Below are 142,449 nucleotides of genomic sequence, written 5' to 3'. Positions count from 1 at the left end.
GAGCTGACTGTTAATAGAATCCACTTTGCTGCCACTTGGCTCAAGAGCGAACTTGGGAATTTTCTGAACATTTTTGGATTCTGCTGGGATGTTTATGCAAGCATTCCATGTGCAATTTAGCCTACCCTCTTATACCTATCTAGAAATAATATATTCTACATATTAGTTTCTATGTTTGTTTTTTATGATTTGTGTATGCCACTTTGAAATTGGTAGGTGTAAAACATTCATAAATACTAATAAATAAATATTATTGTGATCGTTGTCTCTGTTGCGTCTTCTGTTCACTAGTACCCCTCACCCTGCAAGGAAAATGATACGCCCATTTGCTGCTGCAGGTGAGTGTGTTGGAAATCACCTAATATGGGGCCAAACCATTGGTCCTTCCTGCCTTTGCTAACTGGGAGCCATTCTCTAAGGTCCTCAGACACAGTCCTTTCCCAGTACTGTTCCTTGAAGAGGAGTTGCCGGAGCCAGGGCCAGCACTGCCATAGAAGCAGTCAGGCGGCCGCCTACAATGCCAAGGTAAGGAGAGCGCCAAACACCGTGCCCAGAAGTCACCCTTCCACTCTCAGAGCCGCTCTGGCCGAGTGAGGGCAGCTTCCAGGCGCACCGTTCCAAAGCCACCCTTCCACCCCACCCCACCCCAGGGTCCCGGCTTGGTTTCGGCTGGGCCCGCCCAGCCAAAACTAAGCCAGGATGCTGGGGGGGGCGAGGCGCAAACGGACAGCTCCACGTTCTGACTTCCGGCGCGCACCAGATGTCAGAATGTGGAGCCGTCTGACCAGGGCTCCCCCAGCATCCTGGCTTGGTTTCGGCTGGGCCAAAGCCATGCCGGGACGCGGGGGGGGGGGCTGAATGGACGGCTCCACATTCTGACTTCCGGCGCATACCGGACATCAGAACATGGAGCCGTCTGACCGCCCCTCTCCCAGCGTCCCGGCTTCGCTTCAGCTGGGCCCGCCCAGCCAAAGCCAAGCCAGGAAGCTGGGTGGGGGGCGAATGGACGGCTCCACGTTCTGGCGTCTGGGCACACCGGTCGTCAGAATGTGGAGCTGTCCGCCTGCCCCACCGCAGCGTCCCGCCCAGCCAAAGCCAAGCCGGGATGACTTCAGGCGAGGGAAAGGTAAGGCAGCCTCCATCCCCGCCTGTCTCCACCTACCTAGGGTGGGGTGGGGGTACAGTGAGGTGGGGTGGGTACGATGGGGAGGTGAAAGCAGCTCACCTTGCCTAGGGCGCAAAAAAGCCTGGCATCGGCCCTGGCCAGAGCATGGGTCCCACTTACAAAAGAAGGCTAAAAGAAAGGTCACTTGCCTAAATACGTAAATAGAAGGTAGAGGTGGCATCTGAGCACCGCAACATCAAATGAAGATGGTGCTGGAGAGGAGCCCTTCACTTTGCAGCAGGCCAGCGTGCCAATTTAAATGATAATATTTATTTTAGCATGAGGAAGATAGTAAAAGGTAATACTTATTATAGTATGAGATGACTCAGTGCCTGCCAGAGAACGAAGTTGGGACCTTCAGCAAGTGCTGCAGTTCTGAGGAGTTAACTCAAGTCAGATTCCAGAAAGAAGGACCCACAAAACTGCTGTCCTCACAGTAACCCCAAGGGTCTACCAGGCTAGAAAATTCACAATGCAAAAGGGAGTCTGAAGTGACAGGTAGTTGGCCTGAACAGAAAGTGCCGGGAGGGAAGGAAGGAGTCTGTTAGGGGAGTCAACAAGCTTGAGAAATAAACATTTGTTTAGCCTGAAGATTTCTCCCAAACGTGAATGGATTAATCTGACTATTTGGTGCAGTCCTGGGGTAATATGAACACTTGATGCATTCATGGGCACCAGCTAAATAACCTCCACATTTTAAAGTCGCCTATTAATATTATTAATTATTCTTGTTAAAGAGCGCTATCTGTTTAGAGATCACACTCTTCTCCCAACCTTTGTCTTTCTAGAACCTTTTGCTCTGGATTATTTATTTATTTATTACATTTCAGAACAATTAATACAGAAGAACTCCCCTCCTCCTTGGACTCTTTACTCAAAAACACCGGTGTGCTCTGTAACTGAGTCACGGGAAACCACAGCCAGAGGGTTCGTCTTTTGTAGCAGGAAAATACGTTTTTGATTCGACCACTCCGAGCTGACCCCAAAATCTCCTGCTCTTTTCATCAACCGTGGAAATGTTACATGAGCACTGCGGGAGGGAGGGGTTGTGTGTGTGTGTGGGGGGGGAATTATCCCTTAATGCTAGTTGGGAGGCCTGTAACCACACGAGGGCAGGGCAGGTTGGGTGGATCTTTTCCACGGAATTGGTGCCACTCCTGTCCGCTTGAAAGAGCACCTCTTCCTCCTCCTCCTCGCCCAAAACTTACCCTGTGTATTTCCATGAGAAACGTCGTGCAATTTCCTCCCTGTGATCCTTCCCTCACCTTCCTGTGTTGTTGCCCCCACTGGCAAAATTTACATTGTAAGCACCTTGGGGCAGGGATCTGTGTGGTTTGCTTACTCTACTCTGCACCACTCCGGAATCTATTTTAGATACGGAGCGGTATATAAATATTCTAAATAAATAAATAATAAATAAAGTGCTTTGTCCATCTATTGCAGTACAGAAATGAATAAACCAACGCTTCAGAATGGAATGAAGTCATTGTGGGCACATCTGGCAAATGTTAGTCAAACTTAATTCCCATTAGTCGAGATTAATCCGTTGTGACTGATTTTGCTGCATTGTGCCCTGGTTTGTAGCAGTGGGGTTGCTTCCTCCTTGCTCCTCCTTCTCTTACTTTATCGCAACTTCCACATCCATGTATTTTACCTTCTCTAACCTGTCCAAAGGCTTTATCCCGTCCCCAACTCTGGATCCGTAACCTCACAGCTGTTGGAAAAAGCAACCTGGAAAAAGGAAGGATCTTTCATAGGGCTGTGCACAGACCACCCTGCTCCCGATCTGCAAATTGCGGATCGGGCCCGCTCCGCCCCACCTTGATCCGCCTAGGGTCCGCTCCGCTCTGCTGCGGAGCTCCGGCTCCGAATCGGAGCTCCACAGCGGCAGGGGGCGGCGCCAGGTTAGCCCCCCTCCCTCCTCCCCCTTACCTGCTTCCATCCCAGCCCACCGCCAGCTTCACTAGAGCCCGTGGCTCAACCAGGAATTGTAGGCCCCGCTTGCGGCCTACGCTTCCGGGTTGAGCCGCGAGCTCTAGTGAAGCTGGCGACGGGCCGCAGACAGATGCAGGTAAGAGCGCCCTCCTCCTTGCCCCCTTACCTGGCTCTGCCACCGTCACCACACAGGCAGTGGCAGGGCCAGGTAACCACCCCCTCCTTCATCCCCCTTACCTGCGTCCATCCGTGGCCCCGCAGCTGCTTCAACTGAGCCTGAGTTCCTGTTTGAGTCCTCAGGCTCAGTTGAAGCAGCCGCTGGGCTGCGGACGAATGCAGGTAAGAGCCCCCTTGCCCCCTTACCTGGCTCTGCCGCCATCGCCGCACAGGCGGCAGTGGCAGCAGCAGCGGCAGGGCCAAGTAACCCCCCTTACCTTTTTTGCGGAGCTCCGAATCGAGGCGGAGGATCCGCCTTCACCTCGATCTGCTCCACGGTGCTCCGCTGCTCCCCCGATCCTCTTTGCCTCCGCCTTAAGGGGAGGCGAAGCACCCCAATCCGCTTCTGCTTCTCCAGTCCGAGAAGCGGAGCACAGCCCTACTTCTGAACGCCTAGATGGCAGAATTTCCTGCCAGCCACGATGATAGAAAATTCTCAGATATGGCTGCCATAGAAATGAATTTGCAAATCTCCGAGGAGACTTAATTGTAATGCGCCTAACTGATCGAATGTCCGGTAAGGAATAGGCAATAGGAATGTAATGATGCAAAATTGCTTATTGCTGTGGTAAGTGGCAGTTACTGCAGCTGAAACTCTCCTCATGGCCTGAGTTCGATCCCAGCAGAAGCTGGTTCTCAGCAGCTGGCTCTGGTCGACTCAGCCTTCCATCCTTCTGAGGTGGGTAAAATGAGTACCCAGCTAGCTGGGGGAAAGGTAACCGCGACTGGGGAAGGCAAAGGCAAACCACTCCACTACAAAGTCTGCCAAGAAAACATCAGCGAGTCACTCTAGGAGTCAGCAATGTCTCAAGTGCTTGCAAGAGAGGGTCCTTTCCTTTTTCCTGTCCCTACGGTAACCCTGGGGATTGTGAGGTGGGCAGAAGGAGAATATTCAAAGTGGAATATGATGATGAAAGATGATGTCATGCCAGAGGGTGGAAGAGCAGACCAAGGTGGAAGAGCTCACCAAGAGCATTTTCCAACCCCGGGGCCAGCATGAAGGGTAGCGTGATTGGGCACCTTCCCACAGCCCAGAAGGGACTGTGGGAAGCCCACCCCACAGTGGGCTTCCCACATAGGGAAGCCCAACCCTATGGCAAGCCCACCCCACCCCCAGATGCCTCCCTGAATGAACCATAGCCTTTGTAGAACCTCAGATATGAGGCAAAAATGCGCAGCCACGATTCTGCTCATTCGTTTTGTGAGAAACTAGCCTGCTCCCGCCATTCAGTGTTTTTAGCCTATGAATGAAGTCATAGCAATGGTTAACACGTCCTCAGTATGTGGATACATATGCTGGATACACAGCATGTTAACCCTTCTGCAGTGTGAACCTCAGGCTCTCCAAAGTCTATGCAACCCCGTCTGGGAAGAATTGCATCCTCAGCATACAATAGAATAGAAATACTGCTTTTTCTTAATTGGAGAGGAGAAAACTCTATACCAGAAAGAAAGGAAACTATATAATGAAATGCAAAGTAAATCAATGGGGTGCTGATAGGCACCTCTGTCACGCTTCCTCATTCACAGTAAGGGCTTCTGATTGCTCCCTAACATCACTCTAACAAGTATGCAAGACTTATCATAGACTCCCTGAATTCTTCTTAGCAGTGTACAACCCGTATTGAAAGGAGCCTAGTGCTGTTTCAACAGCTGTATAAATATTTTATAGCCTTTCCCAGCAAATCTGTCCTTTATTTGCCCTGATGGTTTTTTGATGGCTCTTAACCAAATGCAGATTAAATATCCTGCAGTTAATGAAGGGTAAGGGACACTACAGTGGCCAGTTTACGGCGAGTAGACCTTGGATGTTACAAGGTCGAGGATTTGGTTCACTCTGGTTTGGCGTATCCATGTTTTCTAGATCTGAGGACTCAATGCCTTTATTCCCTTGAGGCACAATTGTATGCATGTTTAGGCAGAAAAAGACCCTCCAGCTCCCAGCGTTCCCCAGCCATCATGGCTGACTGGGTAACGCTGTAAGTTGCAGGACTTTACAGCACAGGTGTGTTGTAACGGCACATGCTATGCATGCGAATAATAGGGCTGTGCTCCGCTTCGCTTCGGATCGGAAAAGCAGAAGTGGATCGGGGTGCTTCGCCTCCCCTTAAGGCGGAGGCGAAGAGGATCGGGGGCAGTGGAGCGTCACGGAGCGGATTGAGATGAAGGCGGATCCTTCGCCTCGATCCGGAGCTCTGAAAAAAAGGTAAGGGGGCCTTACCTGGCTCTGCTGCCACCCGTGCGGCGATGGCAGCAGAGCCAGGTAAGGGGGCAGGGGGGAGTGGGGTCTTACCTGGTCCGTCATGGCCTGTCGCCGGCTTCACTAGAGCCCGCGGCTCAACACGGAAGTGTAGGCCCCGGAAGTGTAGGCCACAGCTGGTCTTCCTGTTTGAGTCCTCGGGCTCAGTTGAAGCAGCCGCCAGACTGTGGACGGACGCAGGTAAGAGGGGAGGAGGGAGGGGGCCTTACCTGGTGCCGCTGCTGCCGCCACCACTGCGGTGCTCCGATTCGGATCTGGAGCTCCGCAGCAGACCATTGGTGGATCGGTGTGGAGCAGACCCGATCCGGAAGTTGCAGATCGGGATCTGAAGTGGATCGGGGGGTCTGTGCACTGCAGCTTTGCCACATGACCCAAACGTTGCTTGTTTTCCTTGGGGAGGAAACCTCAGTTGACATAATCCAAGACAGAAAATGTAGAATCTTCCAGGCAGTTAATTCAGACAACACAAAGACTTAAGTAGCGAATATCATTTTATTACAATGTTAGATTTTCTGTGTCAAATTAAAAGGTGTGGGAATGGGAGCTATGTTCCACAATATACGTCCCCGCACATTTCGTACATGTTTACGCAGGTAGCTCAATGGTGAGGGGATCTTCTGGCTCTTGCTCCTCCATTTTCTAAACGTCTTCATGAAAATGCGGAGCGGAAGGGACGGGACTTTGTTCTTTCTTCATTTCCTCTGGATTTCATGCCAGCTCCTCACATCTCCACGTCATGGGGAATGAAGGGGGAAAATACCACTTTCCCCTGCAAATTCTTTTCCCACGATATTTCCAACGGAGATGCTAAAAACCACCTTGAATCTTCAAAATAAAGTTAGTGGTGTTTTCGACACCCACCTATACACCCACTCACCATTCCACTGCCCCAAAAAGCTATTCTGGCTCAAGATTAGAGAGCCTCCATCTTGTCTGAATGTGACACTGTTTGACCAGAAAGCTTCACCCCCATCCCCAAGAAGAAATGCCTGACAGCTAAGTGGCTTAGTGGTGAGAGCTCTTCTCTCTGCATATGCCCAGAGGCACCCTCCCCTCCAGCCACAAGGAGGAACACTTGCTGCTAATACACTATATGGAAGGCGCCGGGCCAAGTAGATTTAACAAAGTGGCCATATTTGTTCTCTTTATGTATCTTCTCCTTTCACATCTAAAGCAAGGGAGAGGTGGTTTTTACACCCATCGGTGATATCAAAAGGGAGCTGAAGGGAGTTAAACTGGCTCCTTCCTCGTGCTTATCTTGCCATGCTTCATTGCTGGAGACACTTTTCTCCGCTGCCTGGCTCACCTCTAGCACTGGGTTAGGCCAGGGTGGGGTGGGGGAAAGTGCCTGGGGCAACGGAGGTTGAAGCCCAGCGAGGTAAGGCGGGAGAGGAGCAGCGTCCCTGTCTCTGCGCTCTCACCTGCCTCTTGGTGCCAAAACCAACTTCTTCGCCCCCTGCTTTAGATGTGAATGCAGTAGAAGCATTGCTGCTCCCTTCACATCTAGTTTGGCTCCGTGTTTCTTTCTCTATCCAGGTAGCTGCTTCACAAAGATCCCGAAGCCTGACATTTGTGAGCCCTGACTGAAATTAAGTGCCAGGGTGGGTTTTTATTTTTGGTGTATGCGTGACACTCAGCATGGGTGTGTGTGTGTGTGTGGAGGTGTCATGCCCTCTCCTATAGGCAACAACCTGTAGAATAAAGAGGTGCTGTTCTATATTTTTGGGAAACAGATGCAGCAGCAGCAATCAAAGGCTGGATCCTCACATTATGTTATGTTATGTTATGTTATGACATAATAAAATTGCCCGGAGGTGACTGGACCAAGGTTCTTTCTTTCACATGACAGCAAGGCAGTTGAATCAGAGATTTCCCACAGGGATTTCCCTCCTATAGTCATGCTGCACCTCATAAGCTGAGGGCACATGCAAAAGAAATCTACCTATGCAAAGCTAGCGAGGAAGATAGGAGCTTTACGCGCCAAAATTTCAGAGAGGAGGCTTCGCTCTTTCCCAGCCTGAACTAGAAACACCAGGGCTGAAACCAAGGACCTTCCACATAGAGAATATATGCTCCACCCCTCCCTGAAAGCAGTAAAAGCCAAAGGCCTCAAGAGCACCGAGCAGTTTTAGGTGGAATAATAATCGTACTAATAAGAAGTGAAAGCAAGAACTCTGGAGACCACGTATCTGTGCCCTGCGCATTCTCAGGGCAGTTGAGTGCAGGAGGGAACTGCAGGCTCTTGAAGCAATGTAATACGTCGTCATCTTGAAGACAGTTATTTCCAGTGGACCTGTGATGTCCTGCATCCTGCCAGATAACCCCCCAGTCACTACATGCGCCTGTTCTTCAGTGTGAGCATCATATCACTAGCGCCATCCCTTTCCTACTCCCTGGGCTGCCTCCTCATCTTGTCCCACCCTTAGCCTGCCTTTGGCCTTGCACACTCCAACTTAGCAGTTCCACTGGCCCTATGGATTTCACCCCACCCACCCCCTGCCCTCCTATGCCTCTCTCTCTCTCTCTCTCTCTCTCTCTCTCACCGTAGATTTGGAAGGAACCTCAAAGGTCTTCTAGCCAAACTCCCTGTCTATAGAGGAAATCCACGGTTATTTTTATTTATTTATTGCATTTGTATACTGCCCCATAGCCGAAGCTCTCTGGGTGGTTCGCATAAGGTCAGGTTAGTGCCTGATCCTGCAAACGCCGAGGCACCAAGAGCCTAACAAAGATTGTATAGGGCCCAAAGTGGCTGTGAGAATCAGGGGCAATGAATAATGCGGGCAGGAGATGCTGGCGCCTATATGTCCATATTATAGTTAATGTACCCCAAGACTGAGTCCCAAGCCAGTTCTAGTTTCTGCTTGTCTTCCATCTGTTAAGTTCTGACTGGTTTAAAGCTAGGGCTGCTTGCCTGCTTTGATTAGTTAAAAGGAAGCCAAGGCGAGGCAAGCACAGCCAGACATCACTCCCTCTGGCAAAATGAGCTGAACCCAAACAGAATTTCAATGCTGACCTACGCAGTTGGGAGACAGTTTGCCCTCATTAATGAAGCTGAGCATTAAAGGCTGCACCAGAAAACATTTTTCTCTAGCCCTTAGATACCCATTTACAAAGTCCTATGAGGAGAGACTGAAAGAACCGGGCAAGTTGAAGACTGAAGGGACACATGATAGCACTCTTCAAGGACTTGAAAGGTTGTCACACAGAGGAGGGCCAGGATCTTTTCTCGATCCTCCCAGAGTGCAGGACACGGAATAACGGGCTCAAGTTAAAGGAAGCCAGATTCCGGCTGGACATCAGGAAAAACTTCCTGACTGTTAGAGCAGCATGACAATGGAAGCAATTCTCTAGGGAAGTTGTAGGCTCTCCCGCTCTAGAGGCATTCAAGATGTAGCTGGACAGCCATCTGCCAGGGTGGAGTCTTGCATTGAACAGGGGGTTGGACTAGATGGCCTTATAGGCCCCTTCCAACTCAACTATTCTATGATTCTATGATTTAAACACACACACACACACACACACACACACACTTCTAGTAGTAGTATGAATTTTGCCCAGCTAGAAGCAATGAGCAGGACTGATGTGGGAACTGAGCAATGTTTTGGAAATCTGGAAAGAATATATAGAGGTGGCTGCTAAAGTCATACATTTTAGTTGCATAATAAATTAGCTGCATATAATCACAATAATCATATCACTGCGGAACGCCTGTTGCACTTACCCTGTGACAGATTCCTTCTGGTCTGGAATGCTCTTCCAGAACATTTGAGCTCTACAAGCTCAATCGCAGCTTTTAAAGCTCAGCTAAAAACTTTTCTTTTTCCTAAAGCTTTCAAAACTTGATGCTGTTTGGACTCTATACTGTTAGTTTTACCCTACCCTGTGCCTGTTTACCCTACCCAGTTCCTGTTTGCATTCTCTCCCCCTCCTTATTGCTTTACTATGGTTTTTATTAGATTGTAAGCCTATGCGGCAGGGTCTCGCTATTTACTGTTTTACTCTGTACAGCACCATGTACATTGATGGTGCTATATAAATAAATAAATAAATAAATAAATAAATAATAATAATAATAATAATAATAATAATAATAATGGTCTGTGGAGGCCTTTTGCTCGGGTCCTGAAAGGGGGAAACATTATGCACCTTTCCGCCGTTCTATCTGGTTCCCAGTCCTTTGCTTTCATCACCAACCAATCAACCTGTTTTCAACCATCTCTGTGACCAAAAGAGCTAGAAACTGCATTCCTTAAAATGAAAGCGGCTGCAGATTTAAGGATTAAGAAGAGCCAACAGGCCCCTTAGAGGTAACCTGTGACCCATACAATAGTCAGCCCTAATTCCCAGTGACTTGCAGACAAAGCTGTGATATTCAGGACACAGCTGAACATCAGCTTCTCATGCTGCCGGCCAAGTGCTGGGAGGGCAGAACCAGAGGAGCAGTTCTGGGGGGATATCAGGTGCCCTTTTCCTACACAAAAAGTGTCAAGAGAACCATGCAGATGGATAGCTCGTGTGGGGCCCTGTTAACTGTGGTAGGGCTGGCAGGGGCCCAGCGTCAACAGACTCAATGAAACACCCTTTTCAAAGGTAATGTGGGAATGGGAGCTAAACTACACATGACACAAAAATCCGAACCCTACAGGAGGGTAAAGCCACTGGGCTGTGCGTGATTTAGAGTAGAGAAATGGTGATCAAGGACAGCACACCGTCTCCTCCTCCTCATTTTGTCTCTGCTGTCAATTATCCCCTTCCTGGGGAAAGGTGGGAGCTGTCCAGATACTACCCTATTTCTTCGATTCTAAGATGCACTTCCCCCCCCCCCATATAAATATCTCTAAAAATGGGGTGCATCTTAGAATCGTGGGCATGTCTTAGGGTTTTTTTTATGTTGGTGGTACTGAAATTAGTATGCGTCTTACAATCGATGGCGTCTTACAATTGAAGAAATATGGTATTACACACACATGCATGTTATGCTTATGGCTGTCAGGCATGCTGAAAGCAAACACCATGATCACCTAAATCCGGGCCATGTGGATGTTCCATAATAGCCTAGGGTGACCATATGGAAAGGAGGACTGGGCTCCTGTATCTTTAACAGTTGTATAGAAAAGGGGATTTCAGCAGGTGTCATTTGTATATATGAAGAACCTGGTGAAATTTCCTCTTCATGCCAACAGTTAAAGCTGCAGGAGCATGGCCCTCTTTTGTATCTGGTCACTCTAGTGTAGCTCCTGCAACTTTAACTGTTGTAATGAAGAGGGAATTTCACCTGGTGCTGCATGCATACAAATGACACCAGCTGCAATTCCCTTTTCTACACAACTGTTAAAGTTACAGGAGCCCTGTCCTCCTTTTCATATGGTCACCGTATAATAGCCTGTTCATACAAACAGCAGCTCATGTGGTAAAATTGGTCCAGGGCTGTACCACTTCAAGCTGCAGGTGGGAAGAATCAAGACTGAAATGTCTCCAAATTAAAAAAATCAAAAAGCGAAAACCTGCCTGTCCATAGAAAACCAGCTGTCAGAGAGATGGCTTCTAGTTTAGACTTTCCCCTGACGCAGTCATTTTCCAGGTGTGTGGCCTTTTTGTGGTTGTTGGGAGAGCACTCATACCTGAGAACCCCTCCTCTCCCCCACATGCAGCCTAAAGTGGTAGAGTCCTGGAGAGCATATAGCGCTTGTGTGCAGAGTGTATCAGATGCACAGCCTGCATCTGATACATTTCCCCATGTGAAGCAAAAAAGCGCATTGCAGCATTTTTCATGCCACTTAAGCCACATACCAACTTTGTTCAGCAGAAGGGAAATTGGGTGCACATTCTAGCCAGTGTAGATTTTACATCACAAATTAATTTAGGCACAACTCATTTTAAATCTGCCAAGAAAGGGTTTCACTGAAAAGGGCGCTAGAGAGGCATCTAATGTAAAGGTTTGAATTCATAGGATGATGCTTCAAGCTGTCCTGTGGCCATAGGGACATGGTGGAGGACTGACGCTTGACTTGGCTGTGCCCCCAGACACTTGAACGGGCAAAATCCAATTGAAACGTTAGATCCTAGTCATGGCATACAATCTAAGTTTCAGCATTACCTAGTCATTTCTCTTCCGTTGCAAGATACATGAGAAATTGCAAATGACTTTCCATTAGTTAGCAAGTAAAACTTGTGTGTCTGTATGCATTGAATGGTCTATGTTCCGTCCATACACTAGAAGGCATAACATATCCATGTGGGTGTGGGAGGGAGAAGACACCTAAGCACATTAATTGTGCAGTGTCCTGTGGGTTTTTTTACAATCCATTGGTATACATAAGGGGTCCCCAACCCCTGGGCCATGGACCGGGACCGGTCTGTGGCCATGTAGGTGAGCTGCTTTCACACACCCCACCCCCACCCCAGTGTACATGGGCATGGGGTACCATCTCGCCTGCCCAGCCGAAGCGAAGCCAGAATGCTGGAGTGAGGGTGGGGGGTGGGGTGGGCTTCCCAAACCATCCCCTAAAGGCCCCTCGGTCCGTGGAAAAAATTGTCTTCCACGAAACCGGTCCCTGGTGCCAAAAAGGTTGGGGACGCTGCTAAACCACCCAGAGAGCTTCGGCTGTGGGGCGGTATATAAATGTAATTAATTAAATAAATAAATAAATAAATAAATAAATAAATATGTGTACTCTGAAGTAAGGTCCACTGAGTTAAATGAGATTTACTCCCAGATAAATGTGGGTAGGATTACAGCATTGACTACCATCCCATATACACTTACCTGGGAGTAAGTCTCATTGAACCCAGTAGGGCTTACTTCTGAGTAGACATGTGCAGGATTGTACTGTTAATAGTTTCATTGGTGCTGGAACCCTTTTTTGTTTAAGTGCCATTGGGTAAATATTTTAATGTAGGCGAAAAATATTTTTTTTAAATGTTAAAACAAGTTAAAAAGTGATTTTTCAAAACCACACAGACAGAAGCATCGCACATGGGCATTCCACACACGCCATTCCTCCCCACAAAGTCAGATTTTATGAGGTCTCCTAAGAAACAGGAAGCACAACTGCAGGGGAGACAAGAGAATGATGATTCGATGACAGTGTTGTGTTGATGATGCCTTGTAAAAGTGAGTGAAAAACAAGGGGCAATTCTAGAGTAAACATCAATTGTGGAAGTACCCTGGAAACATTATGTGGCTAAAAGAAATTGTCCCGTGGGGTGTCGACACATGCACTCTCAAGGGGGCATCTCAGAAAGGCATTTGCACGAGTGCCAAGTTGTCGAATGAGTTGTTAGTGGGTGTGCATGTGGGTGCATGCAGTTGTTCCAGTGCTCAAAATTTGGCAGCAAGATTTTAGTTTCAACCAAGAAACTAGTCTATATTGTATGGACATAGAGGCGAGATCTAGGAGTGTCCAAGTCAATAGAGGAGGGTGAGTATATGTATATATATTAGGTCCCTTTCTTACTCTGTAGAAAGCCTGCGCATCGCACATCATAAAGGGCCTGGGTCTACCTTTAGCGTGGAGGGAAGAATGCACAAGTGAAGGGAGTTCAGGGGTCAGAGAGTAAAGCAGCCTTGCTCCAAGTGATTACAGTGCTCAGGTGCCGTTTACGCAGGAGGCACCTCCAGTGGAAGAATGGGTGGGGTGTGGCAGGGTGGGGTGTGTAGAGGGGGGCAATTACCCAGCCACCCTACAAGCTGAGGTCTACCACAATATGCTTGTAAACCAGTGTGTTTCCCTTGAAGCTAGGTGCCAGCAGGATGCTCATGTCCTCTAACGGGATGGGGCGAAAAGCTCTTGGGGCTTGGACAGAGAGTTCCTGGAACTTCACGAACTTCTGCTTCTGTTCATCCCAGAGATAGATGTGGGTAAAGGAGAAGTCACTGCCCAGGGCCATGTACTGATGCTGAGATACTTGGAAAGGCTCCATCACCATGGACCCACGGGAGGGCAAGGTCTGCACCTCCGTGAAACGCAGCCCCTCCCACTTGACCACCTTGGAGTCGCCAATGTAGCGGCTCAGGCACAAGTAGTTGTCCCGCTTTATCCGGAAATGCTTGACCATCTGCACGTCCATCACTTCTGCCACGTCGCCCAGGTGGACAAACTGCTTCTGCGAGCGATTCCACTGGTAGATGATGGGCGCCTGGGAGCTGCTGGAGATGATAAGCCGGGGCTTGCCGTCAATCTCCACGTACTCCACGTCAGTATCTCGATGCCACGAGTGCAGGTCCTGGTGGGAGTAGAAGCCGTTCTGGTTCCAGCGGTAGAGGCTGGTGGAGCCGGCTTTGGAGCTGTCTGCAATGACGAAGAACCAGTCGCCTTCAATCTGGAAGGCCTCGATGTCGTTGGGTTTGCGGATCTTCTGGCTGTCAATGTCTTGGATCTTGATGAACTTGTCAATGTTGGTGTCCCAGCGGTAGATATAGGAGCCGCCAAAGAGCTGGGCCACCACGACGTACAGCTGGGACTCGGCCACAATCGGCTTACAGTACACAGCCGAGTGAGCTGGAATAGAGCAAAGCGAAGTGTCAGCACAGAAAAAGCAAACTCCCTGCAGCTCCTGTGCAAACACACGCTCTCCCCCAATCTGAATGGATGCTGACATCCATTCTGGTCTTCTCCTCCTATAAAACACACTGGCAACTTTTGCTTAAATAATATGCAAACACTGAGCCCCGGCACCTTTGAAGCCATCATCAAGAAGAGACGCAGCATCTATCTGGGTATGACTCTTGGGTGGGGGGCAGGGGATGCCCTAAGCACCGCCCCATAGTGGTGCCCCCTCGGCCCTTCCACAGCCTAGCTAGCAAGTCATTAAGACTCAATAAGTGCTGAAGGTGAAATAAGACATTAAAAACTCGGGTTTTCTTCAAGGCCGTCCCCCACACCAGAACACACAACTATATTAAATATAAACTGTTTTTTATTATATTTATTTAACGCTAAATAGCAGCAGGCAATATAAGCCAATTACTTACTTATAACTAGGGCAACAGGAAAAAAATACAAATTTTCATCACTGTTTTATGCATTTTTTAATAAAACTGTTATAAGGGGGGAAATGCAAATGCAAAAATTTATTGAAAACGGTTTTTATCTGGAATTCCTTAAAATTAGATGGCTACAGCTACGGTGCTCTGTGGTGCCCCCCCCCCTTGCTCTGTGGGCCCTGAGCACATGCTGATATTGCTTAAAGGTGAATCCAGGGCTGGTGGGAGGGAAGGGTCAGGTTCCACTGTGGAGCCATCAGAAATCTGTGCAAAATATTGAACAACTAATGCAAATAATTGTAAGAAAACAAGAAGGTAACGTTAACAACATTAAAGAAATGCATTCACTGTGTGTGTGAATCATCCCTTTGGCTTCACATGCATTGAACACTGTTAATTCAAGAGCAGGTTTGCCACTTGCTGAATAACTGAGTTGCGGCCACCAATTTTCTTCTATACTTCAAAGGGCTAAAGAGTGGCCAGAGCAGAGTGCCAAGAGACTTGGCTATGAATCAGGAGGGCCCTGGCCCATATCTCATCTCTGCCATGAACTCTCTAAGTAGCCTTAGGCAAGGAACCCTCTCTCAGCCTCAGTCCTTCCATCTGCCAAATGGGAAAAATAGTCCTGATCTACCTTAAAAGGCTATTGCAGGTGGGAGCACTTTGAACACTCAAAATCTATCTCTAAGTGCTTAAATATGATTAAAGATTTGCTTTGAGACAGAGACAGAGACAGAGCCTCCCACACTAGAGGCCTTCAAGAGGCAGCTGGACAACCATCTGTCAAGTATGCTTTAGGGTAGATCCCTGCATTGAGCGGGGGGTTGGACTCGATGGCCTTGTAGGCCCCTTCCAACTTTGCTATTCTATGATGAGAGAGAGAGAGAGAGAGAGGGAGAGAGAGAGAGAGAGAGAGAGAGAGAGAGAAATAAAAATTCAGGGCAGAAGTCTGAAATATCCAGGATGGGCAGAGCCTACATGTGGCTATAGCTCTGAGTAGAACAAGGAGAGTGTTTGAGCATAGGCAGAGTGCTTCCTCCTTATTACAGAATTGCCGCAGCTGTTCTCATCCTTGGGCTTCCCAGGTCAGAAAGTGAGAGCTGTGTTTCCAACAAGGTAGAATCCACCCCCAGCGTCTCTCTCTCCGAAAACACCAGCCACTGCGGAGGTATACTCAATGTACGCATGCAACAAGAGCACATTTGTTTGCTTATTGTAGATATAAACACACCCGGGAGCAGGGTGAATCATGGCTACCTGCACATTCTATGGCGAACGTTGCCTGTCTCATCACAGGCTGTGCGAATTGGCCCTTATATGTACTGCATTTCTCGTACCTTTCTCCTCATGCTGAGGATTGGCTGCATGACCCTATTGGCTGCCCCATTGTATAAGACTGAACATCGGTTGCTCCTTACCAGGGATGCGGTCAAAGTCCCTCAGCTTGCGCTCGACATAGTCCCACTTGAGGATGGCACAGCTGCTGGAGCTTGGCTGGGCCAAAGCCACGTAGAGGTCACTGGAATACATGAAGGGCTCCGCAGACACAGACTGGAAAGGCAGGACTTGATGCACCACAAAATCTGATACGAGGAAGAACCAGAGAGACATTGTGCATCCCAACGGGATTCTGATGGTCACTCATAAAGCCTTAACCGGCTTGAGACCTGAAGGACCACCTCACATCATATGAGACTGCCCAAACGCTATGGTCATCCTTGAACCAGCCTCTAGGTCCCCTCACCATCTGAAGTTAGATGAGTGGTCACCAGGTGTTAATCCAGCACTGAAAGGGTTATTGCCAACAGAAGATTGACAGGGCTACTTCAAGCTGCTTCAAGCTACCACAAACTGCCTCAAATGACAAATCATGGGTTTGGTCTTGAGATGTCTGCATAGTCTAATAGAGAGTTGTGGGGAAAACCTGCAAGAAGCTCCCCTAAAAGACTCCATATATGTCTATCTGAGAGGCCCCCTGGCCCATGTGCAAGAAGATCCCAAACTTGTATTCTTATAACAACGAATGTGATGGCATTTAATACCCCTGAATTGAAGACTGTGACATTTAATTAAAAGTTGGCCCTGAAAAAATAGCTTCCAAGGTCACAGCGAGTGGTTTAATACTTGGCAGCTACTGATAAGGAGATAAGATAAGAAGACTAGAAGCTCCATCACATCTACTTTTTTTCCTGGTATGCATTCGCAATTTCCACCTCCGTTTCATTGGCAGGTCAAGCGCTGGTCATTTTCATGCGCCTGCGTTCTTGCGCTATTTCGCCTTGTTTACCTTTTCACCTGCACCTGCTCCCACTTCCTGGTAACGCCACTGCACTCGCCCTCCCCCGCCCCTTTTCCTCCCCCCTCCAGTTCTTTGGTTCTTGTAGTTGATGGACATTGTGATGGACGTGGGCACCTCCCCTCCCCCTGCTCTGGTTTTCTAATCTAGTGTTTTAACGATTTAGTGTTTGATCGCTGAAAAGCCATTTCTGCCTTTCGAGGGGGAGAAAGAGCAATCAGAGAGCAACGAGGGGAGGGTTGGAGCAGCGGAAGTACGTACGAATGACTCAGCACAAGCCTGGTCATTCAAGCAACTCAGCATGCCCTCCTCTTCCATCAGCAAGACCGCCTTTCAACACAGACACCCCCAAGAAGGGAGGGTCTGTGACATAGTGCGAGGCCAGCAATACACGGGGACAGTAGGGCGGTTTTATCCCACCTGGAGAAAAAATGCTGCACTTTCCCCACCCTAGGAAAACATGGGAAATGGAGGGGAAGGGGCGAGAAGACTGCAGGACAGTGACAACGTCATATGAGTGTCGCAGGGCAAAATGGTAAGCAAGGCAGATGAAAGTACGATAAAACGCGGGTGTGATCGAGCCCTAGGTTTGACGCATGCTCAGATGCTGAGTCTGAGCAAAGACTGTGTGATCGAGCTCATGCTGCCCACAAGCTACGATAAGGGGTCCTGGCAACCTCCTTCCTCAATGCCTATTATTTTGGAAGATCAACAATGGCTGGGAGGAGGTGTAGATGACTGTGAGATGACCAAAGATGACCATGAGTTCAAAGAAGATGCATCGAGATGTATCCTATGTGAACCGCTCAGAGAGCTTCGGCTATAGGGCGGTATACAGATGATGATGATGATGATGATGATGATGATGATGATGATGATGATGAACATGTCAATCAAGATAACACAACCAGATGGAAGAATTTCAAGGAATTTTCAAATAAGTTAAAATTAACCCCTTAATACTTTGAGGAGTATGCCAGAATTGTGTGGATATAAAACATGAGATAGTTGGGGGATAAGTAGACACCTCACTTCTGATTGGTGGATGGGTAGTCTCATCACCTATGCACCTCATTTTTAATTGGAAGATGGCAGTCTCACCACTCACTGAGGACCCCATCTATGCCAAGTGATGGTGGTGAGAGCTTTCTTCACTTTGCTTTATTTCACTTAGATAACTATGGCTCTCTTCAACACTCAGGGCACAATCCTATATATGTTTAGACAAAAAAACCCAAAAAACTCTTATAACTCAATCCTCAGGCAACCATGTGGGAGTTGTAGGACTTCTTTCTGTCTAAATGTGCATAGAATTGCACTGCTAGGCCCTCAGATAACTTTAACCCCTTGTTTTCTAGTGTTAGGCCTTAAAATAATTTCTGAAGAGAGGATTTAGCCTCCTTTCTGAAGACGGGACTTGGAATTATTTCTAAACTTAAAACCAAACTTGGTTGACCCTTTTAACCCCAAATTTAATTAGCCTTGTAAGTGCTATTAACCTTCACATGTGCAAAAGAATTTAGCAATGTTTTAGCTTACATTGATGTGGTGTTCAGTAGGAACCCAAGGAGAAGTTAGAAAAGCTAACATGTTTTAGTTTAGCTTTAAAATGCAAGAAGCAAGCAGGAGGAGGATGCAGAGGGCCAGGAGTCAAACAGCAATGCCAGTTTTGTAATCCTGCAAACCCTTTAGTTAATCTGGAGTTTATGTATCACATTCCTGTCCCCTGCTGATAATGAAATCTCAAAGAAGCTTCCAAATTATGCTCATGTAACCACCAAGCTAGTTTTATTTTATAATTTGATGTTGTGCGGACTTTATACTGTTAGTTTTACCCTACCCTGTGCCTGCTTACCCTACCCTGTGCCTGTTGGCATTCTCTTCCCCTCCTTATTGTTTTACTATGATTTTATTAGATTGTAAGCCTATGCGGCAGGGCTTTGCTATTTACTGTTTTACTGTGTACAGCACCATGTACATTGATGGTGCTATATAAATAAATAATAATAATAATAACAATAACAATAACAATAACAATAACAATAACAATAACAATAACAATAACAATAACAATAATAATAATAATAATAATAATAATAATAAATGATGCATTTAATGTATTTCAGTTTACTTCTGAGTCTGTGATGAGGTTTGTCTGTTTGAACCTGACCTTGTTACCCACTGGGGTGTCTTGAACCCAATTGGTATCAGTCCTGAACCTAAACAGAACTTACTTAACACCAGGGGGACAGGGACTTGTTGGTCATGGCATCCTGTTTACAGAATGCCCACTCCAAGGAAGCTCACCTTACACCAGGCACAGACATTGTTCAAACTTCTTTCTTTCTTTCTAGTTTCCCCAGGCTTTGCAGCATGTAGTATAAGCTGCTTTAATAGTTGAGTTTATCTGCTCTGCTGAATTTTATTTTCTGCTCTGCTAATTTTATGTTTGTAGTGATTTTACATATTTATTGTTTTTAGCTTTTTATTTATCTGTTTAAAGCATTCATACATTGTCTACCCTACTGAGATTTCATGGGAGTATACAATTTCACAGTAAGTCAGTTATAACCAATTAAATATAAAAATCCTGTAAGCAAAACTGAAAGCATCACATAATTTCATTCTGAATGGCAGCAGAGAAACTTTCCAATCCAAATACTTGAACCAGCTGACAGTTTCCTTGCCATATCTGAAGCACCAAGGCTTTCACACTAAAGGCAAGCTCTGCCATTTGGGATTCATTTTCAAACATTTCAAAAAAGACTATCACATTTTTATAAACTTCAGTGGCACAAGCTGCTAAAATCATGCAATTTAACACTATCCACACAGCTAGTGTTTTTTCCCTGCTGACAGTTTTGGTAAAAGAAAAAAGTTGCCTGCAAAATTTCTTTCTGCCATGCAGATTTTAAAGCACAACTGGGGCTCGTCTATAGAGCTTGTTTACCCCAACTTAAATGTGCATATTCATGTTTTAGGACACATGACGCAGCCGTCCATTCACCATAGAGCCAGGTTTTTAATGCGATAATGCGCATCTTTGCATTTGCGATTTACTGCAACTTTTAGACCACGTCCGCGTTTGCACTGCATTATGGTTATGTGTGTTTGGGGGAATGAAACTGCATTTTGACATGTGGGTGGAGCTTTGAGGGTAGGAAAATGTGATCAGCTGATTTCCCAGTTTCCCACCAATCGGCTGCCTTGTTCCTTCGCACCAGTTTTAGTTTGAATTCTCTTATTCTGCAGAGCTCCGCAGAGAAATCTACTTAAAACTTTTTATTTATTTATTGCATTTCTATACCACCCAATAGCAGAAGCTCTCTGGGCGGTTCACAAAAACAAAGAGGGGGAAACAGGCAGCCAGAGTAAGGAGACATATTCTGCTGCCTAGTTCCTTTCCCTCTGCTGCCTTGTTCCTTTCCCTCTGCTGCCTTGTTCCTTTCCTTCTGCTGCCTCGTTCCTTTCCCCCCTCTCAGTTTGTCTGTTAAATGAATCTGTGGAGCGCCACATATAAAATTTATAGCTTCGCTCCTCTCTCCCCCATAGCTTCGTATATGTGATAATGCACATGTGCACATAACTCACTATAAAAAAATAAATTCAGGAAATAAATCGCTGTTGCTGCTGCAGTGTGACGCTCTTTACCTACATTCGAATCAACGAAAATTCAGGTTTATATTTAATGAGGAGCAATCTCGTCATCATATAGACGGGGGCCAGGCATGCCAGGAAATAAAACTGGCAACTGTAACCCTGAGCACCAGAGGGTGGTGTGTTTTTTTTGGTAGAATATGTTTCCAAATTAGAAATTTGCTTTTCCCATGAAAAAGAGAAAGGAAAGACAAGAAGAGACTCTGAAATCCAAATTAATGCCAGCTATCAGGTTGTTGTCCTAATCCCAGAGCTCTGATCCTTATATGCCCTGTCAAATTTACAAATTTTTATTCATGGCTACCCTGAATGGGTTTTAGCCGAACACATATTATCACACATTATTACATAAAAATTAAAATGAGCCGAACTCTGTACAGCAATTACTCCCATCAGCACACATCTTCTACACTAAACACATCCTAATTTCTCATTGTACTCTGTATATCTATGGTATATCTATTATTTACAATCATCCACCTGTACGTGTTCCTTCCTAATTTTTGCAGCTCTTACTGCAAAATAGGCCAAATTCAGTAGGGTCGATTTCTCTGCCGTTAGTAGGTAGCCTAATTTCGCTTGGTCTGTTAAATGCACCATAAGGGCCAAATACCTAGCAAAATATTTATTCCTAGGGCTATTGTATAATCTGCAGTATAATATATAGTAGGGGTGTGCACAGACCCCCCGCTCCGCTTCACTTGCAGATCCGCCATTTTCCGGATCGGGCCGCTCCGCCCCGCCCCCGCTCCGCCCACTTCCGCTCCGCTCCGCCCGGAGCTCCGGATCCGGATCCGGAGCTCCGTTTCCCCCCCCCATAGGCTTGCATTGAAAGCTAAAAAATTATACAACTTTTTTTCTGTTCAAGTTAGAAACCTCATGTTTGGCACCATGACACCTCATGGGGATATACACACGCATGCCAAGTTTCAAAGCAATCCCATCATCCCCTGATTTTTGGCGAATTTTTGAAAATCGGGCACCCCACACACAACATCCCTGCAAGGTGGGCAGGGGAGGAGGGAGGGAAGGCAGGCAGGCATGCAGCTGGCATTTCTGGGGGCATAAGGAAGTGAGCCAAGGATAAGCCAGTAATGCATATAAAATGGAATAAATCAATCAATAAACAAAGGAGGGGTGGAATTAAAAGCAGCAGTGTTGCTCAATAAACAACAAGAAGAACTTTTTTTTAAAGGCTATATCTGTCTTTTACCAGCAATAGGGGGACGTGCCCGGGGGAGGGGGAAGTAGCTGCCAGTTCAAGACACTGACAGCCACAGCTCTGAGAAGAAGTAAAACGCTCACTTCGACTCAGAACAGGCATTGCTCCACCACTGAAAAGTGACCATTCACTTCAACTCATGATAGGCATTGCTCCACCGTTTTACTCTCTTTGGAAGGCTCTAATGGCCTTCCAGTGCAGGAGAGAGTGGGGGCACGTCCATGATGAGATGCCCTAGGGGAGCTCATCCCCTTGCACCACATCGATTCAGTTGTTCCCCAAGGTTAGGGTGGGGAGCAGTGCTGTGTTTCTATCTCTTATTCTTGGCTTAGTATATGATTTCAGGTTGTGTTTGTGCATTTGGTGGGGCTACTGTGTTAAAAAACACGGGGAAAAGCCCGTTCAGATGAAGAAAGAGAAGTTTCCCAGAATCCCAAGTTACCTGTTTTGCCTATGCCCTCCTCCAACTTTGGGATCATCATGACCGGGAGCTGACTCTGCCCCTCAGCCCTTTGAAAAAGGTATTTTTCCCGCCGATTTTTTAAAAACGTCTAGCCCGCGACCCGTACGATGCAGAAAGTTGAGAGTGGTCTCAAAATGACCCCCATCCACGACTCTCTGTGCACAAGAATTTTCAGAACGATAGCTTAAACCCCCCCCAGTTATCCCCGATTCTTTCCCTCAATGCAATCCTATGGGCGAAAAGCCGAAAACGCAGTTTGAGCCGCGCGGTTGACCCGATTTTCACAAAAATATAGCCCGCGACCCAGACAACGCAGAAAGTTGAGAGTGGTCTCAAAATGACCCCCATCCATGACTCTCTGTGCACAAGAATTTCCAGAATGATAGCTTCAAAAACAACGTAGTTATGCGCGATTATTTGCCGCAATGCAATCCTATGGCGAAATGTTTTCAAGATGGCGACCGGAGCGCTCCGCCTGAACTCGGAGCTCCGAAAAATGGGCGCTTCTCTTTGCCTTGCTTCTAGGGGGTCCGCGATCCACTCCTACTCCGCCTCTGGGTAAGGCGGAGCAGGCCAATCCGCTACTGCTTCTACGCTCCTAATCGGAGCGGAGCACATCCCTAATATATAGTGAACGGAGTCCTCCACCTATTGTTCTCCACAACAGCAAATTCTTTGATCTCTGCATATATTATTAAATCTTCCTTCTCTAAAATTTGTCTGCATGGTCTGCATTCTCAGGCTTGTAAGAGCTTTACGCAAGACTGGATTCGTAATTTCAGTTAGGTATTTTTCTTCTCTATGCTTTAATTTTATGAAAGGATAAATATTGGAGAATTTGGAAGCTTTAATTGCATTTAATATCAAGTTTACCAAAGTAATTCCTCAATGTTTGTCTAATCGCCATGCGTTGTTGGTCTATATTTCCTTCTAATATCGTTTTAGGATCTATTCCAAATTGTCTTAGCTTGGCTTCACACCTTTCTATCCAGTTGCCACGTGAGGGGTATTTTCTCTGATCTTTCACCACCAGCTTAACTAGGTTATTTATTGATGTTTTCATTTTGAGGTAATAAAAAAACATGTTCCTCCAGATGGCGTACTCTATTGGGAGCATCCCAACTTCCGCCCTCATATAACAAATGGGTGTGTCAGGGGGAAGACCCAACAATAGCTGTAGGAATTTATTTTGGACCACCTCAAGTTGCTTCAGATTATCGTTGGCCCAAATTTCTGCCCCGTAGAATAACTGCGGCAAAACCTTTGCCGCAAACACTTTACATGCTGGGGCTGTCATTTGTCCTCCTCTTATTCTGGTGAATTTTAACACTGTCTGCATTGATCTATTTGCTTTCAATTTTATTGCCTCCATATGATTCGTCCATGCACCATTTTGTTTAAAAAATATACCTAAGTAGTTAAATTGATTTGTTTGTTCCAGACGGTGTCCATTTAATGTCCATTTATGTATTTGTGGGCTTCTCCCAAAAACCATTACTTTTGTCTTCTGATAGTTAATGGTTAGTAATTCCTTCCTACAAATCTCACCAAATGCTTTGAGTGATCTTCGCATACCCACTAGGTTTTCTGATAATAATACCATATCGTCTGCGTATAATAAAATGTTCAGTTTTCTTGAACCTACTGCCACAGGGAAATGCTGTTTATTTACTAATTCGCCAATGATATTATTTACATATATATTAAATAGACTTGGAGCTAGCAAGCAACCTTGTCTAACCCCTAAAGATGTTTCTATTTCATTGGATAATTGTCCACCTCTACCTACTCTTACCCGCATGGAGGTATTTGAGTAGAGATTTTTTATCAGCCATAAAAGGCGCCTGACCATTCCGAGTTGCCAAAGCTTATACCATAAACAATCCCTGTCAATACTATCAAAAGCTGATGTTAAATCTATAAATGCCCTGTCTTCCTCGTGCCATCCCTTTCCCCAGAAGGGCCTGCAAATACCAGCCATTCCTACCTGTGGTGACACAGTCAAAATCCTTGAGTGGAAGTTCCCGGATCTTTTGGCCTTGGTACTGAGGGGGTGCGCCACAGAAAACGGCCGGTACACTTGTGTTGGTGCTCTCCATCCATTCTACCAACCACTTGATATTGCAGTCGCAGGTCAAAGAATTGCCCCGGAGGTCTCTGTTTGGGGGAGAGAATTCAGGAACGATCACCCAAGCAGTGGAATCCTTCCCCTCGATGCTAAAGGCAAAGTGATGCCATCCCCAAGCAAGTCCTGAAAGTCTGGATTGTATCTGGTCAAGAGGGCAGGGCTCCTGCAGCTTTAACTGTCGGGATGAAGAGGGAATTTCTCCAGGTGCTGCATGCATACAAGTGACACCTGCTGAAGTTCCCCTTTCTATACGTTAAAGATACAAGAGCCCTGCCCTCCTTTCCATAGGGTCACCCCTCCTGAACCGGCCCTCGCTAGTTTAACCAGCAAACAGAGGGAGTTTTTTGTTTTGCATGAACTTAGACTTTGGATTACCCTGGTAGGTAGTTGGAAAGGCTCTATTTACCATAATTCAGTCTTTTAATGTCAATGCAATTTGTTTAGCAAATATTTAAATGATAAAATAACCCACTTGGAGCACAATCCAGTCAAACTTTGAACTTGTACTACATTTTTAAAGCCTAGGCATTATATGCCCCCAAAGGGTACATGAATGTGTATCAGGGCCATGGGGCTGTGCACGCATGCTGTCCCCATCCCCATTTCCACTTTCTCATTTAGCAGAGAAGTCTGAAAGGGGCTTCTACTCATGAGAAGACACCTCTGGGCGATTGGGAGCAGAGCGATGGTGATAGTGTGCAGAGGGGGGGTCTACTTGTGTTCAAGTGAACATGAGCAGAAGGCCCCGTCACTCCTTCCATTCAACAGAGGGAGGTCAGAGAGTGAAGGGGTGCAGCACAGAGGGCTGGGGTTTGGAGCCCACACTTACACCCCCAATGTCTTTCCATGCATTGATGCCAGAACAGGATAGTCACTGATTTCAGTAGGACTGTGCTTAAATCTCTCCTGTTGCCTCAGATGAAATTCATTTACATTTATCATAGAATCATAGAATAGTAGAGTTGGAAGGGGCCTATAAGGCCATCAAGTCCAACTCCCTGCTCAATGCAGGAATCTTGGTGATTTTATTTAAGTGGCTCCATTCTGCTTGGTTCACCCATCTAAGTTTTCGAGTGTCATCAGACAAGCGTTTTATCGCACACTCGTTACTGTCCACCCACGGTTTTTTGTGGGTCCTTTAGACAATGCAGTGCATCTCCCGCTCCTTCTGGCCTTTGTTCCATGAGTAAATCCAATTCTTTATTTGTTTGTTTGTTTGAAACAAAATGTGCCGTCATTTCCTGCTGTATACAGGGAAAGCCGCGCAATAAAAACGCCCACTGAATGGGCCACGTGGTCGTTGTTTACTTCCTCTTTCTTCCCCTGTGTGAAGAAAGAGGAAGCATCATGGGACAGAAGCAGGGAGAAAAGCGACGGTAAGGAAACGTGATTTTCCCCATCTGGTGACGCTGCTCCCCAAGCCCTTCACATTCATTGCTTAGAGTGCAATGAATCGCTGAATACAACCTACATAGAGTCGGTCTGTTTTAGCAAAATTTGTTGTAAATTCCCATGACCCTGCAGAACGCCGTGGGCTAATATGGATAGATGGATCTCAGTCACAGTTCGAATTCCAACAGAAAAAAGGAAAAGAAGAGTGAGATGAATTACTAGCACCCAAATAAGATGAAGCCTTACAGGTCACTCAGGATTTCCAAGGGCTTCAGGAGGTCTCTGGGCAGCGTCTGCAGGTTGTTGTTGGCCAAAGAGCTGAAACAAAAAAAGAAAAGAAAAGGGAAGTTGGGTTGTGCCAGACGTTCCGCTGTTTTTACGTTTGGGTCGAAATCAGTGATTGCAGGGAGATGACAGCAGTATGTCCCAGTGGAGGCGGTGAATCTGGTCCGGGTTTCAGTCAGAACCAGCCAGAACACTAAAGGAGCTCTCCAAGGTGGAAAGTGCGCAGAAAATGACCACTAAAGTGATATCTCCCCTATGAGGGGAGGTTACAACAGCTCGGATGATTTAGCTTGGGGGAAAAGAAGCTGCGGGGAGACGTGATGGAGGTGTACTAAATTATGCTCAGTGTGGAGAATGTGGACAGGGAGACGTTTTTACTCCCTTTCTCATAATACTAGAACCCAATGGGGTCATCTCATGATTGGTGGGAGATTCAGGACAGATAAAAGGAACGACTTCCTCACACAGCGCAGAGTCAAATTATGTTATTCACTATCTCAAGATGTGGTGATGGCCACCCATTCGGATGGCTTTAAAAGGGGGTTGGATAAAGTCCTGAAGGAAAAAGCTAGCAATGGCTACTAGCCTTGATGGCTATGTGCTACCTCCAATATCAAAGGCAGTACACCTATATACACCAGTAGCTGGGGAACATGGGTGAGAGAGTGCTGTTACACCATGTCCTTCTTGTGGGTCCCTGGTCAACAGCTGGTTGACACAATGTGAACGGAGTGCTGATTGGACCCTTGGTCAGATCCAGCAGGGCTCTTCTTATGTTCATAAGGTGCTTGGGTAGGTCTTTTAGAATTCTGACTGGTTCTGACTGAAAGCAGGAACAGATTCACTGTCCCCACTGACCTCAAAGCCACCAGCCTCCACTGGTATATCCTGAAAAACCCATAGATGTATAAATGTGCATCCCCACCCCCACCCCCGGGCAAAGATGTTTACTGCCATTGTCCCCCTAACTGAGGAGTGGGCCACCTGGAGCCCAAGGAAGTAGCCCTCAGCCTGATATGCAGGTGGCAAGGGAGGGAAACATGAGGGGAAAGGGTGTGACAGAGAGGGAGGGAAGGAGACAGAGAAAGGGGGTGCATAAGAGAGAAAGGGGTGCCCTGCTCACTTTTGCCTTCATCTCCACCCAGTGCCAACAGATGAACCCTGAGGCAACGAGACCCTTAATTGACCAAAGTCCTCCCTGCCCTAATCTTTTGCTCTTTTTCTTCTGAGTTAAGGCTTCAGGGGTCATGCAGTAAACACAATGACATCATGGCTGTGTGCCATCATAGCCAATCCAACTTGGCTACATGTTGATGTCATATGGTGTAAACGCAAACAATTGAGTGTGAATGTTTCCCCTTCTGCAACAGCTCCTGAAAAATGGCCCACAAGGGAGCAGCTTCTGCTGCTGAGCCCCCAGCCCTTCTTCTGAAGGAGAGATTGCCCTTCCCAAATGACTGGCAGGCAGGACGGTCTCCACGTCTAGACTAAATGAAGCTCCCAGGCAGAGAGGCTGATGCCCACTGGGACAGATACACACGTTCGTTGCTGCAAACCTTAAGACCAAAGACTACCAAGCGATATTCAATTCAATATCTGGATTCTTCAACATGTGGGCACCAGGTCTCTCCACGGACATTTCTTGCTCTACTGATGCCACTTTGATTGGTTAAATATGGGCCTTTTCTCCCCTGCCCCGCCCGGCCCACCAAATTCTGCACCTTGGTAGCCAGAATTCCACACCAAGTAAAGCTGGATTCTGCAAACTGCAACAAATGCTATGCAAATTAAGGAAATAAAAGGAAATGGGCATAATATTCTTACAGTGAATAGTCAAAGGAGGGCACTGCTGTGTGGGTGGACTGTGCCATCCATGCAGGCACTGCATGACCCAGCTCTCACTGGGCAGGGCTCTGCGGGCAGAGGGGGTGCATTGTCTCTGTGCTCATGGGGAAGAAATACACAACTCCTCCAGAGCTTTTTGCAATACTCACGTCTTGCCTCGAGATACCCCCTCTTCTGCCATGAGGACACTTACAGGTAGGCAAGCACAGATTTTGCAAAAATTCATTCTGTCTGCATTTCATGGGTTGTCAGGTGCCTTTTTCATTCCATCATCCGTTCATTAATGGGACTGGGGTTTTCCCCCCAATTTCCCAAATTGTGCAAATTCGCACTTGCAAATATACTCTACATCTCCCCCCACCCCACCCCCAATGTGCATTTTCATGCTTTAGCCTAGGGGGGGATTGCAATTTTTGGTTGGTGTTTTCTTTTTGTTTTTTAAATTTTACATATTTTTCTATGACTAAATTCCAGAAAGTAAAAAAACAACAACTGATAGCCACTTTGGTGCAGAATCCGTGGGTCGGATTCACAGAAATCCAATCTATCATTTGTTTCTGTTGGGGATTTCTCCAACATCCCAGCTTGCAGGTCTGTTGCCAGCTCCCAGAGGTGCGCCAGCTATCTTAGGGTCTAAGGAGCTCACAAGGCACCACTTTCTCCCGTCCTGCATGAGATGCGCAGTGCGCTTAGGTGCACATGAGAACTCACAGGTGCGTCAGGGACTTGAGCCCGCGGAAGGTGTTTTTCGACAGAGACTGGATGTCGTTGTTCTCTATGAACCTGAGGGCAAAGAACAAGACACGCTCTCTGATGTTGTTTGAGGAATCTCTGTTGTGTGGGAGTCAAGAAATCTCTTAGCCACCACCCCACACCTCTGCCCCATGGACATATGTGCTTTGCCCATATTCCAAGACTTCCAGACAGGGCCCTGGCTCTATTTCTCCCACCCTGCAATTTCCCTCTAAGGCCCACCCTGCTTCTCTTCTGCACCACCTTTTTCCTAGCGTGACTGACCGGCTTTACGGCTTCTCCTTGGCTTACGGCCCTCCCTCTCCACTTGGCAATGGCAGTATTTCACACAGACACTCGTTTTGGGCATGATGAAGCAGAGAGGCAGTGGATACCTAGGGTAAAAGCCGGGGTGCCCAGGACTGCGCTCACACAGACCTAACGTACTTAAGACAATGTCGCAACCATCTACTAGGGTGGCCATGTGTCCTTCTTTACAGAAGACTGTCCTCTATTTGAAAGCATCCTCTGTTTGAAGGGCTGCCATGTCCAATTCCAATTTAAAGATACAGAACCATAAGAACTCGTCCACAGTCTTCACCTGGGCAGCAGACTGATCAGGCAGTCCCACAGCTCACCTGGCCACCGTCTTCCCCACTAGGGTGAAATGGGCTGTATTTCTAATTAAATTATAGTAATAATTTCTAAATTTCCATCTATACAAATACATGAGCATGTGCATCTTTTTGGACGACCTATAGCTGGCTGCTTTACATACTCAGTACAAATGTCCCACCCAACTGACAGCTGGGCTGGCCTTGCTTTAACACAAAAGCAGCAGCACATCTGGCCTGCCTGTCCCCATTCTCTCTTTCCGCAAGCTTTGTCCCCACAATCCCTCTGTACTCTGTCTCTGACTGGGGGCAGGAGAAAGGTTTCCAGTGGTCCATCCGTCAGGGATGCTTTAAGGTGGATCCCTGTGAGCAGGGGGTTGGACTCGATGGCCTTCTAGGCCCCTTCCCACTCTACGGTTCTATGACCCGTACAGGTACTGCAGGTGTGAGAGTCCCATGAAGGCATTGTCCCCGATCAAGGAGAACTTGTTGGAGTTCAACAAACTGAAAAGAAAAAAAAAGACAAAGATGTTAAGGCTGGCAAGACGGGCTTCCTAACAGGCACTGTAAATTCTAGAAGTACTTTGTTTAATATTTCCTGGGTAGTTCTGGGAGATTGCTTTTGCTTTACCCTCAAGGTCTGACTGACTGACAGGCCTAAAAGTAAGGATTTAAAATATTTATGATCTAACACTGAAAAACAAAGGAGCAAAAAGCAGCAAGAATTAACAGAAAACATCAGCAATAAAACTACAAAGGCAGCCGTGTGTAACGCACATTGCAATAATCCAGACGCATTGTAACTAAGGCATGTGTCACCATGGCTAGGTTTGCATTCTCCAGGAAGAGGCGTAGTTGGCACATCAGTCTCAACTGAGCAAAGGCACTCCTGGCGACAGATGAGTCCTGGGCATCAAGGCCAAAGCCAGGTCCAGAAGACACCGCCCCCCAAACTATGAACCTGCATTTCAAAGGGGAGTGCTGCTCTATTTAATGCCATTTGAACCCCAATCCCTGGGCCAACTCTACTGACTTGACTGGATTAAGTTCCGATTGCTTAGCCCACATCCAGTTCATTGCCACCTCCACATCCTCACTGGAATGGGATGGAAAGGAGATGTAGTGTCATCGACATATTGGTGGCATGGAACCCCAAACCCTAAATGACCTCCCCCCAGTGGTTTCAATTGAATAGCATCTTAAATAGCATGGGGGATGAGATGAAGTCCTGAAGCACACTATAGGCCCATGGCCAAGGCATCAAAGAGGCATCCTCCAGCACCACCTGTTGAAAGTGGCCTCCCAGATAGGACGGGAGCCATCATAACATCATGCCCCCAGGTCCCATCACAGTGAGCTGTCCCAAAGGGATAACCTGGTCAATGGCACCAAAAAGATCAGAGGTCCAGTGGAGTCAACATGGGCTCATTCACCCTATCCAGTTTCTAGTGTAGCTCATTCCCCAGTGTGACCATTTTTGTGAACCCCCAGAGAGCTTTGGCTATTGGGCAGTATAAAAATGTAATAAATAAAATAAAAATAAATAATTTTTGTCCCAAAACCAGGATTAAGGACAATAGAAATGGATCTATCTTAGCCTCTTCCAATCTGGTGTCTTCCAGATGTGTTGGACTGCAGCTCCCATCATTCCCAGATAGCGGGCCAACACATCTGGAAAGCACTAGGTTGGGGGAGGCTGTCCTATATAACGTGTCTCATCCATGTAACCCTGGAGCACATGCCCAAAAATGGGACACTTGAGACTAGTCAAAAATTCGCCAATACTGTGGATTAAAGGAGGGGGTTTCCAAAGCAGAGCTCCCATGTAGATGGCATCACCCTGTGATGTTTCACTGTTTTATGCCATTTATCTGTTATGTAAATGCTGTTTGGACTTCATATGATAAGGCTGGTAAGTAGTTAATTCTGTTGGGAGGGGGAGTGAGCGGATGGAATGTTGGAGTGAATGCTGATTGGCTATTGGATTTGAGTGTGTGAGGGTGAATGACAATTGAAGTCAGTTGGTAGTTAGTAGTTGAGGAGAGAGTCGGGGTTAGTCTGCTGTAGAGGATAGAACAGTGTAGGGTCTGCATTTTATTGTTTTGGGAATAAGAAGGAGCAGGAGGTGTAAGATTAAAACTTCAGAGGGTAGAGTAGGCAAAGAATACAAGACATCTTTATTGTAACAACTAAATACTGAAACAAATGAAACCATAAGCTTGATAAAATGTGTGACCTTACTTCTTGAGGGAATCTACACGTCGTTGTGAGGGCGCTTGCGTGCGCCCCCAGTGCACCCCCACAACGACTGTGGAGACGGAGAAAGAAGAGACGGAGGAAGAGGCGGAGGAGGAGGAGGCTGGGAACCGGCTGCCTCCTTCCCACCGCTGCCGCCGCCAGCCTCCTGCTGCCGGGCTAAGAGCCACCTGGGTGGCTCTTAGCCCGGCAGCAGGAGGCCGGCGGGGGGGGGGGGGGCGGCGGTGGCGAGGACGCGGTCGGTTCCCCAGCCGCCGCCTCCTCCGCCTCTTCCTCCGTCTCTTCTTTCTCTGTCTACACAGTCGTTGTGGTGGCGCACTGGGGGCGCACGCAAGCGCCCTCACAACGACGCGTAGATTCCCTCCTTGTTAAATAAAAGTTATTTTGTTTCACCCTGGATTGGATTCTTTAAGTACCTGAGGTAAGTTACTGATTTATATGGTGGCAGAGGCAAAGTAGAAGGTGAATAAAAGGTGCACAAAGTGCCAGGCTGATTGCTGTGATTGCTCCGACAAGGGGGTCGGAGAATCACAGACCCAGTGCAAGAGTAAAAGGTGGTGCCCAGAGGGGGCCACAAAACGGAAAAACAATCCTCAGAGTGGGCAGCCGCATACCGGTTGGAATCCTTTAAAGAGAAAGGTAAAAAGGAGTCTCAAGGTGAGCGGGTCGTGACACGGACCTCCAAGAGTCCAATCCACATCCTCCGGCTCTGCAAATTGAAACCCATCCAATTTAAGTGGAGCAGCACCCACCAGTGGTGGATCGGCCGGTACTGCTCTAACTGCAGCTTCTCAGTTGGAATTGAGATGAGCAACTTTATCTACAAAGAGCCTAGCAAAGTGGCCCCCATGGGCTACCCAACAACCCTTCCCTCCAGCTTGTGGCCTGAGGTGTAAAAAGCCCTCTGGCTACCTGGAACAGCTCTGTTGAGGACTCTGAGAGGATGAACAAGCAAGATGTCTTTGTCACCATCATGGCCACAGAATAGGGTCTAATATGAGCTTTAGCTCATGCTCAATCGGATTAGTACCAAATCTTCAACACTCTTTCATGGCCACTGGCCTCTCTGTTTTCTTTGTCCTGCCCTGCGCCCGGTCGAGGCTGGTGGCTCCGATGTCAGTGGGGTGCTGAATTCGCTCCAGGTTTCAGCCAGAACCAGTCAGAACTCTAAAGGTGCTCTCCAAGTTACAAGAGTTCTGACTGGTTCTGGCTGAAACCCAGAGCAGCTTCACTGCCCCACTGACATTACTGCCACCCCCTGCTATTGCCTGTGCCAATGGGATTTTCCCCAAAGCACGGACTTTCTGCCTTTCCTCCACCCCCTGCTTTTTCGGGGCTGCAAAAGCCAATGTGCCGTGGCTGTAGTGTCCAAGGCAGCCACTCCGTCGTTAAAGGCCTTGAGCAAAGTACTACTGACAACTTGGCAATCCGCTCTCCTCCCCGAGACAACAGTACAGCTAGACAGACGGCTAGATGAACGTACAGGAACTGCAGGAACGGGAGGTGAGCGAAGGCGGCTTCTTTGATTTCGCTGAAGGCTGCATTTATCAGGGTCCTGCAGGAGAGGAGATGTAAAGAGAGACGCTCAGAGATATTCTGGCAGAAGGAGGTGTTTGAGCTGGCTGAAAAGTCCTTAGCTCTGAAGCCCACAGAAGTTCAAGGCTAGCATGTAACAACCTGGCCTATGCAAGAACATGGATACCTAGAGAGTTGCTGTAGCATAGCATGAAGTGCTGGGGTTGTGTAGGGCAGGGACGGCAAGAAGATAAACCTTCCGCTATTGTGGACATCAACTCCCAGAAGCCTCTGGCCAATATGGCCAATGGTCAGGAAGGCTGGGAGATGAAGTCCAAAACATCTGGAGAGCTACCTTCTGCCCACCTCTAGAGTAGGATGTATTGGCATTAGAAACATATTGTTACAAGCTAACACCCCAAAATCTCTAAGTGTTCAGAACCACACAACTGTGTGAATGAGGTAACTGGAGACTTGCTGGCATTTTGTAATATTTGTATTAATTTACAAATACATAGATTGAGCATAAAGGCTCACAGCTTAAACCCACTCACACATTCCTCCCCCACCAGCATCGTGGGATGCTTGCAGAGAGCAAGAGGGGATCTACACGTCGTTGTGAGGGCGCTTGCATGCGCCCCCAGTGCGCCCCCAAAGCAACTGTGTAGATCCTACCCTAAGAGGTGGAGGAGGAGGCGGCTGGGGAATCCGGCCGCGTCCTTGCAGCCGCCGCCCACCTCCCCGCTGGCCTCCTGCTGCCGGCGAAAGAGCCACCTGGGTCAGAGAGCTTCTTCCGCTCTCCGCCCCGCCTTCTTCCGTCGAGTGACTCTTTCGCCGGCAGCAGGAGGCCGGTGGGGAGGTGGGCGGCGGTGGCGGCAGCAGCGGCAGCAAGGACGCGGCCGGATTCCCCATCCGCCTCCTCCTCCGCCTCTTCCTCTGCCTCTTAGGGCAGGATCTACACAGTCGCTTTGGGGGCGCACTGCAGGCGCACGCAAGCGCCTTCAGTACGCAGTGTAGATCCCCTCCAAGTCTCAGTGTGCCTTTTTCAATCCTACACCAACTGCAGGCTTATCCTTTTAGTTCCTACTTACAAACTGACCAGGTTTGCACAATCCCCAAGAGTCAAACAAGCCACCCTGGCTTGTTTAAGCCTCAGCACATGCCGGCGTATGCAGGACACGATCCCCGTAATTACCCACCCAGGAGTGGCTTCTTGTGTCATCTCAACCTGGGCAGCCTGGCTTGCTGGAGGGGGAAACAACCCTCAAACAACCCAGGGGCTGTTGTTGACTGGCAAACGCTGAGAACTGCAGGAGCTGCTTCTGTCTAAACATGCAGAGGGTGGCACCCTAAGTGTCTTATCTACACCAGCCTTCTTCTCAGTTTCGAGGGCAACAGTTTGGGACGACTGCTCTATGCTCTAGACTTCAACTGACCTCACTGTGTCACTCCCTTGTTCCAGGGATCCTTCAGAATTAATTATACGTAGGTAAAGCGTTATTGTTTCAACCAGTGGTTACAACCAGCATAGTAAAAGCAATGCTAAAACAAATCATGCATTCTGCAAGGTCAGAAATTTTCAGAATGGGGATTACTAACAGAGTAAGTGGTTGTTCTTTAGGGGAAGGAAGCTATGGCCCTCGAAGAGGTATAATAAAACTGATGTGCCTGTTATATTTGAGGGCATCAGATTTCGGTCTCCTTCACTGGCTACGTGAGAACTGCCAAACTGTGCAATTTTGCTAGCTAATAGCCACCAGCCCTCAAAAGCCACGAACGTTTACATAAACAGCCATCTTTAAACTATCAATGGCTATTAAAGAAATATCTATAGCTATTTGCAATCCAGAATACTAGAGAAAAGTCATTGCCTTGCTTTATGTAAGTGTTCTCTCTCGGTCCAGTCCCGCCTCATTCTACCACCCTGAGATCTCTCTCTCTCTTTTGAACTGAGCACTGCTGAAGAATTACAACTTCCACGCAGTCCCTTGGAAGAGAGGATGTATTTAAAGATCTCTCCATTTGCTGTGATTAATGAAGGCTGGTTGGAAAAGGGCTCAGAAAGCACTTAAACAAATCAATGCGGGCTTCAGCATTGGCCCGCAGACAAAGCAGCCCAGGAGAAATCGTTGGGAAACAGCAGCGTGTGCCCCAGAAAGTCCCAGTGGGATTAAGCTTGGGGGAAGGGGTGAGTGAGGGGTTGCCACAATTCACAGCTTAAACAAGGGGGAAATCCACAAAGGGCTTTTCTGAATGTGGTGGCTCAGAGACTTTGCAAGTTGTGTGGTTCCCCCCTGCTTCTGTGCCGTTGTGTGTGGTTGAGAAGTCATCATGCTGTTGTGAAAATAGGGTGACCATATGGAAAGGAGGACCAGGCTCCTGTATCTTTAACACTTGCATAGAAAAGGGGATTTCAGCAGGTGTCATTGGTATATAGGGAGAACCTGGTGAAATTCCCTCTTCATCACAACAGCTAAAGGTGCTGGAGCTATACTAGAGTGACCAGATTTAAAAGAGGGCAGGGCTACTGCAGCTTTAACTGTTGTGATGGAGAGGAAATTTCACCAGGTTCTTCATATATACAAATGACACCTGCTGAAATTTCCTTTTCAATACAACTGTTAAAGATACAGGAGCCCTGTCCTCCTTTTCATACGGTCACCCTATGCGAAAGAGCACACCTGCACAACAGATGCATTTTGGCCATGTATTGCTGCCAAGCCAGGTGTTTGCCTCACACATAAACTGCCCTCAGCAATTCCTGAGCTTTTTGCATTCCTGCAGGGGGGGGGGGCATCCAGCGCCATGAGTAAGCTGTGTGGCCCTTATCCCAAGAGATCTGTGGGTGTTTTGTGCAAAAGGAGCACATTTTGATTGTGCAAAAATCTAGAGACGGTATTCCTCTTGACTTAAGGATGCTTAGAGTCCAATTTAAACAATACTTATTGATTTGATTTGTACCCTACCCTTTCTACCAAGTAAAATGGCACTCAAGGCAGCTTACAATCAGAAATAAAACTGGATTAAAACAATACTAAAACGCATGCACTAACATAAAAACACAACAGTAACAGAATAACAACAGCACCCAACCAACCATCCCACTTACACACCAAAGCCCTGCGTGAATAAAAAAACCTTTGCCTTTGCTGATCCCTCGGCAGCAGCAGAGGCTGGTGGCTCTGCGATTAGTGTGGCAATGAATCTGCTCCAGGTTTCAGTCAGAACTCTAAAAGAGTTAGAGCTTGGGTAGCTCCTTTCGAGTTCTGACCGGTTCTGACTGATATCTGGAGCGGATTCCCTTCCCAACTGACAGCGGAGCCACCAGCTTTCACTGGCCTACCCTCCAGCAAAGAAGAGCCCACCACCTACTGAGGAAATCAGTTCCTAATGTTCAGCCAAAGTCTGCCTCCTCATAATTCCCACCGTTGGCTCCGGTCCTGCCCTTGGGGGCAACGGAGAACAGTCTTCTGTTCTTCCACCTGACAGCCCCTCAGATACATTGGAAAATGCTACAGCGTCCCTCCTTCATCTTCTGTTTTCCTGATTGAACATACCCAGCTCTTTCACCTGCTCTGGTGTAGGCCTTGGTTTCTAGACCTCTCACCGTCATTGTGTACCTCCGCACACCTGAGCCAGGCAACGTACGTGGCCCCGAATCATATCCACATTCAGTGATCATCGCAAGCGTCGTTCAGAAGCATACAAGCTGCCCAAGGATATGCTTGAAGGTTTGCTGTGCTATCTTAGCTCCCCGACTTTGCTTTCATTTTCTTGGTATTCCTTACAACAGCCCTCAAAGGTAGGCTAATTAGGGTGACCATATAGAAAGGAGGACAGGGCTTGTGTATCTTTAACAGTTGTGTAGAAAAGGGAATTTCATCAGGTGTCATTTGCCTGCATGCAGCACTTGGTGAAATTGCCTCTTCATCACAACAGTTAAAGCGGCAGGAGCCCTGCCCTCTTTTGTATCTGGACACTGCTTCAGCTTTAACTGTTGTGATGAAGCAGGATTTTCACCAGGTGCTGCATGCAGGCAAATGACACCTGCTGAAATTCCCTTTTCTACACAACTTTTTCTGCACAACTGTTAAGGATACACAAGCCTTGTCCTCCTTTCCCTAGCTAAAATTCTTTTCCCCATCTTGCAAAGTGGGGAGGAGACAATTAGGGCTGAGAGAGAACTATGTGGCTGAAAGCCACAAAAAACTGCTGAATACAGTTTGAATACAGGACTTCCCAGCTTGCATGCTCACACTGGAGAAAGAAATAATTTTCAGGAGAGTCAGCGGTGGTGTCGCAGAGCCACTGTTGCCCTGTAGCACGAATGCTGTCTTTTCCCCTGTGCCTCTATTGCCTCTAATCAACCAGGTCTTGCAGATTTCTGTAGTGCTTGAAGTGTAGAGTAATCAAGCAATGTACATGCATGTGTGAACCAGCCCTATGCAACAGAACACCTACATAAGCACAGGTTTCACCAATGCCACCCAAGTACACTTTGGCATTTGACATATCCGGCATATGCAAGTTATATTCATGACAAACTCCCCCCCCCTCCCAATCATAATGTCTAGAAACGTTTTTATTTAAAAATAAATAAAGGAAAGGAAAATTGAAATTTTGGGGATGCTGAATTTGTTGCCATGTACCAGATTCGGTATTTACGTGGGCAATACCACACTGCTCCAATGTTTCACTGCCACACGTGTTATGCTTGGTTCTTGCACCCTGGCAAGAAGTTGCAATATATAAAGCTCAAGACTTTCCATCTATCTAAAAACATGGTGATAAAGTATGCACAGGGTCCGGATCTACACTACTGCTTTAAAGTGCTATAAAACTGTTATAAAGCGCTTTGAAGCAGTAGTGTAGATCCGGCAGGGGTTTATCAGCTGGAGGTTTCAGGTCCAAAGCTGCTCTCTCAAGGATCTTTCTTTCTTTCTTTCTTTCTTTCTTTCTTTCTTTCTTTCTTATACTGCCCGATAGCTGAGGCTTTCTGAGCAGTTCACCATTAAAACCATAAAATGCAACAGACTGAAACAGAGAGAGCTTTAAAAATTTAAAAATACCATGTAAATCCAAAATAAACCCATCAGCAGTTACAGAGAAAACGTGTGTAAAAAGGTGTCTTTTCAGGAGGCGTTTAAAGGAAGTTACATGAGCTACACACACACACACACACACACACACACACATATCGCACGGTTGTCAACCAAGTTGCAAGAGAGGTATCAGAGAGTGTGCAATGAAGTTTACAAACAGTGCACTTTTGGGGGGGCTGGGGGGGCGGGGTCTGACTCACCAATCACCTTCTTTGAAGTAGGGCCCCCATAAACCTAACTGCTCTCATGCATTGGGGAGAAAAGGTAGGGTGCTCATAACAGGGGGACAGGGCTCCTGTATCTTTAACAGTTGTGATGAAGAGGGAATTTCAGCAGGTGTCATTGGTATGCATGCAGCACCTGGTGTAATGCCCTCTTCATCACAACAGGAGCCCTGCCCTCTTTTGTATCTGGTCACTCTAGCTAAAGAGAGCAGGGCTCCTGCAGTTTTATCTGTTGTGATGAAGAGGGAATTTCACCAGGTGTTGCTGAAATCCCCTTTTCTATTCGACTGCTGAAGATACAGGAGCCCTGGCCTTTTTTCCATATGGTCACCCTAAGAACAGGTAGGTTCAGACATGCACGTTCAGCACCTGATCAGTGGGACTTCCAGCTTGCACTGAGCTATCACCTCCGATGCAGCTGAGCTTTTCAGAGGAGTCAGTAAACCTTCGCAGCATCGAAGGCAGAGAAGCCAAGAGACAGGAAGAAACGGCGCGCTTTGGCTGTAACTGCCTGTTCGGACCAAGCCAACCAACGGCTCGCATGTGGACACAGAGTTGTGCTGGAACATCATGTGCTGTCCAGCTGCTCTTTTCACTCAAGATGCTCTATGTAACCTGGACGCAAACTCCCCATTACCCAGCTGGGATGTCACACCCGAAAAAGGGCTTCCTCCCGGCCACATGAGGACCTGTGCTGTGTGGCTCTGATTCTCGGGCGAAGGGTTTCATCCCGTTTTGCAGACCTTTGATGCTCTCAATGCTGGACTGCCCCCCCCCCCCCCCGGCCTCTCGGTCTAACCCCATTTCTCCAGCTGCAAACTCCAGAGACTGACTTCTCAGCTTAGTTCACCAGTTTTGCTCCTTAAAGGCTACAGTCACATCCCTTCTCACATCACACGCACACCAGGACACACTCAGACCGCCTTAAGCCTTCGGGGGAGCCCAAATTTGACACTTACAGTGAAATGACATCGCGGGGCAGGTTCTTGGGGATCACCTTGGAGTCCACACAGAAGGCCGTGTCTCTGGTGCAGGAGCAGCTGGGCGGGCAGGGCGGAGGCCTGGGGGCTCTCCGGCAGGCGGTGGGCAACCACAGGCAGGCCAGGCCCAGCAGGCAGAGGAGGAGAAGCCGGTCCCTGGACAAAGCTTTCCCTTGCTGCTGCGACTCAGCCATGGCCCTTCCCTGGCCTCGCTCCTTTCCCGGGGAAGAACCGGCCCTCCAAGTGCTGGCGGAATTCCCCCAGAGAGGGCCTGCAGCTGTAGCTGTCGCAGAGGCGACACCTGTGCCCTGCACCTCCCTAGAAGGTGCCCTCTCCTCCTGCCTCCTCCTGTGCCTCCGGCCTCCTTGCCAGCTGCTTCCGCGGTGTGTTTTCAAGCGGCTGCCGAAGCCAGACTGGCAGGCAGGTTGATGGAGATGTCAGCTCTGCAGAAAGCTTCCCTCCTCCGCCTGACGTGCGGGTGGGGGAGCGAGAGAGCACAAGCACCAAGTGATGCGCGGGGATGGAGGGAGGAGGAGGAGGAGGAGGAGGAGGAGGAGGAGGAGAGCATTGCTAGGGATGCAGCCATGGGGACTGTCACAAGGGCGGGGACGAAACAAAAGGCAGGCTGCACATGGAATGGAGCACACCGGCTAGAGCAGCTGGCTGCCAGCTGGGCTTCCAGCTCCTTCGCTCAGAGTGGGGCTATCCGTGTGGCGAGCGCAACACGGTCACGCCGGCAGGGCGAGCCTTCGCAGCTGTGACTTGGGGTGCCGGCACTTTTGGGGGTGCCAGTAAACCACAGCCTGATTGGAGTTGCATCCCTCAGGACCCCTCACAATAGCTGGGGGTGCAAAGGGTGCAAAGCAAAGGTTGCATGCAAGTGCGCATAGGCAGTGGAGGCTGGTGGCTCCGATGCCGGTGGGGCAGTGCATCCACTCTGGGTTTCAGTCAGAACCAGTCAGAATGTTAAAGGAGCAATAGCCTCTCTTTGAATTGTGTGACAATTCAATTGAATTGTGTGGCTGCTTAGGCTGACAATCTTTGATGATGATTTTGAAAAAGAAAAAAGAAAAAAAGTCACAATATAGATGTGTCCAGAAAGGTGTTTCCTGCTCTGACCCAATTTCTAAGAAATGTATTATTTTGACATTTGGAGGAGCGGGTAGCTTGGATGTAGTGCATTAATTTAGCAGGAACCACATATTCATGTAACTTGATTTCTCATTCTTCATACCAGGGGACCTGGGCTCTCCACCAATACTTCGCTTACAAAATCCCAGCTACAGAAATGATCATAAATGCAAGTCTTCATGATGGGTCATTGGCAGGTTTTTTGTTTAATTTAGTAAGCTCTATATTGGATCGAATATACAATAAAACTACTTATTCTAGTTATTGGTTACATTTCCAGCCATTTGGGTAGCAGATACCTATTATCTGAAAAAGTCTACATAATGTAATATGCCACTTTCACATAATCTTAATAGAGCTTTCTCTTATTTTTGCTGGGTGAAAATTATCTCCAAGCTTAGTTAGTTAGTTAGTTAGTTGAGTATTTTTAAAATTGATCTTTTTTCTTTTCTTTTTTTAAAGGCTCCCAGAATGGCTTTCATATCATCAGTAAAACAAGCATGAGCCCTGCCCACAGACTTATAATCTAAGAAGTCAGGACACACAAGGAAAAGAGAAAGGGGAGGGAAGAGGAGAAACTTTCAGCAGGTGAGTGGAATGGCCCAACTTCCCTGTTTCATCGCTCTCAGTACAGCTGGAATGGCTGTAGTGGAGAAAACACATATATCCTTTTCGGAGGTGGCCCCCAGACTATGGAACGATCTCCCTGACGAGGCTCGCCTGGCACCAACGCTGCTATCTTTCCGGTGCCAGGTTAAGACTTTCCTCTTTGCCCAGGCATATGGCGGCACATCTTAATCACCCACATGTTTAGTTTTTAATGGCTTTGAATGCTTTATGTGTGTATGTTCTGTGTTTTAGAATTTTAAATTTTGTATACTCATTTTTATCTTAAATTTTTTAGAAATTCTGTAAACCGCCCAGAGAGCGCTGGCTATGGGGGCGGTATATAAGTGTAATAAATAAATAAATAAATAAATAAATAAAATAATATCCCAAGTTTCAAAGTTAATGTTTCTGACCAAAATATTAAGACTTTATTCCATGTACTTTTAAATTATTTCCGTCTCAAACAAAAAATCTTAGGGGGGTGGAATTAGATGTTGGGTACAGAGTGTTTAGCATTTTTAATTATCAACAAACTTTGTTAGTACTCTCAATTGATATAATTTATCTTAGGCCTTCTTAATAATATTTTTAGTAGTAAATATTCAGGCCATTAAGATATTTTTTTTAAAAAAAAAACTCCAATCGCTATACTTATTTTTCCATAACATGATTGCTTTGACTATAGGAGCTTTTCTGCACAGGGCATTTATTGTGTGCTTGTCATTACCTACTCATGGTAATTTACAGATTCTTTAGTAAGTGTTGTGACTCTCCAGTTTTGCTTCCATTTATAAACAACTCTTTCTGAAAGTTTTTTAGAACAAGGAAAATGGGGTGCTTTTTGTGAAAGCGAAAGAAAGCACAATTCTCTCTTGTGTAATTGTGGCATTCCACTCTAACACAATGCCATCTAGAGGTCATGTAGCAGAAAAGCAGGAAAAGAAACACTCTTCGTGTAGTGCTGTGACGATCTGATCTCGATTTTGCGACAAAGCCGAAAGTAGAAACAGCAGATTAACAGTCTCTGTAGAAAAGCTCTAGATTTCTTTAAGCAAGGCTGTTGGTGTGGCAACACCCTGAAGCAATATATGGCCTGACAGGTTTTAGACTTGACCATAGGCGTACGCAGTACATTTCATTAGGTGGTTCGGCCAGGGATTATTTTTTTTAAGGTAAACTTTGATTGAATATACAATAATAACACTTTTTTTCATTCATCAAACAAACGAAATAAACAAAAACTGAAGTAGACTGTATTTTTTTAATTAACAAATAATCTGTACTGCACTGTTGTAATTATTTGATTGGGACTGAAGTAGAGGAGCACTAATTTTACTGTACTTATTGTCTTTAAATATGGTTAAATATCCCACAGTTACCTTGCTATTCTTTTTCTACAATTCTTTTTCTCCTGTCTTTTTTTCATCCTCTCTTCATTTTCAGGCTGCATCCAATGCACATTTACCTCAGAGTAAGTTTGATTGATCTCAGTGGGGCTTAATTCTGAGTAGACGTACATAGGATTGTACTGCAGCTCTGTTTTAAAGTGACACAAGATACACACATAATATGTTTACCAAAAGAACGGATTGAAAAAAGGGGGTTGGACACCCTAAAATAATAGAAATTGTTTTAGCAAGCATTCTGTAAAATGTGCTGCTGAATGAACCCTCCTTAGCCAGGAGGTCTTGGGGGGGGCATTGCAGTTCTCCCCCCTTACCCCTTTCTTTTCTCTTGCTGGAGTCCAGACTGGGGTGGGCGGTGGGGCAGCGATGAGGAGAGGAGGCATGTAAACATACAGCTTCTCTCTCTCTCGCTCTCTCTCCCAAACATTACAGTACCTGCAGGGCTGATGATGAGAGGAGGGCAGCAGCTCCGAAGGGGGGGAGGGCCCCAATCTGCAGCTCTGGGCAATCTTACTACTTACAGAAACAGTCCCCTCCTGGGCTCCTCCACGTGCTGCTTCCTGGAAGGGATCTACACAGCGTCGTGAAGGCGCCGAGCCCAGAAACTTTTCGCCCCATCCCCGCGAGGGGCGATACGGGGCCGCCGCCGCTGCCTCCTCCTCCATCTCTTCTGGGCAGGATCTACACAAGGAGTTTCGGGGCGCCCTGCAGGCGCACGCAAGCGCCTTCATGACGCCTTCACGATGCTGTGTAGATCCGCCCCTGGCCCCAGCATGGCTGCCGCTCCCACCTTGTTCAGCAACTGTTGCGAGAGGTCAGGCAGAGCAGCTGGGAGCAGGGAACGACTGAGTGAGTGAGTGAGTGAGTGAGTGAGTGAGTGAGTGAAAGAGAGAGAGAGCAAGCTGGGGGTGGGGCAGCGGCTGCACCGGTGAAAAAAGCCTTCTGGAGGAGTGGGGTGGGGAGCAGCTGAATTTGTCGCTCTTTCCTACAGCTAGCACCAGCCCTGCTACTACAACATGGCGGTGGCGGTGGATTAGGGTGTTCAACTGAACCCTTTGAACCTGTTGTCCACACGCCAATGGACTTGACAAAAGATGGTTGATGCCACTGATGGTCTGGTGATGGTCCTGTATGGGACTTAAGGGCTAGGCATAGAAGAGAAGACTCAATTAGATTCTCTTCCCACCCACCCCAACACACACACACACACACATGCACTAGCCAGTGGGAGGGGCCAAGGTTTCCGTGTGCAAAGCACAAGATGTAGTTTGAGGCAGGCTGATATAGAAATGTGTTTTTGGTTTTGGAGCTGTAGGCATCTCAAGGTGCTGGCTGATTCTCAAGAGGTCCAGAGTGGGAGCCCTGGACTTTGGTGGGCGCCTGCTGGAGTGTTTAAGATGCCTGCCTCCGCCTATGCTCAGCCTGCAAATTTGGAAATAAAAACAACATTAAGCCTCCAGTGACCTCCTTCCAAAGGAAACTAAAGCCAGGTAAACCTTGCTTAGAGGATTGTGGTGGTGCATGTAATAATATTCTAACTGTAATTTGAATCCCAGAGGTCTGCGTATTTGTATAAATCATTACCTTTCCATGCTTGAAAATAACCTACGCATCGATTTGGATTAAAGTCAGAGTCATAAATCACTGGTGCCGAGGGCGATGCCACCAGACTTGGTCTATTCATATATTTCTCTCATATCTGAATAGTTATTTTGATTTCCATGAGAGGGCAGGGGCTCACATGTCTCTGGTGCACACGCAGAAAGTGCTCCAACATAATCTGCATCCTGGAGACCTGGAGTGGCTGTAGGGAGGCGGAGAAGAGTAAGTCCTGTGCTTTGGGGGAACTTGCTGTGAGGGCACAGCCTGCCCTCCGCCCTCAGCACTGAGTGGCCGGGCGCCCATGGACCAGGATCCTGGAGCTGGGGTGGGGGAGACATGTTGCACTGCTTGCAATAGCTCCCCTACATACATAGCCAAGGACAAAAAGCCCACAGCAGATGTCAGAGTAACCCCAAGAGAGATCAGTTCACCCTGCCCCACACCTTCCCGCCATCACTTCTGCCTCCCCCTGCTGCAGCCCGGACTCCCACCTTCCGGCCCACCCGGCTTTGTGCCACCTCCTCTCTTCAATGCCCTCCACCCTCCTGCCCCGGTGATCCTGGTGGGACTCTGGTTGCCATCAGATCATCATTCATGGCACATGAGCTGCCCGCAAGAGCTGCCCGTGGCAGGGCCACAGACCTCCCTTGTTCTAGGCACAGCTGCATCCCAGACAACAAAGGAGAACGTGTGCGAAGAAGATGGCCTGATGTTTGTGAGCCATTCTTAGCAGCTCGGAGCAGGGCCGAGACGTACACAAGGAAAACCAGCCATGGCATCCTCTTCGGCCGAGAGACACAGTGCAGCCCCGCTCTCAGGATGGACGGGGCAGGGAGACAATCGGTCAGTTCATCCAGACAGGCGGCCATTTCACAGATGTCTCCACAGCTTGTAAGCCTTTGCCAGATACTCACAGTAGTGGAGGCTTTGCGGTGTGGGGAGAGAGGGGCAGCCATGCTGTTGTCTTTCTCCCCGGCACGCAAGAGGAGGGGCGCTCATCCAGCAAAGAGAGGGTGCAAAGGCGCCTTGCCCCATTTTGCCCCAGGATTGGTCAGGTGCATGTGAATCCCTTTGCCTACAGATCTCTGCGGCCCACAACATGCTTTTGCAACTGCTGTTCATGATCTCAATAAGACTTGCACAGAACTGCCCTCCCTGGCGGATTGTGGCCCAACTAAATGACTTTCCACCTGAGGAACTATACTGGGACTGTTCAGACGACACTTCAGACTCTGTGGTTAGTGAAACTGTGGTTCTCTGGGGTAAGCACTAACCCCAAGCCGTGCTGTCACACGCAACACTTTGAGCCATGGTTAGAGCCGCTAACCCTGCTGCAGACGGTCTGACTCTGGTTAGTGAGTGAGCAGGGTTTAGTGAAACGGATTGCACAAGACACCTTAAATCCCGCTGCTTAACCAAAAACCTTAAGGTGTCTTCTGAACAGGCCCTATATCTTATACAAGCAACTGATGAAGAAAATGGCCGCCAAACCACCCTCCAGTCCCAACTGAACGGCACCGTCCTCGAGCGGCTCCAGGCCTCCTCCTGGCAACGCGGCCCTCCTTCTGCCCATGCGCTTGTTGTTCTCTGAGGGCTTCTCCTTTCCCGTGACCAACGGTTTCCTCATTCTTGCTTTGAGCACCTCACCAAAGTCCCGACACAAGTGATGACAGGCGTCCCAACCGCGCTGCCGGCCCTTTGAGCCTCCTGGGCCCAGAACAAGTGGGCTGGGGCTTCCAGAAGAATGAGAGGCTGTTTGCTCCCAAGAGGCCCTTCTGCGCCCTCAGAGGCTCTTGACGGACATGAGCCCAAAGAGCACTTCACAGAAACTTAGCACTGAAAGGTTCCCGAATGCACCTGGCTGCCAGCCAGCAGGAGGCACAGAGAGGCTGCAAAGGAAGCAACCGGCACGTCACCTGCAGGGCTTGAGTTCCCGGCCCCCTTGTATAAGTAGGGGCTCGCTCCTGGCAGAAGGCAGCCAGGGAGCAGTGAAGCTCACAGCAGAGACAGCGGAGAGCTGGGAAGGAGACCCGTCGCAGGATGGAGAGTAGGAGCAGCAAAGACGTTCTGATGCTGGAGGCGCCACCGGTGAGTCTCACACCTTCTGGGACAGACTTTTTGCTCCTGAAGGTATGGTTGGAACCTCTGGTGATGGGTTAGCTATAGAGGCGGAGATAACTAGGGATGGACCATAACATTTTGCTGACAAAATTCTAATTACACACACCTTCCGTCGATTCACAGTCTCCAGTATAGACCACCCCTGTCTTTGAGCATTTCTACATGGGGCCTTTATTGCACGCTTGTTATTATCACTCACGGAAGTTTGTGGCTTGTTTACATGATGTCGTCAGCCCCCAGAGCATCTCTTGTGCTTTTTGAGCTTTATTCCACCTTTTTAAAAAAATTGGAGACAAAGTGATAACTAAGGTAAATGTCTAATATCAACAGGGAGATAGGACAACTTTGCAGCCACCAGAGGGCACTGTGCAATGCAATAGACAGAGGATTGCCAAGAAAGGGAGTTTTCAGTTCAAATCACAACATGTCCACTGGGTAAAGAAGCACCTCGTAATCCCACAAAGAAACTGGAAGTAGAAAGCCCCGGTAAAGATGTGGGATTTCAGTCCCATGTGATGAACCACTTTATGTTCTGAGGTGGGGCGGGGGGGGGGGGGCTTACTTACCATGCTACAGTTTACTGGTGATCACTCGGTCGTGGAACCCACCACATGGAACAATCTCTCCGTCAAGATCAGCTTGGCTCCTAGCATGGAATGTTTCTGCTGACAATTAAAGATATATCTGTTTGCCTGACCATTTTCCTGACCGCTCGCATTGCCAGCCTTGGTTATGAGAATGTTTTATCACTGTTGAATTGCTTTATTGATTTTTATTTATTTTATCATGATTTTGCTTTATGAACCACGTTGTCTTTTAAAAAAAAAAAAAAGAAAAGAAAATCTCTCTCTCTCTCTCTCAATAATACGTGAGGAACAATCACTTGGGAGTTCTCCTCCACAGCTCCTAGGGGCTTGTGCAAGAGAATGTCCCACTGGACAATGCCACATAGGTCAGATCAGCCTGTCTCCCGTTCAGCCGCCCAGGGCCATGGGCTGAAGGCACACGAGGCAGCCTCCTGGCTGAAACTAAGCAGCCCTGGTTCTTAGAAATGTGATAAACAATGATGAAATAAATCATCTGTGGCAACAATCTGCCACCCAAGATGTCATATATCATGGTTGGGCCACCTGTGAGTTGGACAATGAATGATAAACAGGGGCTGTAGTTGTGGGGAATGAAGTGGTCCAAATTCCAAACATGCATCGGTTTGAAACATGGTCCAAGGGGACATGATGCAGCCACCTTGCTGAAGCTAAGCAGGTCTCAGCCTGGTCAGTCTTTGGATGGGAGAACACTTTGGAGCCCCCATGTACTCTGTCTTGAGTTCCACCATGGGAGGAAGACAGAATATAAACATTTGATATTAAACCTCCAGGAGCCTGCTTAGAGGATGGCAACAAGGGAAGAGGGACTTTTCAGTGGTGGCCCCCCAGTTATGAAACAATCTCCCTAACGAGGCTCTCCTGGTGCCAACATTGTTATCTTTTTGGCGCCAGGTTAATACTTTTCTCTTCTCCCAGGCATTTAACAGCATACGGTGAGTTTTTAACCAATCCAGAATAGATGGATATTGTATGTAATTTGTTTTTAATGCTTTTTATGCTTTTAAATTTTGTATATTTGTTTTTAATGTTCCGTGTAAATGTGATGATGATGATGATGATGGTGTTGCTTTCCTCAGTACCCTAGTTCTTACTGGACTTCAGGCTGCACGTGGGGATCCCATAAAGAAATGCTCCTTGAACAAATGAACAAAACCCTGCACATAGAAAGTTAGCCTTTATGGGAGAAGACTCCCTGACATGCTAGCTTTTTTATGTGCTAGTAGAGACTTTAGTCATGCAGAGGAATGTTCTTCCACCTGCAGGCTGAATTGGGACAGTCCAGGCACAGCTCTGAGTGCGAGGCTGTGCCTCTGCCCATCTGTTCTCTCGGGACGGAGAGCGAAACGCGCCCCGTCCCCATTGACGCGCTCTGCTTCCGCAGGATTACACAGCCTCTCCCCGGCTCCCTGGACTCCCTTGCAAGAAGCTCTTGATCGTGGTGGTGGTGGTGGTGGTGATCGTGGTGGTTGTCCTGGCCTTTGGGCTGTTGGGGCTGCAGAGCGCAGAGAAGCACACCGAGACGGTAAGGACAACTCCGAACAGCCAAGTGGCTGTGAGTCACCTCAAAAAAGGTGACTCAACACCGCCAGAGGCCACCAAAGCCCTTTCTAGACCATGGATGTTTCCTGGGGTCATCCCTGGGTCGTCCCCGTGGGTCCAAATGGCACACAGGAGATCCCGAGAGCAGGCAGGGACAAGCCCTCCATTTCCCCAGGATAACACCTTCTGCAGTTATCCCGATTTTAGCTGTAGTCCTGGGATGCTCCCAAGGACCGTGGGTAGTGTGGTCATCCGTCCCGGCTTCTTCCCTCCTCCCCGCAAGTATCGGGTCAGCAGAGGGAAAGAGCCAGGCCCGGGGGGGGGGGGGGCGGAGTCCAGGGACATCAAGGGGGGTTGTTTGTTTTTTTCACTTACATTCTGCTGGAGCGGTTCCTGCATCTTTTTTTTTTAAAAAAAATGGTGGGTGTGACAAGTACAACGTCCCTCTTCCCTTCCGGGACATCGTGCTTCTGTTTGGATGCCCAGGAAGGATCGTGGAAACAGGTAAGTCTGCAGTCCCCCCCTCCCTCCCTCTACACCCTTAGATGTAGAAAGAGCCAAAGAGGGGGAAGACTGTCTTATCCCTGTGGTGGCAGCCTCCCCAAGAAGAGCCCATGAAGAGCCCTGAGGCTGGATCAGACCAAGGGTCTACCTAGCCCAGCACTCTGTTCACACAGTGGCCAAGCAGCTGTCCATGGGAAACCCACAGGCAGGACAAGAACGCAACAGCACCCTCCCACCCATGTTCCCCAGCAACTGGCGGACATAGGCGTACTGTCTCTGCTACGGGAGGTAGCACATAGCCATCAGGACTAGTAGCCACTGAGAGCCTTCTCCTCCAGGAATTTATCCAACCCCCTTTACTGGCACCAGCCCGAGTTAAGCATTTCTGTGGACCTTGAAGGACGCTGCTGCTGAAATCCAACCTCCTCCCTGTTCAGATCCTACTCAAAGCAGTTGTGCAAAAATCAACAAATCAATAAAGCACATGCCCTACCCAAGAAGAAGTAGTAACCCATCATCAGGACCCATCACTGCTTATTTAGCAAAGCTCCTTGGGTCATCATAGAATAGTAGAGTTGGGAGGGGCCTACAAGGCCATCAAGTCCAACCCCCTGCTCAGGGCAGGAATCCACCTGAAAGCATTCCTGGCAGATGGCCCTCCAGCTGCCTCTTGAAGGCCTCTAGTGTGGGAGAGCCAGTGTGGTGAAGTGTTGAACTGGGAGTTGGGAGATCTGGGTTCTAGTCCCCACTCGGCCACGGAAGCTCACAGGGTGACTTTGGGCCAGTCACAGAAACTCAGCCCAACCTACCTCACAGGGTTGTTGTTGTGAGGATATCATGGAGAGAAGGAGGAGGAGGAGGATTATGTATGCTGCCTTGGGATCCTTGGAAGAAAAATGGTAGGATATAAATGAAATAAATAAATAAATAAACCTCCCTAGGGAATTGGTTCCATTGTTGTACTGCTCTAACAGTCAGGAAGTTTTTCCTGATGTTCAGCCAGAATCGGGCTTCCTGTGATTTGAGTCCATCAGTGCTCATGAAGGAATATTGTCTGTGATCAGCTCTGTGGAAGAGGCTCTTCGCTCCATTGCGACTGCGGATTGCAGTTCTGTACCGCCCCCCAGGCTCGTCCTCAAAATTTATCTCTGATTTTGATTCATGGCTGTCCTTTTTCCTCTCTGATAACTGTCCTACTCTTATTTTGGGTGATTTCAATATTCATGTGGATGACCCTCAAGATGCTGCAGCTCTACGATTTCGCTCATTATCTTCCTCTTATGATCTTAAGCTTTGGTCTGATGCACCCACACATTCCCTTGGACACTGTCTGGATCTTGTTCTCACTCGGAATTGCTCTGTGTTGGACTTTTCTACTGCTCACTTTCAGTTGTCAGATCATCACCTAGTTTCTTTCAATATTACTCATAATCCTCCTCCTTCACGTCCCGCTTCTCACTCTTGTCGCAACTTGCAATCTATCAATTATGAGGCTTTTTCCCAGTCTCTAGCCTCCTCCCTTCCTTCTGTCTTTTCGGCTGTCTCCTTGGACTCATCTGTCTCCTCCTTTAATTCCTCCTTATCTTCAACTCTTGATAACCTTGCTCCATCTACATCTCGGATAGTTCGCCCTTCTCAACCCCAACCATGGCTCACCTCTTTCCTCCGCTACCTTCGCTCTTGTTCCCGGGCAGCTGAACGCCTTTGGCGTGAGACCAGGGACAGGGCGGACTTTGTCCATTACAAATTTGTACTCTCCTCTTTCTCTTCTGCCATTTCATTGGCCAAACAGCAGTACTACTCAACGCTGATCCAGTCAAATGCTAGGCATCCTCAGCGGCTCTTTGCGTCCTTCAATTCTCTTCTGAAGCCTAATCCGCCATCTCTCCCCGCCTCTCTGTCTGCTAATAACTTTGCCTCTTTTTTCAATGCTAAAATCCAAACTATCCGCTCTGATCTGGCCAGCTCTGCTCCTCTTCCAGTTCCTGTTCCTCATCTGTCAGTTCCTCCTGCAAATTTCTCTGCATTTCCTTCGGTCTCAGCGGATGAACTGTCTACAATACTGCGCTCTTCGAAGCCTTCCACTTGTTCTCGTGATCCGATTCCTTCTCGCGTCTTTATTAATCTTATTCCTGCTATCCTCCCTTCCTTGCTTCATATTATTAATCTTTCTCTGTCCTCTGGTTCATTTCCTTCTGCTTTTAAACATGCTACAGTCTCTCCCATTCCCAAGAAACCTACTCTTGATAGGCTATCCCTGTCTAACTACCGACCTGTCTCTTTGTTGCCCTTTGTTTCAAAGATCCTGGAGCGTGCGGTCTACTCTCGCTGTCTTGACTTTCTTTCTAGTAACTCTGCGTTGGATCCACTTCAATCTGGATTCCGTCCTCTGCATTCCACCGAAACAGCCCTTACTAAGATCACCAATGATCTCCTTACTGCCAAGTCTAAAGGCCATTATTCCGTTCTTATCCTCCTTGATCTAACTGCAGCCTTTGACACGGTTGATCATGATCTTCTCTTAGATTCCCTTCATGACCTTGGATTTTGTGGCTCTGTCTATAACTGGTTTGCCTCCTATCTAGCGGGTCGCTCTTTCAGCGTGTTGACTAATGGCAGCTCGTCTTCCTCCTTTCCCCTTTCAGTAGGGGTTCCGCAAGGCTCAGTGCTTGGCCCGTTGTTGTTTTCCTTATACATGTTGCCCTTGGGCAAGCTTATTCAATCTCATGGCCTCCAATATCATCTGTACGCCGATGATACACAACTATATCTGTCATCTCCGGAACTTTCTCCTGATGTTCACGATCGTATCTCGGCATGTCTTTCAGATATCTCAGCTTGGCTGCTTCATCGTCGCTTGAAACTTAACATGGCAAAGACTGAATGGCTTGTTTTTCCTCCTAAACCTTCTCCTCATCTCTCATTCTCTCTTACTGTCAATGATGTTACGCTTACTCCGGTCAAGGAAGCTCGTAGCCTTGGCTTTATATTCGACTCCTCGCTCTCCTTTATTCCTCATATTGAGGCAGTAGCTAAATCTTGTCGATTTTTCCTGTACAATATTGCCAGGATTCGATCATTTTTGTCTGTCTCTTCCGCCAAGATGCTTGTTCATGCACTGGTTATTTCTCGGTTGGACTACTGCAACCTTCTTCTCACTGGCCTTCCTTCTTCTCACATCAGTCCGTTGGTTTCTGTTCACCACTCTGCTGCTAAGATCATCTTCTTGGCTCGCCGCTCTGACCATGTTACTCCGCTTCTGAAATCTCTTCATTGGCTTCCAATTCACTTCAGAATCCAATATAAACTTCTCCTGTTAACCTTCAAAGCTTTTCATGGTCTAGCTCCTTCCTATCTCTCCTCTCTCATCTCACACTATTGCCCCGCTCGTGCTCTTCGCTCCTCTGATGCCATGTTTCTCGCCTGCAAGTTCAATCGCAGCTTTTAAAGCTCAACTAAAAACTTTTCTTTTTCCTAAAGCTTTTAAAACTTGATGTTGTGCAGACTTTATACTGTTAGTTTTACCCTACCCTGTGCCTGTTTACCCTACCCTGTGCCTGCTTACCCTACCCTGTGCCTGTTTGCCTTCTCTTCCCCTCCTTATTGTTTTACTATGATTTTATTAGATTGTAAGCCTATGCGGCAGAGTCTTGCTATTTACTGTTTTACTCTGTACAGCACCATGTACATTGATGGTGCTATATAAATAAATAAATAAATAATAATAATAATAATAATAATAATAATAATAATAATAATCTTTCTGCTTGGTGCAATGCAACCGCTTTCTCCTCAACCTCCTTCCCATTCTCACCCCAAGGTCTTCTTTTAAATGTCCAGGTCCTGCAAATGACCATTCAGGGTGTGTACGGAGAAGGCCCCCCGCAGCACCTCTCCATGAGCAGGAAGGAGAGGCTGGCTACGTTTCATGTCAACGCAGAGGTCAACTCGTCCGCCACGGTCGTGTATGACTACAGTAATGTAAGATATGCTGCAGTCATTTGACAACTTCAGGAGGAAAATTCTCTAGGGTTCATGCTTCAAATTGCTTGTTTCCGTGGTTTGCAAAGCCCTTGTTAGAGTTGTCACATTTTCAGCTCTCTTTCAGATTACGTTTCTGGTCCTCATTGTTCCTGAGATGGTTTCATTTTGTTAACACAGCAGTTCCACATTTTCAAAGGGCATCAAATCCAGGAGCAATCGGTTGTTCATAGAATCATAGAATCATAGAATAGCAGAGTTGGAAGGGGCCTACAAGGCCATCGAGTCCAACCCCCTGCTCAATGCAGGAATCCACCCTAAAGCATCCCTGACAGATGGCTGTCCAGCTGCCTCTTGAATGCCTCTAGTGTGGGAGAGCCCACAACCTCCCTAGGTAACTGGTTCCATGGTCATACTGCTCTAACAGTCAGGAAGTTTTTCCTGATGTCTAGCCGGAATCTGACTTCCTTTAACTTGAACCCGTTATGTTCCCCATGTTTCAAGGAAAGGCCAGTTTTCCAGAGTGAAGACGGTCCGGTCCTTTTGGCAATGATAAATTCCCCCCACCCCAATGCCCAGTTGACGGGTTTTTCAAAATCCAAACCAACCTGCCTGGTGTCTTCTAGAAGAGTTGGATCACAACTGCCATCTTCCCCATCAATTGGCTAGGGTGATGGGAGTTGTAGTCCACCACATCTAGAGGATGGGTACTACTGATCTAAACATGCTCACCCCAAAATGGATAGGCCGTTTTTAAAGGCACAAAATAAGCATGCCAGAGGCTTGGGGGGTGGGGGGAAGTCCTGAAAAGATCTTGAAAAAGAATCCAGGAAAAGAACTTACTTGATGTATTGTAGCGGGGTGGGTGGGTGTGTGACTGGGCCAATGGCGTGTGCATGTGCGTGTGAGGGAGAAAGAGGTGGAGCGAGAGAACTTGGCATCATTGCCAGTGGAGGCTGGTGGATCCAAAGTCAGTGGGGCGATGGATCTGGTCCGGCTCCTTCTAAAGGAGCTCTCCAAGGAGCAAAGCACTTTAGAGTTCTGTCTGAAACTGTGAGCGAATCCACTGCCCACTGATGTTGGAGCCACCAGCCTCCACTGATAGAAACTGGGTTCCAATTCACTGCTCCTCCCCAGATTAATGAGGTACCAAGGAGGGCCTCTTCCCCGGCTGCTGGCCGGGAGTGCTGAGCCCCGCTGAGCCAAAGGTTCTGACAGGCCAGGCCTCGATGAGGTGACGGCTCACCGCCCGTTTCATCTGGGTAGCAGCTGCTAGTTTGCAGAGCAGATGGGTTTGCCGGGATCAGGAAAATGTTATTTTTAGCTCGGATTATGGCTTTTTTGGGGTCACTGGTTCCTGAGAGTGATTGTGTGAAAAGGAAACAAGAAAGATCCATTGTGTTCATGGCAGTTTGGAACCTGCCATTCAGGTTCCTGTTGCAATATACTTAAGCTCATTCCTTTCAGATGCCTTCTCTTAAAGATGTCCCCCATTTCTAGGTCTGGGTTGTGTACATTCCAGGCATCCCCGTATCTAGAGTCTGAACTGATACCAGCTTCACTGTTATGGCTTCCCCCAAAAAATGCCGGAGATTTTTAGTCTGGTTTGAGTGCTTGCTAAGTATCTGCGCCCAGAGGTGGATCCGCTCTGGGTTTCAGTCAGAACCCTAAAGGAGCTCTCCAAGGAGCAAAGCACTTGAGAGTTCTGACTGGTTCTGACTGAAACCCAGAGCAGACTCATAGCCCCACTGGCATTGGAGCCGCCAGCCTCCCCTGATTATTGGCCATTTATTGAGATGTAAAACACAGCCGCGGTCTCTGCTTGTTTTGAACAGCTCTTGATTGGCTACCGATCTTGGCCAGGAGAGTCTTGCTACATCACCAGAATGCACAAGGAGAACATCCAAAGCCTGGATAGTGTCGTTGGAGTCCTCCAGCACATTCAGGTGAGGCAGGAAGAGGGCTGGACACAGAAGGATTGCTGGGATGGAGCAGGCCACCTCGCTCTGCGTTCAGAGCCAATGTACACAAGCCACAAACTACATGGTAGAACTGGGGGGCTACCTCTGTGCGGGCAAAGCCCTGCGGTGGCTGTGGATTTGCACTGTGGATCTGCGGTTAGACAACGCAGGCATAGCTTCACAGCCACTGCAGGGCTTTCCCACGATGCCGCAGTTTGAAAAATCCAGGGATTTGCCCCGACTCTTTCAAACAGAGCAACGTCAATACAAAGCTTCTGCTGTCTGACGTCGCTGTGGGGCCCATTTGGGACCAATCTGCGGGTGGTGCCTGGTGGAAGACGACTGGCGATTGGTCACCTTCCACCAGGAGGAGGGCAGGGGCAGCTCCGGTCCCTGGATGGCCGCCCAGAAACCCTGTGCTCCCTCCTCGGCGTTGGGATTACCTGTCACCGCTCTGGGAGAGACAGCACTTATCCAGGTACCATCCTTACCCATTCTAAAGACCCCCCAGCTCCTTTGCACCACTCGAAGCTATGCTCAGACCCCTCCGAGGGCTTTGGAGTAGGACCACGTTTGCCGCTGGGCGTCTTTCAGTTCCCCTGATGAGAGCCTCTCTGCCCTGCAAGCAAGTGCACAAAGCCTTCAGCCTCTCAATTCTGTAACTGCTACACAGGCTTAATGCCAGCCCCAATGAAAACATCCCTGAAAGATGAAATCTACACGTCGTACTGAAGGCACTTGCATGTGCCTCCAGTACGCCCCCAAAACGATGGTGTAGATTCCCTAGCTACCTGCCCAGAAGAGACGGAGGAGGAGGCGGCTGGGGAATCTGGCCGCGTCCTTGCCGCCGCCGCCGCCGCTGCCTCCCCGCCGGCCTCCTGCTGCCGGGGTAAGAGTGACCCGGGTCGGAGAGGCGGCGGCGGCAAGGACGCAGCCGGATTCCCCAACCGCCTCCTCCTCCGTCTCTTCTGGGCAGGTAGGCTAGGGAATCTACACCATCGTTTTGGGGGCGTACTGGAGGCGCATGCAAACGCCTTCAGTACGACGTGTAGATTCCCTCCAAATCCTAAGAATTCTATGCAGGGACAGTGGTGTGAAGGAGGTGCACTGGGTCAGCTTAAAGGACCGAGTTTTGCTTTTTCGGGCAACAGACCTATTGTTTCCCCTCTTGTAGCCCAAGCCACTCGTGCCGTCCCACAAACGGGGAGAGGAGGGAGCGGACGGGCTGTCTGCGCCACTGGCTGACCGTTCCATCCTGGGCACCACAATTAACATCCTCTGCAGCAGCGTCCCCATCTACTGGGCTTAGAGGAGAGCTGGGTGGCGGAGAAGGCGGAGAAGCAGGCCCAGCGCACACTCCAGCAGCAGCAACTGAACTTCCTGCAACATTTATCCTAACCAAGAGAGAGAGAGATTCTTGAATGACCTTCAGAGAGCATCTCTCCTTACACGCATGTACGCATACACACGCACACGCAGAGTTCTTGATGCAACCCTCAAGTCTTTTGCCAGCGCCTCGGCTTCTGGTTACAAAAGAAATCCTCATCCAGTTGCCTTGTCTCTCCCAGCACAGAGAGCCACACAGATCCGTGGGATGTATCCATTGCTAGGCTATACCATTTCATGGGGGGGAGGGGGATGGGGTCATAGCTCAGTGGTAAAGGCCCTGCTCTGCATGTAGTAAGTCCTGGGCTGGATCTACACTACTGCTTTAAAGTGCTATAAAACTGTTATAAAGCGCTTTAAAGCAGTAGTGTAGATCTGGCCCTGGGTTCAATCCCGGACATCTCCAGGTAGGGCTGAGAAAGTCTGGAGAGTCACTGACAGTGAACAATGTTGAGCTAGGTGGACCAGTGACCTGAAGTGGGATCAGACATCGTCCTCTTGTCCAGATGCAGGTGGGAGGCTGAGCCGTGGAATGCTCCCCTGTGCATGCACAAAAGTAGCGCATGGGGGATCTGTAGGCCAGCCTTGTATATGCAGGGTGTGTGCAGCAAGTTTGAGAGCATTCAAACTTTCCATCTCTCACCGGCGATCTGAAGTGGCACCATCCTCAGAGGCTGCAGATCATACGGGTCAGTTCAAAACAATCAGGAGTTCAAGGCAATGGATGAAAACACATTTGATTTACTAACTCTTCTTAATCTTGTTTGTATAAATATTAAAGGATCCTCCTTCAAATTCATTTAGTGAATGATATCAATCAGACACACCTTTTAATCACATACTTTGTACTGATCTGCTATCCGACGCTGGTTATGTGGGGTGGGTGTGTGGGTGTGTTTAACATTGTTAAATCTATAATAAATAATGTGTGGAAAGGCAAAGCAAGCCTTGGCAGGAAAATTGTGCCTCCTTAATGCCGTGGAAGACCTGACGGTGAGGTTGCTGTAAGTGAACTCTGGGCCCGGGCCAGGTGACACGAGCGGGACGCCCCTGCCTCTCGCTCACGTACAGCATCACCGCTGGGATTTCTGCAGCCATTTCTGCAGCTGATGTGTGCTGACATCTTCTCTACACTGCGTCTTGTGAGGAAACCTAACAAAGGAGCTTTGCTCTGATCCATTTTGGAATCCTGTGAGCTGTAGGCTAAACCCACAGTGACCCACGGTCTGCCTGTGATGTAGAAACAGAAACAGAGAGTGGTTTTGACCACTTCAGAGAAAGTTAAATGTGCTTTGGACCACTGAGACCAATGAGACCTAAGCACATACTGTACTTCTTCTGGCCCTTTCTTTCTTTCTTTTTAAACACCGTCTCTCATGGGCCATCTACACGGCACCGTTTTCACTGCTGATCCACCCCAAACCCACAGTATCACAATTGCAAAGTGACAACCTTGTGATACATGGGTAGGACTGAATGTGGAATATCCTTCCCTGAAACTTCGCAGCATCGGTTTACACAGAGCTCCATCTTTTCCCCCCTGGTATTCATCTGCAATATCCACCTCTGTTTCATTTGCGCGTCAAGTTCTTAAGGCTAAAACATAACAGTACCTTGCTCGATAGTTATCATGTACATGCTAATCAATTCTCCAGAGAATTAATGGACAGAGGCCTCCTTGCACGAGTTATCTCTCTACATTCAGAAGCAGGGCGGATAGAATAGTGAGACAATCCTTATTCCAACCGCATCGGAGTACTGGATAGGCTTTTTTTGGTCCTCTCATGGAATTCTTTACATGGTCAAGAGACTGGACACGACTCAGGTAACGCTCACCAGTCACTTTATTGCAACAACACAGAAAACACTACATTGCACCGGAGCTCAATAATAATAATAATAATAATAATAATAATAATAATAATAATAATAATAATAATAAATTTATTTATTTATTACTCACCTCTCCCTCTGGATCGAGGCGGGGAACAACACTAAATAAAATATAATACATAAAATTAGTTAAAAGAGCATATTAAACCAATACAATATTAAAATAACAATCACAACATCTTATAATTCTTAGGTTTAAAATTCATCTGGGTAGGCCTGCCAGAAGAGACTAGTCTTTATGGCTGTCTTAAACTCAGAGAGAGTATTAAGCTGACGAATCTCCTCCGGCAGGCCATTCCACAGTCTGGGGGCGGCAGAAGAAAAGGTCTTCTGGGTAACCTTTGCCAGCCTAGTTGCGGCTGACTGGAGTAAAGCCTTCCCAGAGTACCTGAGTGTGCGGGGCGGATTGTATGGGAGAAGGCGATCCCGCAGGTAATACAAGGAAAAGAGAACTGCCCACCGCCCCAAGGTGTAACACTCTGATAGATTTCTATAGTTTCCTTATTGCAGAGGTCAATTGTCCAGTCACAAAGCTTACGATGTTTTAAGCATGGCATAAGCTACTGCTTTTAAAGCGCTTTAAAGCACTTTGAAAACGTTTTGAAAACTATATGCAGTGCAGTTGTCAAAACTGTTATAAAGCGCTTTAAAGCAGTAATGTGGTTACATGGAAAGTAGCTGACGTATGCATTCTGTATCTCTCTTTGACTCCCATCCTCCACATGTCTCAGCCTTAAGAAATAGCTGACCATACATTTCCCTTTTGCACTATATCCTTGGCCAAGAGAGCCAGCTGACCATGGCAACAAAGGAGAGGGCCTTTTCAATGGCGGCCCCCCAATTATGGAATGATCTCCCCGACGAAGCTTGCCTGGCGCCAACATTGTTATCTTTTCAGCGCCAGGTCAAGACTTTTCTCTTCTCCCAGGCAGTTAACAACAACATATGCTGAGTTTTTAACTGACCCCAGAATAGTTGTTTTAAATGGATATTGTTGTTTTTATGCTTTTGATGGTTTAAAATTTTTGTAAATTTGTTTTTAACGTTCACTGTTTTTAACCTTTGTAAACTGCCCAGAGAGCTTCGGCTATGGGGCTGTATATAAATGTAATTAATTAATTAATTAATGTACATTCTACATTTCCCTTTTGCTTTAGCAACACTGGATTTAAAGCAAGGCAAACGTTTTTGAAAAGCAAACGGCTTTTATTAAAGCAACCTTTTTATTGATGAAGGTGAATTTCCACTTTCAATCCTTAGAGTTCAAAAAAATTTCATACAATATCAAGAAAATTATATACAGACATTGGCACCTGATACAGGAAATACCAGGTTGCAGCTGTGTTCTTCTATTAGGCCTGAGGACGACTGCAAACTTAGAAGACAAACTGATTCATTCTGATTAGAGTTATAAAACTAGATCCGTCCAGGGTGTCACTGGCCAGCTCCCAGGGCGTTACTGGACATTTTCTGTGCGGCCATTGTGGTTGCTGCAGCCAGAGGTTTTTTAAAAAAGGAATTCATCAATCCTATCAACTACAAGCATATTTTCAGAGCCTTCACTAACTGCAATTCAGATCACGTGATTTAAATGATTAAATGCCCTTGCTCTAAATATTATGTAGGACAAACTTCCAGACCAGTAAGAGTCAGAATTTCAGAGCACAAAAGTAAAATTCGCACTCGGAACGTGGAGGCTCCCCAACCCTCACATTTTATCCAATGTCAACATAACCCTGAAGATATATATTTTTATGGTGGAAAGGGTTTCCCCCTCTGTTTACAATCATACAGCCGCTTTAAATTTACTTTTAAAAAGGGAGGCTTTCTGGATTCACGCAATTAGATCAGTATCTCCAGAGGGTTTAAATACACATCTGGACTTATCTGTTTTCTTGTGAATGTTTTGTAGCATTGGATTGTTGTTCTAGTAGTGGTTACAACATAGTCATGTCTGTTCCTTTAAAACGAGAGCTCCGTTGTCACTTCTACCAGCATAAATCACTACTGTTGTGTTTGTAAATGATCTCAGACAGCTGCTCTTGATGCCACTATATAAGTAGTTTATTCCAAACTCTCCTATCAAGTAGCTTTGGTTTTTCAGTCTGATCTAGCTGGGGGAGATTTGGTAAGTTCCCTAAACAAGGTTTACATGCCTGTATATATTTTTCATAAGTAGGTAGTACTTCTTATTAGATAGGGTGACCATATGAAAAGGAGGACAGGGCTCCTGTATTTTTAACAGTAATGTAGCAAAGGGAATTTCAGCAGGTGTCAATTGAAGCTGCACTAGCTATAGTAGAGTGACCAGATACAAAAAAGGGCAGGGCTTCTGCAGCTTTAACTGTTGTGATGAAGAGGGAATTTCACCCTCTTCAATTGACACCTGCTGAAATTCCCTTTTCTACATTACTGTTAAAAATACAGGAGCCCTGTCCTCCTTTTCATATGGTCACCCTAAATATATGGGCACCTTTTAACAAACAGTTACATACTTCACTTTAGACCAGTTGCGTTTAACTATTAATAACAATTAAAATAACTAGAAATAAGAAACAGGAATTCAAATTTACAAATTGTTGCATCTTTACCAATGCTCGTTAGAGAGGAAATACACAAATCAGTGTTTCTGCCATATGTTGTATCCCCTAACTGAAGGTATTTATAAATTTTAGTTCTATAAAATGACATAAAACAATTTGTTTAACACAGTGATACTACATAGAATCATGGAATAGTAGAGTTGGAAGGGGCCTATAAGGCCATCGAGTCCAACCCCCCCACCCCCTGCTCATTGCAGGAATCTACCTTAAAGCATCCCTGACATGTGACTGTCCAGCGCTTTATATAGTAGTATTGAATGCACTGACAAGTCTTGGGGCCCATTGACACGTACCATATACCGGGGTCCCATAGTGCAATATTCTGCTTGGTGTAGATTAGGCCTGAGTGATAGCAAAACCCAGCTATAATAGCAAAGAAAACCTGCTTGCACAGAACCACACCACCTGATCCCTACCTCTGGCTTGGTTGAGGCAAAAGGCACAAAAAAAAAGAAGAAACTCATTCTGGAAGCAGTCCTGATCTGATGGCAACGCTTCTCAGCAGCCGTGATGGGAAAGAGGAACCCTGGCGTTTCTCAGTCTCCACATTGAGCTCCATTAGGCTTTTGCGACCCAAAGTTCCATTTAACCTCAAACGCATCTATTTCAGGTGCAGCACAACTAGCATGGCTAAGTACCACGTAGATGTATTTTTCTTTGCTTGACTCAAGGTCCGTCTCTCGGATGCATATTCACTTAGGCCTTACAGGGAGAGAGGAGGGGGGGAAACATGAGACACTGCTAAATTCCCCTCTTCAAACTCTTCCATATGCCTCTTGCTCCTGGGAACTGGATCATTTAAGAAAGCGACTTTGAGTATTGATTCAACTGAATCACCACGGAATGTCAGCCGCCATCATGCTAAAACATTTTTAGAGTCAGGTGGGCTCTGTTGTTAGTGCTATTATTATCGTTATATATGACCTGGGCAAGGTCCTTGAGCGGGTGGTGGTGGGCCAGCTCTAGACACTCTTGGATGAGACTGATTATCTGGATCCATTTCAGTCGGGTTTCAGGCCTGGTTTTGGCACGGAAACAGCCTTGGTCGCCCTGTATGATGACCTATGTCGGGAGAAAGACAGGGGGAGCATGACTCTGTTGATTCTCCTTGATCTCTCAGCGGCTTTCGATACCATCGACCATGGTATCCTTCTGGAACGTCTGGCTGAGCTGGGAGTGGGGGGCACTGCACTGCAGTGGTTCCGCTCCTACTTAGCAGGACGGCTCCAGAAGGTGGTGCTTGGGGGACATTGCTCGGCCCCGTGGACTCTTCGGTATGGGGTTCCACAGGGGTCGGTCTTGTCCCCCATGCTGTTTAACATGTACATGAAACCGTTGGGTGCGGTCATCCGGAGTTTTGGAGTGCGCTGTCCTCAGTACGCTGACGACACGCAGCTCTACTGCTCCTTTTCATCCTCATCAGGTGTGGCTGTGGATGTGCTGAACCGGTGCTTGGCTGCGACAATGGACTGGATGAGGGCTAATAAACTGAAGCTCAATCCAGACAAGACTGAGATGCTGCTGGTGGGTGGTTCCTCTGATCGGATGGGGGGCGTTCAACCGGTTCTGGATGGGGTTGCACTAGAACCATCTTTGTCACTTGGGGCTCAGGTGGCCTCGGTGGCACGGAGTGCTTTCTACCAACTTCGGTTGGTGGCCCAGCTACACCCCTATCTGGACAAGGATAACCTAGCTTCAGTTGTCCATACTTTGGTAACTTCCAAATTAGATTACTGCAATGCCCTCTACATGGGGCAGCCTTTGAAGACGGTCCAGAAGCTGCAGCTTGTGCAAAATGCGGCGGCCAGATTGATAGCTGGAACAGGGAGATTTGAGCACATAACAACGATTCTGGCCCGCTTGCATTGGCTGCCTATATGTTTCCGAGCCCAATTCAAGGTGCTGGTTTTAACCTATAAAGCCCTACATGGCTTGGGACCACAATACCTGATGGAACGCCTCTCCCAACATGAACCTGCCCGCACACTGCGCTCAACATCTAAGGTCCTCCTCCGAGTGCCTACTCCGATGGAAGCTCGGAGGATAGCAACAAGGGAGAGGGCCTTTTCGGTGATGGCCCCCAATTTAGGAATGATCTCCCTGATGAGGCTCGCCTGGCGCCAACGTTGTTATCTTTTTGGCGCCAGGTCAAGACCTTTCTCTTCTCCCAGGCATTAACAGCATTTAACAACATTAAGTTTGTTTTTAATGGACCCCAGAATTGTTGTTTTTAAATGGATACTGTTGTTTTTATACTGTTTTATGTTTTTTAAATTTTTGTATACTTTTAATGTTTACTATTTTTAATTGTTGTAAACCGCCCAGAGAGCTTCGGCTGTGGGGCGTTATATAAATGTAATAAAATAAATAAATAAATAAATAAGTTGATTGTCATCGTCATCATCATTAGTAGTATTACTACTACGATCAGCATTGGCTGGCTGGGCTTCCAGTGTGTGTGTGGGGGGGGGTGCCTCCTCCTCCTCCTCGTCTTGCAACTGCAGTTCCACATAGTGTTTGTTGTCAGTCAGGGTGTTCTCTCTAAGAATTCTTCCTCATTGTTCACTGCAATTTTTCAGAATTAGATGGTTTATCTGTTGTGAGAAGACAGGCATCGCCTAAAAAGGGGGGGTCTTTTTGAGGGGCGAAGGCCCCCATCGGTCATCAGCTGCCAAGGGGCTTCCAGAGTCCCTTCCACGGATTGGGAGGCTCACCAACTCTGAGGCGCATGATTGCGTGGGGGCGGATCGCCCCCGCTTGGCTTGGGATTCCTCGGGTGCAGGCGCTCTTGAGGCTCCACCCGCACCCTCTCCTGCAAAATGCAAGTCTAGCGCCTGGGATCATTTTTTCTTTGGTGGTGGAGAATCCCAGATATGCTAGATGCAAAGTTCAGCAGGGGAAGATGAGAAGCATCTGGGCACCTTGGCCATGCTTACTCAACTTAAGAGGCGGTCGGTCTCAGGCTGGCAGCAGCATCAGTGCTGTGGGCAAGGCTCCTGCCCCCCATGCCCTTTCCCCAACCTCTGGGAGGCGACAGAGGCAGGCCACGCTGGACCAGTGGGGCAAGTACAGAGTGGGCTTCAAAATGCCCACAGGTAGGGAGGTGACCAGGGCCGTCGGAGAGATGCTGCCTCTTGACGACCAGCCCTTCCCGATGGTGGAGCAGGAAGGCTTTTGTCGTCTGATGGCTCTGTGCCCCCCCCCCACAATACAAAGTTCCCTCGCGCACCATCTTCTCGTGCAGGGTGGTGCCATCCCTGCATCTGGGTTGCGGGGGCCACCTGGCACAACTGTTGGAGGATGCTGGGGGCACATCTGTCTACTTCACCACGGATGCCTTTTGAAGTTTTAAGATTCATCATGTTTTAAGGTTCATGTATTTATTGTTTGTTTTTAACACAGGTTTACTGTGTGTGAAATGGTCTGAAGACTTATTCCGTAAACTTTGATTGACAACCAACCCATGTGCCTCACCTCTCTTCTTGCCTCCTAGATATAGGAAATGGCTTGATGGGATCAGAGGGCATGACCCAGCTGTTTTTAGACCTTCAAGGCATCACAGTGGTCGTTTCAATGACTACCTGGACCCCGGCGCTGCTGCAATTCAGAACACTGTCTGGGGGCTTTTATAGAAGTCGAAAGGCAGCGGTCCCCGTGTTCTGCTGCAGAAGAGCCGAACACCAGAGGCGTTCAGGTTGCATTGCTGACAAAGGGAAAATCCAGGTCGCATGCATAATGGATGGCACTGAATAACGATCCCTGCTTGCATTCGCCCCCAGTGAAGCTCACACAACGTGCTGATGAACAGTAGCCCAGGATGAAAGAGAGGCGCACAGCCCCGGCAGGGATCTACTATGCCCAGGGGACGTCAGCCTCATTGATATCAAACAGCCCAGAACAGAATCTATGGGGGTGTCCCACTTTATCCTCACAACCACCCTGTGAGGTAGGTTAGGGAGAGAAAGTGTGACTTGTCCAAGGTCATCCAACAGACTAAGTTGGGATTTGAACCCAGGTCTCCTCGGCCCAAATCCTATCCCAGCCTTTCCCCAACCTGGTACCCCCTAGAAATTTTAGACTGAAGCCCCCAGCATTGGCCATGCTGGCTGGGGATGATGGGTATTGCAGATCAAAACATCTGGAGGGCACCAGGGTGGGGAAAGGTTTAGACTTTCGCTATCATTATAAGGCAGTACCAGAAGACGAGATTCTATTCTGGAACACTCAGAGACAGATAACTTTGATTCAGGAAGCATTTTGTCCACCACGGGAGTCAGTGCCTCTAAAATTCATAACGAGCCTGTGATTTATACCCTGATGAAACTGCAATTCTCAGGAACCTTGAAAATGTTCCAATTTTGATTACTGATGAAGCTTGGAAACGGTGTATTATCCGGAATTACCGTCTAGTTATAGTTATGATTAATGGAAGCTTTCTCTATTTTCCCCTGTCCGTTACTGCAGAGTTATAATTAATGAAAGCCTTCTATGTCTTCTTTGGTTACAATTGTTAAGGCTTTTTCAATTCATATGTGTGTGTTCTGCTCTTGTTATAATTAATGAAAGTTTCACTTAGATTCACTACTGTAAAGGTTTTGATTAACTTGGGTACTACACTGTGTAACTTGTGGTACTACACTGTGTAACGAGTCCTATGTTATGTAACCATTGGATAATAAGGCAGATTATTATTGCTGAGGTGGAATTTAATTTTATATTATTATAACTCACACTGATTTATTAAAGGACTATTTTCCTTTTGATCTGCCCCATATTACCTAGCACAGCCTTCCTCAACCTGGGGCGCTCCAGATGTGTTGGACTACAACTCCCAGAATGCCCCAGCTGGCTGGGGCATTCTGGGAGATGCAGTCCAACACATCTGGAGCGCCCCAGGTTGAGGAAGGCTGGTCTAGCATATTGCACACTAGAAAATATCGGATACAGTCCTGTTAGCACAGATTGGATAGTACAGACCTAATGAATACAATACAGCATATTTCTACATCTTAGCCACAGGAGGAACAAACACTCGACTATGTTGAAATGATGAGCCCACACTCAGCGGCCATTCCTGAAGTGCCAGCTCATTACTCCGTTACGCTATCCCTGCCGTCAAGAGGCTGGCCTAATTGCATCATCCTCTTGGCACACCAGGCTGGTTTATTGGCTAACTCACCACGTGCTCCCATTATGTGACTGGGGGAAACACGAGCTGATGGAAGTGAGGAAAGAGTGAATTGAAGCACTTCACACGTAGATCTGGTTTTGCAAGGGCCCTCCTCACCTTAATCAAGGGTCTCCTTGAGGGCCATTTCAGTGGAAGCCTTCAAAGTCAAGTCAGCCAAAGCAAAGAAGAAAATTAAGGCCAGAAAATTGTGCAACCAAAGAGCTGACAAATACACCTTCTCTAAAGAAAGAGCACATAGACACCAAAAGGCACACATCCGTCAAAGATGCCAGGGTCTAGGAAGCAAATACTTCAGCTCTCTGCGAGCTCTTGAGAAGGAAGTTTGGAAAGAAAATGGCTCTTCAGGCCCCTGGAATGCAGTTCCTGGTTTCTGAGAGGCTTTGAGCAAGCCACCCTCCATGAGGTTGAGTCTATCTTCTCACCACCTGCCCTGACTCCTCATCCTCTGGCTCCTCATGGCTGCCACTTGCTGGCTCGACCACCAGAGAGTCAGTGGCCAAGAGGGTAGCATCAACTGTTGCTGCTCTTCCTCACCGTCATCGTTGCCTGGGTCAGAGCAAGAGGCAGGTGAAGAAGCAAACTGCAGTAGTGAAGAGGAGGAGCAACTTGGGGAAGGGGGTCTTCTCAGCAGGCTCCTGCTAGGGTGTGGGCCCTTGGCGGGTGCCCAATCGTGCCTACCCTTGATACCGGCCATGCTGGAATGTGCACGGCTCCTTGATGGCCATTTTGGACTGCTCAGAAGTGCAGGTTCCAGGGTACAGATGCACGGTCAAAGTCATGAGTGATTGCTGAATGCCCAGTGTTGTGTAAACAGAGACACTCTAGTGTTCCTATATACTGACATCCAACAGCTAAGAGCTACACATAATTTATATCTTCCTGTTGCTACTTCCGTCGTTCTTTGACCAAATGATTATACAGACATGCAGTTCAAACAGCGGACAGTATCACTGATTACACTGGCATAATTAATACAGACATACAGAATCACACAAGATGGAGTGCTTTGGTTCATTTTGCTTACACCAGGAAGGAAATTTAGCAAAACTATGTTTGCTTGAACACCTTGCATAAGGTGGATGGAGCCATTATTGGCTATCATTGTCACAGTTCTATTTTGAAGAGGGTCAGACTATCTTAGCTCATAAAGACAAACTTCTATCATAAAGAAAGGAACTTCAGGGTAGATAACTATGAAAATGCACATGTCAGCCAACTCTGGGCGTTTCCCCCATGGTTCAGTCTGTTTAAGACAGGACAATACTTCCAACAGTACCTGCAGGAGTTGCCCTTTGTTACCCCTAGAAAGGCATTTACTCTTCATCACAACAGATAAACCTGCAGGAGCCCTGCCCTCTTTTGTATCTGGTCACTCTAGTATAGTTCCTGCAGCTTTAACTGTTGGGATGAAGAGGGAATTTCACCAGTTGCTGTTGGCATACAAGTGACACCTGCTGAAATTCCCTTTTCTATGAAACTGTTAAAGATACAGGAGCCCTGTCCTTTCCATATGGTCACCCTATGAGGAATGCAGTGCTGATCAGCAATGGCAAAGATATAAGTTCACCTTGAGGAGGTTGGACGGGATCATAGCTCTCAGGAGGTCCCAGACCCCATTGCTGGGTTGCCTTCCCTCAGAGATGTCTCTATATTTAGGGCAAATGAGGTAGTGACCCCCTGCCTATCCCCCACCCACTTGTGGCAGACAGAATCCCCCACAATCAGGTACATTGGCTCCACTGCTTCCAAGTGCCACACATGGTCTTCTCCTGTACTTCTCCGGCAATCTTAGAAGAATACTGAGCATCGGCCCTGTGGCCTGTCCCACCACTCCCAACCGGCAGCTGCCACCACTGCCCATTCTTCATAACCATCCACGCGCAATCTAGGGACAGGGGGCCAAAAAGAAGGATGTCATTTTTCCTACCATCTTTTCGCTCTTCCCAAAGGTTCAGGAGCCATTTCTCAATGGGAACTCAACCAACCCATCAAGACAGAACAATAAGCAAACCGGTAGTAAAGACTTGAATGCACAGCAAAACAAAATCACACCAGCATCAGTATATCAAAACATCTCATTAACAATTCAGTACCAAGGATGAAATATTATAATTTAATGAATGTTCATATAAGCGTGAGACAATACCACAATTTCAATAATTAATCATAGTTATCCCAGTAGTAGCACATAATTACAGAAACAAGAATTCTAGCAGTGATCGTATATAAAATAAAATAAAAGATTGCACCCAAATCAGACAGACACCAAACCACAAATACAATATATGATAACAAAGGTTCTTGTGGCACCTTAAAGACTAAGGACGCCTTCCACTCTGCAGTTAAGCTAGACGGGTGATTTTGCCCATACAGCTAAGGCTTTGGGGAGGGGGAGGGATACCTTGTAGCCCCACATAGAATCATAGAATAGCAAAGTTGGAAGGGGCCTACAAGGCCATCGAGTCCAACCCCAGTCTTCTCCCCAGTCTCCCCAGTCTCCTCCCCTCCCTGCCCCCAGGAATGTCCCATTTCACCCCCTATGAACTCATGTTTGTGAGCTTGTAGCAGCAGCCAACCCAGTTCTTTCTGTGCTGGGTGTGGGGGATGGGGTGGAGAGCATGGTTTCCTGGCCCTGAGCTCAGAGCTCTGAGTCCGAGCTCAGATCCAGGAAACCAAAATATCCCATATCCCCCAGGCACTGTCTAGGGGACTTTATTTATTTATTTATTTAAAACATTTCTATCCCACCCTATATCATTAAGATCTCAGATAAAAGCATACAGTATAAAACAATAAATATGCACAGTTAAAAACAAATTAAACCATGAACCAAGTTAAAACAACATATAATTTAAAAGCAGTTAAAACATAGGATTGCTCTCTAAGGGGAGTAGCTAATGTTAGTCCCACTTAGAGTAGACCCATTGGAATGAATCGGGCTTGTTAGTCATGACTAACATAAGCCCTATTCATTTCAACAGGTCTACTCTAAGTAGGACTAACATTGCATACTACCCTAACACATTTATGCTAGCATAAGCTTTCGTGGACTATAGCCCACTTCACAAAATTGTAAGTTGTGGCCCCAATATTCAGTGGTGAACGTTTCCAGGGACTAATGAAGAATTTTCAAAAGAACCCGGTCCCTTCTTTTGACTGAAGCCATGGAGGATAGAGGAAGCTCCTGTTAGCCAGAAGATCCACAGGGGTGAGGGGGAGAGACTCGTTTCCAAATTGTTGCTTTGAACATTTCAGTCCCTTTGAGGAACAGCTAGTTGAGGAGATGGAAAAGAGGCCACCTTCTCAACACAAGTGGATACACTTATCTTAAGGGCAGGAGAGCCCGTTGCATCGCACGGAGTTTACTTTGGTTCTCAAAAGAACAGAACAGTGTTTGCAGTTCTTTCAGCAATAAGGCCCCAGTTGCTGGGACAAGGATCCCGAGAGGCACTTAAGGACAAGGCCACGAGGCCACGTCTTTGGCACCAAAGGAAGCAGGCCAGGGGTGGGCAAGCAGGTTCTCAAAGGCAAAAAGCAGGCCTGGCTCCCAGCCAGCTTTCCCTTAGCCAACAAGCAAGGCTGGAGAAACTGCACCCCGCCTGTTTCACTGCACTCCCTATATATATGACACTCCGTTCAGGGGAGCTACATCACGGACACGGCCCGGCTATGGAGAGCGACGAGAAGATGGAAATCGTCACAAAAGAAGCCCTGCTCCAAGCACCACCAGTGGTGAGTCCTGCCCTGTGTTTGGACAGCAATCCTTTCCTTCCCCCCACTTTTCTTTCATAATAATAATAATAATAATAATAATAATAATAATAATAATAATAATGATGATGATTCTAACCCGCCTCTCCATCCTGATCGAGGTGGGGAACAAGTATAAAATAAATAAAATATTAATCAAAACACAGTATACATTGTTAAAACTTCCTAAAAACATGCTATAAGCATCCTAAAATTCCACTGGATAGGCCTGCCAGAAGAGATCAGTCTTTATAGTTTTCTTAAATGCTAAAAGACTAAGTTGACAAATCTCCTCTGGCAGGCCATGCCACAGTCTGGGAGCAGCAGAGGAAAAAGTCCTCTGAGTAATATGTCTCAGCCTAGTTTTGGCTGGCTGAAGGAAGTTCTTCCCAGAGGACCTGAGTGTGCGGGGCAGATTGTACAGGAGAAGGCGATCCCACAGGTAGCCTGGACCCAAACCATGTAGGGCTTTAAAGGTGATAACCAACACTTTGTACTTTGCTCGGAAACTGAATGGCAGCCAGTGGAGTGATTTTAATGTTGGGGTAATATGCTCCCCCCTAGGTGTACTGGTGACCAGCCTGGCTGCCATATGTTGAACTAGTTGAAGTTTCCGGACTAGGCACACAGGTAGCCCTATGTAGAGCGCATTGCAGAAGTCGAGCCTCGAAGTTACCAGTGCATGCACGACCGTCTTATACAGGTTTTTAGGGCTCCATTTTACTAAGCAGCAGAGGAAACTGAGCAACCCATAGGACATCAGGGCAACTTCTGTTCAGGTTCATTTGAACTGAGGCACAAATTTCACCTTTCGACATGGTCCTTGTGCCTTGCATTTGCCCCTCTCTGACTAAACCGCTTTGAATTTGTATTCGTGTCCTTATCTGTGTGCACAAACACATGACAATGCTCTGCATCTATGAACAGCAACACTTTAAATGAAGTTGGGGGATGAACTGTATAGCTTTATAAAAGTGTCTTGGGATCTAAGCATTCACATCTCCAGCTTTCAAATGCAAAACTCGGATCTTGCCTGAAAGTAGAAGCTGTTATTCAAAATGTCAATGCTGGCAATACAACTAAAACCAGGTGCTGATGACAGTTTCCCATCTCGGGATGTTATAAATCACACTAAATTCCCTTAGCTATGTCTGCGCAAATCCGTTTTGGAAATATTGGAACTGAATGAGAATTGTGCAAAATTACAATGGTTGGGAAGGGTGGCTGTGGGTCTCGATCTCTGTTTTGCGATTTCTACTGCAGGGCTGGATCTACACTACTGCTTTAAAGCGCTTTATTACAGTTTTGACAACTGTTGGGGCCCAGGATACATTCCAGCAACCATTGTCAAAACTGTTATAAAGCACTTTAAAGCAGTAGTGTAGATCCGGTTTCATAGGCATGATTTCCCCTTATTGCTACTTGCCTTTGCACTGGGGTGAGCAAGCCCTTGGTCTTCAACAGATTGGTCTCAACAATCCCACAACTAGGTTGCAGCCTCACCTAAAGTGAGCTATGACACAGCAAGGGGGAAACAACCCAGCCCCATAAATCAGCCAGAGAAGGCGAAGTTGCAGGGAGCGGGGTTATACATTGGAAGAAGAATATAATATAATAGGCTGCCTTGACTGCCATTTTGGGGTGGGGTGGGTGGGGAGGCAGGATACAAATCAAACCAATCCATAAAATATATGAAGTGTCCAACTGAAATTGGCAGGTTTCTATACACACACTGTGGTTGGGAGGTGTGAATGGTGTTGTCTGAGGGATTTGAAATGTACAGGCAGTGATGATGACCTTCATGGTAACCATGGAGATAGAGATGGGCAACTTGAGGCCCTCCAGATGTTTTGGCCTACAACTCCTATCATCCCCCACCATTGGCCAAACCATCTGGAGAGGCACTCTGAACCTGTTGCGTTTCCCTCTGACCATGTCACTTACATCTTCCCAACTCAGCGCATGTACATGGCCTCGCCAATTTGAGGTGAACACTTCATGCATCTGATGAAGTGGGCAACAGTGTCCACAGAAGCTCCTGCCAAAATAAACGTGCTCATTTTTAAGGTGCCACAAGACCCTTTCTTGTGTTTGCTGCAACAGACTAATACAAAGCCCTATGAGGAGAGACTGAAAGAACTGGGCAAATTTAGCCTGGAGAAGAGAAGATTGAGGGGCAGACATGACAGCACTCTTCAAATACTTGAAAGGTTGTCACACAGAGGAGGGCCAGGATCTCCTCTCGATCATCCCAGAGTGCAGAACATGGAATAACGGGCTCAAGTTACAGGAAGCCAGATTCCAGCTGGACATCAGGAAAAACTTCCTGACTGTTAGAGCAGTATGACAATGGAATCAGTTGTCTGGGGAGGTTGTGGGCTCTCCCACACTAGAGGCCTTCAAGAGGCAGCTGGACAAGCATCTGTCAGGGATGCTTTAAGGTGGATTCCTGCAATGAGCAGGGGGTTGGACTTGATGGCCTTAGAGGCCTCTTCGAGCTCAACTATTCTATGATTCTATGAACTATCCCTCTGGCAACCTAAAACTAGCCACCCTGCAGAGCTGACTTCCACATGACCCAGGGGTTGTTGGGGCCAGAACTTTTCCTTGGGAATTCTGTTTGTGCTCAGAAACACAGCTCACAATGCAGGTCTTACTTAGCAGAGTAAGTTTATTAGCTTCAGACTTCTTTACAGTTCAGTGTCATTGTGCAGAGTGACAAAAACTATACACATATACATATATACAGAGTTGTTTTTTTTTTTTCTATATTACATACAGCTGTGATTAGGCTAACCCAGCCTCAAGGATCTTTGGTATATTCATCTCATTAACACCATGATATCTTAGAGAATCCTGGCAAGGTTCCCAGCACAGCTTCTATCTCAAGGTCATTGCTCACAGATAGTCTTCCTCTCTTTAGCCTTGAGATCGCCAGCCACACACACACTTTTAATGACTACGCAAGCCTTTTACTTTCTTAAACTGAACAGGGGTGCAGGGGGGGATCCCCTCATCCGCTTCCGTCCACGCCTCAGAGACCAGGCTTCCCTCCTCCACCCCTCCGTTCCGCTCCCTCCTTAGGACTACCATGCCCTGGACCCGGAGCTGATCGGCTGCTGCCCCTGCTGCCCCTGCTGCGGCTGCTGCGATTGCTGCGGTTGCTGCTCGCTGCCCGACTGCCGCTGCGACTCCTGCCCCGGCTGTAGCTGCGGCTCCTGCCCCGGCTGCGGCTGCTGCCCCGGCTGCTGCTGCCCCCCCAGCTGCGGCTGCTGCTGCCGGCTCTGCTGCTCCCTCCCGAAGCTTCTCTGCCGGCTGCCCCAGCTGCCCAGCTGCCCGGTGCACCTCCGGAGGGTCCTGATCATCGTGATGGTGGTCGTGGTGGTGGTGGTGATCATCGTGGCGGTTCTCCTGATGGGGGTGTTCATCGTCCAGGCCCACACGGAGACGGTGAGTGGAGCGTGGAGCGAGCGGGGCCGGGATCAGGGCTGGGCTGGCTGAGCATGGCAGTGCCTCCAGGGTAATGCCTGGGGGGCAGGGGGCATGCTGGGGGAGGGCCTGACCATGAGGGATTACCCGGAAGAAGTGGGAGCTGCAACGAAAAGTTGCAGTATGGAGGGCTCCTGCTCAGGGTTCCAACCAACTACTCTATCCCAGTCTCTGTCTTTTTTCCGTTTTGTCACCCCAAATGACACCCAGGGTTCTGTGGCCACTGACCATGCTCAATACTCATTGGGCTGTCGGGGATTCTTCCCAGCCCCATCTAGGTTTTCTCTTTAAAGATTTGTTGTACTTCTGCAAACCTTTGGTTTTCCCGCAACCTCTTGGGCCTGGGTGGTGCCATTTTGGCTACACAGGGACCCGGACTCAGAGAATGAGTTTGCTACTAGCGTGTAGGATGTGTGCACCTCTGAGCATGGGCAGAACACCTCCCCACCACCACACACACACACACACACAACAGAATAGCTGCTAAAAGGCTGGGCTGTGAGGCAATTGTCCCCATTAGAATCTCAACTCTACCGTGAATGCTTCAGTTGGCCTTAGGCTCTCTCTCTCTCTCTCTCTCTCTCTCTCTCTCTGTCTCCGCCTCAGCCCTTCCACCTGCAAAATGGGGGTAGGCATGCTGCTGTCCTAACTTATCATCATCATGTGCACCCAGACCCCAGCTCTCTAGGTTTAGGGGGTCACACCTCTGAGATCGACAGGCTGCAGCCCCCCCCCCCCATCCTTGTAGAGGCCCACCCACAATAGGGTGACCAACTGTCAGGATTTCCCCAGATTTCCCCTGGTTTTTGTTCTTTCCATGGTGTCAGGGGGGATTTTCTATCGTTTTCAATAATGTCCTGGAATGACACACCTTCCCCTTTAAGGCTGCCATTAGCATGGCAGGAGGGAATGACATGCTTTCTTGAGGCTCATCATTCCCCCACCCTGAGCTCCAATTGAGGTCTTAAAGGGGAAAGTGGGTCATTCGTGGACATTATAGAAAAGGCCCCAATTGGAGTGGATGGTGGTGGTGCAGAATGAAATCCTTTCCCCTCCTCCACTCCAATCGGTTCTTTAAGGTGGCGGGGGAATAACGTACTTTCTGCAGGACTCAGAAAGCTGCTTCCCCACACACACACTAGGTGTCCTCTTTTTTGGTTTCCCAAATATGGTCACCCTAACCCACAACCGCTTACCTCCCCCATCCAATCTGGGCTCCTCCCCATCAGCCGCGTTGCTGGGCACTTAAAAGATTCAGAGCCCAGGCCCTCAAGAGAAAAAATCTCCATGTGCTAATTTATATCTACATATGAGCACTGATAAAGGATTATTAGGATTTATTGAAATTTCACAGGAGGCGAAGGCTGCAAATTAATCTCTTATGCAAATTGTCTCAAATAAAATAAGTTCTTCAATTAATTTGTCTCTTCATCCAGCAAGCCATACCAATGGAAAAAGTTTTCTCTGAGGTTGATTTCCATGCAGGGAAAGGGTTTTTTTGGGGGGGCGGTGGATTTTGCAGTATGTGGAAAGGGAGAAGTTAACCCTTCCTTCCCCAGCTGCAGTCCCCCTTGAAAATTGCCCCCTGAATGGCTATGAAGCTCCAGGAAAACACACACCTTCCACGGGCCCCAATGGAAACCCAGGGCTTTGTGGGCTGGATCCATTCCAGTGCCCTGGGAAACAGGTTTTGGGCTGAGGCCCGATGGTCCAGGCCTAGCAACGCCCCTGCTCCCCATAGCCAGGAAATGCAAAATCAAGCAACTGCTACTGCTGCAGGCAGGCTGAAAACAAAGAGAAGCCACACACCTCACCATGGTCCATCTTGTTCCCTGCTCGCAGGTTTTGCGAATGACCATCGATGGCCTGGAAGGGGAAAAGTCGCAGCTGAATTTCCCCATGGAGGAGATGGAAGAAGTGGCCACTTTCCACGTGGAGGACAGAATCTCTGGCCCAGCCATGGTCATTTATGACTTTAGCAAGGTGAGGGGCAGCATTCGGACCACGAGGTTTCGGGTTTATTCTGAGCAGAAGAAGCTATCTATTTTTTAAAAAAACAATTCTGGGGTCCATTAAAAACAAACTTAACATTTGTTTTTGGAATGTGGGAAAGGAAAATAATGCTTATGAATAAAATTACTAAATACAAAAATGTATAGGAGCAGTGATTCAACAGAGATCTTCCAGAGAAATTGGTCAACATTTATCCAGTACTGGAATTAATATAGACCAGGTATGTTAGCAGCCATAGATATCCTATGAATTAAAACAATATGGTATGTATGAATGTAAAGGAGTACAATATGCCTATGTATTATCTTTTTCTTAGTAGAACATTTAAATTATTTGATTTTATGCGGTGTAATATTCATGAAACAGAGAACTGAGTATAATTGATACTGTATATAAATGAGAAATGCGATTTTAAAAGGGGGGCTTCCTTTTTACATGTACATTTTCACATGTAGGCAATGGTTTTCCTGTAGAACATTAAATGTATTGTAATAGGTAGAAATGAAAATTTAGGTTCTGTCTGCACACAGCTGCTGATTGGCTACAAACCGTGGCAAGGAGACGCCTGCTACATCGCCAGGATGAATAAGGAGAACATCCAAGGCCTGGATATGATCCTCAAGGAATTCCAGGTAAGGAAACTTGCTGGATGCAGCCCTGGTTGCAGGGTCACCTTGGGAGACCTTGGCATCCGTAAGGAAACCATTGCAGTTTTGCAAATGGGGGAAAGGGATGTCTGCAGGTGGTTCATGACTCAGGCAACCATGAGATTGTAGATGCTCACCTCTTATTCTAATGGACTCTTCTTATGAAGAATGGCAACACGGTTCCATCTCAGTTGTCTTCTGTCACAGACCAAGTCATCCATCACACCTCTCACACCAAGAGGGGAGGAGAAACAGGAGCAGGAGGCGGCGTTCCTGTCATCCCTGGTTGATCGTTCCAGCTTGGGCTCCACTATTAACATCCTTTGCAGTCATGTCCCCATCTTCTGGGCTTAGACTGGTGAGTGGTGACATTGACAATAACATTGTGGATCAGATATATCTAGAGGCTGAGGATTTGCAACGTCATGCAACAAGAGCATCTTACACACTGAGTGTGTATACGTATATGCTCACACATGCCCACAAGTCCATGGCCTCATCTACACCAAGCAGGATATTGCACTATGAAAGCGGTAGGAAAGCAGAATATAAAAGGCAGAAGCCACACTACTGCTTTATAGTAGGGCTGTGCACGGACCCCCCAAACTGCTTCGGGCCGATCCACCTGTCCCCCGCTCCGCAGAATGGAGCGAGATCCAGAGGGGCGGATTAGGATTTTGCCCCCCTTTCCTACTTACTTGCCTCTGGTGGACGGTGGAGGCAGGGAAGGGGGGACAAAATGGGGGCCAATAAGTCCAACTCCCCCCCCCCGCCCCTTACCTGTGTCCGTCATGGTCCATCGTGGCCTTCAATTGAGGCCACGGCTTGAAGCTGAAAAAGGAGGCCACGGCCTGTTCTGGCTTAAAGCCAGGGCCTCAGTTGAAGCCCACAATGGACTGCGATGGACACAGGTAAGCCCCCCCTCCCCCTGCCCCCTTACCTGGCTCCACCGCTGCCACCGCATGGACTGCGGCAGCAGCAGTGGAACAAGGTAAGCAAAACTCCCCCACCCCACCCCCTTATGTGCCTCTGTCGCAGGCTTCAACTGAGGGCTAGGCCTCAAAGCGGAAGCAGGCCTGCTTCCTCTCTGAGGCCTGGCCCTCAATTAAAGCCCTCGACAGAAGCAGGTGTGCCCCTTTCCCCCCCCCCCGCTCCCTTACCTGTGTCCATTGCAGTCCGTCATGGGCTTCAATTGAGACCCCAGCTTCAAGCCGGAAGAGAAGGCCGCAGCCTCTTCCGGATTGAAGCTGGGGCCTCAATTGAAGCCCGCGATGGACTGCGACAGAAGCAGGTAAGCCCCCCTGCCCCCTTACCTGGCTCCACCACCATCACTGCATGCGGCGGTGGCAGAGCCGGGTAAGCAAAACTCCCCCCGCCCCCTTACCTGTGTCTGTCGCAGGCTTCAATTGAGGCCCCGGCTTTAAGCCGGAAGAGAAGGCCGCGGTGTCTTCCGGCTTGAAGCCAGGGCCTCAACTGAAGCCAGCGATGGACCGCGACGGACACAGGTAAGCCCTCCGCCCTCCTGCCCCCTTACGTGGCTCCATCGCCGGCGCTGCACGGACTGCGGCGGCGGCATCAGGTGAGTCCCCCTCCCCCCACTTACCTGCATCCAGTGCTCCGGATCGAGGCCTTCGTCAGAGGCGAATCAGGCTACTCCGCTATCGCTTCTCCGATATAGCAGTATTGAAGTACACTGACAACTGTTGGGGCCCATTGGCACATACTATATACCACTTTCATACCACTATATCCTGCTTGGTGTGGCTCCTGCCTTTTATATACCGCTTTCATACCGCAATACCCTGCTTGGTGTAGATGAGGCCCATGTGTCCACTGAATCAGTGTAGATTTATTAGCAGAGACTTGCCCACTGCGTCTCCGCAAAGTCCCCGTAGTTGACTTATCCCAGTCACAGTCTCCAGAAGTATCCCAGAAGACTTCACAACGCTGTCAGAGCAAGCTTAGGCATGTGTGTACTCCAACACCTGTCCCACCAAGCCAGAGTCCCTTTCCCTGGAGCAAATTGGCCAGAATGCTACCCCCAGCGGAAGTACTTGGCAGACGCCCCTAACCAGCACAAAATGGGAGGCTGCCCCCCAAGGAGGCATTTTGCACTGGGAAGGAAGGCCTGTCGGGTCTGAAGCATGAGAGATGTCTGTCCTTCACCTTTTGGGCGGGGTGGGTGGGTGGGTGATGTTTCTCCTGCTGCATTGCCTATCGCTTATTTCAATTATTATGTTTGTCAGTTTTAGGTATTTTTTTTATTTGTAAGCTGCTTTGGGACACTCATGAGAGTGAGTTGGAAGAGCAGGATATAAATTACAAGGAGAGCAACAATACTGGGTCTGTCCAGGGCTGCTTGCGTAGGGAGAAGGGATGAGAAGAGTACAGAGAGAGAGAGAGAGAGAGAGAGAGAGAGAGAGAGAGAGAGAGAGAGAAAGAGAGAAAGAGAGAGCAGGGAGGGGAGGGGCAGACTTCTTCCTTGCTTGGAAGAGAGCCAAGGGGGTGGGGGCGAAGGCTGTTTGCAATCTCCAAGGCTGCCAGTTGGCCTTTGCCACAATAGCCCTCGCGGGCTCACTCTGAAAACACCCAGGCGGCCACATCCACAGGTCTGAATAACCCTGGGACCGCAGGGTTCTTAAGGTCTCAGCGGGAAGGAGGAACATCTCAGGGCGAGGGGCCAGAACCATCCCGGAGGCTGCTTGCCACAGTTAGAGCTTTTGCTTTTAGCTGCATCGCACAACATCTGCCAGGAGCCACTTCGTGGCAGCACTAGTCAATACGAAGGCTCCCGGCCCCGGCCCGGCCCCAGTTGGCAAGTTGTCATCATCCGCCTTCACTGAGTGCCGTGAGGCTCCACCCACACTCTCTTAGGCTCCACCCCTGAACTGTCAGGCCCCACCCCTTTACTCCAGGGCCCCACCACTGAGTCCAGGCCTTAGGAGACCTGGTATCCCCTTGCACCCAGCACACAACGGGCAGCCTAGCAGTAGAGGCTGGTGGCTGTGATGCCAGCGGAGTGGTGAATCCGCTCCAGGTTTCACTTAGAACCAGTCAGATCTCTAAAGGAGCAATCCAAAGTGTGGAGCTCCTTTTGAGTGCTGGCTGAAACCTGGAGCGGATTCACCACACCATCAGCCTCCGCTGCAGCCTAGAATTACCCGCAGAAGAGACTCCATTTTATGAGCATTGTGGGTTCATGCAAAAGTCCCTGCAGTGCCTCCCGTCAGAGGCCCCGCTGGGACTGTTTCATCTGATTCTGTGGAGGAGGGAGAGGCTCCTGCCCCCAAAGGTCACAGCCAAGGTTTCTGTTATCACCTTGCAGGCTCCTGCCAGAAGACGCCACTCCCCTGGATTGCTCCCAGATGGACCGGGAAGGCTGCTTCCACCGGGCCCCTCCGGGCAGGCCTCGGGTGACTCTGTCGTGGGGCTTGCTTCAGGGTGGGTTACACAGCTAGCGCAATCGAGGCTTTTGGAGGTTAATGGTAGGCAGAAATACTGGAGGCCCAAGATTTTGCTCAGCGACGATAGTAACACTGCAAGCCAGGTCCACAAAGCCAGGCCGGAGCAGGGCTGTCTGTCCCTGATTGCAAGCTCTCTGGGGCAGAGTCTGCTTTTTGGGCATGCCTTTGAGAAGCAAGCCCAGAATGCTTGGACGCTCTCTCAGGACCAGTGGTGTAGAGGGGCCTGGGCTCACATGGCCACCTCCCCACCCCACCCCTTCCCTGAGAATTCCCAGGTCCTTCTGAGCTTAGCTAGGGTGACCATATGAAAAGGAGGACAGGACTCCTGTATCTTTAACAGTAGTATTGAAAAGGGAATTTCAGCAGGTGTCATTTGTATATATGGAGAACCTGGTGGAATTCCCTCTTCATCACAACAGTTAAAGCTGCAGGTGCCCTGTCCCCTTTTAAATCTGGTCACTCTAGTATAGCTCCTGCAGCTTTAACTGTTGGGATGAAGAGGAAATTTCCCCAGGTTCTCCATATATACAAATGACACCTGCTTAAATTCCCTTTTCTATGCAAATGTTAAAGATACAGGAGCCGGGTCCTCCTTTCCACAGGGTCACCCTACGTAATGCAAACTATTTGGGGGTGGCTTGATGGGCAATGGATGGACAATTCAGACCCCTTAGCTTTGCAAGAGGCCTGTTCCTGCTGGAGATGAAAACTAATAGAAATGGGCCCTTGATATGGATCAACCCAGGCCTGAATTCTGGGCCTCTTCTTGGGGGCGTGACTGTAGGGGATGGTTGTGATGAACATCTGCACTTCCAAATGTGCCACTACACCGTAGCCCAGGACAGGATCCATGGCTCCCTTCTCTGGGTCTCACCAGTGGAGGCTGGTGGCTCTGCTGTCAGTGGGGCAGTACATCCACTCCGGATTTCAGTCAGAACCAGACAGAACTATAAAGGAGCTCCTTTAGAGATCTGACTTTTTCGGACTAAAACACGGAGTAGATTCACCACTGACAGAGCCACCAGCCTCCACTGGGTCTCACTCTCCTCCTGGTGCAGCTGTATCCCCTGATGAAGGATGCCACATGGCCCACAACGGCCATCTCACACTGCCGTGAAGAATGGCACCCAAAAGCCATTCTTTACAGCTTTCACCCATTATATATGAAGGATGCCTCCGCATGGCACTTGCTAAAAATCCTGGGACTTCTAGCTGAGAAAGCAGCACTAAGAATCCAGAAAGAAAAAGGAGATTCTCCCCACCCCCAGTTCCCCAGGTCATTATCACGTCTGGTTGGACTACAACAAAATGTGAAAGCACTTAAATAAATGATGGAAGCCCCATTTACACTAACGTAAAGCCGCCCCCATGCACTCCCGGAGGATGGTGAATAATAGATCAGAAGATGGTCTCCTTTGTAAGGGGGGGAGGTGTTCTTGCCTCCTGGCAGGCAGCAGAGCTGAGAAAAGCCAGAAGATACAACTAGCACTCATTTGGAAGAGATGGGCAGTCAAGAGGCCGTCCTCAATGGGATGGGATGTGCCTGTCTGGGCTGTACCACTTCCGACATTTGGGGGCTCTCATGAGTGAATGCTCTTTCATCCTTCTTCCTCCACCACAATCCTTCCACATAGAAAACTACCGTATTTCTTCAATTCTAACACACACTTTTTTCCGCACATAAACATCTCTAAAAACGGGGTGCGTCTTAGAATCGTGGGTGCATTTATTATTTCTTAGAATCAAAGCTTTTTTTCTGTTAGTGGTACTGAAATTAGTGTGTGTCTTACAATCGATGGCGTCTTAGAATCAAAGAAATACGGTAGGTTTCAGGAAGAATGGTCCTAGCCTAACCTTTTCCCTGACATGCTAGCATTTATGAAGCAGAGATTTTTGTAAAAAGGAATGTGAGGCCCCACCTGGAGTCTAAAGTGGTACAGTCCTGGTAGAGACTTATCCCCTCTGGATGGAAGAGCAGCCAAACAAGGGACCAGGAAAGGGACTCCAGGATTAAGAAGTCATGACTTCCATATGATCTACCTGTCCGCATGGAATCACAGTACAATCCCTCTTATTTTATTTTCTAACCTGCCCAACCTAATGATGCCAGGCAGATTTTAAAAAGTGCCACATCGAAAATCAATGAGGTAAAGACCAATAAGATGGGAAGGGTAAAATACAGCTAAAATCAACCAATCATTGCTTCACTCTGGCTATTAGAACAAGGAGGGGTGACCATGATTCCAGGCTCAAATTTTGGTAATTCTCCAGAGAAAAGGAGAGCCCACAGCAGCAAGCCATCAACTCAGGCTGAATATGGCACTTGGATGCTGTTTTCAGGCGGGCTCAGGCACCTGATATTAAAGATTGTAGTGGAATGTGTGAATGCAAGATGGGGCGAAGTCTCTAAGATAATGTTTCCCAAACATCTGAGCTTCCTCATAGACCCACTCGCAATAGAAATGCCAGCAACTGTCCAGAAGATGCTGTAGCACATTCTAGACCACATGGGCCAGACCTCACCACAGACCAATGTGCAAATTATGGGAGAAAACGGGGCGAGGGGTAATAAAATCCACAAACTCCCATCTTTTTTAACTCATGACTCTCCTGTAGCCTCTTAAAAGCAGTAGCTGAAAAGGCTAATGAGTAGCTTAATAGCAACTGGTATTTAAGCAAAGCTGCGTGTTCCTTAATGATCTTCTCATTAAGGAAGTCCAATATTCCCCAGAATGTTCTCGGACTGCCATTGCTCTCAAATATGCAACTCTAAGATCTGTGGCCTTTGGTTGCCTTTTTAATTGTGTAGCGTTTAGTACTAAATTCGTCTGAATTCGTGAGAATCCGCCTTGTTCTGCCTGCAGAGGGCGACCTTGTACATATCATTCGCTTGTGGCTGCAGGTTACAATTCTAACGCAACTTTGATGATCGCAGAACCCCTTAGAGGAATTTACTGCCTTGTTCACATTTTAAACTTCTTTTAAATAAAAGCATTTAAATTAACTGTCCTGAACAAAATTGCTTTATTACGTTATGAAGTGTGCCAAGATCAGTGCTGGACTGTACCAACGCTACCCGTAAATAAAAATTAAGCTTTGATTACTTGTTACTGAGCCTCGTGTGGCGCAGAGCGGTAAAGCAGCAGTTTCTGCAGCTGAAACTCTCCCCACGGCCTGAGTTCGATCCCAGCGGAAGCTGGTTTCAGGCAGCCGGCTCGGGTCGACTCAGCCTTCCATCCTCCCGAGGTCGGTAAAATGAGTACCCAGCTAGCTGGGGGAAAGGTAATCACGGCCGGGGAAGGCAACGGCAAACCACCTGGCTATAAAGCCTGCCAAGAAAATGTCAGCGAAAGCTGGCGTCCCTCCAAGAGTCAGTAATGACTCAGTGCTTGCATGAGAGGTTCCTTTCCTTCCTTTCCAACTACTCTTGTAACTAGTCCTGCAAGGGAAGAGGCCAAGAGGCAGCAATGAGGAAGGCGGCATTCTTACATATTTATTGCAGATTTCATTTATTGCAGAGGAAGTCTTTTCCATATTTATTCTAAGCCAACCAAACATTTCCTTGAATACAGCAAAACAAAATATACCACCCATCCTTAAAGGGCAATTTTTTAAAAATAAACTTCCAGGCTCTCAACGTCCCGCCCAAGAAGCACGTGCAGGGTCAAAGAAGCAGGGTCATTTAACTTGAAAGGCGGTTTTAAAATCCATTAAATTACTACAGCAATAACTATATCCAGACCTTGGTTTTGGACGCTTCCTTCTCGTTGTGCTGAAGCGATTGTTTTAAAAAGAACATTCTCTGGCTGCAACCGACAACCCCGGCACAAGTGTACCATTAAGCCCCTGTTCAAGATGGACCAGCCTGTTGCAGCACTGCTGTTCTCTCATCTATTTGGGTGGGAAATGGGAGCTGCTGATGATGATGTTCCTGTACTTCGGGCTCCAGTGCTAAACAGCTTCTGAAAACACAGCAACACAGCATGCTGCTCCCTAATATGCAGGATGCTCTAAAGCAGCCTTCCACAACCTGGGGCGCTCCAGATGTGTTGGACTGCATCTCCCAGAATGCCCCAGCCAGCTGGCTGGGGCATTCTGGGAGTTGTAGTCCAACACATCTGGAGCGCCCCAGGTTGAGGAAGGCTGCTCTAAACAAATTTTGGAACATGCAAGGCAGCCTTTCCCAACCTGGTGCTCTCTGGTTGTGTTGGACTACAACTCCCAGCATCCCCCAACCGGGGACTTTGGGGTTTTCTAGACAAATCTCTTCTCCTTTGACTATAACTATTACTACAATGCCTAGAATGGGATATCAATGAGGTGCCTCTGCGCATGTCCAGAAGACCTTTCCTTCACAAACCGAGCGACTGCACCTGGCCTCCCGGCCTCCGCACACCCTTAGAACGGAGGAGCAGGAGTTCCTCCAGAGCGAATGGAGCTGCCATTTGGGAGCCATGCCCAAGTGGCCTCCAGAGGTTCTCCACCCTATTTGTGGGCAGAGAAATCGGGGGGAACAATTTCACCGGATTTCTCCAGGGAGAGGAGAAATTCTCCAAGAGTTTCTCACCGGCAGGGCTCACCATTGGCAGGGCTTGTGGTGGGCTTCCTGGTTTGAAAATGCCCTGGGGGAGGAATTACCTCAGGATGTCTTCCCATGGGCTTTAACTGAAGACTGGGAAGCCGAGGAGGCTGCTGGAGGGACGATGGACGGCCCTCGTGCATTGCGCTCGCTCCTCAGCCGCCTCGGAAGCCCCGAAACCTCGAACCCAACCCATGAGAAGGTCTCTGGAATGTTCTTTGCCTTTGAATTTCGTTTTTGAAAGCAATTTCTTTCCTGTCAAACTGAATGAGAATGGTGAAGGGAAGCGTGGAAGAAATGTTCTGCACAGCACCATCCCATTAGGGCCTGAGTCTCCGCAGAGACTCAGGAACTGAGCGCTCCTCTCCTTTGTCAGCATACCGGGGACATGGCTCATCGTTTTAGTTTAGAACCGTTTACCACACTAAATCTTCAGCTGGAATTCCTAAACTAGCTTTCCACAACTAGCTGGCTTACTGGGGGATGGTGCAGGGGCATTGGGGGTTGTAGCCCAGCACATCAGGAGGGCACAGGGTTGGGGAAGGCTGCCCTAAGCTGACTGGGCCAGCATCTGTTCACCTCTGGGAGACATCAGCCTGCACCACAAACCAACCCAAAGGCCAAGGCATGCTGTCCAGGCTTCCTCCTTCCCTCCTGGCCTGGACCGGGGGTCCCAGACTCTGCCTTAGCCGTGGACGAGGACGTAGGTGACCCCACACACCACCGGGGAGAAGGTCAACAGGTTCGCCGCACGAGGGTCCTTGCACGCGTGGCTGTAGAGCTCGCCTTCCATCCCAGGATCTGACCAGTTGGGGTTCTGGAATCCGGGGTGGCCCATCTGCTTCCCAGCTGTACCTTGCCCTCCTCGTGAGTAGCGAGACCTCCCGAGAGAGCTCAGGCCGTATCCCACTGCTGCCCCCACTGCTGCTGCTCCTGCCACCTTGGCGCCACGGCTGCCACTGGAGCTGCCCGCTTGGCTTTTCCCACTGCTGCTGCTGCTGCTGCTCTTGGGTAGAGAGTGAAAGCCTCCACGGGACGACCCGCCACTTTTGCCGCCGCCACCACTTCTTCCTCCTCCTCCTCTGCGGCTAAAGGCAGCCTCAGTGAAAAAGGCGACCAATAGCACTGCTATCCAGTACGAGGCGGCCCACGTTTTTCTCATTGTGCTGGACCTGAAAGAGAAAGACAGGATGGAGGAGGACGTGGATTCTCAGGGCGCCACGAAGAACCAACCTGAACAGGGTCGTTGCAATGAGGTGTGGGCACTTCAAAGACTCAGGGCCCACACCCATAAACTTTGCATGCAACTTACATACATTGATTTATATCTATATATGCAAATTTAGAAATAATTGCTAGGATTGAATTATGTTACATGGAAAGCAATTAATTTCCCATCCAAATCCCACCAAATAAAATAAATTCCTTAATTAAGTTACGTCCCACCCCACCCAAATCATCCCAAACCAGTACTTCTTCAATTACAGTTAATTTGCAATGGTTGCAATTAGGTGTGAAAAATGCTCCCCAAAGAGTGACGTGGTTTGTTTGTTTTTCATGAACTCTGGCACACGCTTCCCCCATGCAATTTTTCGTAGAAATAAAAACTTCTGTTGGCACCGGTGGGCACTCTGAGGAAAGGATCCAGGAAATCTTCATAAGTCAAAAGGACAAGGCACTGTATGGACTGTGCAGTATACATTTGAAACGTATGCCTATTTGCTTATGTCTACGTATTTTGCATAACAAATGTCCTGCTCCAAGCCATGGGCAAAGAGTGATGTAAAGCTACCTAGGGAGGTTGTGGGCTCTCCCACACTAGAGGCCATCAAGAGGCAGCTGGACAACCACCTGTCAGGGATGCTTTAGGGTGGATTCCTGCATTGAGCAGGGGGTTGGACTTGATGGCCTTGTAGGCCCCTTCCAACTCTGCTATTCTATGATTCTATGAAAGCTCTGGAAACCACCCAGCCCATCCTCAGCGCCTCATCTGCTTCCATTTGCTTGTGACATTCTAGAGATGTTAGCTTTGAGCAGCAGCACCCACCACCTAAAAAATCATTTTAAAAAATCATTGTTTGCCAGTCCTGATTTAGGAGGAGGAGGAGGAGGAGGAGGAGGAGGAGGAATCATCATCATCATCATCATCATCATCATCATCATCATCATCCTGAGGGTGTGCAATTTCACATTTTAAATTCCCTTAAATCATGAAACTAGTAATTAGTAACTATTTCTAAATTTGCATAATAGATATAAATCGCGATGACAGGAATCTAATGGAGTTTGTTTCTGCTGCCTTCACATGTTTAGGCAGAAAAAAAGTCCTACAACTCCCAGCATCCCCCAGCCCAGCATGTTGTGTTTTGCACCCATAGTTGGAAATAAGCACCATTTTTTTCCAGAAAGAGATTTTTTTGTAGGGAGGAGAATAAAAAATAAAATAAAATGTGCACCTGTAAGTAACCATGTACATGCCTGGCCAACCAGCTGCCTGGCTGGCTACCCCTTGACTATAATAAAATGTGTTTAAAATTTATTTATTTATTTATTTATTTATTTATTTATTTATTACATTTTTATACCACCCAATAGCCAAAGCTCTCTGGGCGGTTCACAAAAATTAAAACCCTAATAAAAAAACCAACAGGTTAAAAACACAAATACAAAATACAGTATAAAAGCACAACCAGGATAAAACCACGCAGCAAAATTGATATAAGATTAAAGTACAGAGTTAGAACAGTAAAATTTAAATTTAAGTTAAAAATAAGTGTTAAAATACTGAGAGAATAAAAAGGTCTTCAGCTAGTGACGAAAGGAGTACAGTGTAGGCGCCAGGCGGACCTCTCTGGGGAGCTCATTCCACAGCCGCGGTGCCACAGCGGAGAAAGCCCTCCCCCTAGTAGCCACCTACTAGTAGCCACCTACTACTAGGTGAGCTCCGGCTATTGGGCAGTATAGAAATGTAATAAATAAATAAATAAATAAATAAATAAATACTACTAACAAGAAGAAAGAATACGGTAGTGACCAACATCATTAGCCAGCCATTTAGGCCCAGCCCTGATCCAAATTAAGTTCCCACCACCACCACCACTCCACTCCTAGCGCTGCCCCTGCATTTTAAGCCCAGCCTTTCCCAGCCTGGTGCTCTCCAGATGTATTGGACTACAACTCCCATCACCCCCAGTCAGCATGAGGAAAGGCTGCTTTAAACAAAGAAAATGGCATTGGAAGTCTAGTTATGACCAATTTGCAGGGCCCGGGTGAAGCAGCTGCCTCAGGGAGGAGATTCTAGGCATCGTGAAAAGGCAGCAGATTGTTAGCCACTGAGCCAATTCATAAGTCACAACAAGCAGTTATGGGTTAATTAACCCTCGCGGTGTTGCAGTACATGCTGGCTGCCATTTTGAATATGCAAGCTCCAGCTGGCCAGAGGTGCCATGGCTTGTATGCAGACAGCAGGGGTTGCTTGAGGGTTACAAAAACAAACCAGGCTTGTTTTAGGGTTATTTGGAGGTTGTCTAACCCTCAAACAACCCCTGCCATCTGGGTTCTCACGACACAACAAGCCACAGGCAGCTGGTGTCTGTGGGAGCCAGGCAAAAATGGCACGTGCACTCTGGCATGGTGATGCAGCAGGTCCCAAGAGAAACCATGGTGGGAAATCATGTCATGTGAACGAGGCCACTGACTTTGTGGTTATGGTATTTTACTGCCAGGGATAAGGAGAGGTGCTTGTGGACTTTTCTGCCTCATGTGCCAAAATCACTTGGCTGGCATTGGGTAGGGTGACCATATGGGAAGGAGGACCGGGCTCCTGTATCTTTAACAGTTGCATAGAAAAGGGAATTTCAGCGGGTGTCCTTTGTATATATGGAGAACCTGGTGAAATTCCCTCTTCATCACAACAATTAAAGCTGCAGGTGCCCTGCCCTCTTTTAAATCTGGTCACTGTAGTATAGCTCCTGAAGCTTTAACTGTTGTGATGAAGAAGGAATTTCACCAGGTTCTGTGAAATTTAACTGGGCCCACCCAAAGGAGCTTCACCGTGGTTTGTTTCCCCACACGGAGCACCTGCCTGCCCGTCCCTGTCAGGAGGTCTGTGCTAAACACAGGCCAGGTCTCATGATGACACGGCGGAACCTTCTGGGAACTGTAGCAGAACAAAGGGTTTGAAACTGCTGAGCAATTTGGCCCTGCAGCATGCGCACATGCGCGCGCGCACACACACACACACGGTGCCACTCACATGAGCAGTTTACACAAAAGCCAGAGTCCTAGCAGAGGAAGCAGCCTGGCCTACTTTTATAGCCCCTGTGCTCAACCACCGTGTGATGCCCCTAGCTCAGCATCTCTTCGGTGCACACCAACAACAAGAGCCGTGGGGCAAAAGGCCTTTTGTAAGAACAGAAGGGAAGGGAACACGGGACCGGCCGACCAAGCTGGCTTTTCCTCCTCTTTCCAAAATGTGTTTGAGCGCAGTTCTAAGAGTGGGATTGGCTGGGTCTTACAAAAAGGGGCTCCCCCAGGGTTGGATTATGTGTGGGGATGCAGAGTCAGGTTTCAAGATGCCTGGGATTAACCCTCACCCCACCCCACCCCCTTCCTTTGAGGCAGGCACCTGTCTTCGGTTTGTCAACATGCCCATTTGCCCATCGCCCCCCTCTGCGGAAATTGTTACTAGACGAGGCAGACACGGAAATCCATCAGGGTTGACTGAGGTTAACCCCTTCATACAGCTGACAAAGTGGTGTGTTAGGCTCTACAGTGTTGGCTGATGGCTCCAATGTCAGTGGGGTAGTGAATCTGCTCTGGGTTTCAGTCAGAAATCTAAAGGAGCTATCCAAGATGTGGAGCTCCTATAGAATCCTGAATGGTTCTAACACCTGGAGCAGATTCACCACCCCACTGACATTGGAGCCACCAGCCTCCACTGAGGCTTTAAGGTGCCCCAAGGCTTTTAAAGTCAGCCTTTTCCAACCTGGGCAGGATCTACACTACTGCTTTAAAATGGTTTATAACAGTCGTGACAACTGTTGGGGCCCAGGACACACTCCAGATACAGTTCTCAAAACGTTTTCAAAGTGTCATATCCTGCTTGGTGTAGATCTGGCCCTGGTGTCCTCCAGATAGATTGGACTACAGCTCTCATCAGCCCCAGCCAGCATGGCAAACCATGCTGGCTGGGGGACGATGCCATGCAGAGCCTCAGTTTACGAAGGGTTTTTCAGTGCTGATTATTCATCCATCCACACCACACCCCATTATCAGACATGCAGGGGAGAGCAGGCTGAAGGCAGGACGATGAACGTGGCGCTTGGAGTGGTATTCACACCACCTCCCAAACCAAAGATTCCTTGACGGAAGACCACCCCACCTCCACCCCACCCTGTAGTGCCATGAGCAGACTGTTAGATTTGGACCTGGGTTTGAATGATAGCACTCTTCAAATACTTGAAACATTGCCACACAGAGGAGGGCCAGGATCTCTCCTCAATCATCCCAGAGTGCAGGACATGGAATAATGGGCTCAAGTGACAGGAAGCCAGATTCTGGCTGGACATCAGGAAAAAACTCCTGACTGTTAGAGCAGTACAACAATGGAACCAATGACATAGGGAGGCTGTGGGCTCTCCCACACTAGAGGCCTTCAAGAGGCAGCTGGACAGCCCTCTGTCAGGGATGCTTTAAGGTGGATTCCTGCATTGAGCAGGGGGTTGGACTTGATGGCCTTATAGACCCCTTCCAACTCTACTATTCTATGATTCTATAGATCATTCAGCCTTGGATATGTTGCCATGCCACTGCCTAACCCAGGGTTGGCAGAAGGTAGCTCACAACCGACTGGTAGATCCTGCAATAGATCCCCAATTGCCTAACAGAGAAACAATTTAAAAAGCTGTTTTTATATGCTTTAAGGTGAATTCTGGCATTGAGCAGGGGGTTGGACTCGATGGCCTTGCAGGTCCCTTCCAACTCTACTATTCTAGGATTCTATGATCTTCCTAAATCAGGTTGCTGAAAAAGAACATTTGGAGCTAAACCTGGAGTGGATTTTTGCCTGGAAGGACTTGTGTGCTCGGTTCTGTACTGATCACAAACTCCTGGTCTGAGTGTGCACAGAGAGGCCCTTGGTTCTTAGCAAATGTCCGCCTGCCCCTGCGCCACTATTCTGCACTTGGCTCTGATTGGTGGATCTCCACGTTCTCCAATGCAAAACGAAGTAGCTCCCAAGTGCCAAATGTCCACCTGGCCTAACCAGGGGTCCTGCCAGGATGAAATGGGAGCCCAAGCAAGCCAGCCCAGCTCCCTGGAGGAGGCATGATAAAAAGATGGCGATAAAGTGGAGGGCACAAGACGGGCCAGAGATTGTTCACACACGTTTTCGCCTTCACAAATGAACCCCTCTCATTCTGCTCTTTTTTATTGAAGCAGAAGGCCGGGGGACCCTTTATCCCCTAGGCCTCTGCTCACCCATGCACAAAAGCCTGAGCTTACTGATGGCTTCAAAGCTGAGCTTTTGTTTTGCGAGAGAGAAAGAGAGAGAGAATTCCCTCCCAGCCCACGTCAACTATGACAGCCTCTTTTATTGTAGGAATGTTTCTTTCGGGACTTGGTGGGCTCCCTCCGGAGAAAGCCAACAATGTGACTTCGCTTAGGATATTGGCCTCTTTATCTCTGAGAAGCACAGGGCAGGACGATGCATTTGGAAAGGGGGGTGGTAGTGGTGATGTCATGCTTGTTGTTGTTTATTCGTTCAGTCGCTTCCGACTCTTCGTGACTTCATGGACCAGCCCACGCCAGAGCTTTCTGTCGGCCGTCGCCACCCCCAGCTCCCCCAAGGTCAAGTCTGTCACCTCCAGAATATCATCCCTCCATCTTGCCCTTGGTCAGCCCCTCTTCCTTTTGCCTTCCACTTTCCCTAGCATCCGCCTCTTCTCCAGGGTGTCCTGTCTTCTCATTATGTGGCCAAAGTACTTCAGTTTTGCCTTTAATACCATTCCCTCAAGTGAGCAGTCTGGCTTGATTTCCTGGAGTATGGACTGGTTGGATCTTCTTGCAGTCCAAGGCACTCTCAGAATTTTCCTCAAACACCACAGTTCAAAAGCATCTCTCTTCCTTCGCTCAGCTTTCCTTATGGTCCAGCTCTCGCAGCCATTATCCTCATAATAACCAAGTGTGCTTTAAAAAAAAGTGTTTGTTCATTTGATTAAAAGTAATAATAATCAAAAACAAAACCCACAGCTGGAGTCAGTAAGGATATTTCATCCCTTACCAAAGCAGCACAACATAGTAAGCTTTCATGTACTGCAGAACTCTTCATCAGTCTGGCCATTAAAGGGAAGAAAGGGGAGCGGGGCGAGAGAGAAAAGTCGTTTTGATGTTGAAGCCATGAAGTTTTCAGCCCATCTTAAAATGAAGCGTAGGAGGAGACCGCAGACTTAGCTGGGTTATGCTCTCTTGGGTGCTGAGCTGGGCATTCAAACTCAAATCTCTGATTCATGGCTGATGTTCACTACACCACGGTGCACCTCTCTGCAGCCATCCACAAGAACTCCTGGAAGAGGCTGAGTGGAATTTTCCTTTAATGTGGACTTTCCCCCAGAAAATTCTCCCCCCCACACACATCCACCCACCCCTTGCTGGGACAAACAAGCACAGACTCCTGTGTGCCAAGGGAAATCGCCCTACCTGGTAAGACAAGGAGCCTGGGTCCATTGCTCTGAATTGACAGAGGACTCAGTCTAACCAAGCCTTGTGTGCGTCCTGTCATTTGGGCAAAATACATTGTCGTCCACCAGGATTTTGTTTCTGGTGAGAAAATATCTCACAGACCAGGAATATTATGGAGAATGCCTATCGATAAATAAGGTTTTGGATTTATTATGAACACAACTCCTGAAATGTGAAGCATCATTAATGTATATGAAATATTTAGTATTGCCATATTCTTAAGTGCGAAATGGGGAGTAGTTATAAAAGGGAAGCACAGGACTGACTGATTGGACAAAGGTCCCATTTCACTGCCTCAGTCTCAGAGCAGGGTACAAACTCTCCTAAAACAAAGTGTTGAAAGTATTAAACACCAAACAGAAGCGGCAAAAAAAAAAAGCAAAAGAAAAGCCGGAGCTCTCAGTCAAGAAGTCAACTTCACTTACTTTTTGATTGAATCAACCGCAGTTAGGGATCCTCAGTGGGGGAAAGCGCTCTGCCTATGGATGCATGTGGGCAGGCGGCATCCTCTGGGAGCCGGTCCCAGGCCACGGGGCCTCTCCAGCGGGGAACAAAAGCCGAGCGCCTCACCGTCACCTGACTGATCATCAGAACAGACGGTTGCACTTTTGACAACTCATGACCCACCAGGCCAAAACGCAACTCCGCCGAGCACGGCAGCCTGCCAGGGGCTTCGCAAACCCAACCAGAGTCCCCCGGTGTTTGCATTCCCGGGCAAGTGATGCACACTGGTGGTTTATCAAGACTCCGGCGGGCTGCGGCGCTCACCAGGTGGGTGCAATTGGCTTGCCAGCTCTCAAGTCATAGGGGCGCGTTTCACCTTCAAGCAGATCTTGTGTGAGTGAAGATGTTCCTTGGGATGATCCGGTACCAGGGTTTAATTGAACCTAAGACTTCGCTTTTGCCAGGCCAGGCCACCAAATTTCAGGTTGACTGTGACTGTCCATCGGGTATTTAGACCCTGCTAGATATCTGGTTAGCAGAAACATACCAGGGAAAGGGCCACGGCTCAGTGGTAAGACACGTGCTTTGTACACAAAAGATCCAGCCAGGTAGGTTCAATCCCTGGCATCTCCAGGCAAAGGTAGGAGAATCCTCTCCAAAACCCTGGAGAGCTGCTGCTAGTCAGTGTGGACAAAACTGAGCTACCCATGATCTGACTCCGTGGATGGCAGCTTCCTATAGTTCCCAATTGGAAAAATCAATGCCTGCACATTAAGCAAGGAAAAGTTTACGGAGAAGAAAAACATTCAGAAGCCCTAAAATGGATTCAGCACTGTAAATTTATTTATTTCATTACATTTATATCCTGCCATTTTTCCTCCGAGGAACCCAAGGGGGCATCCAAAATCTTCCTCCTCTCCATTTTATCCTAACAACAACCCTGCAGGGTAGGTTGTGCTGAGAGTCTGTGACTGTCTCAAAGTAACCCAGTGAGCTTGAAGGCTGAGTTTTAATCCCAGATCTCCTGTCTCCCAGTCTGACACTCTAACCACTACACTGCACTGATGGTGTCGGTCCACAGCTGGTCTCGAGTAAACCAATTCACCACCACCCATTGTGTCACCCCCAATCCAATCCAGCCTCTACCCTTAATTAGGTCCTCATTTCACTCCTCCCGGCTCCCTCCCCCAGCCATCAAATAAAACCCAAGTACCACTGTTGGATTTTTATTCACAAAGTGCTTTTAATTAAAACAAAATAATCTAGTTGTTGTATGTGCTTCATACTATATTGAGCTGTTCCAGAATGATATTAACAATGAGGTGTTACCAAATCCGTGGTCAAAATACTTTACAGATTTTCCCCACCCCTGCAGCACAAACCTTTGAAAGAGCCATGGATAAAATGAAAACAACAATAACGAACACTTAAAAGGGAATTCCGAAAATACAATGCAAACTGAAGAGGGAGCTCCAGCCCACGTTTTTTCTCATGTAAATGATAGGTCAAGATATTGCTAGTTCAGCTCAATGAAACATGGAAGGTTTTTTTTATTATTATTCGGGGCAATGGGGAGAGATACCACAGTATTTGCATCTTTCAGCTTTGTGCTGCAAGAGCTCAAAGCCTTTTTGCCTGATGAAATCCCCTCACAGAAGCTGCTCCAAAAAGAGATTGTTTCCCAGTAACCTCCACAACAACAGCACCTGTCATTGATATGGGCCCCAATTCTGTCCAAAATGAAGGATGCGATTTATGTGCTGTTTTTCCCCCCTTTCCAAACCAAGATAGATCTTATCTGAATGCCAAAACCTTGTGGACAAAGATCCGAAAGGGGAAAGGAACCTCACCTAATGCTAGATCAAAACAGTGAAAGCCAATTCATACATTCAGCAGGGTAAGAGTGGTCAAGTTTTTCCTGGACAGAACCATTTGAGGCTTCAGGGTGTGTGTGCTTGTGTCGGGTGTGTGTGCATGTTGCAAGCTTGTCTCTTTCAGCACCTGGCAAATGCAGTGCACACACGCAGTGGCACATCAAGGTGCAACATTTCCCTGGCATGCTATTTTTCTACGCACAGTGTTTTTGATTAAAACTGCCCATACCTGCAGCCTGAAATGAAGCATTCCAGGAAAAGCCTTACTACTGGATTCTACTTTACCTATAAACTGGACCATCGATGCAATGTTTGGCACAGCACTGTGTGTGTGTGTGCGCGCGCACGTGCGCGGGCAAAGCTTCTTCCTTTGCAAAAGTTATGGTAGGACATATCCAGGAAAACAGCTTCCTGTACACTGTGATGGATGCTACACTGGCCAGCTAGCCAGTTGGAAGTTTTAGAAGCCAGCTAGCCAGCCATAGCCTGGCAATAGGAGGGCAAGAATTGGAACTCTATCTCCTAAAAGAGGGGCAGCTAGGAAGGAGAGTTTTTCCATGAGTGGCATTTTGCAACAATGTTCTCCCGTCCTCCGGACACTGGATGTGGCAGGACAAAAGACTGAACACAGCAGAGAAATTGGCCTGAAAATGACCAAACACAGATATATTTGGCACTCCCAAGAGGACTCACGTCACAGGCCAGGTTAGAACATGTGAATGAGCACCAGTGGATAAAAATACATAGCATTTATAAAGGAATCCTAAGATGCTCAAACTGCATCACACAAACCTGACGACAACTCTACAAGGTAGGCCGGCATTATCACCCCCATAGTGCAGAAGTGGGGCTGGGGCTGAGACTGGCATGCCCCAGGCCACTTAATGGTTCACAGTAAGGGGTAACATTTGAACTCCGGTCCTTCTCAGTTCACAGCTCAAGTCTCTTGAACTCTATGCGACATTACCTTTCCCATCAAAGGTACAGGTCTACATTATTGCTAACACTTGTTCAGGTAACTACGGTGTGCAATGGAAGGTGCATTGCGTGTCATCCAGCACAGTAGGTGAAAACAGGGGCACTTAGTGGAGCCGTGATCATCTTTCCTACCTTGCAGCACATGGCGGGCTATTCTTCCTTAAGGCTGGTCTCGTGCTACGGCTTGGTTCACCCAATCCTGCTCATCACTTAACAGCAGCAATGAACGTCATGTACGAATATGCCGTGATAAATAGGAGAAAAATGTCAACCCAGACACAATGACCTGGTTCACACATGCATGTTTTACCACCTGATTATGGCAAAATCAGGTGAGGAAGGGCCAGTGCAGGCCTAACATGACAGGATTTTGAGCATGCTTGGAACCCAACAATTCTTTATACACCAGACAACATTGCCCCTGTTCAGAAGACACCTTAAACCATGGTGTTTAAAGCTTTAGCCTTAACCACCGTGGTTTAAGGTGTCTTCTGAACAGGGCCATAAACTTCTTTTTTTAAAAAAAGAAAAAGTGCCCCACCTTTGCAGTCTCCAAGCAAAGACAGGAACCAAGAACATGGATGGAATCAAAGATACATTTGGACAAAAACGCATTCAGACAACAATAGAAAGTAGGTTTGTGCTATTCGGCCCACAAAGGAACTTGAAGGACGCCGGAGCAATTTTGTGCTGGTTCATTTTCAAATCTTTCAAAACAACAACATTATTCACATAAATTATTGCTGTTACTTTCCTGTGCATGTGATATTTGGCATGTAGAGAATGCTAAAAAGAATAGAAAAGGGTGGAGCTTTTTTTAAAAAATAAAAAACCCACAATCAATCTAGTGCAATTTAGAAAGGAAGAGATGTTATGGGGTTAAGCTAGACACGAGAGAGAGAGAGAGACAGAGAGAGAGACAGAGAGAGAGACAGACAGAGAGAGAGAGAGAGAGAGACAGACAGACAGACAGACAGACAGACAGAGAGAGAGACCTACAGCGTAATCCTCAGTGTGTTTACTCAGAACAAAGTCCCATAGATGTCTCTTGCTAAGTTAAACATACTTTGGATTGCACTCCTAACAAGCAACACGTGAATAACCATCCTTCCAGATGGAGGTTCAAACAGAAACACATCTGCTTCGTCATTTTTTTTCTCAAAAAAAGTTGCAAAGGGACCGACAGTGAAGAGCAGAACGACGCAGGACACGTAAACCCGTGCAACAAAACCCTCGTGGCCGCTTGTTAGCGGGAAACCGCTCAAGGCGGGAGAGGGCCATTTGGAAGACAGGGTGCAGAGCTCTGCTGAAATGCCTCTTTCCCGTCTCCTGAGGGGCTCCGGGACCCCTCTCCCCAGGAGGGAAAACAGCTCAGGAGTCAAAGCTACTGGCAGAAAGTAGCAGGGAGGAAAAGCAGGCTTAAGCGCCCCTCCCCCTCCGCTTCTCTGCTGCAAATCGCCCTTTCTCCCAGCTGTTTTGCTCCTACGCAACTGCTGAGGTTTTGTTTTCTGCATTGCACGGAAGAATGATTTCCCAGCTCTTTCAAGCCAACGTAAAGGGAAGGGTGGTGAAGATGCCCAGCTTTTCATGCCTGCCCCAAAAGGTGCGAGCCTGCGGGAATCTGCTAAAGGGACTCAGGGCATCGCCCCCTCCGCCTCTCTAGAACCATGAAAGGTTCCCCCCACCCCGCACTGAAATCTGGTATGCCGGGGTGGGTGGGGCACCGACATGCCAGATTTCAGTGCGGGGAGGTGGGGAAGAGTTTTAAATAGGAGGGGCATGTTCACGTGTCAACTGCAAAGCAAACCAGCCATTCTTAGAACGCCTGTTTTGTGGTCGCTGACCTTTCCTCACAGCAGCAGGGTTAACTCTGGTCAGTCAACCCTTAAAAAAACCAAAAATGCAAAGGCATTTGCCCCTGTGGCGTTCCAGCGGTGGGTGAGCTGAAGGTGAAAGGGGGCAAAATACCAACAACACCGAGAGGCTCCCCAGGGTGGAATTAGGTGTGGGGCTGCAGTCAGGTTCCAAGGAGCCTAGGATGACCACCCCGCCCCCCTCATTCGCGGGGGGGGGGGGCATGCAGGTGGCCTTGGAGAGCTCCTTTAGACCCCTGGCTGCTTCTGACTGAAACCCGGAGCAGAGCCGCCACTCCGCTGACATTGGCCTATTTTCACTTAAAGCGCTTCCTGCCAGAGTGGGGGAAATACTGCACAAAAGTCAAGAGGTCTCCAAAGAATGGGTGATTGCAGGAAAGGGGGTCATCTAGGGCACCCCGGAGGACCAGACTGGGACGCCTGGCCTGAGCTTCCCCACCCTGCCGTGTGACTTCTCCTCCTGCCCTTTCTAAATGGGCCTGCCCCCATCCCAGCTCATGCCACGCTCATCACATTGGCAAGGAGGCTGCAGGTCAGCGCATGCGTGCCGTCAGTGGCAGGGCAGCCAGCCAGCCAGAGCAGCACTGTACGAAAGCCACTTCGGACCTTCTCGGGTCCTCGGAGGCCACCTGACCCCTGCCGGACTGAAAAGCCGCCGCGAAGCCTTTGGGCCACCTGCAGGCTGCCCTGGTGGTGCAGGAAGTAAAAATCCCCGAGCCCGGCTGCCAGCGCCCTGGTCTGAGGCCGTCCCACTCCCGCGCTCTAGAGACACTGCAGCCGCCCTTTTGGCTTTCTGGGCCACCTGCAAACTCAACCTGCTGGGAAGCTCCACACGTGGACCAAGATGGAAAGAGGGCAGCTCCACCCTCCTCCTCAGAGTCCTACAGCGGGGAAGGAAGAACGCGAAGAAAGGTCTGAGCAAAGGCATTTAGCTTTAGGTAGGCCAAACACTGTGCGCCTGCCGGAGGCATCCTTGCTGCCCGGGCAGTCGCCAGAATGGGATCTCCCTTCTCAGGGCAACCTCAGAAGAATCATCAGCTGCCACAGAAGGACAGGGGAGGGGAGGGGAGGGGAAGGGAAGGGAAGGGAAGGGAAGGGAAGGGAAGGGAAGGGAAGGGAAGGGAAGGGAAGGGAAGGGAAGGGAAGGGAAGGGAAGGGAAGGGAAGGGAGGGCCAAGGCCCCCATTCAGCAAGAGGTAGACGAGGTGGCCTACGGCCAAGGCTAGGCTACTAAAAAAGACCCCATGGTGACAAACAGCTGCTGCGATGGAAAGGAAAGCTCACAAAGGCCAGGACTGGGTGAGGACTTGGGACTGCTAGTGAGGACTGTAATACTTTAGGGCACAAAAATGGCAAAAGGGCAAGACGCATCCCTGCGGTCCACAACTGTTCCTGCTAAGCTGGGAAACCGGCTTGAAGGACAAACTCTGGTTTGCGGCCTGGTTTGCACATAACACTAATCCATGGTTTGGATTGTTGAATTCTGTGTTGTCATGATCTGTGAATGTGGTCAAGCTAACAAACCATGGTTTGTTAGCCACGAACAACCCAGAAAGGGAAACCGTGGACTGTTGTTGAGTTCTGAATTCTGGCTTGTTTAAAGCACAGGTTGTCATTCCATGCAAATGCAGAACCATGGGTTGTTCATGGGTTGTTTCACCAGGTTACAGAGGTGGCTGGCAAGAGCAGTTGTTTTTTAAATAAACCAGCCATTCTACAGTGACGCAAAGGCATTTAGGATACAAAGTCACTGTTTGAGTAGGGCAACAAATCGTGGGTTAACCAAAGCATGATTCAGCTTTATGCGTGAACTAGGCCATTTTGTTGCAAGCAAAGGTGAAGCGTCCAAAAGGTAAAAATAAATTCCGGCCAACAAGTTTACCGCCACCCCTGAAAAAACGAGGGCCACCCTGCTGGAGCAGACCGAAGTTTTACCTAGCCCAACATTCTTGTCTCCAAGAGTGGTCAAGGCAGGGGCCTTCGGCAGGTCCTAAGCAAGGCAGAGATGTGATGGCCATTCCCCATTTGTCTCCAACAACGGCTACTCTGAGGTATGCCAACCCCACCCATGCCAGAAAGAAAGGTTCCACTGAGTTCGCCCTCAGTAACTGGGGAGAGAGGAAAAGCCGTGGTCAAAGCTGGTTCTGGGTTCCAGCCGTTCCAGCGGGGCAGCGCCGGTCTTCACTCGTTGTAGCACGTTCATCCTGTAAACAAGACTCCTTCAAGCGGCCTCCCTTCTGGACGCCAGCAGCACAGTCCCGGGAAAGCAAACGCCTCACATCATGGCCGGGCCTTCAGAGATCTCTTCTAGCCGTTGCTTGATCATTGCACGCAGGGCCGAATACCTGGAAAAGGATCCCACAAGTAGAGCCGCTAGAAGGGAAAGGGGGCTCTTGCACCAATGGCGTAGGGATAGGACAACTGGTGCCCCCTCCCTGAAGTGGGGGCTTCCGTGCTCCCTGGCCAGTCTTCATTTGCAGGGCTTCCCCACTGACTGGCCCTCCTTACCTTCCCGGCGATATCGGGAGCATCCCTGCGCTTCGTTCCTGCATCCTCCTCTGTAACTCAAAAGCCCGTCCTCACAGCACCCAGACTTGGACTTCTCAGGCCTCCTCTGTCCCTCTCCCACCCACCCTGGCTTTCCCTCCCCCACCGCAAGCCCATGCTCCCTCTTGTTCATTCCCTTGCACCCCTTCCTTCTGCCCCCTTCTTTTTATGACCGCCTCCTCTTCTGGTGGCCAGATCACGGCTCATCGTCTTTCTGGGCGCCAGCACTCAATCCTGACGCCAAGGGGGGCACCTGGCCGGGCACTCGTACCCTGTGGTTAAAGCCACTGCACTGGCTACCCGTTAGCTACCGAGCAAAGTTCAAGGTCTGGCTGTTGGCTTATGAAGCCCAGCTCAGGACAAACGTTACCTGGCAGGACGCCAGCTTTAATACAGACCTGTGAGATTTTCCCAGTCGTTGGAGGAGGCCCTGCTGGTTGTACCACAACCTGCAGCTCGCCACCTTGCAGCAACCCCAAAGTGGGCCTTCTCTGTGGTGGCACCCACCTCATGGAATGTCCTCCCTCCAGGTATCTGGGAGGCACCAACTGTGGCATCCTCTAGACCAGGGGTCCCCAACCCCCGGGCCACGGACTGGTACCAGTCCGTGGCCTGTTAGGAACCAGGCCGCGCAGGTGAGTTGCTTTCACACACACCCCCACACCTCCACCCTGACCCCAGCGTACCTGGGCGCAGGGCGCCATCTCGCCTGCCCAGTCGAAGCGAAGCCAGGATGTGGGGTGGGGTGGCTTCGGAACGGCGCGCCTGGCCAGAAGTTGCTCTGGGAGAGCAACTTCTGGGTGCACCGTTCTGAAGCTGCCCGCCCGAGTTTCCTGGCTTCGCTTTGGCTGGGCGCCCACCCAGCCGAAGCGAAGCCAGGATGCTGGAGTGGGGGGAGGCTTCCCAAAACCATGCCGTCAACGCCCACGCCCCCGGTCCATGGAAAAATTGTCTTCCACCAAACTGGTCCCTGGTGCCAAAAAGGTTGGGGACCGCTGCTCTAGACACCCACTGAAGACTCATCTCTTTTCCCCCTAGACCTTCTGTGATGGATTGCACTACCCATTCTATTTGTTAATTATGGCACCGTGAGTATTTAGTCTTAATGTTTTAACAAAGGTTTTATTTTAATATATTCCTGTGTGGAGACGAACTGCTGCAGACATCAGTAGCTGTTCACAGTGTGGCATCACCCAGGAACAAGGCTTCCCGCAGCGTGGGCTGCCTTAAAAAATTACGTGGCCATCTCAGACATTCCCGGCCCTCTCTGCCCACTCTGAGCGCAGAAAACGGAATTCCTGCGCATTCTAGGCTGCTTCACGGATAGTATGAAAGAGAAGCTAAGCCTGCAATTTTACGTGTATTTACCTGGGGAAGAATCCCACTGAATTCTGAGCTCAAACACCACAGTAAACGACATTCAGTGGCACTTTCCCGCATTACTCAAAAAACACCTCAAGAACAGGTCCATAAAGACAGAACCAGCATCCTGCACTGTAGTACTGGTGTAATACTTAGCCCTGAAGACTAGAAAACCCTTTTTGCTACCTGCTAGGAAAGGAAAAACTTACTTGTGCTTTAGTTTCTTCACTTCACGGTCTTCTTCCTCCTTCAGTTTCTGAATGAAGCTTTTCAGGACAGGCATTTCAAACTTGATGTATTGAGCAACCTGCATAAAGAGGAGAAAGGAAAAGAGGAACAGGAAGTCCGTGAACACACAGTCCCCGCAAATCTTGTATAATTCTAGGAATGGCTTTGTTCAGCTCGTTCCCTCTGAGAGCTCAGCAAACAATCGGGGGCACCCTAAAGCGTTCCTGCATTTCAAGTTGCACTCGTGCTTCCATTTATGCATTGCAGGAACTAGGTAAAACCAGCGGTGGGATATGAGGCACAACTTTTTAAAATGCACATAAAGCAATATTTCACTATGAAAACATCTAACCTTATCAATAACGTTAGACAATGGTCTCTCTGAAGTAACTGTTCTTATTTAAAGATTATTATTTATTTATATATTATAGTATGTAATATTATTTCACATGTATTTCCCGGCAGACTGGAAGGTGAACTAAACTAAAACAACAGCATCCACACCAGATCTTTAATCTCGGTATTTTAATTTCAGTCATTGTGATATTGCTGCTTTAAACTTGCATTTGTGGGGGGGGGGGTTTACTGTTTAAATGTTGCATTTTTATTCTTTTGGGGACCACTTCGGCATCTGTAAAATACTGAAATTAAATTGCAAACAGCAAAGCCTACATGAACAACCAGAATTGACACAGGGCAACTGTGAAAGAGGCACAATAGATACGAAGGCTCATTCATTGGTCTGAATGAAAATATTGATTGTTCTGACCTCATAAGCAGACAGAACTGCTTCGGGGAGAGACACTATTCCACCTGCTCTGCCCCGTCCCCTGCAAGGAGACCCGATCAGCAAGGCTGGAGATGCAGTTGGGAAGGAAGGCCCTGATCCAGGGGAGACTCGGCTGTGCCACCGAGGGCCTGTTTCTCGTGTGCTCCACCCTGCCCTCCTGTTTGGGGAACCTGATAAAGAGCCAGGGATCCCTCCACCTCCCCTTTGGATTGGTTTTTCTTCTGGACTAGGGTGCCCATATGGGAAGGAGGACAGGGCTCTTGACAGTTGTCTACAAAAGGGAATTTCAGCAGGGGTCGTTTGTATGCATGGAGAACCTGGTGAAATTCCCTCTTCATCACAATAGTTAAAGCTGCAGGAGCCCTGCCCTCTGTTGTATCTGGTCACTCTAGCTATACTCCTGCAGCTTTAACTATTGTGATGAAGAGGGAATTTCACCAGGTTCTCCATGCATACAAAGGACCCCTGCTGAAATTCCCTTTTCTAGACAACTGTCCAAGATACAGGAGCCCCGTCCTCCTTTTCAAACGGTCACCCTATTCTGGACATGAGAGGGGCTATGTTTGGGCTTTAGGGTTTTTAGTTTTGAATATAGTCATTGTGAAACTGCTGCTCTAAACTTGCATTTTACTGTATTGTTTAAATGCTGCATTTATATACTTTCGGGGGCCACTTTGGGGGTCATTTTGAACAAAAGGCGGCATCAAAAGGCAAAATCAACTGCAATGTTCGCTTGCTCTCTCGCCTGCTGATTCTGACTGCTCCTGCAGACTTCTCCACTGGCCGGGCCAACCTGGACTGCGGGGAACGGAGGATCCGCTTGCGATGCCATCAATCCACCCACCAGAGGGCAGCAGTCAGATCCTTCCTCCCCCTTCCTCTGGCTTCCGAAGCCCGAAGTGCATCTCTGGGGCGTATCTGGCAGCCTGCATTGACTGATGCGCTCCAGATGTGTTGGACTGCAACTCGCATAATTTCAACACATCTGGAGGGCATCAAGTTGGGGGAAGGCTGGTGCACCTGGTGCTGTACCAAACACAAGAGCGTGTTTCCTTCTGCCCCGTGAGCAAGATGCCGAACAAACCTATGCAGGAGTTGGCTGGGCATCACTTGGAACGCACAAATGCAGAAGCGAGACCCCCTTGCTGTATGGGGCCCTGGCAAAGCACATTCTGGTGGGCCCCTCCCATGTCAGTGGGCGTACCTGGCCAGGACAGCTGCAAACAGCAGCCCTATTCAGCTCAGTCTTGCGCTGCTGGGTCCAGGAACTACAACGCGAATTCCCACGCAGCACCGCTCTGGGGCATTGTGGGAGTTTCGCACGGCTGCTCCCAGGCTCAGCTTCCCTGTGCTGATCGGAGCACTTGGGAGAACCTTAAAAGGGGGGGCTAGGGCAGGTTTCAGGGGTGAGCTCCTTGCTGGGAGCCCTGGAGACCCCGCCCAAGGATGCCGCCCGGTTTGTGAACTAAAATTGGACACGGCTGCAAAATGACTCACATCGTAGGTGACTTCTTCTACCTGGTCCTTCTCCATCAGGAAAACCTTGGAGACCTGTTCACACGGCCCCTGCAGGATCCGAGCAATCAGTGGGTAATCAGTAGCCTTTAGCTTCTGTTTTTCTGCATGAAACAGGGAGCAAGGGTGAGAGATGGGGGGGGGGTCAGAGAAGACAATGATCAGGGACCCTTAAATCCAGCCCCTACCCTCATACACAGAGGAAAGTGTCCCCGGGAAGCTGGGGGAATTTCAAGCAGTGACAGCAGTGAAGCCCAGCAAAAACCCACCTGAAAGCTGTACGGCAGGGGTGGGGAGCCTCCGGCCCAGGAGCCAAATCCGGCCCACTTGGGGTCCCAATCAGACCTTCCAAGGTTCCCCAAGTGGCTCCACCCCTTTCCCCCAACTATCGATTGGTAGTTTCCCAGCTGTTCTGCAGTTTTTTCCACCATCCTCAAGGGCTGAAATGTCTCTTCTAAGGGTTCATTACTGGCTTTAAACGACAACGTTCTAGTCCTTCTAGCCCCATCCTTTTCGCCTTCACCCTCACCTGGAATGCAGCCCCCCAAAATGGAATTTGGCCCTCAGTCTGGAAGAGTTTCTGCTGCCCCCCACCCTGCCCCTCCACCAGATACGGTGTCAGCCATTTATTTTAATGCAGTCCTGAAAAGGAGAGGGGTTGGTCAGATGTGGCATCCCTGGTGGTCTTCTCGTCTGCAGCCAGGGTTCAGAGGGCCACCCGTCCCACATGCCCAGAGCGGTTTTGGATTGTTTCCCAAAGAGCAGAGCTTGACCCTGCAAGGCCACACGGCCATCCACATTTGGGATTGCGGGAGCTTTAAAAGCAGGCGGAGATAAAGCCATGGAGCGCAGTTGTGGCCCAGGCGCGGTCTGAGCCATGGACTTCGTAGCTCACAGCTCCAACGCTGAAGCACACCACCGTAGCTCCTATTCAAGCAAGGACACCAGCCTTCGCTAACCTGCCGTTCTCCAGATGGGGTCAGACTGGAACTCTCAGCCCCCAGGGCCAATGTAAACCACTCAGAGAGCTCCGGCTATGGGGCGGTATATAAATGTAATAACTAAATAAATAAAATGGGTCCAGAGGACACCAGGTTGGCGAAGGCTGCGGTACGCTCTCCCGGCCAACTCACCTCCACTGGTGTGGACGATGTACAGGGCAAATTCTTCTGCAGAGTTTTCAATCTGAAAACAGAAAACGAGCATCAAAAAGGTAACTTACACACACTCGCACACACAGAATATTGATATAGGTTCCCTCCCAAAGAGCTTCTTCTGCAAAACATGCCGGGATTGAGTTTGTCAGGTAATAAATTCATTGGGCTCCAATTATTCTCTATTGACTGGGGGTGGAATTTGGGGGGGCGCTTCTTTTATTTTTATTGCCCTGTTAGCCGACCCAGCTGCGAGGCGAGAGGAGGCAGCGGATTTCCAGCCGAGTAAGGGGCACAATCCCCCGGCATGTCCTCCCGCTCAAGCCGTACTCAAGTGAGCAGGAACTGCAGGAGCGCACGGTTGGGGAAGCATCGTTTGGAGAGGGATGGGGCCATTTGAATTTTCCACCTCAGGTATCAGAGAGACTCGGGCCTGTTCCATCATCGCCCAAAGCAGAAATCAGCCACGAGAAGAATCAACGTTGCCGGAGAAAAACCTGCCTTAAACTTGTTAAGCAGCAGCTTCAGAACTTGCGGAGTCGTCATCGTGCTGTTGATCCGGACGTTTGTGACGGAGCCGTACGCTGGCGTGAACACAGACGTCTGGAGAAAGGCACAGAAATGCATCAGGGCACCGAACGGCTGGGTGATACCACCCAAGCGAAAGACTGAAGATCTGACAGCACCAGAAAAAGACGCTGGAGGGGAAACACCGTGGGACGCTTCCCACATCACGACAAGCCACGCTGAAAATAAGCCACGGTGGGTGGATTATTTGATCGCTAGCCCACGTCAGGTGCTGTGCGGTTTGCCATGGTTTGTTTCCTCTGTAATCCTCCTGCCCAGTCCAGGCACGTATCCCATGAGCCTTTGCAGCACAACCTCAGCAGCCTACTATTGAACACGAATTCGCTCATTCGTGGAGATTTTTTTGGTAGATTTTTTCCCCCCCACCTTTGCAGGGACTTGCACATATTTAATGCTATTTTCCTCCCACCTTTGGGGAAATTTGTATAAATCTTTCCCCGAAGGTGAAAATAAATCATATTAAATATGCGTACATCTCCCTGACGCCGAAAGAAAATCAATGTTAAATTCACACAAATCTCCGCAAAGGTGAGGGGAAAAAAGGTGTCACTGTTTAGAAAGGTGACAAAGCGGAGGAGTAAACTGACACGTGTCAAGAGGGAGGCGGGAGGCAGCTGCAAGAGATTGCAAGGGAGCGACGGGGGCCCTTCGCTGATCCTCAGCCATTTTCCGCAGGCCAAGCCTGAGCCACAAAGCCAGGTTCACACACCATGAGGAGCCACACGGAAACAAGCGAAGGTGACAACCCATCATGGATCGCCATGTTGTGCAAACCAGGTCAGTGCCTGATTGGTACGACGGTGTGAAATTTTGTCGAAATTAAAGAACAGGGGAAGAAAATAACGATTCTTGAATGAACCAGCGACAGATCTGTAGACATTTTTTTAAAAAAAAATAACTGGGAAAGGGGAATTATGTTTTGGAGCAACTGCTATGGAGCCTTTTAATTACCAAATTCATATTCTTCTCTTTCAACGTTCTGTAATTTTACGCCAAACTGCAAGTTGAGCTCTCCTGATACGTGTCACTCCTCTGGGGGAGGGGAAAGGGAAGGGAGGCTCACTTTGTGATTGTAGAAATGCCCATTGATGGAGAAGCGGTGGCGCTTGATCCGCCGCTGTTCGCTCGGGGTGCGCAGATTCCCCCTGCGGCGCACTCCGACGTCACTTCGCGTCCGCATCAGCTGAGGCGCCTCTTCTTGCTGGGCTCTGAGATCTTTGTCATCTGGAACGGAGATGTTAAAATGAACTAAACGTGCAAAAAGATTCAAAATACTTGCAGACCCCAAGTTTTCTAAAGAGATTCCGCATCCGTGGTCAGCAACAGACACGGGCCGCTGGTCTGCGCTTGCTCACAACTCCTTTCTTCGCTTCCTGACATAATAAGAACCCTAGTGGATCGACCGAAGGTTCATCCAACCTAGCATCTTGTTTCCATTAGTGGGCAGTCAAAGGTTTCTGGGAAACCCACAAGCAGGATGTACAGAATCAGAGGGCAAATAACCTCTTATTTCTAGGAAGAGAAGCAGTTAAGACCAGCTTGCAGATCTCTCCCCTGAAAAGACGCATTTTAACATGAGAGCCAGTGTGGTGTAGCGGCTGAAGCGATGGACTGGGAGTCGGGAGATCCAGGTTCGAGTCCCCACTCGGCCATGGAAACCCACTGGGTGACTTTGGGCCAGGCACAGACTCTCAGCCCAGCCCACCTCACAGGGTGGTTGTTGTGAAGATAAAGTGGAGAGGAGGATTATTAAGTATGCTGCCTTGGATTCATTGGAGGGGAAAAGGTGGAATACGAAGGTAATAATAAAACAAAAATAGAAGTGCCATCAGCTCATAATCTGCTCTCTTCCTCCTATGTGGTGTGTGCGCATGTGTGCAACAAGCAGACAGACAGACGCACTCGAAGCATGCTTATGTTTTCTGTGAAGGCAGACTTAGGTGTCTGAACATACACAAATGCTGGCCAGAGTTTTAAATATAGGTGGCATTGGGGGGGGGGGGGAGATGGGCTGCAGAAGACCATGAGGAACAGCAGCATGAAAAGGCAACGAATGAGCAATGAGTACACAGCTATGTTGTTTTGCAGAAATGCTACTAAGGGTACAATCCTATGCATGGATAGGGAGAAAAAAGTCCTACAACTTCAGAATGCGGGGAAGCTGTAGGACTTTTTCCACCTAAAAGTGTAAAGGCGCCCTAAATGCATGTGGAATTCTGCAAACACAGGTAATATTCCTCCCAAGGGACGACAACTAGCATCTTCCAGCCAGGGAAGGCGGCTAGAAAAGGTTGAGCCAAGGCATTCCTACAACCGACATTCCGCTCTGTTCGTGGTTTCGCTTGCTGTGCACTGGAATGTTGCCACTATTGTTAAATAAAGTTCATGCCCTACAATTTGACTACTAGAAGTCAAGACTGTACCATTTTCCCAGATTTTTCTAGTAACCAAAGTGCCCTGGAAACAGTCGTCACACGTTTCGGATTTCTAGGGTCATTTGGAAGTTCCCCAACAATTCTGATATTCCATACATATGGCCGAAATGTCTTGATATACAGAGTACAGCTTTTACTTTTTGGCCACACCATCTCTACAGATACTGAACTTGCAGGGATGGGGCGACTTGGGGGTCATTACCTGTTGGTGGCCTATTTTCCAAGCCTGTAGCTAATAACTAAAATAAAAACGATGCAACTAGATACTGAGAATTGATCACCACAAGCTCCCTGATATCTTATTTGTTGTGTCTCATTGCAACAGCGCATAGCTGGGCTGCCCATAACATGCCAGACCAAAGAAGACGACCCCGGGAGTTTAACGGGTTTTTCTTCATGTTCTCGTCCTTCTTTACATGAGAGTTGGGACGGGGACGGGGGCAGGGGAAGCAAACCACGTCTGCGGAGCAACTGCGGGATGCCTGGCCTGGACCCAGAATATAATGAAATCTCTCCTAATCCATTTTTAATGGGCCCCTTAAACTCACATTTCAATTTTGGATCACACCATGTGCCAGCCCTCCTGCCCTCTGCTCCTATTTCAGGCCCAAAATAAGCCAGGTTGAAAGTTTAAAGTACAACATAAACAACATTCAGCAGGCGGCACATCACGCATTGCAATCAAGGTGGGCCTTGGGGGTGTCGCTCTCAAACGCTGGGGCTGTCGACGCCCCCTATTGCCATGGGTCGCCCACAGCGTGGAGCCAGAAAAAAACCTGCACGCATTCGTTCAGTGATGCTGACGGGCGGCTCCAATGTGCATGATCCGTGGCATGTGCATGGCCCTTTGCATGCCAGGCTCGGTTCCCGCCACTGTCTCAGCTGCATTCCCTACTTAGGTGTGGGCACGCCTGTTCAGGGGGTGAAGTCTAAGGCAGTGGGGGCTGATGGCTCCCATGTCAGTGGGGCAGTGAATCCGCTCCAGGTTTCAGTCAAAACTCTAAAGGAGTGGAGCTGATTGGTTCCGACTGAAACCCGGAGCAGATTCATCACCCTCCCAATATTGAAGCCACCAGCCTCCACTGGTCTAAGGTGGCATGTGGAAGCTCCCACCCTGTCATACGAATGGCCTCGGTTTTTAACCACTTAGGGATTATATTATATTAAGTGGTATATAAGTATTATAAATATGTTTTTATCACATTTGTATCCATCCTCCAAAGAGGTCAGGATAGTAGCGAGAAGACAGATAAGGCATGCTATCCTATATGTTATGCTCACAACAACCCTGCGAGGTGTGTTAGGCTAGAGGAAGCTGATTAGCCCTACGCCACTCAAATCAGCTTCATCACCAAGTGGGGATTTGAACTCAGGTCTAACACTGATGGAAAGGAGAAAAGGAAGCACAGAAAGATCACACCAGCTAGTTGCTAGGCAACTCCAAAGGGCTTCTTTTCTCCTCTCACCTGGCCTACTTGACGCAGGCCTCGACCATCCAGACACAGGTGGGGGAAGCCCCTGCCAGTGACCCATTATTGTTATTATTTATATAGCACCAACAATGTACTTGGTGCTGTACAAAATATACAAATAAAACAGTGATACCCTGCCTAGAAGCTTACAACCTAAAATCACATCAAAACATATGCCAAGACTCTTGTTCATGCATTGGTTATTTCTCGGTTGGACTACTGCAACCTTCTTCTCACTGGCCTTCCTTCTTCTCACATCAGTCCGTTGGTTTCTGTTCACCACTCTGCTGCTAAGATCATCTTCTTGGCTCGCCGCTCTGACCATGTAACTCCACTTCTGAAATCTCTTCATTGGCTTCCAATTCACCTCAGAGTCCAATATAAACTTCTCCTGTTGACCTACAAAGCTTTTCACGGTCTAGCTCCTTCCTATCTCTCCTCTCTCATCTCACACTATTGCCCCGCTTGTGCTCTTTGCTCCTCTGATGCCATGTTTCTCGCCTGCCCAAGGGTCTCTACTTCCCTTGCTCGGCTTCGTCCATTTTCTTCTGCTGCCCCTTATGCCTGGAACGCTCTTCCAGAACATTTGAGAACTACAAGTTCAATCGCAGCTTTTAAAGCTCAGCTAAAAACTTTTCTTTTTCCTAAAGCTTTTAAAACTTGATTTTGTTCTGACTTTATACTGTTAGTTTTACCCTACCCAGTGCCTGTTTACCCTACCCTGTGCCTGTTTGCATTCTCTTCCCCTCCTTATTGTTTTATCATGGTTTTATTAGAATGTAAGCCTATGCGGCAGGGTCTCGCTATTTACTGTTTTACTCTGTACAGCACCATGTACATTGATGGTGCTATATAAATAAATAATAATAATAATAATAATAACATATGAAGGGGGAAAGGGGTTCACAAAACAGAAATAAGAGAATAATCATAGTAATAAGAACAGTAAATCAAGCTAAAATACCCAAAGCTATGGAAAACAAATGAGTTTTCAAACGCGCTTTAAAATCTACAATGGAACTCGTGGTACGTAGTTGCTCTGGAAGAGCATTCCAAGAAAACGGGGCAGCCAGAGAGAATGGGCAAAGCCGGGAAAGAGAGATAGAAACTCCTTGGCGGGAGAGCAACATAACATTTGAAGAACGGAGGGTACGAGAGGGATGGTAGAGTGAAATGAGAGAGGAAAGATAAGGAGGTGCAAGACCATGACACGCTTTGAACGTCAGCAAAAGAAGCTTACACTGAATTCTATATGGGATTGGAAGCCAATGAAGAGATTTCAACAAAGGAGAAACATGGTCAAAACGACGAGCCAAGAAAATGATCTTGGCTGCAGCCTGGTGAAGAGAGACCAAAGAGGAGAGATGCGCATAAGGAAGACCAGTCAAAAGAAGATTACAAAAGTTCAAACGGGAGATAACCAAAGCATGGACAAGGGTCTTAGCAGAAGATTCAGATAAGGCCCACTTCCCATACACCCCACACCCTCCTGTCCTGCAGACTCCTCCTCACAGATCTGAAACCTTTCAAGGCAGCCTCAAGAAACAAAAAGAGCTACGCAGTTTCCTCCCAAGGAACGCAGAAGAGAAAAGCCATTTAGGGCACAATCCTAGGCATGTTTAGACGGAAAGAAGTCCTACAATTGGGCTGGGAGTTGTAATACTTTCTTCCCCTGTCTAAACATGCCTAGGGTTGTGCCTTTAGAAGGGTACAGCGAGAACTGCTGCATTTCAGAAGTGCTGCTTTTCTGACACACATTCAAATACCGAAAGAAGGTTGGAAAGTAGAATTCTTTTTCACCAAATGGCGAAAAAGTAGGGAGAAAAGGGGAAGTGAGAGGAATTTTCAATAGAATGACGCACATGCACGTGTGCATGCACACACAAAAACACACACACAGTTTGCAACAGAAAGACATTATACTTCATTCTTGCAGCTCCCTCCGTTTTTAGAGGATGTGCAGTTTTATTGCTGGGATACATAATTTCTGCCGTTTGCATTCGACGACTTGGCAACAGCTAAAAACAGCCCCCAAATCAGACTGGAGGAGGAGGAGGAGGAGGCAGTTTCGACACTGGGTGGAGGAGAAGGCAAAGTAAACAAGAAGCGGATGTGGGGAAGGAAGTCACAGGCCGCTATCAGGAGACGGTGAGATAGCTGCAACCTACGTTATTTTGGAGCCTTGGCTTATTCGTCCTTTGTGTAGCTCCATCACTGTACCTGGCTCTTAAAGCCAGAGGCAAACATCACTCAAGGTCTAATGCAGCCTTCCCCAAATGGTGACCTCCAGAAGTTTTGGACACCAACTCCAAACAGTCCTGACTATTGGCAATGCTGGCCGGGGCTGATGGTTGTTGACTTCTGGAGGGCCCCAGGTGACGGAAGTCTGCTTCAATCCAGTTCCAGCATTGATTACTGCAATGCACTCTGCGAGAGGCTGCTCTCGAAGACAGCTCAAGAACGCCAACTGGTCCAAAATGCAGCCGTTTTGACTGGCAGATCAACTGGCACTGTAGCAGTTTTGTTATCATCCAGCAATTTATTTCCAGGCTCAGCTTAAGGTGCTGGTGTTGACCTTGGAAGCTTTGAACCATCAAGCGCCAGAGTATCTCAAGCACGCCTTGGTCCCATACGAACCTGGCTAAACTTGGATGGCCAAGGCCTGCTTCAAGGTGGCTTTTCTGTAGGGGAACCCAAAATTCAGGACAACCTTCCAAAGCAGCCTTCCTCAACCTGGGGCGCTCCAGATGTGTTGGACTGCATCTCCCAGAATGCCCCAGCCAGCTGGCTGGGGCATTCTGGGAGTTGTAGTCCAACACATCTGGAGCGCCCCAAGTTGAGGAAGGCTGTTCCAAAGGAAGGTCCACCTGACCATGTTTCTATTCACTTTTCAGCAAACGACAAAGGCATTGAAAAAAAATTGGCCGAATTTCTTACATGGTACTATTCCTTTGTTGGTATTTAATTCCTTACTGCTGCTGTTTTCCCACTTTTGATTATGGATTTTTAGGCTTTCTTAGGTTAATTTTAAATGGCGTCAGTTCTAATTATTGTTTTAATTGTATATTTTTAATTGAACTATTGATAGTTGACTATCAGCGATAGAAAGGTGGGGTGGAAGTGCTAGACATCAATAAATGAATGAATGAAGTTCCCTGCCCCAATGAGCTTACAATCCAAATTGTGACAGAAGGGGTCAGAAAGGAGGACATTACATCACATGCTCTGCACGCGGGATTGTTAAACTGGCCATTTAACAATTCCACATGATCCCTGCAAGCCGTAACACGCAACGTGTCCTTGCTCTGTTGCAATGTTGAAGATCACTCTCTCTTGGCTATGTACCCACTCTAGTGGGTACATAGTTTCTTTACAAGAAGAGGGTGATCCCAGAGCACCTGAGCATCTTCCATTCAAATAATGCCCCCAGTTAATCCACATTAAAATGAATCCTCTGTCAAAATTCACAGGGCATACCTGGCCTGAGCACAGATTGGACAGTGGTACAGATATCATACAATCTATTGACAGTTGTAGAAACCAAATTATACTATGCACTGCCTTCTTTTGTAGAATGGAATAATTAAGCTTGTTTTCACGATGACAGAGGAAAAGCCAGGTACTGGCTTGCTCAGAGGCTTGGTAAGGGCAGCTTGCCAGACAGGCTGGGATCCTTGCAGCTTCTCATTGGTCCTGAGCTTGCAAAATGACACAGCAGAGTACATTCAGCCATTGAAGATTGTTGATGGAAGAGGAGGAAGTTGGAGACATATATCATTGGGCAGCAGGATGTTTGTTGTTTTCACACAAATGCTGGAATTTCCACGAGTATACTTTTAAAGACCCACAATTATTCTTAATTTGCCCCAGTGCTAATTCCTGACAGGATAAACAAGCTTAGAATACTGTCCTTGGTGTACAAATGAGAAATATGGCTCTATGATGGCCCAGCCACAACAACACTGAGCCTACACACAATTCCCCCCCACCCGAAGATTCAGCCTGATGAGAAGTCCTGCGTGACTCAAAAGCTCACACGTACCACTTCAAAACATCTGGTAGCCCGAATAAACCCACTGCCTCCCTTGCTCTGTGCTTCTTGCTCTGCGGGACTGACACGGCGACTCTGAACAGGGACTCACCATGTCGGTTTGCTTCCTTGTTGCTTTCAAAAGCACGTGCCGATTGCACCTCAGGCTGCAGTCAGCCACAAACCCAAACTGTAACTTTCTGCTTTCTTAAACAGGAAGGCCGACTGCTGCTTACGCAGGGCTGGGGGAAGAGAAAGCTCACGGGGGAAGTGTTTATTTCTCCATGGCAACCCTGCTTAACAATCCCGTCTGTTGTGCCCTTCTTAAAGAGAGGAGGGCTCCGTTGCCAAGGGGAAGAGGAACAGAGCTCATTCCTCCATACCACGGCCCACGGTCTGGGGTGTGTGTGTACGTGGGAGGGTGTTTCTCATGCTGCTCACGTGAACTCCTTCGAACGGCAGAAGAGCCCCCACCGCGTCCAGCCTTTTATTTCCCACGGCAGCCAAGCGCAGGCCGCCAGCCAGCCACAAGCACGACATAAACTATGCACGGGGTCGCCCCGATAACCACCGCTTCACCCCATCCCAAGCCCTGTCATTAATTAAGGAAAAGGCAGCGACGAAGCTGCCCGCTCCGCATCGAGCAGAACATGCCGTCTGGCGCTCAGTTCCATTGGCAGAGTCCCAGGATCCAGGACTACGACAGAGGGAGAAAAGAAGCCTCTCTATCCACTCGGAGGGCGACTGCTGCGCCGTGCAAACTTTGAAGGATGTTTTAAACCTGCAGAATCTGCACCCGGACCGCCCTCCCTCCCAGAGTGCTGGTAAAATCCCCCAACCCAGGCGCCTTTGGGGAACTGCTCACTTCCACGAGGTGCCGCCGAGTGGTCCTGGTCATCAAACTGTCTGGTGTCAGCCGCCCACTGAGTATGTCTCACAGAATGCAGTGGAGACCACCCGGACCCCCTTTCAGTGCCTAGCCCTGACCCTCAGTCCTATTGGTTGGTGCAAACCTTTGCTACAGAATTATGAGCATTTTGTTTGTTGTTTAATCGTTCAGTCGCTTCTGACTCTTCGTGACTTCATGGACCAGCCCACGCCAGAGCTTTCTGTCGGCTGTCGCCACCCCCAGCTTCCCCAAGGTCAAGTCTGTCACCTCCAGAATATCCTCCATCCATCTTGCCCTTGGTCGGCCCCTCTTCCTTTTGCCTTCCACTTTCCCTAGCATCAGCCTTTTCTCCAGGGTATCCTGTCTTCTCATTATGTGGCCAAAGTACTTCAGTTTTGCCTTTAATACCATTCCCTCAAGTGAGCAGTCTGGCTTTATTTCCTGGGGTATGGACTGGTTGGATCTTCTTGCAGTCCAAGGCACTCTCAGAATTTTCCTCCAACACCACAGTTCAAAAGCATCTATCTATCTATCTATCTATCTATCTATCTATCTATCTATTCAAAAGCATTTTAGCGCAGGCTTAACTCTCAGAAGCAAAGCTCGGCCTTTTGGAAACTGATTTATCACATTTTCCACTGTTATATTAACGTACATACTATCATAGATGATGGAGGAGGATGTTCAATACTACAGAAATAATGAAAGGCGAGCCCCCCCCTCGTTGCCGATTCTCAACTTCTGAGGACCCCACACACGCCTTCTCCCTGCCCCAATTCCTTACCGTGTCCTCCATCAGTTCCATCGCCGTCCGACAGGGGATCGGCATCCGTGACCTGGATGTCCGGCAAGGTCGTGGGCTTTATGACAGACCTAAAGCATGGAAGAGAGAAAGGAGAACTCAGGCCTTAGGAAAGGATCCGAGGGAATGTCCCAAGTCTCCTAGAAGCACAGATTGCAACAAGAGCCTATTATGAGGTCTGCCTGCCCCCGATGAAGGAACGTTTAGTTGATCCATCTTTGACCTTCCATGGCCCTTTCTACATCTAAGGATTATCCCAGGCAAATGGAGGAATCGTCTCTGCCTGCTCCCGGGAGACCCTGTGTGTCATTTGGATGCACAGGGATGATCCCGGGACAATCCCGGGGGGAAAGGCAGGTGCAGAAACGGCCCAAGTGATAAATTAAGCTTAAACAGATTTGCAAATTATAAAAGATCTCAGTGGAACTTCTTTTTCGAGATACGGAAATGTGAGAACTTGCAAGTTAGTAAAGAAAAGTTGCTGCCTCGCTGACAGCAGAAGAAGGGGCCACCTTCGCGTTTTCCACGTCTGCCTTTTTTGTACGTGTCAAACGCTTTAAGGCGCCGTTTGAAACAAGTGTAGATGACAGGGCTGCTATTCATTATTGAACATAATAATATACTTCGAGCACAGTCCTAAGGGACCGATGCTCTGATCTCGGAGGCCCCGATCCATCCAAAGCCAGGCAGGGCAGGAGGAGGACAGAGACGTTGGCAACCTCCATCTCAAAAATGTCCAGCTAGGCAGCGCCTCAGCCCACCTGGCTGACTGACCAGCAGGGATGTACAGGCTCCGGCTTCGGTCGGATCCAGGCCTTTTCTCCTCCCCTCCCTCCCCGCTCACCGGAACGCCCCCTTTTCACTCTCCCTGACTTCTTCAGAGCTGGGTGTTGCTTTCCACAGTACCTGCAAGGGAGGCCCCCGGAGAAATCTGCACCCAGGTTTCTTCCCTCGAGGTTGTACCTGTGTCTACAGCCAGGGTAGTGGTGGGGTGGGGCGGGGGGAGAGGGAATCCGCCGTATCCTATGGCACTGCCTGAGAAGTCATAGGATTGCTCTGCACTACATCTTACTATATGACATTTTTAATCTTACTATAATTAAACCATGAAGAAAGATGGTTGCATATTTCGGAACGAAGTATTAGTTTTACAAAAATTAATAAAAGACCAGTTTACAACATTGGAGCATTTTTAAAATTCAGACTGGTGCGGAAACAAAATGGGACAGATGTACGAATAAACGCGTGTGAAACTGGCACGGACTAGGATCAGGCTGACCCGTCCGTGCCAGTTTACGTAGGACTCCCAGTTGTGTTCCTCCAACGGGCAAATGAGGTTTGCACCTACTTGCCTTTAGATGCTCGCAAGCCATTTACAGGGCTTGTGTGCACTTACAGCTTACCCCCAGAGATGCAGGTGAAAAAGCATTGGTGGGGGGCGGGGACCTAAGGGGAAAGATGACTTGGTGGGAAAAAGCGTTCAACAACCCCTGCCTGCCTGTCCTTCCGTTGTCCAGACGGGCCGCCTGCAAAGACCACATCGGGATAAAATGCACACACTTGGAGGAAAACATCAGGGCGTGCCCCCTACGAGTCTACTTCAGCCCCAAGCAGGCTTTGGAGCCAAGAGAGGATCTGAAGGGTCTGAACACAACACAGGGAGGAAGCAGCAGCCAGGCACCTCTCCATCGTGCCTGGGTCCAGCTCCAGCTGAGAGCCCCCTTCCTCCTGCTACCAACTGTCTCTGCAGACACCACCAGTGAGGGAGGAAGCAGCAGCCAGGCACCTCTCTACTGTGCCTGGGTCCAGCTCCAGCTGAGAGCCCCCTTCCTCCTGCTACCAACTGTCTCTGCAGAGACCACCAGTGAGGGAGGAAGCAGCAGCCAGGCACCTCTCCATCGTGCCTGGGTCCAGCTCCAGATGAGAGCCCCCTCCCTGCTGCTGCCAACTTTCACTGCTGAACTTTGCAACTAAGATTGTAGTGCCTGAATTTGCTTTCCTTTCCCCCACTCCTCCTCCTCCCAATCCCCTTTCCTTTTGTGACATGTCTTTTAGATTGTAAGCCTGTGGGCAGGGACTGTCAAGAAATACTTTTGTAAGCCGCTGTGAGAGCCTTTTTTGGCTGATGGCGGCATAAAAATGCTTAAATAAATAAATAAACTGCCTTCGGATCAAGATCCAGTGCAGACTAACTGCAGCTGGCTAAGTATGCAAGTCCGGGGTGGGTGGGGAGGCAACATTCATTTTGTCTGTCTGTGGAAGTAGCCCCTGGGATCTTCTGGGCATCCCCACTTCAGACACTCATTTATGTATACACAACAGAATATCAACATTTACATAATTCAACACATTATGCAGGAAGAAGGGATAAAATCAGGCGTGGGTGCTTCAACATTTAGTCTCTCTCTCTCTCTCTCTCTCTCTCTCTCTCTCACACACACACACACACACACACACGTAGTATGCAACTAGCATATAAAGCGGGGACTTGCCCCCTCCCACCACAACTAGCATGTAAAGCAGGGCTGGGCAACATTTGGCCTTCCAGATGCTTTCTCCTACGACTCCCATCATGCCTTACCATTTACTGTGCTGGCCAGGGCTGATGGGAGCTGTAGGCCAAAACATCTGCAGAGTCACAAGCTGCCCATCCCTGACACAAAGAGCTGCGCTTCTCAGACGTGCTGATTTTCTACAGGCACGGAGCTTTATTTAAATGTGGAGGTAAATTCAAAAGCACAACTCTCCACCCTGACTTCGTACCACCCAGAATTCTACCGCTGTGTTTTGTGTAATGCGTGAAACAGATCGGTGCCACGTTCGCAGCAGCAGCAGCAGCAGCAGCAGCAGCAGCAGGCAACAAACTCTGGGAAGCTCAGAATTGACTGAGCATTCCCAAGGCATCCTCCTCCTTTCCAGAGAAGTTCTAATGCCACCCTTACAGTCATTTTTTCCTTAGGAAACTCTCATTCATCCCGCAACCGGTGATCATTTAGATTACAGTGTTCCACAAGCAGAAGGAATTGAGCCCAAAATGACACAGGTGCTTAGACTGTCTGGTCTGCGCTGAAACGCTTATCTGGGAAATTGTCGATGCCGGTGGCTGTTCTTGGAGATGGCTGTACGTTACTTTCTATCCAAGGAGAGCAGGGAAAAGAGGAGAGGAACCAGAGCAAGGCAAAACCCTGGCTTGCTCCACTCCCATTGGGAGATCTCATCAAAGGTAGGTCTTGAACCCAGCTCTTGTAGAACTAACGATAATTCTAACCAAGTACTCAGGAAATCAACATGTCCCCCATTTTATTTTTACTAGGTTCCACGATTCCGCCCCGCCCCAGACATCATGTCATACTCATCCCAATCCACTGGGAAAAGTGCAGAAAAGGGCCAGTCAAATGATCCAGGGGGCTGGAGCATCTCCCCTAGGAAGGCAGGTTACAACAGCTGGGATTGTTTAGCTTGGAAAAAAGGAGGCTAAGGGGAGACCTGATAGAGGTGTACAAAATGATGGATGGTGAGGAGAATGTGGATAGGGAGACATTTTTCTCCCTCTCTCAAAATACTAGAACCCCGTGGGGTCATCCCAGGAAGCTGATGGGTGGGAGATCCGGGACAAATAAAAGGAAGCACTTCTTCACACAGCGCATAGTTAAATTATGGAACTCGTTACCACAAGATGTAGGGATGGCCACCCATTTGGATGGCTTTTAAAGGGGGTTGGATAAATTCCTGGAGGAGAAGGCTATCCATGGCTATTTGTCCTGATGGCTATGTGCTACCTCTGGTATCCGAGGCAGTATTTATTTATTTATTTATTTATTAATAATAGCCAAAGCTCTCTGTAAGTAAGTAAGTAAGCCTGTGTGCACCAGTTGCTGGGGAACATGGGTGGGAGGGTGCTGCTGCACCACGTCCTGCTTCGTTGGTCCCTGGCTGATGGCTGGTTGGCCCCTGTGTGAACAGAGTGCTGGACTAGATGGACCCATGGTCTGATCCAGCATCAGGGCTCTTCTGATGTTCTTATGAGACAGAAAGTTCCACTCCCAAGGTGTTTTGACTGGCCACTTATGTTCTTATATTCTTACAATCGTCCTTCACCCATCTTACCAGGGCATTGGATTTTGTACTGACCCGTGTGCTCCCAGGTTGCACCCAGAGTGCCAGGAGGAGGAGGAAGGCGGGGGCCGGATGCGCTGGTTGTCGTCCTGCATCTGCAAGCGGATGGGCCGGCGCAACCCCCAGGAGATGTTCAGCAAGCCCTCCACAATGAACTCCCCTTCTTCCTGTGGGACACAGAGAGACAGAGAGAAACACTTGCGAACGGTTCAGAAACTGATTTGCTACAAGGATGCTGTACAAAACAACAGCTATCCCCGTGGTCATAGGAACTTTGTTTATGATTTTAATCAATAATACTGATTTTATTGTTTTGATCAATTAATTATTTCATTTATGACTGTAAGGCGCCGAGAGTGCCATGTTCTTGGTGGAAAGGCAGGGTACAAATCAAATCAATCAGTCAACAGGAAGCTGCCGTATACCAAATCAGACCCTCGATCTATCGAGCTCAATATTGCCAACACGGACTGGCAGCAGCGGCTCTCCACACTTTGGAGAGCGCCTTTAGAATTCTGACTGAAACTCGGAGTGGATTCACCGCCCCACTGACATCAGAGCCACCAGCTTCCACTGCAGGAGCCCATCCTCTTAGAGCCGGGACAGCAACTTGCAACCCTTCCAATATTGTTGAACTGCAACTCCCATCAGCCATAGTGAGCACAGCCAATGGTGAGTCACGTTGGGAGCTGCAGTCCAACAATATCTACAGGGCTACACGTTGCCCACCCGCTTGGATCAGCACTTTTAGACACATACACACACACCCCAAAAAACAACAACCCAGAATCCTTCACAACAATAACATTTCATTCGTGCTCTCTATGGCTAGAATGGAAACAGTAAGAAATTGGAAGCTGGGGGCAGGCTGCCTGTTGGAGAGCAGCGTTTCGCAAATAACGCTTGCGGAAAAGTTGAAAGACCCCAGCAAACTAATTGGAAGCATAGTCCAACTGGACTGGGTTTCGGTCACATGGTTTCCATTTCTCTCGCACATCAATGAAGTGTCTTCCCCCCCTCCCCCATTTCATCCGCCGACTCCTGTTCTTTATTTTGGAAAGATTCCTCACGTGATCAAAGCGGTCTACGTTTTATTAGAATGGCCCAAAGAAATGGACACTACTGTACATTGTCATCCTGGAGATTAGATAATAAAAAGCCAATGCCAGTGAGAAAAGTACGTGTTAGATCCTTTTGTGCTGTTTGTGCGTGTTATTGTTACTATGTTTTTAATTCTTTGTTAAAATTTAAAGAATCAAAGAAAAAAAAACACTCACACATCTGCTGTATTTTCATAATTTGCACAGATTGACGGGTTCTGCTGTGTTGGGGTGCAGGGTCCCGATCGCCCGCGTGCAGCGCCTTATCCCTTTTAAGCATGCGTTACAAACCACCCTGGAGGTAACATCCTCTCCCATCTGTCTCTGGAAAAGGAATCTCTCTCTCTCTCTCTCTCTCTCTCTCTCTCTTACCTCTCTGTGCCGAAGCTGCAAGTTCTGACCTTCATAGTACAAGTTGTACGTCTTCAAGTGTAACAACAGTTCATGTCTAGAAGGTTGGAAGTGGAAGAGGAGTTAGAAGGGAGCAAATGGGAAACTCTCTCTTCTGGTGAGCAGGGAGCTGGCACTTACAAGCAGGGTTCTGACACCCAGAGTGGATTTAAAAACACAGGCGCCCCAATGGCACCGTATTCTGGGGACCCACCATCTCCCCAACCTCACACGTAGACCGCCTTCTCTAGCCACGCTCAAGGCCAATTCACACTGGCGGCCGGAATGAGGCAGCTTGGAGCCAGCCTCTTGGGGCTTGTCTATACGGCTTCTTTACCCCGACCTAAATGCGCATATTTGCATTTCAGGACACATGACGCAGCCGTCCATTCAACGTAGCGCCGGGTTTTTAACGCGATAATGCGCATATTAGCGTTTGCGATTTAACGCGACTTTTCAATCACGTCCGAGTTTGCACCGCGTTATGGTGATGTGTCTTTGGAGGAGTTAAATCGCATTTTGACATGTGGGAGGAGCTTTGACAACGTGATTGGCCAATTTCCCACCTATCGATTTTGCTGCCTCATTCCTTCCCCCCCCCCCCCGTTCCCACTTTGTCTGTTATAAGAATCTGCGGAGCTCCGCATATAAAAATTTATAGCTTCCATCGTCTCTACTCCACAGCATCATACCATCGTATATGCATATATGAGAACTTATAACTGCAATATAAAAAATAATAATTCAGGAAATAAATTGCTGTTGCTGCTGTGCTCTTTACCTAGATTTGAATCAACGAAAATTTGGGTTTATATTTAATGAGGAGCAATCCCGTTGTCGTATAGACGGGGGCCTGGGCACCGGAACTACCTGGAGCAGCAACATGACTCCAGGGAGCCCTGGAAATCCAACTGCAGAGGATTTCTGCTGCAAACATACCGTCTCGCACACACCTTTCAAATATCCACTAGCATCTCTGCTTCTTTTAGGGGCCCTCCTCATTTCCTTCTTTTTAAGGGCTTTTCAGTACATCCCTGAAGGTTCACACAACATGCAACTGTGTGAACCTTCAGTGGTGTTGCCCTGTGAGCATCTTTGGGAACTTGCCTCCTCTACATATTGGTCTCATTCATGCTATACATTTCGGGCTCATACCTGTGATGACTGGACCCCATCAGAGCTGGAGAAAATCAGCCAAAGAATGAAAGAATTGTGGGCTTAGGGGTGGTTTTATTCCCTTCCTTTCTTCATCCCACCCAGTTTTCCATTCCTCTTCCCTACGCGGACAGCGTCCCAGGGCCCCTGAGCACGCCCAGTCCTCATCGGCCCTCGTTGTTTTCTTCTAAAGACGTTTTGTAGTTCCGCAAACCTTGGGGTTCCTCCAAGCCCACGGAGACCTCTCTCTTGTGTGCGTGGTGCATTTTTGCAACAGAAGTAGTGGCGTTCACACTCAAGTTACTGTGTCATCAAAACAGTAATTAGAACACGGTTTCTCAGCACAGTCCCTTTGACGTACACCAAAAAGGAATTCTTTTGCATGCCAGAACTGAATGGAGCTCACAGTCTCTCCTCACCCAAGCCCTACTTCCCCCACCCTCAAAAAAAGCTTTTTTTCATTTTAGTGGTGTAATTTGGGAGGAGGGTTGTTTTGCCGCTGCTACTGCTAATCCATTGGGAGACAGAAATCTTTGCCCATCTCTTGCCAATCTTCCAGAGATCCACCAGTCGATCCTGATCTCCCTTCTGCCTGCCTCTCAATTAGAGCAACTTCTTGGAATCCTTCTCCAGCTCCTTTGCTCTCAGCCAATGGGCTTTCAGGTCTTCTGCCTTCTGTGCGTCTGCTGAGGAAGCCCTGGGGGCAACCATGGAACCCCTGCGTGCTGCAGAGGAGACCTCAGGCACGGATCCGTCAGTCGCCAGCTTAAGCTCCTGCTCTGTGGGCACTGATAGTGCACTCAGCCCTACACACAGGCTGCCATCCCCCTGCGTGAGCTCACTGCACAATGGGCTATAGCTGTAGCACGCTGGCAGAACCCCCATTTTACAAGTAGGAGGTCCCTGTTTCGATGGCCGGCATCTCCAGGCAGGGCTAGGAAAGGGTCCTGCCAGAAACCCCGAGGAGCCGCAGCCCTGGGCTAAGGCCTGACTCGGGATAAGGCAGCTTCCCCTGTTCCTTCTGAGGTCATCGGCTGGGCATCAGCTTTCCTCCCAGAAAGAACACAGGAACACGGAAGCTGCCGTCTACTGAGTTAGGCCTTTGGTCCCTCTAGCCCAGTATTGCCGGACACTGACTGGCAGCAGCGGGCTCTCCGGGGCTTTCAGGCAGGATCCTTTCCTCGCTCTCCCTAGAGACGCTGGGGATTGAACCTGGGACGTCCTGCAAGCAAAGCGCGTCTGCCACCACTGCTTTCCCAGCGAGAGACTCCCCCCCGCAAAGATTCCAGGGATCGCCAAGGCTCCCCCAAACGCAGTTCGGAAGCCATCCCTCTATCCAGACAATTCATTTTCCAACCAGACAAGTCTGCGTGCGACCCGGCCATCTTCCTGTAGCCCACCCCTTCTCCAACCTGGTGCCTTCTAGATGTGCTGGGCCAGATGCTGGGCCCCAAGTGGGGGAAAGATGCTGCCAGGAAGCCAAAAACACTGCATTACTCCTGCCCCCCGGGCCCATTCGCGCTGCTTCCCGCGGACGGGCGCCCCCCACCCCCCCGCCCCGGCCAGCCACCGACTTACTTGGAGATGTATTTGTCCTTCCCGCAAGGGACCAGCAAGGCCTCGCTGATGTAGTCCATCTTTAGGAAGGGTCTTTCATTCGGAACAGAGGCCTGTGTTTAAAGAAAGAGAAGGGGTGAGATCTGTTGTGCGTTTCTTCTCTCTTTTCTGAGATAAGTGAAAAGAACATTCTGATCTAGAGGTCATTTGATTCAATGGCAATTTGCAGGCTTTGGATACATGAGTTGGAACAGAAAAGTCAAAAGGTGCAGGAGAGGGGTAGGCCGGGCCTTTCTTCTGACGGGCCGCTTCAAGAAAGGAGCGCAGGGCGGTGGGCCATCGTTCTGTCTCTCCCCCCTAATGCTGCCTGGTGCCAAGTTTGGCATTCTGCAGAACTTTCTTTGCAGCTCTTGATCCCCTAGACTGGGGACTAGGGGAGGTCCGGGTTCAGGCTCAGCTTAGCCCCAGGGACGTAGCCGCTGACCCTTCAGCTACAGGAGACATGATCTGGACCGCGCAACCGCTGCAATTCCACAGGGAAAAAGAACAGGCGCACAGAACGTGGGGCTAAGCACAGAGTTTATCTTTCTGAGAATCTCGTCTTCTCTTCTGAAAGAGAAGGCAAGCTGCTAAGCCTTAGGATGGTGAAGAGGTGCTTGAAAAAGCAGAGCTAAAATGCCTCCTGCAATCATTGAATTCAACTCTCTGGGGGCTGCAGAGGCCAGCGTGCACCCCGCCCATGAGGTGCAGAACAGGAAAGATGCAAAACTCTGTGTGTGTGTGTGTGTGTGCGTGCAAAACGTGCTTACTTTGCATATTCTGTACTGGTTGTAGCATTTGCTTTCTTTAATTGGGACTGCCTGGATGTGGGATTTGAATAACAAAATACTGCGCCGAGAAAAGCTGGAACCTGCAACGTGAACCCATTCTCTGGATTACACCCATTTTGCAATTCCCCTTATTCTCCACAATGTGTTCTGCCTTTTAAAATACGGTGGCAGAACTGGTTCTGCGTATGGCTGAGCAGGGGAAAGGGCTGCAAAGAGCATGGAAGCCCTTCGCCCCGGAAGTCTCGCTAGGCTACTCGTCCGTCTGGCTTTGGACCTTTCAGCAGCCGTCGCCCGTACAGTTGGCAAGCATCTTTTTGCAGCCGCAAGGACTAGAAATGTGACCTCTGCATTTGCAAAACGGCAAAGTTCTGAAACGCTGGATTCTGTTTCTATGATCACATGCTCCATTTGAGACGCTCCCCCCCCCCGCTGGGCTCCCAGGGGAGCGCAGCCTGGACATAATCTCTGGGACGAATACTCTGTTTTGGCCTCTGTAAGTCAACAGGTGTCCCCAAGACAGAGGCCTGCTATTTTCGAAGACGCAAAGCAGGAAGCTCAGAGGTTTCAAGCCAACGCCGGCTTCCGCCAGATATTGTTCTCCAAAAAGAAGGGGGAGAGCAGAACAGAAGCACTAATAATATCACAACCGACCAGCAGAACGGCTGTCCAAACTCTGCATTTCCTGCTTGGCTTTACTGGATTTCATAACCACCCTTACAGGGCAGATAGCACAGCTGCTTTACTGTGCATTTCCTTCTGCTGGCATAGAAGCTTCAAGCCACTGCCTGTCAGGGCATCAAGGCCAGCCCCATTTCGCTGCATGAGGCTAAGGCTAAGATGCTGCCTCATGCGCGCGCATGCATGCAGGTCATCCCCTGCGCAGAGGCCAGCTGGATCGGCAGTTGAGCCTTTACTTCCACACTGGCAACCGTGCAGCTTCCTCCACCACATCAAGGGCAGCCCACACGGTCCCCCAACACCCCTACGCCACTCGCTCCCGGCTCTGCCTGGTGCCTGAGCCGGCAGGCATCACGGGAGCAAAGAAATCCCCGCGCATGTGCACGCATGCATGCATGGCGCCTGCTGAAAGTGCAAGGCTTGGGCTTGCTGCCGCTCCACCCGCATGCTCAGCCTGGGGCTGCCTCTGACACATGGGGGGGGGGGGGGGGGGAAGGAAAGGCAACTAGGCCAGAGAGCCAGCCCAGCCCAGCGACACCACTGGGACACCAGCTCCAGAGGCGGGGAGTGGCAGGGGCAAACTGCTGCCTTCAGGCCTTCCACACTCACCACTTGAGTTGTTTGCCTCACTCTGCCATACGGAGCACAGCCCTCACCGTGTCCTTGAGCTGTTCTCATTCACTCCAAGGGGGCCTAAGGCTTGCACAGGGGGTCTTCCTGGCAGACTGGGCCCCAGGTGAATGCATGGAAGGAGGAGCATCTGGATTTTCCCCTCCTGAGGCCGACCTGACCATGGAAGCAGCCTCAACAGGTGGCAGGCCGCTGTTCTGGAAGTGCCAACTGTACTGTACCCTGCTCAAGAATTTCAGTTACTGGGCAGTTGAAAAGAGCAAAGAAGGCAAACGAATGAAAAGCCACATGATCCTAGAGGAATACCCCAGGGGCTCTTGCACAATGTCTTGGCACTATACACACATACAATTCTACACCTGCAAAGGCTTTAGATTGGCTGTGCCTGCTCCGATGTCCCAGAATAGCCACACAAACTGCTCAGACACAATCTCAGACACGGAAAGCGGAAAATCGGCTCAACTTCTACAGGGGAAGTGGAAGGACAGTTTGACGAAGGGAGGGTGGGAATCACACGGGATTGAGAAAAAGAGTGGGAGGCAGGTGCTGCAGGGTGACCGAGGAGAGAAGGGGCTTGGGGAGACCGAGGCGGGGGGGGGGGGGAGGTGAACAGCAAAGTGCCAAGGAGGATGGGATAAACCTGCAACTAGGAGCCAAGTCAGATGGGACATCCCACAATTTTGGATTTGCTCATTTGAAAATGGATAAAGTGGTGTTCTGGGGAGAGGGTGTTTAACCTTTTCCTCCTCGCCCCAAAGCTGTTACTTCCTCCTCGTGGTGGCAGGGGGGACGGGGGACAGACAGACAGGCACAGCATCTGTACCTCCCCACCACCACAGTACTAAAATCAGCTTAAGTAGGAGACCTGGGGCACAATCTGATGCATGTTTAGACAGAAATAAATCTGTACCTCCCCACCACTACAGTACTACAACTCCCAGCATTCCCCAGCCAGCTATGCATCGGACTGTGCTCTTACATGGGGAAGGGGTTAAGCAAACTCTCCTGCAGTGCCAAGGCCCCGACCTCCAAAGCACTTATTTATTTATTGCATTTTTATACCGCCCAATAGCCGACACTCTGGGAGCGATTCACAGAAATTAAAACCATTCAAAGTATAAGACAATAGTATAGGGTGACCATATGAAAAGGAGGACAGGGCTCCTGTATCTTTAACAGTTGTATTGAAAAGGAAATTTCAGCAGGTGTCATTTGTATATATGGGGAACCTGGGGAAATTTCCTCTTCATCACAACAGTTAAAGCTGCAGGTCCCCTGTCCTCTTTTAAATCTGGCCACTCTAGTATAGCTCCTGCACCTTTAACTGTTGAGATGAAGACAGAATTTCATCAGGTTCTCCATATATTCAAATGACACCTGCTGAAATCCCCTTTTCTATGCAACTGTTAAAGATACAGGAGCCCTGTCCTCCTTTTCATAGGGTCACCCTACAATAGTATAAAAACATGATATAAAATACAATAAAGGCCTGGATCTTCCACGGCTTGCCTGGTCCGCCCCATGTTTAGGGCTAGGCGGGGGCTGCGTGGCTTCCAAGATCAGGGTTGAGAGGGCAGGGGAGTGGAACCGCATGTATGGGTTGAAAAACGGCAAATCCTTGGGTGCAGGGCTCCCTTTAAACAGACATCAAAGGCATCTATCAGGGGTAGGAGACAAACATTTGCAGAGCAGTGTTTGCTTTTCCCAGTCATCAAGGTGCGTTCTCACATCACGATAAGTCCTTGAACCTTTCGGGAATTCCGCTTTTCTGCATCCCGTGGGCGCAAAGAGGTTCGGACCTTGCAAAAGCAGCCAGGGATCCTTGGAAAGAATGTCCCACTCTGATCTCCCATCCTCTTAAAAAAAACACAACCCTCAGCTCACACGTCCCACCCAAAAGCCCGCCTTGAAAACAACTCTTCTGCAGTTGCCAGACACATTTGCCAGCAGACACAGCTGAGCTTCTGGCCTCTTCCAGATGTTCTAGTGAGCCTCCAGGGAGGCTGCTTGCAAGGAGCACTGCCAACATCCACTTCAACAGTTGGGGGGGGGAGCACAGCCAGATGTGCAAACAAGCATCGCCCCAAAGATCCCGTTTTAGAACCGGCTGAGCTAAACACAAAGCAAAAACATGGAGATACGAAGAGGATCACACCAAAGACTCATTTAGGCTGCAAGCCGAGACCCACGAACCTGGGGAAAAGCCCCACTGAATTCAATGGGGCTTATTTACTTGCTATATTTAGATTCTCCTCCTCTCCACTGTATCCTCACAACAACAACCCTGTGAGGAAGGTTAGGCTGAGCATCGCGACTGGCCCAAAGTTGCCCCCTGAGCTTCATGGCTGAGTGGGGACTAGAACCCGGATCAGACCAACACCCTAACCACTACCCCACCCTGCCTCTTTTGAGTAGACATGGAGTCTAGCTAGCACAGCCTTCCTCAACCGGACGCTCCCCAGATGTGTTAACTACAATTCACAGCATCCCAAGCTGGCTGGGAGATGCTGGGAGTTGTAATCCAATACATCTGGAGGGTACCAAGTTGGGGGTGGCCAGTCTAACATCCTGCTCCCAAATGCAGCTCACAAGGCAGGCGGCCTTCACCCGTGCTTCGTCTCATTTGTCCCAAACATCTGGGTCTCCATGACACACTTCTCCATGTGCGGGGGGGGGGGGAGGGGGGAGGTCCGTTTAGCTAATAGCCACTAATAAGATTCATTGGGGAGACGTCAGTATAACCTGAGATCCTCCAAACGTTGTTGCACTCATCCTCCATGGCCATGCTGGCCGGGGCTGGTCCAAGAACATCTGTAGTTCTAGATCAATATCATCTGGAGGATCACTGGTGTGTCTAATTTCTCTTTGAAAGCGATTTTAGCCAGCGGCCATCGCTACTGGATTCCATATGGCAATTATGCATCACGTGAACTGGTGGTCCAGAGACCAAGAGTCCGTTCCCACGTTGTTTCTTGGTCCTCCACCACCGCCCCAATACACTTATCAGTAACAAGAGGTGCTTCTGGGCATAGGACAGGACATTCCTGCACCTTTCAAAGGTTCACACAGAGAGTTAACATGGTGTAGTGGTTGGAGCAGGGGTAGGGAACATGTGGTCCTCCAGATGTCGCTCCTTCTCCCATCAGCTCCAGACAGCCTAGGCAAGATCAGGGACGATGGGAACTGTAATTCAACATCAACTGGAGGGGCTCAGGTTTCCCATCCCTGGATTAAAATGTCAGACTACGGCTAGGGAAACACAGGTTCAATTCCCCACTTGGGCCTAAAGCTGACTGGGGGGTGTTCTTGAGTCGGTCACTTTTTCTCAGCTTAACCTACCGCACAGGGCTGTTAAGATGATAAAATGGGGCGGGGGGGGGGTGGTGGATGCCAGCCCAGGCCCCTTGGAGGAAGGGTGAGATATATATGTGCCAAGAAATAAAATAATGTTCAGTGTTTCGAAGTAATGATAGTCGTGTCATGTGATTGTTTCTATATTTTCCTTGCTAAAATGAGAACAAAGTGTGGGGAAATACAAGTTTCAGACACGCTTTTTGACTGTGCTCATAGAACACACCCAAAAGGAAATACAGCCAGTGTGGAATTCCTGAGACAAACAGGGCCCAAGAATTCCCAAGAAGAGAGGAGGTTCTCGTCTGGCTAAGAGCTGCAACACCCGCCTTGAAAGAAAGCTGGTGCTCAAGGATGGAAATGCTCTCTGTACATGCTCAGAGTACTTTATGACTTCATACATTTGACATACAAAGGATGGGCAGGCTGCTTCTAAATGAGCGTGGTTTAAGTAGGGGAGCTAGAAGACAAACAATATTTTGTTCTTTCTGGTGCGGGGAGTTGATCTTCCAGTTTTAGGGTATTAACATGAACTTTTAGTCATTTTGGTTCATGTTTCATTGCTCTCTTCAATACACTTGCAATATACTGCAAACACTGTTACTGGGTGTGTGTTTATATTCTAGTGAGATGTTTTGGGCGCCTTTAAAAATGGAGAAGCAGCACCGAAGTGTTTTAAGTAGGCCTAATTCCTGCAAGAGATTTTATTCCTCCACTACTTGCACCGTTGCCTGGCTTCAAATGTCTCAGCCATGAAGTTCACTGCCTACCTTGGGCCAGACACTGTCACACCCCGCTTAGCCTACCTCGCAGGGTCGTTACAAGGATAAAGAGGAGATCAGATGTGCTGCTGTTGCCCCGAGGCTCCTTGGAGGAAGACAGGGATACAGACGCAACTTTAAATTACTGCCCGGCTTTGGGAGGTGCACGAACACCGATGTGCAGAACAGATGCAACGGTTTCCAATAATCCAGGATAAAGTGACACTGGCTTTTTGTAGCCTAACAGCAGACAGTCAATCTGCAGCCCATTCGTCAACCTGCAGATAGCCAATCTGCAGCCCACCAGCACCGCGGCGTCTGCCGGCCCTTCGGCCTTCTTCCGTTCCCCTGCCCCCTCCCTCTTCCTCGCTCTACATTTGTCCTTGCTGCGTTCCTTTTCATTTGTCATCCGCTCTCCTGTTTACCAAGACACAGTGCCATCCATCTCCCTGACGGGAACAGTCTCAGCTGCACCGGAATGAGCGATGGAGGGGTGAGAAGCGAAGGAGGGAGGGCGCCGGGTGCAAAACAACCAAACCGCCAAGGCGCGTAAACATAAAATAGGGCTGGCACATTTTGACATCCTGGTTAAAGTAAGTTGTTACACATCAGCCTTAGAATCATAGAATAGTAGAGTTGGAAGGGGCCTATAAAGCCATCGAGTCCAACCCCAACCTGGTGCCCTCCAAATGTGTTGGACTACAACTCCGAGGCTCCCCTGCTGGCTGGGAGTTGTAGTCCGACACATCTGGAGGGCACCAGGTTGGGGAAGCCTATCTTTCATGCACACAGACAACAACACCCCGCACTTTGACAAGGCCGTCCTCTGTAATGTTTCACAAACGAATCCAGGGCCGTGATCGTAACATCCCTGTGCTCTCGCCGAAGCTCACGGCCCAAGACTCGACTGCGCGCTGCACTCACTTAGGATGCAAGCACTTCGGTCCCTCTTCTTCAAAAGCCAAGATGCCGTTTGTTCTTGGAGTTAAAGATATACCAGGAAACCTTAATGGCCCTAAAAGAAGGTTACCAATCGCTCAAAACACATCCCTGCAGCTGCCGTGCATGAAATGGCACTGCAGGGTTCATGTGCACACATATACCTGTGCATGTCACAGAGAGGCATCCCTTTCCCAACTCAGAGATTTAACAGGTAGAGAGGCTTCAAGCAGGGGGTGGGAAACTGACCCATGGCAACTCTAGTAACACGGCATCTCCCAAATGCAAAAAAAGAAGAAGAGACGATAGCTTCCCGGAGACCAGAGAAGAGGAGTGCATTCAAGGGACAAGGAGAACCCTCGGGAACTTGCAATACTCAGGGTATCTCCTTTGATTGCAAACGAGGTGGACAACCCATACGCATGAGAGCCAGTGTAGTGTAGTGGCTAAGGTGTTGAACTGGGAGTCGGGAGACCCGGGTTCTAGTCCCCACTCAGCCATGGAAAGCCCACTGGGTGACTCTAGGCCAGTCACAGACTCTCAGCCCAACCTACCTCACAGGGTTGTTGTTGTGAGAATAAACATGGAGAGGAGGATTATGCACGCCGCCTTGGGTTCCTTGGAAGAAAAAAGGCAGGATATAAATGCAATAAAATAAATAAATAACATAAATAAATTGACCTGTTCTTCATCGCAACAACCCTCTGATATAGGACATTCTCTTTAATAAACTTAGATCCCACATTTCTGAGTGAAAGGGTCATAAGGGGGCTTACAGTAGTAGATCTTTCCTGCATTTGGTGGGCATGCTTTCAAAAATATGCATTCCAGGTTCTTGGTACCAGAGGCCACACATGCCTCCTCCTTGCTACTAGCAGTTTCACACATTAAATGCGCAATCCTATGCATGTTTAGACAGGAAAAAGTCCTACAACTCCCCGCATGTTCCAGCGGGGAGGAGGTTTGACAACTCAGGTTTCTTTGTGCTGTTTTCATACTACCAAACGCTGCCTAGCCACTCCACCACACCACCCCCTGTGCCCCACTCCATCATTTCAGTGCTCCTTTAGCCCTGATCCAACATTTCTAGCAACGAGCCCTGGAGTCCTTGCATCCAGATACACTGCAACCCAACTGCTAACCCAGATGTTTTTGACTAGAACTCCCATCATCCCCAGCCAGCTTGGTCAATGGAGGGCAACAAGTTAGAGAAGACTATACACGGGACGCCAAGAACCACGGAAACAACTTCTTCCATACTTCAGGCCTTCAGGCTGAGGCCCAGGTCTGCCCCCCAAGTCTACCCACTGTAATCCATCCTCCAGGAGGTTGGGAAAAGGGGGGACCATGATAAAATGGGGCTGGTGATAAGAGGAGACCTCAATCTGAACTGGGCTAGAGCTTAACTCACTCAATGTTAGCTGAAATGACGTCATCTTAGCCCAATTCAAATCAGACCGAAATGAGCTGTTTTGAGTGAGGTCCGTGCCAAATCGGGCCAAAGAGAGTTCAATCATCACTAGTTTAAATCAGGCCCAGTCAGCCAGATGGCACAGGTGATGCAAAGCCACATCTGGGCAGTCAAAGCTTTCATTATATGAAGCAACATGCTTCCAGTCCTCATGGTGGCAAAGAAACCTCCCACCGGATTATTGCCGTTTCAAGCATTGAGGAGTCAGCATTGGGTCAAAGGAAGTTAGGAACAAGGAGTTTGGCTTACAAAGAGAATAATCACGTTGCAAGCTTATTCATCACGCACAAACACACAGAGAGTCCGTGTTAAAAATAGAAACACGTCCTATGCAAGGAAAGCAAACTCATGCAGTCTCTGTGTTTGAGACGTAAAGATTATACTTCTCCCGCAAACAGTTTTATGCCTGCAAGGGATTCTTATGACCATCCTCCCCAAAGTCCTCAAAGAGAAAACTGCCAAAAGCACCAAGAAACAGCTACTGCGGATCAAAACAAACTTCTGTGCCAACCATTCCTCTTGGTGCTTGTGGGGAGCCTCATCTCCAGGACCGGGGCTCATCCCCGAAGCCCGTCCCACCCCCAATGGCCGTGCTGGACGGGAACGACGGACCTTGCAGGAAACACATTTGCAGGGCTCCAGGGTGGGGTGGGGGGAGCCGTGGTAAACATAGCAACGGCTTAACTGTGGGAGGCTGGGGCTGCGAATCCCTTGCCTAGGGAAACCCCCCCTCCTCCAGAAGACTGGCTCTTTCCAGCATCAGCAGGCTGGTGGGCCTGCTCTTTGCGGAGCAGGCGTTCATTTTATTTGCTCGTTTGCTTATGCAAGAAGAACTCTATGAGGAGAGACTGAAAGAACTGGGCATGTTAAGCCTGGAGAAGAGAAGATTGAGGGGAGACATGATGGCACTCTTCCAATACTTGAAAGGTTGTCACACAGAGGAGGGCCAGGATCTCTTCTCGATCCTCCCAGAGTGCAGGACACGGAATAACAGGCTCAAGTTAAAGGAAGCCAGATTCCGGCTGGACATCAGGAAAAACTTCCTGACTGTCAGAGCAGTATGACAATGGAACCAGTGACCTAGGGAGGTTGTGGGCTCTCCCACACTAGAGGCCTTCAAGAGGCAGCTGGACAGCCCTCTGTCAGGGATGCTTTAGGGTGGATTCCTGCATTGAGCAGGGAGGGGTTGGACTGGATGGCCTCATAGGTCCCTTCCAACTCTGCTATTCTATGATTCTGTGGTATCTCAGTGGTGGAGCCCTTGCTTTGCAAGCAGAAGGACCCGGGTTCAATCCCCGGCATGTCAAGGTAGGATTGGGGAAGGTTCCTGTCTGAAGCCCTGGACAGCTGCTGCTGCCAGTCAGTGCAGACAATTGTGAGCTGGATCAAGGGTGGGGAACCGGTCTTTTCTCAAGGGCCCTAATCTGCCGGGGGCCATGACAGAGAGAGAGAGAGAAGGGGGGCTCTGCTCAGTGCTGGCTGTGGGAAGAGCCCCCCTCTCTACCCACCCACCCTTTCTTTTCCTCCCCACCTCTCCCTTTCCACCCAGTGGGCTGTGAGGGGAGGGACAGGTTGATCTTCTCAGAGGGCTTTTGGAATTAGGCCAAGGCCCACAGTAAATTTGACAGACAACTCCAGGAGACCCCAGAACTGTAGGCTGCCCACCCATCGCCCTGCCTGGGACAAGGCCGCTTGAAAAACCCAGAGCCTTCACCAATGGAGGCATTCAGAATAAATTATAGCCTGCCTCTATTTGCTTGGTTTGCATAATTTATGCCACATCCAAGATCTTGACTTTGCAATGAATTTCAAATGCGACGCCATCTGTCCTTAGACAAATAGAGGCCGTCGAATGAGAACAAGTAGCCTAGCAAGTCCAGAGTGGCAAGAGGACAAGGAATAAAGAGGCCCACACCTCAATGGCCAAAATCTAGCACGTCCCCATTCTGCAAGCACAAAAAACATATAGCCACGTCTGTCTCTGCCACCACAGGGGCTAGAAACTTGCATGAACCCTGAGACTCCCAACAACGCTACAGTCTCTGGGCCAGATGATAATGAATGCCATCTTAATACACCAGCTTAATCTGGTTTAATAGACAATTCCTACTGACTGCAGAATCCTGGGAACAGTGTTATTCTGGCCTCTGGGCGCAGATGATACTTAGCAAGCACTCAAACCAGACTAAAAATCTCTGGCATTCTTTGGGGGAAGCCATAACAGTGAAGCTGGTATCAGTTCAGACTCTAGATACGGGGATGCCTGGAATGTACACAACCCAGACCTAGAAATGGGGGACATCTTTAAGAAAAGGCATCTGAAAGGAATGAGCTTAAGTATATTGCAACAGGAACCTGAATGGCAGGTTCCAAACTGCCATGAACACAACGGACCTTGTTTCCATTTCACACAATCACTCTCAGGAACCAGTGACCCCAAAAAAGCCATAATCCAAGCTAAAAATAACATTTTCCTGATCCCGGCAAACCCATCTGCTCTGCAAACTAGCAGCTGCTACCCAGATGAAACGGGCGGTGAGCTGTCACCTCATCGAGGCCTGGCCTGTCAGAACCTTTGGCTCAGCGGGGCTCAGCACTCCCGGCCAGCAGCCGGGGAAGAGGCCCTCCTTGGTACCTCATTAATCTGGGGAGGAGCAGTGAATTGGAACCTAGTTTCTATCAGTGGAGGCTGGTGGCTCCAACATCAGTGGGCAGTGGATTCCCTCATGGTTTCAGACAACTCTAAAGTGCTTTGCTCCTTGGAGAGCTCCTTTAGAGGGAGCCGGACCAGATCCATCGCCCCACTGACTTCAGACCCACCAGCCTCCACTGGCAATGATGCCAAGTTCTCTCGCTCCACTTCTTTCTCCCTCACATGCACATGCCATTGGCCCAGTCACCCCTCCCACCCCCCGGCCACAATACATCAAGCAGGTTCTTTTTCTGGATTCTTTTTTACGATCTTTTCAGGGCTCTTTTTCAAGCCCCTGGCATGCTTATTTTGTGCCTTTAAAAACGGCCCATCCCTTTTTGGGTGAGCATGTTTAGATCAGCCGTACCCATCCTCCAGATGTGGTGGACTACAATTCCCATCACCCTAGCCAATTGATGGGGAAGATGGCAGTTGTGATCCAACTCTTCTAGAAGACACCAGGCTGGGGCAGGTTGATTTGGATTTTGAAAAACCTGTCAACTGGGTATTGGGGTGGGGCGGGAGAGGGGGGACTTTATCATTGCCAAAAGGACCGGACCGTCTTCACTCTGGAAAACTGGCCTCTCCTTGAAACACGGGGAACAACCAATTGCTCCTGGACTTGATGCCCTTCGAAAATGTGGAAGTGCATAAACCATCTGGTTTATGTCCTGCATCTTTTTTAACACTAGGGTTCAGTTCATACATGCCTGTACACCAGGGTGTCAAACCTCTTTTGGCCCGAGGGCCAAATTCAATTTCAAAGGCACCCTTGGGGACCGAAGGCAAAGGGGGCGTGGCCAAAAGCACCTGCAAAGTTTAGCTTATTATTATTTATTTATTTATTTATTTATATAGCACCATCAATGTACATGGTGCTGTACAGAGTAAAACAGTAAATAGCAAGACCCTGCCGCATAGGCTTACATTCTAATAAGATCATAATAAAACAATAAGGAGGGGGAGAGAATGCACCAAACAGGAAGTTCTTACTGCCAGTAATTCTGCCATAGAATTACTGGCATTTCCACCTTTTAAAAACTGCGCAAAAGCCCTGCAACCATGAACGGTGGGCAGTCAGGCAAAGGGGCCAGATATGACCTGCAGGCCTGGAATCCAACCCCCCAACCACCAACCCCCGGCCACACACCACTTCTCGGCACCCGAGGGCTTGCAGCTGAACCCGTGGCCTGCCTAACGTTCTGTCTGTGGTGTTACATGACATCAGAAGGAGAAAGTCCGTTGCTGATTTCCCCAGACCAGCCTCACATTTTGCAAGAAGATGCCCTGTGCTGCAGGCTCCTTTCAAAAAAGCCCAGACTTAAGGCACAACAGCCCTCCTTCCTCTTTGTGGCTTCCAGCTATGAAGTCTGTGGAAACCTGGAGCGATTGCTCAAATCCAGCCCAGCTGCAACTCGGCAGCCCAGCCTCCCTCCCCACCTTGTGAAGCCTCACACGGCATCTTCAGTTGCAATTCACAACAGCCCCTGAGCAGCTTGGCCTTAGCACTCACTGGCTGCTTCTGAAAGAGGCATCTCAGTTGGAGGAGACGTCGGCAACTTGTAAGAGAAATTATGCCGCTCCATCATCTGCACGTCCCAATCCCCACTTTGCAGAACTCATCCTGTGCATTTTTTCCTCTTGCCGGTGAGCCGGGTGGGCAAGGAACTACAGAAGGCGCTGAACCGGGACCACTGGAAATGTTATTAGGCCATTCTCTCCGGCTTCTGGCATTGCAGCAGGCATTGCCTGCATTCAGTCAAAAGGACTAGAAACATGATTTTTAAAAATGAAAGTTGAGATTCCAAAGAAGCTAGATTCTATTCCCAGTGCAACACACTGCACATTCTCGGGACCAACACAACCCTGACTCATAAAGGGAGCAAACCGATTACTGCAATGCGTTATAAGTGGGGCTGCCTTTGAAAACGGTCCGGAAGCTTCAGCTGGTACAAAATAGGGCAGCCCGTTTACTAACAGGGACTGGCCGGCAAGATCATATTACGCCAGTCCTTTTCCAGCTTCATTGGCTGCCAGTCCAGGTCCGGGCCCAATTCAAAGTGCTGGTATTGACATTTAAAGCCCTAAACGGTTTGGGGCCAGGTTATTTGAAGGAACGCCTCCTCCCATATGTACCTGCCCGGACCTTAAGATCATCTACAGGGGCCCTTCTCCGTGAGCCCCTGCCAAAGGAAGTGAGGCAGGTGGCTACTAGGAGGAGGGCTTTCTCTGCTGTGGCACCCCGGCTGTGGAATGAGCTCCCCAGAGAGGTCCGCCTGGTGCCTACACTGTACTGCTTTCGTCGCCAGCTGAAGACCTTTTTATTCTCTCAGTATTTTAACACTCAATTTTAACTTAAATTTAAATTTTACTGTTTTAAGTCTGTATTTTAATCTTATATCAATTTTGCTGCATGGCTTTATCCTGGTTGTACTTTTTATACTGTATTTTGTATTTGTGCTTTTAACCTGTTGGTTGTTTTATTGTGGTTTTAATTTTTGTGAACCGCCCAGAGAGCTTCGGCTATTGGGCGGTATAAAAATGTAATAAATAAATAAATAAATGCATGTTTAGAAACCCCCCCCCCCCAAAAAAAAGTCCTACAGCTCCCAGCATTCCCTGGCCAGCTTTTTTTCTGTCTAAACATGCAACGGATTGTGTCCTAAGTGTTGTCACTCTGGCTTTTGGAGGGAAGCATTAAACTGTGTGTGTGGGGGGGGAGGAATTATGAGCACGATCTAGCCAAGCTACAGTGCATCCCAACACATTTACTCAGCCAGCAGCTCCTACTATGCTCAATGGGGCTTGCTCCCAGGTAAGGGTTCACATAGCTGCAGCTTTCGTCACTTTTGCACGCCGTTGGTTTCATGGAGAGACTTAACTCATGTTTTCACCTCTCATGTTGAAATTAACAGGAACAGGAGATTCTAATTTTTGTCCCGATTGTCCCCTAATATTTTCAAATGGTCCTTTTGAACGTCCTTTTAAAATGGATGAAATACAACAACACAAAGACACTTGAGGAAGGATCCAGCCCAAAGATGATGGCTTTTAAAAGCCCAGTGGATCTCAGTGGGAGAGATTCCACGCACCTGCTCAACTTTCCTACCAAAATTAACGGGGCGCCTTTGTCACGTCTGGCTGTGAGGGGGACGGCGCCACATCCTACGACTCCCTTCCCTTCCGCTCGGCTGCCCAGGACCTTGCCCCGCTCCGCTGACATTGTAACAAAAGCCCTTGATTCGGACAGGGATACGGTTTCTGCCCTGGCGGTTAACTTCTCCCCAGGCCCCGGGCCTTCGCTCCCCTGCCCAGCTTACGGCTCCTGCCTGCCTGCAGCCTTGCAGGGCCTGCACAGCGCTGCACCTGCTCTCCTCCACCCGCTCCAATTCACCCTTTATCCCCTCAATCGGCTTCCTCTAGCCACGCCCACGGAGGCGGGAGTGTCCCGCCTCCGTCGCACACATCTCCCGCTACGCTGCCTCTCTTTCGGCAGCTCGGCTGCTTCCAGTTCTCCATAACCTTTAACGTTCGAGCAAATCAGACAAAGAAAAGCTCTTGCTTAAGAAACGGGTGCTGTTTTTAAGAACATTTAATGTATTGTTTTAATCTATTTTAATTGTTCCTGTAAGCAACCACGAGTGCCACTTTTTTGCAGAAAGGCAGGGTACAAATAAATTTATATATTAATTGTTTTAACTGTTTTAACTGTATCTATTGCTTTTAACTTGTATATTGTTTTAACTTGGATCATGGTTTAATCTGTTTTTAACTGTGTATATTTATTGTTTTATACTGTATGTTTTTATCTGTACGCCGCCCTGAGATCTTAGTGATATAGGGCGGGATATAAATATTTTAAATAAATAAATAAATAATATATCTCCAAAATATAATTTGCTCAGTCTCCCCCCCCTCCCCTTGCACCAGTAACCCACCTGCCCAAATAGACACACATTAGTAATCCCTGGCACACTGACACCCTGCAAGAAAGAGGCCCATGCCTTCCAGTTCACAAATAAACCAGTTCCCTGCCTGGTTGTCTGGAACTGGCTTTCATTCATTATAGGTGAACATGCAAATGACTATTTACAAGCTCAGGTTTGCTCCTCAGAACCCTCTAATGAAAGCACTATTAAAAGCAATGAATAGTCCTGAGCGTTTGTTTTATATCTCCCCTTCTAAGAGGTTAGGAAATGAGCCAAGCTTGGAACAAAATGGTGCTCTCTGCTCAATGCAGCATGCTCACTGAAGCCTCATTAGGGTTTCACAGACATTGTTTAGCGATTTCTCTACCGAAAAGCTCTTTCTAAATTCCAGCACTTAGCAATAATTCAGTTTTATGGCACAATTTAGCTTAACAGCAGTTCCTTGTTTACTTATTTGATTACATTTCCATCCTGCCTTTCTTCTATCACGAAACTCAGGATCCGGGTCTCCCACACATACACTGATCAGACTCCAAAACAATGAGAAGGAAGACCTCAAAGATGCACTAGAAATGCTTTTTTATTCATTCCAATGTGTTTCGAGTCAATGATTCTTCTTCAGAGATACTCATTAAACAAAACAGCCATTTGGGGCTGGTACCAGTCAACTGCCGAGTCAAATATTGTCAAAAGACCGCCTGTTATTTGACTGTGGTCAAATATTACCAAATATTCCAGGAAGCCAGGATGCTGAAAGCAGGGACCTGCTGCCTACTCAGCATTTAGGTTTGGTTTGTTCTTAAAGACATTATTTTGCTTTAATTTCATAACGTTTTGTGACTGTAGGCTGACCCCAATGGCCCAAGAGAACAGCCGAAGAGGAGAAAAAAGTTTGGTTTCGTGAATCATTCAGATTAACGGAAACCTTCCCTAACGTTTCGAGTTCTAACTCATCATCATTTTAAATAGTTATTTTAAGTTTTCACAATAATAGTTAACCAATTTGTTGCTGTAATTAGCATAAGCATCAAAGCTGTTGATGGTTACTAGGCCTTAGCTAGACCTAAGGTTTATCCCGGGATCGTCCCAGGGGTCATCCCTGTTCATGTAAATGACACACAGGGGATCCCGGGAGCAGGCAGGGATGACCCCGGGATAAACCTTAGGTCTAGCTAAGGCCCTAGTCTCTTCTGTCAGGCCTACCCAGATGAATTTTAAACTGAAGAATTTTAATATGCTGTGATCGTTATTTTAATATTGTATTTGTTTTATATGCTCTTTTAACTAGTTTTTTGTATTATAATGTATTTAATGTTGTTCCCCGCCTCGATCCAGAAGGGGAGGTGGGTAAGAAATAAATATATTACTATTATTATTTCTTTGTTCTAATCAAGTTAATGCTTAATAATACTATACGATGAGGAACATAAGAAAGTCCCTTAGACTAAAGCAGACCTTTGTTCCATCTAGCTCAGTATTTTACAAGGACTGGCAGTAGCTCTCCTTCTGAGCCTTACCTGGAGATGCCAGCTGAGCCTGGCTGGGTACTTTTACGTAAGACGTGCGCTCAGCCACTGAGTTACAACCCTTCTTATTAGGCCAATAATGAATCAGTAACTAAGGGAGCAATCCTATGCATGTTTAGACGGGGGGGGGGGGGAGTCCTACAACTCCCAGCATGTCCCAGCCAGCCATAAGCCTATTTTGACCAGTCACATCCCAACCAAAAAGCGTTCTCATCTAATGACTTTATGAACAGCCTGGGCTTTTTTGGGGGGGGGGGGGGATACCAGAATTGTTTGGCTTCTTCCACAACAGAAACAAAGCTGAAACTAGGGACACGTGTTCTTATCCATTTCATAATCCAAGGCAGTCTGGATCACTAGAAAAGTATGCAATGAAAGACGTTGCTTAAGCATCCCACCCGAAACGCACAACAGCGATGCATTTTATAACAGCAGCCGGCAAGTCTTTCCCATCCACACAGTATGTCATTTCCCCAGTCCAGGGTCGGCCGCTGGAGCGTAGAAAAAACCAGTTCAGAGCCTTCAAGGAGCCACATATGCAAAACCATGGAAGACGGTGGGACTCCCCCCCCCCCCAGACCTCCTCCACACAATACTCGGAAGAGATTTTCAGGGGCAGCGAGGAAGGTTTGTTTGCTCACAGCCAGGGAGTGTTGTCATTTTTAACGTTACCCACCACCAGCCTACAGGGACGGGCCTGTTAATTACATGAATAGGTGCGGAACTCCAAAGATACCTGGGGAATGCCTAACATCAAGACTAGTCTAGAAGAAACTGGTAGCAAAAATCAAAACCACGGCAGTCCCTACAACGACTGATGACCCCGCCGCAAGGCAAACAGCTCTAGCGGGGGCGCCGTCTCAAGGCCCTGGCAGCGAAAACAGCCCTGCCGCACAATGGGAAGCCTGTAATACAGCCGCACGTGAGCATCTGCGGACCCGAGTCCACCTCGTCAGGTGCAGCGTAACTTCTGTGGACTGAAAAGTCAGATGCAAAACGATCCAAGGGGAGGACAAGGCACAAGAGTTACACGTAGTGTCGGCAGAGGACGGGGGGGGGGGGGGGCGGACGCGCGTCCTTTGTGCTGCAACACCTCCCCACCCCACCCCCCGCGCCCAGGACTCCTGCGACAGGCAGACCCGTCGGGAGCCCCCGGCCGCGCAACGCGCGCTCCGAGGGGGCCGGCCCGGCCCGACCTCCCCCCCCCGCCGCCCACTCGCAGGCGGCAGCGCTCGGCACCCCCTCCCTCCCTCCTTGACGTTCCGCTCGGCGCCCGCCCCGCTTCCCCGTTCTCTCCGGCGCAGGCGAGCCGAGACCCGCGTCCGAAAGCGCCGCCCCGGGGCCAGAGGCTGAAAGCGGGGCGGGGGAATCGGCTGCGAAGGCAGCTCCGGGCCGTCGGGACGATGGATGAACGGGGCGAGATGGAGGAGCAGAGCGGCGCGGGGCATGCCCCACGCCCTTTGGGGGAGGGAAGACCCCCAGGAGCCCCGCGCGCGCCCCTCGCCTGCCCTGCCCGCCCTCGGGGAGGCCCTGCGCTCCGCTCGCGATCCGCCAACCCCTCCGGCCGGAGCTCAGCGCTCACCCCGGGCGGGAACGGGCAGGGACCGGCCCCAGCGGCCCAACTCCTGGGCGGTCCTTCGGGTCAGCGGCAGCTCCCGGCGGATCGGGGCCCTGCGCCGGCTGCCCTCCGCACGTGGCTCGAGGACTCCCCGGGGAAGGGGGCGCGCGGGACCGCAGCCTGACGCGAAAGGCGACCCCCCGGGGGTGGGCTGCGCGGGGGAAGCGTCCAGCCGGGTGGCGAACCCTCGCTAGACAAGACGCGCCCGCCCCGCGGAGGCCCCTCCATGGGAGCCCCCTCCCCCCCCCGCTTCCTTCCTCGCCGGCGGCGAGCGGAGGCTGCCGCTTGGCCAAGAAGGGCGCGGGGCAGCAGAGCCGCGCCAAGGCGCCCGCGGACCCTTTGCCAGGGATCCGGCGCCACACACACCCCCGACCCCGCCTGCGACTGGAAGCCTCGCTCGCGGGCGGGCGGGCGGTTGCGCGAACTCCACCGGGCGTCGGGCGTCACCGGAGCCCCTCGCAGCCCCCCGGCAGCCGCGGCGTGCGAAGCGGCCGAGAGCGCGCGCGAGAGCACTGACCGGGCGCTGCGGGCGGCGGAGCGGCTGGGGGGCCCCGATCCCGCTGGGCGTCCTCGCAGGCTGGAGACCAGCAGCCGGATCCCGTCCGGCGCGGCGGGGCAGCGGCGGCAGCTGCCCGAGCCGCCGCCCCGCGCCTTCGCCCCCCCCCGAGCCGCGCGGGGGGGGGAGGCAGGGAAGGAGGGGGCGCGGGGAGCCAATGGCTGCGCGGCTCGCCCGGCTCCGGCGCGCTCATTGGAAGCGGCGCGGCCAAGCGGGCGGCGCCGGGAGGGTGGGCCGGACAATGCTGCTGCTCGCGCGAAGGCTGCGGGCGGGGGGGCGTGCCGCTGGGGACCCTCCTCCACGCCCGTCGTGGGCGGCAGCGCAGGGCCTGGGAGTCGCCGGCGAGGGGAAGGAGCCTTGAGGGCAGCGGCGCTGACCCCGCGCCCGCTAGCAAACGCTCCTCCTCTCCCTTTCCCCTCTGATCAAACAGGTCTGGCAGGGTTTTGCTGTTTCAAAGCCCGCTGAACCTCTTTGAGCAGCAGCGACCAAGGGCCAAAAAAGGAGGCGTGTGTAGGCGGGGAGGAAGTAGCGCTTCCAACAAGCTTTAAGGGAAAAAAAATAAAACTATTGATTGGCAACAAAATATTTCTAGATTGAGACTCACTAAAGTTTTATAATGGTTCAAAATTTTAGAATTATACGGTAAGTGAAAATGATACAGCACACATTTAAAAAC

At 48.8% G+C, this 142,449-nt stretch overlaps 4 protein-coding genes across 5 annotated transcripts; 2 read left to right on the top strand and 2 right to left on the bottom strand.

Moving 5' to 3' along the window:
* Nucleotides 1-13,247: 13,247 nt before the first annotated feature.
* LGI3 (leucine rich repeat LGI family member 3) lies at nucleotides 13,248-39,470 on the bottom strand. Its single transcript, XM_063139425.1, has 8 exons — nucleotides 39,256-39,470; nucleotides 32,939-33,010; nucleotides 29,632-29,703; nucleotides 28,565-28,636; nucleotides 25,970-26,041; nucleotides 24,191-24,360; nucleotides 15,984-16,148; nucleotides 13,248-14,080 (listed from the first exon to the last, which is right to left on the bottom strand). The coding sequence occupies exons 1-8, from the start codon at nucleotides 39,468-39,470 to the stop codon at nucleotides 13,263-13,265; spliced, it is 1,656 nt and encodes a 551-aa protein (XP_062995495.1). The 3' UTR covers nucleotides 13,248-13,262.
* Nucleotides 39,471-46,048: 6,578 nt separating this feature from the next.
* Nucleotides 46,049-56,048, top strand: LOC134407467 (pulmonary surfactant-associated protein C-like). The gene is made up of 5 exons (XM_063139261.1): nucleotides 46,049-46,112; nucleotides 48,135-48,275; nucleotides 52,637-52,777; nucleotides 54,613-54,723; nucleotides 55,913-56,048. Exons 1-5 carry the CDS (start codon nucleotides 46,065-46,067, stop codon nucleotides 56,045-56,047), a joined length of 576 nt encoding a protein of 191 aa, XP_062995331.1. The 5' UTR covers nucleotides 46,049-46,064; the 3' UTR covers nucleotide 56,048.
* A 13,432-nt stretch (nucleotides 56,049-69,480) lies between these two features.
* On the top strand, nucleotides 69,481-76,064 carry LOC134407433 (pulmonary surfactant-associated protein C-like). The gene is made up of 5 exons (XM_063139211.1): nucleotides 69,481-69,543; nucleotides 72,646-73,011; nucleotides 74,893-75,033; nucleotides 75,594-75,695; nucleotides 75,918-76,064. Exons 1-5 carry the CDS (start codon nucleotides 69,481-69,483, stop codon nucleotides 76,062-76,064), a joined length of 819 nt encoding a protein of 272 aa, XP_062995281.1.
* Nucleotides 76,065-93,160: 17,096 nt separating this feature from the next.
* RASSF2 (Ras association domain family member 2) lies at nucleotides 93,161-141,776 on the bottom strand. Of its 2 annotated transcripts, none has more exons than XM_063139379.1 (11): nucleotides 141,735-141,776; nucleotides 122,814-122,905; nucleotides 120,063-120,138; nucleotides 118,606-118,757; nucleotides 114,457-114,545; nucleotides 105,910-106,070; nucleotides 104,760-104,861; nucleotides 104,238-104,289; nucleotides 103,087-103,208; nucleotides 100,781-100,878; nucleotides 93,161-99,007 (listed from the first exon to the last, which is right to left on the bottom strand). In XM_063139379.1, exons 2-11 carry the CDS (start codon nucleotides 122,870-122,872, stop codon nucleotides 98,938-98,940), a joined length of 981 nt encoding a protein of 326 aa, XP_062995449.1. In that variant the 5' UTR covers nucleotides 122,873-122,905; nucleotides 141,735-141,776; the 3' UTR covers nucleotides 93,161-98,937. The 2 variants fall into 2 exon arrangements, with proteins under 2 accessions (XP_062995449.1, XP_062995448.1); XM_063139378.1 differs by lacking the exon at nucleotides 141,735-141,776 and adding an exon at nucleotides 130,536-130,581.
* Between the last annotated feature and the right edge of the window lie 673 nt (nucleotides 141,777-142,449).

The sequence above is a fragment of the Elgaria multicarinata genome, chromosome 12 (genome assembly GCF_023053635.1).
Source record: "Elgaria multicarinata webbii isolate HBS135686 ecotype San Diego chromosome 12, rElgMul1.1.pri, whole genome shotgun sequence".
NCBI lineage: Eukaryota > Metazoa > Chordata > Lepidosauria > Squamata > Anguidae > Elgaria > Elgaria multicarinata.
The sequence above is the reverse complement of the archived record's forward strand: the minus strand, read 5'-3'. Positions and strand labels throughout refer to the sequence as shown.

What these genes read in the sequence shown, in the direction of transcription:
- LOC134407433 (XM_063139211.1), top strand. Translation starts at nt 69,481, where the DNA reads ATGGAGAGCGACGAGAAGATGGAAATCGTCACAAAAGAAGCCCTGCTC. An exon ending in TGCTCCAAGCACCACCAGTG is followed by an intron (nt 69,544 to 72,645) that starts GTGAGTCCTGCC and finishes CTCCCTCCTTAG; the next exon opens with GACTACCATGCCCTGGACCC. An exon ending in TCCAGGCCCACACGGAGACG is followed by an intron (nt 73,012 to 74,892) that starts GTGAGTGGAGCG and finishes CCCTGCTCGCAG; the next exon opens with GTTTTGCGAATGACCATCGA.
- LOC134407467 (XM_063139261.1), top strand. Translation starts at nt 46,065, where the DNA reads ATGGAGAGTAGGAGCAGCAAAGACGTTCTGATGCTGGAGGCGCCACCG. An exon ending in TGATGCTGGAGGCGCCACCG is followed by an intron (nt 46,113 to 48,134) that starts GTGAGTCTCACA and finishes CTGCTTCCGCAG; the next exon opens with GATTACACAGCCTCTCCCCG. An exon ending in CAGAGAAGCACACCGAGACG is followed by an intron (nt 48,276 to 52,636) that starts GTAAGGACAACT and finishes TTAAATGTCCAG; the next exon opens with GTCCTGCAAATGACCATTCA.
- RASSF2 (XM_063139379.1), bottom strand. Translation starts at nt 122,872, where the DNA reads ATGGACTACATCAGCGAGGCCTTGCTGGTCCCTTGCGGGAAGGACAAA. An exon ending in GGCATTTCTACAATCACAAA is followed by an intron (nt 104,862 to 105,909) that starts GTGAGCCTCCCT and finishes GCCTTTCTCCAG; the next exon opens with ACGTCTGTGTTCACGCCAGC. An exon ending in TAGAAGAAGTCACCTACGAT is followed by an intron (nt 100,879 to 103,086) that starts GTGAGTCATTTT and finishes CTCTTTATGCAG; the next exon opens with GTTGCTCAATACATCAAGTT.
- LGI3 (XM_063139425.1), bottom strand. Translation starts at nt 39,470, where the DNA reads ATGGCTGAGTCGCAGCAGCAAGGGAAAGCTTTGTCCAGGGACCGGCTT. An exon ending in CTCCCGTTCCTGCAGTTCCT is followed by an intron (nt 29,704 to 32,938) that starts GTACGTTCATCT and finishes TTTTCTTTTCAG; the next exon opens with TTTGTTGAACTCCAACAAGT. An exon ending in TTTTGACTGTGTCACCACAG is followed by an intron (nt 16,149 to 24,190) that starts GTAGGAATGGCT and finishes TCCTCGTATCAG; the next exon opens with ATTTTGTGGTGCATCAAGTC.